This window comes from Leguminivora glycinivorella, chromosome 4 (assembly GCF_023078275.1).
Source record: "Leguminivora glycinivorella isolate SPB_JAAS2020 chromosome 4, LegGlyc_1.1, whole genome shotgun sequence".
NCBI lineage: Eukaryota > Metazoa > Arthropoda > Insecta > Lepidoptera > Tortricidae > Leguminivora > Leguminivora glycinivorella.
The window spans coordinates 9594613-9713425 of record NC_062974.1 but is presented as its reverse complement, the minus strand read 5'-3'; the positions used below and the strand labels follow the sequence as shown (position 1 = coordinate 9713425).

The 118813-nt window shown below is 39.0% G+C and overlaps 6 protein-coding genes across 8 annotated transcripts; 3 read left to right on the top strand and 3 right to left on the bottom strand.

The window, feature by feature from the left end:
• Positions 1-2208: 2208 nt before the first annotated feature.
• On the bottom strand, positions 2209-28027 carry LOC125225421 (cystathionine gamma-lyase). Its single transcript, XM_048129138.1, has 8 exons — positions 27896-28027; positions 27537-27689; positions 27184-27380; positions 22869-22959; positions 19074-19344; positions 14702-14854; positions 3945-4119; positions 2209-3011 (listed from the first exon to the last, which is right to left on the bottom strand). Exons 2-8 carry the CDS (start codon positions 27687-27689, stop codon positions 2867-2869), a joined length of 1185 nt encoding a protein of 394 aa, XP_047985095.1. The 5' UTR covers positions 27896-28027; the 3' UTR covers positions 2209-2866.
• A 229-nt stretch (positions 28028-28256) lies between these two features.
• On the top strand, positions 28257-41531 carry LOC125225518 (WD repeat and HMG-box DNA-binding protein 1). Its single transcript, XM_048129271.1, is given in 18 exon segments — positions 28257-28406; positions 28479-28722; positions 28799-29045; positions 29233-29348; positions 29913-30081; positions 30449-30583; positions 35678-35888; positions 36365-36547; positions 37158-37320; positions 37716-37842; positions 38125-38333; positions 38627-38725; positions 38923-39045; positions 39345-39495; positions 39498-39661; positions 39979-40032; positions 40035-40115; positions 40929-41531. Coding segments are annotated over 18 exon segments (2832 nt in total). The 5' UTR covers positions 28257-28329; the 3' UTR covers positions 41208-41531.
• A 445-nt stretch (positions 41532-41976) lies between these two features.
• LOC125225519 (mitochondrial enolase superfamily member 1-like) lies at positions 41977-54398 on the bottom strand. 3 transcript variants are annotated; one of them, XM_048129272.1, is made up of 9 exons: positions 54258-54398; positions 51466-51684; positions 50711-50833; positions 49755-49905; positions 46495-46652; positions 44694-44836; positions 43676-43839; positions 42848-43027; positions 41977-42534 (listed from the first exon to the last, which is right to left on the bottom strand). In XM_048129272.1, the coding sequence occupies exons 1-9, from the start codon at positions 54351-54353 to the stop codon at positions 42398-42400; spliced, it is 1371 nt and encodes a 456-aa protein (XP_047985229.1). In that variant the 5' UTR covers positions 54354-54398; the 3' UTR covers positions 41977-42397. The 3 variants fall into 3 exon arrangements, with proteins under 3 accessions (XP_047985229.1, XP_047985230.1, XP_047985231.1); XM_048129273.1 differs by lacking the exon at positions 54258-54398 and adding an exon at positions 51962-51980; XM_048129274.1 differs by lacking the exons at positions 51466-51684; positions 54258-54398 and adding an exon at positions 51269-51416 and having other exon boundaries at positions 41978-42534.
• A 2058-nt stretch (positions 54399-56456) lies between these two features.
• Positions 56457-60337, bottom strand: LOC125225478. Its single transcript, XM_048129221.1, has 4 exons — positions 59820-60337; positions 59371-59534; positions 58339-58476; positions 56457-56768 (listed from the first exon to the last, which is right to left on the bottom strand). Exons 1-4 carry the CDS (start codon positions 60121-60123, stop codon positions 56625-56627), a joined length of 750 nt encoding a protein of 249 aa, XP_047985178.1. The 5' UTR covers positions 60124-60337; the 3' UTR covers positions 56457-56624.
• Positions 60338-61570: 1233 nt separating this feature from the next.
• Positions 61571-65329, top strand: LOC125225748 (mitochondrial import receptor subunit TOM40 homolog). Its single transcript, XM_048129591.1, has 5 exons — positions 61571-62044; positions 62496-62816; positions 63117-63311; positions 63723-63990; positions 64577-65329. The coding sequence occupies exons 1-4, from the start codon at positions 61670-61672 to the stop codon at positions 63945-63947; spliced, it is 1116 nt and encodes a 371-aa protein (XP_047985548.1). The 5' UTR covers positions 61571-61669; the 3' UTR covers positions 63948-63990; positions 64577-65329.
• A 353-nt stretch (positions 65330-65682) lies between these two features.
• On the top strand, positions 65683-118358 carry LOC125225245 (short stature homeobox protein 2-like). The gene is made up of 5 exons (XM_048128855.1): positions 65683-65980; positions 79475-79659; positions 94797-94854; positions 115735-115925; positions 117851-118358. The coding sequence occupies exons 1-5, from the start codon at positions 65767-65769 to the stop codon at positions 118049-118051; spliced, it is 849 nt and encodes a 282-aa protein (XP_047984812.1). The 5' UTR covers positions 65683-65766; the 3' UTR covers positions 118052-118358.
• The last annotated feature ends 455 nt before the right edge of the window (positions 118359-118813 follow it).

Here is a 118813-nt window from a genome sequence, read left to right as displayed (position 1 = left end):
ACCAATTTTCGATCTTTTATTGTATCGTAAATAACTAATTTTGTTTAAAAATATCATATTATGCACTACGTAATTTTGTTAGTACTAACATCTACGTGCCAAAAATTGTCATATCATTTTCAGGGTTTACGGGATCAGAATTATAACTAATTCTAATCTTAAAAAATGTTCCGAAATAAACAATTGACGTCTTGGAGTCAAGTATCTATTTGTTTTCCGTGATCATGATGCATGCAACTGCGTCGAAATAACGGGAGCTCGACAAAAATCAAAAAGGTAATCACGGTCTATATCCCGGTCAATATAAGTCTAATGATTAAAACAATTTGTAAAAAGCAGATCAATTCATTTTAATAAAATATTATTCACACAATTTGTATCCCAGTCCATAAAAATAATAAACATATAATGATAAGTAATAAAATAAAACTTAAACTTAATGTAGATTGTAACAATAATAAAAACAACATAGGTATTGAATAATTAACATAAAGAACAATTATATTGCTGCAACATTAAAATATTACGTGATTATAAATTGTTATAAAATATGTATTTCTTTATATACAAAAATCAATCGAATATATAATCGTATTTTTCACTATGCGAGGTAGGGATTACATAATCGGAATGAAGTTTATAGTTAATACTTATCGACCTTTACATTTTTATTTAGGTATTTGTAGGAACAATACATAAACTTGGTACTAATCTTAGACAACGATCAAACAGCCTATATCGAGGTATTTCGAAGGAAACGTATTTGTGATTAAATCACTTGAAAAAAGAAATTGATCTTTGCACTAAAGTAACGTTAGCCTTGCTTGACTTATGCTAATATAGCTTCTATTGAAATCCTACGCTGAATATAAATTGGTTTAGATTGAATGATAAGTCGTCTTTAACCGGTTTTTTTTTTGTTATAACAGGATGTTGCTCATTCAATATTCTTGCAAGCTTGTTGAATGTAGTTAACTAAATACTAGTTAAATGATAAAACACAGATATTTAATAAATGTGGTTTTCGAAAAAGTCCCTTATGCTTCAAATAAAGTTTAATTTCTAATAGTAATTCTGAGAATAAGATCCTATTTGCACAAGAAGCGAAACCCTTTAGATTCGGAACGTCACAAATATTGCAGTACTCTAAACTATAAATGTAATGTAGTTTTGGGTAAATTTTATTAACCATTTTATGGTACATTTTCCCTAATAAAAAAAATCAAAACATTGTGCAATAAACAAACTATTTATGGGGTGTCTTAATCATGATCTAAATAAATAAATAATGATAAAAAAATATGCTAGATTGGGGATCGTATAATTGCAGCATAATGTTATCTTAATTTATAATTTGACATGCAACAAACTAGAGGGTAGAAATAAAATTGTTAATTTTTAAATTACGCTGCTATGAATGTTTGTAGATAATAAATAAATACTTTGTTAATTATAATCACAATTTTAAAATATTCGTGATGTAGGAATAAAAGTTAGTAATATCACATTGTGTCTGATGATCATTTCATACATATCAATTATCTAATTCGATGGTCTATATCACACTACTAGTTCAGAGTCTTAGTTTAAGGTCTTACAATTTTTAGGGTTCCGTAGTCAACTAGGAACCCTTATAGTTTCGCCATGTCTGTCTGTCCGTCCGTCCGTCCGTCCGTCCGTCCGTCCGTCCGCGGATAATCTCAGTAACCGTAAGCACTAGAAAGCTGAAATTTGGTACCAATATGTATATCAATCACGCCAACAAAGTGCAAAAATAAAAAATGAAAAAAAATGTTTTATTAGGGTACCCCCCCTACATGTAAAGTGGGGGCTGATTTTTTTTTTCATTCCAGCCCCAACGTGTGATATATTGTTGGATAGGTATTTAAAAATGAATAAGGGTTTACTAAGATCGTTTTTTGATAATATTAATATTTTCGGAAATAATCGCTCCTAAAGGAAAAAAAGTGCGTCCCCCCCCCCTTTAACTTTTGAACCATATGTTTAAAAAATATGAAAAAAATCACAAAAGTAGAACTTTATAAAGACTTTCTAGGAAAATTACTTTGAACTTGATAGGTTCAGTAGTTTTTGAGAAAAATACGGAAAACTACGGAACTCTACACTGAGCGTGGCCCGCCACGCTCTTGGCCGGTTTTTTTGCCGACGTATGGCATTATCGTAGGCTACACAAAAAACAGTGTTAACATTAATGTCAAAAATTAAAATTCCTACGAACCTGCCATACGATCTCTTCTACTGAAGGCAAGACGAAATATCGGTGCCATTGCCATATCGTGTGCACTTGTGATGCATCAAAACGGTAACTGATGGTGATGCGTGTATCACAGAAACGTTTACCGTTCAGACTGTGAACCGGCTTTAGTGTAGAATTGATTACAATACATTTAATTAATTTTACGATAGCATGATTAAGTTGAAGGGTGATGCGAATCTAACGATACTTCCGATATTTTGATATATTTTTAAAATTAGCTGAATATTCAGTTTCTCTTTTAACAATTTAATGAGATAAGACTGTATACAATTTTTCGTTTTGTAGTAAAACTCTAAAAACTTGTCTAAAACTGGTCACTTTTACCAAAGCAGGTTGCCGACATTTTTTATTACTGAACATTTATTGAATTTACGATATAAGTAATATCCGGCCGTAGCCTTTGCGAAGCCACGGGCAACAAATTCTGACAGGAACCCCGTGTCAGGCTTTGATCGAGACGGGATTTCTGCTGGGCCCCGGTCTGTTGCCTCATAGGGTGTCGACCCTTGGCGCTAGCGTCGAATCACCCTTCACCTTAACACTCTCATGCCGTATAAATATTTCCAAATGGCAGCAATGCTAGTACAATTAAAAGCTAACATTAAAGGCCAGGTCCAGGTCCTTGATAAGGTCTTCGGTGTCCTCGAGCCCTACAGACAGGCGGATGAGCGAGTCCGTAATGCCGAGCTCGGCGCGCTGAGCGGCTGGCACTGACGCGTGCGTCATTACTGACCTGAAATAACAAATACAATATAGTGGGTTAAAATTGCAAACGAGAATAGTAAAACATTTGAAAATTTACGTTTATATGTCACTTATAGCTGCACTTAAAATTTTCTCAATCACACTTTAGGCCGTTAAACACAAATCGATCGACTGCCAGAAGAGAAATTAATGTCTTTATTCAGTATTCACTGAGACTAATGATGAATGAATAAATAAATAGGTAAACAAATGGACACACAAGGGAAGTATTCGCAATTGACTAAACACGCTTTATTCTCGTAAGAATAAGGTTCGGTTTATTTAGAAACGCCTTCTGGTATAGGGAACTTGACTGTAGTTAAAATAAAATATTTTATACCATCCACGAAATAAAGCATCAGATAATTATAAGAAAAATCATGGACAGAAGTTATTTTTTAATCCAATTTCTATTTAATAAGTCAAGTAGAAATATATAAAGTAACTGTGTTGACCGTGACGTCACTTAATTCGATTTCATATAAATTCCATATTAGCAAGTCGTTCAAATTCGTTTTGACAGTTCTTAAAAAGAAGCTTATTTGACTAGGACGCAAGCAGCCTATTGCAGTGTACTGGACAAGAAGTATGATATGAATGCGACTTTTTATTGTGGCGAGGTAAGAAAACGATTTTAACGTTTCACGATATGCCTTGAAATTTCCTGATTTGACGGATGTAACGATCGGCCGCCGACATATAAATCAATTTTTTTGACAGTTCCTGTGGTCTGTATCTTTAGGCATTTAATATAAAACAAAATCTACCCTCAAAAGGCTCCCCAAACCAGTAGAGGGTAAATGGACCAAGAAATGTTATAACTACCCGAAAATTTACAAATTATTTGTTTACGTTTTTTTGAATACCTAAATGTACAGAGTATATACAGCTCCAGCAATAATAGCAAACAGTGTATACTTACGGTAGCTCAGCCAAACTCTCATATCCGCCCAAGCTCTCGGCCAAAGTGAAAACCTTCAAACTCTGCAGGAACTTTCTGGACTCCTGCAGACCGCCTGAATGCTTGAAACTGAATACTCCAGAATGGCCTGTCATTTGTTTCTTCGCCAGTTCGTGTTGTGGGTGAGATTTCAGTCCTGAAGATGCCAAAAAATCGTTAATTTTATTTTTTAAGTACTTATTATTCATGAAAGCACACCATCTCACTCGGTCCTGTTTCACTGACATTGACGCATCGGTCTATAAATTAGGCTTTACGTTACGTGTCACATTAAAACCTGCCTTAGTGCGTTTTCACATTATCCGATCCGATACACATACATTATCGGATGAAGGACCGATATCCTATACATTAAGGATCTTTTTGATTTTTGCATTACATCCTTCCTATGTATATCCGATATCGAATCGGATGTGAAAACGCTCTTAGGGTGACTTACATAACAGTGTTCAGTCGGTCGACCCAAATATGCTATTTAAATACTCATTTATCATTGAGGGTCATCGCGCAAACGATTAATTAGTGATAATTATAAACCAAACAAGAAAACTGTTGTGGTTCATCTGATAAATGCAATATCCATTATCAAATTATATGCCTTATAGGTTAAATACGAAATTATGTTAAGGTGGCTCGCTTTCCATACAAAAAACATCTACCATTTATTTAGTCACCGCACACTACAACCACAGTATAAAGCAGTAATAACTCTTCTAACAAACTTCACTCCGCGCGGTGTGTCGAAAACTACTCTCCATATGCACCAAATACATGCGAAACTGGTAAGTATTGGGCTGGACAGTCGGGGCCTCGTTCGCGCGCTGTGTTGACGTGTTGAGTTCGGGAGAAAATGACGTCAGCACCGAAGACATTTTCGTTACTGTAGTGTTTATGGGTGTATGGAGAACAGTTCTCAAAATGCGGAAATGTCAGAATGTTCTTTAGAATTCCTAGACACCCAGAAAAGTAAGTGGTTGTTATATTTTTGCAGTGTTAGGTACATTATTGCTTACGTAAATGGCGTAAAAGCAGGGGCGGCTCACTCCGCGATCCTTTCACCGCGCTACAAGTACATGCCGGCGGCCGCGAGTTCGCGGCCCACTCAGTGGCGACGACCTTCGCGCGGCGCAATAGAATTCAATGTCGTCTGCACGCGTGCGGTCCGTTTGTTAATATAGGTAATAATTTAGAATGGCGGCGTTTTGTGAACTTCAAAGGAGTGAGCCTTCTGTACTTGTACCTACTATTATATATTCTGTGGTAAAAGTGAGATTTAAAGCTAGAATGACACACTAAAATCAATAAAGATTTATCTGTAACGACATTTAGGTAGATGCTGCGATCTATCTAGCTCGAAAGTTTGGTACCTACTTAAATATTGTGCAAACATCTATTCAAACATTTTATGTAAATACGATTTCGTCAGTATTTAAGAAACAAACACGTACTTGAATCTTTATTAGATAAAAAGGTAGAAAGAGCGTTGGTACTAGCATAGCGCCATACACAGTTACTACGAGTAGGACAGTAGCACAGGTACAACCCTGCGTGACCTTGCGCAGTAGTAACGACCGCGTCGCCGCTGCCGGAGATTAACTACTGATTTATCCTTATACTGTGCTACAACTAAATAAAAATATGCGCATACATCTACTATACATTATCCGTCGTCGCGGTAGTGAATGAAATACATTGTTTCATACAGAAATCATGGACAAATCCTTGTGAATTTTTTATTAATTTTACGTAAATGTGCGTGCCAAATTTTGTGTACAGACACAGAGCCGTCATATTTCGCGCATTTTTAGTTGACATTGTCATCAGTGACATTTGGCTCTTGACAAGTAATTATTTAAAGATATTGGTTTAGTTAACTCAAGCAGACTCAGAAATAATGACGCATTTTGTCAACAAAGATACATATCGTGTATTTCGACACTGCTAATGTAAATCGAAATGGCGTCTCGGTCAAACGACTGACTATGATGCAGAAGATCGTGGGTTCGAATCCGAAGTTTTTTTTAATCATTTGAACTTTTATGGATATATTAAGTATTTTTAATTTTTTTAATGGAATATTTGACTATTACTATATTGCTTTCCTATTTTTTATTTTCATACAAAAATACAATACAATCCTTTATTATGCCTTTGTTGATAAAATAAAATATTACACGTCTGGTATAATACATTATACATAGGTCATAGTGTGGGCATAGTATTAGTAAAGTATTGCATTTACTGAGCTGGTTGACCTATGTTATTGTTGTGTGAATGTTTTTCTTCAACAACTAAATGGTTATATACAAGAATATGGGTACGAGTAGCTTTTGCACATTGTAATTTTTCCTCAGTCACCCGTTGACCACGAACGCTGTAAAGTGTTTGAAACATCGGGATGAATTTTAAACTCATTACGAGTATACGCGATTTAATCCGTTTTCATAGTTTTTATTTCATGAGTAACTATCGCGGTAACTGAAGACAATATTAACTAAATGGTTACAAATAATAATTATCATCAATATAATCTGGTCCAGGCAGGCAATTATGGTCGCGCGATATATGATAAAACATCTGGCCGTCCCTATAATCGCACTTACTAATAGTGCGACAGGGACGGCCTGATATTTTATCGTCTATCGCGCGACCATGCTACCCGTGCTGTACTAGCTTTTGCCCGCGGCTTCGCTTGCGTTAGAAAGAGACAAAAGTAGCATATATCACTCTCCATCCCTTCAACTATCTCCACTTAAAAAACATGTCAATCCGTCGCTCCGTTTGGCCGTGAAAGACGGACAAACAAACAAACACACATTATCTTTGGTGAAACAACGAATTCTTCCACTTCAGATTATAGAGTAACCAGCTTTTCCCATTTATAATAAACTAGCTTTTGACCGCGGCTTCGCTCACGTAAGAAAGAGACAAAAAGTAGCATATGTCACTCTCCATCCCTTCAACTAAATACCCTTAAGAGCCCGTCACGATGGGTAAAAATTCAGTATCTGTCAAATTACCCCATTTACACATACTAACGCACGTCACACTCCCCAACATACTTTTCGCACACTACCGCAATTTACTGGAAGAGGTCAGTGACCTAAGCGAGAGGAACTTAAGACAGGTCTATAGTTTCACTGAAGATCAGTTGTAACGTTAAAATCCCATCAAAACCAAAAAAGGGAAATATGAGCCAAGTTCAATATTATATATGCCTTGGTTGTTGGCGTCAACGACAAAAGCAGTGAGATCTAAACGGGTGCCAAGTTCAATGGCAGTCCTTAAAATGTTTTATGACAATTGATGACATAAAATATCATTTCTTATAACTTTTAGAATAGAATAGAATATAATTAATTTATTCGTTAACACACACACAAAATAAACGTTACAAATAATAAAACATAAACAAGAAGGAGACCCAACGAAATGGTCTAATCTTCCGATCAGACCATCCGGTGAAACAATCACGACAGGCACATAATATGTATGTCACAAATAATAAGAGCCAAATTTAAGACGTTTATGTGAAATAGTTTTTGTTGTGAGGACGCCCATAGAGGCTCCAAATAGTTCGTGTAATATTACACACGATGTTGTCTGCCAGTTCGGTTACTTGAACTTGGCTTGACACGCTGCCGCGTGTTTAGATTGCGGACAGTGTCAATTTAGTGTTACCATCTCACACGAATTGACTCCGATTATTTTTCAAAATAAATTTGTGCAAACACCATATAAAATCAAAACAACTCTGGTGTAAAAAACAGTGCTTCGTTTAATATTCTAATTATAAATGGTTTTAAACCCTTTTCCGAATGAATTAAAATAATTCACTGTTCCTGATCGGTTTAGCCATTATAACATCCGTTATAAATGCACTGAGACAAAGGTTGAGGTTATGTATGAACAGAGGTTGACAGTCAGTTTACATGTAAAATTGTTGCCATATATAGAATTCTTCATTAAAATAATAATTTTCAAAATTTAGTTAAAGTTGTCTGAATCTAAGGTTACGTGCCCCGTGTGCAAACACCATTTAAAAATTATATTGAACGTAAGAAGGTAAGTCATACAGAACAATTTTGTGATAAGATAATATATTATTACAATTAATAATTTCGCCATTTACGTAAATAATCGTTTATAGAATATAATTATTATGATTAGTTCTGTTAGTTTTTTCATACGCCACACTGAATGTTTCTTCGCGATAGAGAATGTTACACACACTGACACACTAAATAATGTGACCAGTATAATGAAAATAAAGTCCAACGAGTTAAAATTAATTTTAAAACTCTTTCATTTTAATAAAGTTTAGAAGACAAAAAATACCTATATTTCTTATCATTGTATTAAAGTTACATATATTTTTTTATTTCTCAACAATAATAAGTAGTAAACAACACAAAAAAAAACGATTTTAAACTGAGACTCTTTTAGACGTGACGATATTTATTTACCTTATTACTTTTGAATACATTCATAGCATGGCAATCTTTTTGTATCCGTATATGATTTCCAGTGTCAAAAACAAATGTCATTGGAGCAAATTTGGCGACACGTCCGCTCCGAACGAGCCCGATCGGGCGTCTGACTAAATAGAATCTGTTCGCAGTTTTGACGTTTGTATGGAAAATTTACGAAAGTTTATATTCAACATTGATTTTATTCGTTCTCTTTGTAAGGAAAAATATGAAAAGGTAATAATTCTGTAGTCCAGTTATCTAGCTTATAAAATAACATTATTTTAAAACTAAAACACGGTCGTACATATTCAAATTTATGAAGATGCCGACAGGGGCCGACCGCATTTTAGTTACAACTTTAAGTAAGTATGTATCTAAAACTAGCTTTTACCCGCGGCTTCGCCCGCGTAATAAAAGTATTCTTATTGAAACGTTTACAAAAAATAAGATTTTCATTTGGATCCGTAGGTTTCTTTGTAGGTACATCTGTCCGCGATTGTTTCGATTAAGGTAAAGCGGGGCAATTCTCGACTGGGGGGCCATTGTAACTGATCTATTTGCTGTACGGTCAGCCAAGAACCTTACACTGCTTTTTGGCTGACTGTACCTTACACATATTACTATTGTTTTAAAATAAATTCTTGCAATGATTGTAGAATTGTTACACAGCGACCACAGCGTAGGTAGTAGGTACGAATATGTATGTATTTTACCTATATAAATATTTATACTGGGGGGAAACTTCATACAACCCACATAGCCAGTAACTCGACGCTATGGTCGGTAGGGTAAAAAGTACTTCCTTGCATTATCGCTTACAATTTTTTCCATTTTGCTTATACTTATTGCAAACGTAAACTTATAAAAGGCAAGCAACGATCTTCTTACAGCACATTGAATATAATAGTTATCACGGATGCAGGATACTCGCCGATGCCTACTTACTAATCCCTTCCCACTGAGCCACCTGCATTTTACACTGCCTAGATATCGATTGCCGACCGATTATTCCGACCCCAATCCCTATTCCGACCCCAATCCCTATTCTTATCCCCGTCCCTATCTCTATCCTTGTCCTCGTCCCCGTCCCTCCCCCGTCCCTGTCCCCGTCCCTCCCCTATCCCTAACCCCGTCCCTATTCCTATCCCTATTTCTATCCCTATCCCTATCCCTTCCCTATCCCTCCCGTCCCGTCCCTATCCCGCCCCGCCCCGCCCTATCCCGCCCTATCCCGTCCCGTCCCGTCCCGTCCCGTCCCGTCCCGTCCCGTCCCGTCCCGTCCCGTCCCGTCCCGTCCCGTCCCGTCCCGTCCCGTCCCGTCCCGTCCCTGTCCCTGTCCCTGTCCCTGTCCCTGTCCCTGTCCCTGTCCCTGTCCCTGTCCCTGTCCCTGTCCCTGTCCCTGTCCCTGTCCCTGTCCCTGTCCCTGTCCCTGTCCCCCTGTCCCTGTCCCTGTCCCTGTCCTTGCCCTGTCAAATTATCATGCTAGGAGGTGAAAATCCTTTCTTAGTGCTATTTCCTCTTATGGCTATTTTGGATATTTTAACCCTATTGCACTACGACAGGGGACAAAATTTCTTTTCCACCTCATTAGATTTTAAAATCGTTGTATTTATCGTAATCAGCGACCCGATAAACAATAAAAACGATACCCATATTGTGTTTTTGACTTTACCCCCTTTGCACCCCTTTAGGGGTCAAATTTTCAAAAAATCTGAATCATGTATTTAGTCATATGTCTTTAGGAATCCTCCTGTGAAGTTTCGTATAAAATAGTCGAACTAATCTTGTTTCCCCATACAAACTTTGAACCCCCATTTGAGTCCCTTAGTAGGCGAACTTTGAAAAATCCTTTCTTAGTGCTCCTCTACACTATAGAAGGAACCTACGTGCCAAATTTGACATCTCTAGGACCAGCGGTTTCGGCTGTGCGTTGATATGTCAGTCAGTCAGTCAATATCTTCTTTTATATATATTTTTGATATTTAAACCCCATTGCACCACAACAGGGGAGAAGGTATTTCACTTCCGCCTCGTTAGATTTTAAAAACGTTTTATTTATCGTGATCAGCGACCCGATAAACCATAAAAACGATACCCATATTGATTTTTTGACTTTATCACCCCCTTTTCACCCTTTAGGGGTTAAATTTTCAAAAAACCTGAAACACGTATTCAGTCATATGTCTTAAGGAATCTTCCTGTGAAGTTTCGAATAAAATAGTCAAACTAATCTTGTTTCCCCATACAAACTTTGAACCCCCATTTGACCCCCTTAGGAGGTGAATTTTGGAAAATCCTTTCTTAGTGCTCCTCTACACTACATAAGGAACCTACGTGCCAAATTTGAAATCTCTAGGACCAGCGGTTTCGGCTGTGCGTTGATATGTCAGTCAGTCAGTCAGTCAGTCAGTCAGTCAGTCAGTCAGTCAGTCAGTCAGTCAGCTTCTTCTTTTATATATTTAGACTAGCTTTTACCCGCGGCTTCGCCCGCGTAATAAAAGTATTCATTAAGATTTTCATTTGGATCCTTAGGTTTCTCTGTAGGTATATTTATCTGCGATTATTTCGATTGCACATAATACTTTTGCTTGCAATGATTGTAGAAATATTACACATCGACCACAGCGTAGGTAATTCTATATACGCTGGGGAAACCTTTATAAACATCCCACATAGCCCGTATTTCGACACTATGATCGGTGGGTAAAAAGTACTTTTTTCTATTATCCCTTACAATTTTTTACATTTTGCTTATACTTATCGCAAACGTAATCTTCAAGCAAGCAAACAACGATCGTCTTAGAGCACATTGATTGTAAGAGACCGCCGACCGATTATCCGTATCCCTCCAACGATACCCATATTATCCGTATCCGTATCCGTATCCGTATCCGTATCGCTAACGCTATCGCTATCGCTATCGCTATCGCTATCCCTATCGCTATCCCTATCGCTATCCCTATCGCTTTCCCTATCGCTATCCCTATCGCTATCCCTATCCCTATCCCTATCCCTTATCAAGATGTTTAATGATATAACACTTTAAGTTTTCGCGCTTTGTACACATATTTAAAGTCACATACAGGTCGAACGCGATTAATTAACATTATTTTTACCTTTTTTCCCAACGTTTCGGCCAGGTTGCACTGGACGTGGTCGCGGAAGACTGACGTCCCAGCAAAATGTCACCGGAGATGTAAACAACACAAAACTACCCGATATTAATTTATATAAATGTTCGGGGTAGACAAATAAATGTAATCTACCCGCTTTTAGTTAATGTTTATTTCCCACCATGTTTATTTTAAAGGTAAAAATAATGTTAATTAATCGCGTTCGACCTGTATGTGACTTTAAATATATGTTTAATGATTTCTTATCAAGTGCTAAAATATAAAGTTTCATGGTTTTATCATTTAAAATTAAGAAATACCATACAAACTTTCAACCTCTTTTTCAACCCCTTCATCCCTTTTTTTCGAAATAAAAAGTAGCCTATGTTCTGTCTCAGGGTCTAAAGATTGTCTGTTCCAAATTTCATCAAAATCGGTTGCGTGGTTTAAGCGGGAAAGCGTAACAGACAGACAGACAGACAGACAGACAGACAGACAGACAGACAGACAGAGTTACTTTCGCATTTATAATATTAGTATGGATTGGAAGTGTTTCCTGATTTGTATTACACACAATTTTGCATACACATACTTAAAGTTTATAATTATCAAGAAAGCCTTTTGTTTGCCTAAAATGTTTTCGAAGTAATTGCCATTTGATTTGAAGTATTTTTAGACAAATATTGATGTCGTTTAACTTCCATTTACTGTATTTTAGTAGCATGATAACACACATGTAAACTACTGAATTTTTAGTTTAGGATATAAGTAATGCGACAGCATCAATTTTAGCAGCCTAAAGTATACAAAATTGAGCTCAGCTCACTCAGACGTGAGCACTATTTGCGGGTTTTCTTAAACTAGCGTCAGGAAAAAAATCATATTTAATTCAGGGAGTAACTTTTCCTTGATGTTAACTACTGATTTTGTAGATAAGAATACGCGCTGTTTAAAACAAGTGCTTTTCTTATCAATAAGTATATACTGAAACTAAAACCGGACGTAGAAAACTACCAATTTTACGTTTTTCTACTTTTTGATATTGACGGCCTCTTAAATAATCACGTCAATTCGTCGCTCCGGTTTTGCCGTGAAAGACGGACAAACAAACAGACACACACCCTTTCCCATTTGTAATATTAGTATGGATTTGACATTATTATTTATATTTAATTAATTATATATGTATAGCCCAATTTCGTCGGGAACAGCGTGTTATGTAATGGCGTCGTTGGTATACAGTCTTCTGTCACGCCGTGAAGGTGCGTTCGATTCCCAGGATTCTATTAACTTTTTGTATTTTTTTGGATATAAATTTCGTATTTTTTATTAACCGAGCAAGAATGGAGAGCCGAAGGTATCAATTTTATCTTAGAGAACCTATTGATATTTTTATTGTCATTTTGATTTTCTATTTATTAAGTTGAGATATAAAACACAACTTTTAATACCCTCGCTAAATATAATATTTTATCGAAATTACTCCTTAGATAAAAAAAGTCCACTTGAGTTTTTAAAGCATTACGTTACTCAGTTAACTATTGCATTTTCATTTACTAATTTAAGATTTCAAAAGCGATTTGAATACCCTTGCTCCATCGAAAATAAACAATTAGGAAAAAAAATCATTCGAAGAAACTAAAATTTATCTATACTTTTTTGGAATTTTTAAAAATATCAGATTAGGATAATTATGTTAGAAATTCTGAGTTCGACGAACCCAAAAATTATTACCATGTAAGAGAATAGGTTTTTAATCTTTTTTGTGGAAAACGCTCAGTAACTACTGTACGAGTACATATACATTTATGTATAATAATAAAACAAAAAATAGTGTCTCATAGTGTTGTGTTCCTGCCGGTGAGTAAGGCTGCCAGAGCTCAACGAGGGTGTGGGGTGCTGACGACGGAGGACTTACGGAACTAATTTGTTCCGTCTATTGTCCTTTGAGTCGTCGGCAACCCAAACCCTCCTTTGAACTTGTACACTCCTTTTTGCTGTGCACACGCAGCAAAGGGGAGTGTACAAGTTTCTAATGGGGCGGCAACGCGCATGCGACACTCTTTGAGTTGCAGGCGTCCATAGGTTACGGTGACCGCTTTCCATTAGGCGGACCGTATGCTTATTTGCCACCGACGTATTATTAAAAAAAAAGAGAAAAAGTCCTGGATTCGAACCCAGTACTTCCATGCAAATCATGCGATGGCACGTATTTACCGCAAGGCTATTTAAACAAGCTGTCGCCGCGTGAAATTATCGACTAGAAGGAATACAAAAACACTGTTTGTATGTGTGAGTGGTACTTAGAAATAGTGTAAAATAGTAAATTTATCTACATTAAGGGGATTAACGTTACAATGAGAAGTTGAATGTTTGTTGTAATACGTCAATTTTAATATTAAATGTTCATAATTGAAAGTATATAAATGCCTGTACGACTCCACAAAAAAAATAAGACTGGTAATTTGAAGATTAACGCCATCTAACACAGCCTGAGCTTCGGGTAACCTAAGCGAGCCACCTTAATAACTAGTGACATGATAATACAAGTGTTATTTTGTTTATTTATTTACTTGTTTATTTATGGCTTATTTACTGTTTATTTATGGGTTATTTACTTGTTTATTTATGGGTTATTTACTTATTTATGTACACATATATGGAACAAGGTACCATTTTAAATGATAGCTTTCTTGCTATAAAAGTATTGAAGGACGAAATGGGAAGATTATTAGTGTTATTTTTGTAAGAATAATAGGTTTTAAAGCAATAAAAAGAATATTAAGGGTGATATCTTAGTGTTCAATACATAGTGCTATCGTCTTCAGATATAGTTCAACAAACAGAGTTAAATAGGACTCCCAACACCACCCTCCCTTCTGGTGTTTCGGGTGTACATGGGCGGCAGTGATTATAAGATGAGGCATTTGAAAATGGACCTATGACATTGCACTAAGATTTAATGCTTGAAAAATGTGTTGTTTCATACATTTTTCAAGCATTCCAACATTTCGAATAGACATTTTCTAAAGGACTTTCGTTCATAGCCACTAGGTTTACATTATCTGGATGTATTACTAGTTCCCCCGAACCGGAAAAAAGGGTTAAGTGATAGATACAAGATTTACTTTACCTGGATGCAGAACTTCTGTGACCTTCGGGTGTTTCTCCAGCCACTCAGCGATGATTTGCGCTGACTTCTTATGCTGTTCCATGCGGAGGGCCAGAGTCTTCAAGCTGCGGTTGACCTGGTAGCAGTCGAACGGAGACGGGACTACTCCCATTGCTGTAAAAGGGCAAGTGTAATTTTAGGATATATATTAAATTGGCGGGCCGAATCGGCTTCGCGCGGGGGCCGGGGAGTGTAGTAAAAGGTGGGTATGGTAAGTTTTCCGTATTTTCCGTGACTTATGCCATCGCGGACTTTGTTGTATATCAAAAGCCAGGTCCACACATAGCGAGGTACGTCGCTACGTATTGTGCTCGCGCGACAAACGTTCAATCTAGATGTGTCTCGGCCGATGTAAGTTTAGACTGGAAGTTTGTCGTGCAAGCACTTTGCCTAACTCTGTGTGGACTCGGCAAATTAGAGAGATAAATTCACTATCCATCGTTCTAATACATCTCAAACGGCTTGGGCAGCGTTTTCGATATAGTTAGGTAAGTTTCATCTAGACATGAGACACGCGTAAGTAGTGTGATAACAATTTTGAGCAGAGTCCGCCTTCTATAAATTGGTAACTTGGTAGGTTAATTGCATGCACTAAGGTAAAATTTACTTTACGTTAGTAATTACTTTACGATTATGCATACGGATTTTTATTCGTCTTTTACGACTTGTCTTTGTATTGTATTGTTCATTAAATCATCATATACCTACCGGGTGTGGGCTGTAACGGGAGCAATAAACTAAACTCTAGGCTGTAGATTGTCAAAACACACTTTGTTTAGCGACTTTTATAGCTTGTCTTTGAGTTATCTACATTTGCAATTTATTACGTATTAAGCGTGACAAGCTACGTCAATTACGTTGACTATAAAGTGTACATTAAAAATAATGTTTAATTTGTATGATAGATTATCTAAGCCTTGGTTATTCTGACCCGTACCCGGTGGCAGCGGCCCGTCATCCGCAGTGACTGTTTCGTATGTTCGTAGATAAGAGTGGTACCTGCCGCGAGCGAGAACGACCACATCCGAACATTTCCAAACATAGCAACGGGACTCCCGCCCGCCGCCCTAGGCGTGTTAGAATAACCGAGGCCTAAAAACATCCTTTATCTTTTGCCTTATGTATGTTTTAATCATTTGCTCGTGTTACGTTTTATCCAGTTAATTTGTCGTCGTATGCACTCAGTGTCAATGAAGGCAAACATGGCTTTGTAAATGGCTTTACTGATAAGATACTTTATTATTGTGTATTTAAATTGAACACACCTGTGCCATTTCATCATATATAAAATACCTATGTTCCACGACATATAAAACGATTTCAGAAATATTGTTTGTAAAATTTTAAGGGCGTCAGGGCAAAATGTAAATGGTTAAAATGTATAGGAACTGTTTATGTATTGTACTTATTGTACTTAAATTATAAGATAGCTTAGGGGCATTGCCCACTATGGTGGTACAGTGGCCCACACAATGGTTCATGACAGGGCCGACTGCGGAAAATCGAGTATGAAATTGCAGGTAGCTTTCTCTGTCATTCTAGTTCCGCCGTAATTGGAGTAAAAGATATGTCCGCAATTTTCAAACTTCCGTGATCACTGTAGGCTCTACGATTCAAATAATTCAACCTTAACAGATTAAGACTGGTTTTACATAGGATGCCATGTGAATTATCTGGTGTCAAATTATTTGAATAACAATAATTACTAAAAACCAATTCATGCTTGATCAGCTGTCATTTTGCTATAAAACACAAATAAAGGATAAAATTCCATCTACTTATAACTTTCTCTGGCAGTGCTACAGTTCCCCCTCTAAATTGTTCTACCAAACTGACCCTTTGTTTTCTTCCGTAGGTTGTCAACAAGGCGACCCTCTCGGTCCAGCAATATTCAGTCTCGCCATTCATCCCATAATTAAAAATCTAAATTCTAAATTGAACATATGGTACCTAGATGACGGCACCCTCGGTGGTGAAGCAATTTCAGTTCTTGATGATTTAGAAAAATTAAAAACTGACTTAAAAAACATTGGCTTATCCCTCAACTTTTCGAAATGCGAACTCTTTGTTTCAGAGACTTGTCCAAACAAAGAGCAAGTATTTGAACAGTTCGAACAAGTAGCTCCTGGAATAAAAACTATTAACAAAGAAACGCTTCACCTCCTTGGTTGCCCCATCATGGACCAATCATTTAATAATTTCATAGACACAAAAATCGAAAATTTTAAAGCATCTACACATCGTCTGGCTCAAATTAACATACATTCGGCATATTGCATCATAAAACACTGTTTATTTGTACCAAAATTTACATACATCCTCCGTGGTTCACACCTCTGGAAACACCCTTCTTTGATCTCAAATTTGGATAACTTAGTTTTGGAAACTCTCACCACCATCTTCAATATATCCTTTGGCGAAAGAACATGGACCCAGGCTAGCTTACCCATCAGGTTGGGCGGCTTGGGCATCCGAAAAATTTCTAGTGTGGCGCTGCCTGCTTTCTTGGCTTCGGTACACGGTGCTCAAATCCTCATCGGGAAAATTTTAGCCCCTTCCATTGGGGTCCTGGAGGCTGCGCACTGTACCGAGGCCAAGAATGTTTGGCAGCTAACATGCCCCAACACAGACCCGCCTGTCAACCCATGTTCGCAGAGGCAATGGGACGAACCTCTCTGTCGTCTAACAAGGGACCGCCTTCTAGAGACGGCTCTTGATTCGACAGATCGGGCTCGCCTCCTCGCTACTGCGGAATGGGAGTCGGGTCTGTGGCTGCAGACACTACCATCCATCACAATAGGTACATTGCTGGACAATACCACATTCCGGTTGGCTACCTGCCTCAGAATAGGGGCATCAACAAATGTGCCCCATCGGTGTCAGTGCGGAGTTATGGTGGATAATCTTGGCCACCACGGCCTTTCATGCAGCCGAAGTGCTGGGAGAATTCCTCGCCACGCCAGCCTCAACGATGTCATCCGGAGGGCCCTTGTTAGTGCAAAAGTGCCGGCCGTCCTCGAACCCAATGGACTGGCCAGGGTTGACGGCAAGAGGCCTGACGGAATGACGCTGGTGCCTTGGAGTATGGGTCGGCCGCTTGTCTGGGATGCTACTTGTGTAGATACCCTGGCGCCGTCCCATGTTCCAGGCACCAAAGTTGGTGCTGGGGCGGCTGCATCATTGGCTGAAGACCTCAAGCGTCGCAAGTATGTCACCCTCGGCAGTAGTTACATATTTGCGGCGTTTGGGGTTGCTATAAAATAAATAAATAAATATAGGACATTCTTACACAGATTGACTGAGGCCCACGGTAAGCTTAAGAAGGCTTGTGTTGTAGGTACTCAGACAACGATATATACAATATATAAATACTTATATACATAGAAAACATTCATGACTCAGGAACAAATATCTGTGCCCATCACACAAATAAATGCCCTTACCGGGATTCGAACCCGGGACCGCGGCGTAGCAGGCAGGGTCACTACCGACTGCGCCAGACCAGGCTATAGCAATAATGTTTACGAATTATCAGTTAGATAGTTTTAAGACGACAACTATTTATATTAAAATGATACGGTTCAAAATATTTACATCAATTATCACATCATATAAACATTAAATAACTTTCCTATCTATACGAGTGGTAGGTACCTAACTAGTCCCATAATAAACATGCTATCACATTATCTCTAAGGAGCCTTAGACTGTTTTTATACTTAACAGTTGTAATAACAACAGTGTAAAATTATTAGTGCATAGATACATACATATAATCACGCATGGGGTACATAAAAGAGGTAGGCAGAGCACATGAACTACTAAGTTTCAGTGCCACTCTTGGCAAAAAGGGGTTGACAGAAATCCAAATTGTGACATTGCTGTGACAGGTTGCCAGCCTCTCGCCTACGCCACAATTTAAGCCATATCCCACAGTCGACTTCTACGACACCCATGGGAAGAAAGGGGGTGGTGAAATTCTTAAACCGTCACCACACGGGTAAAGTGATTATTAGTGATTTCTTAAAAACTTGAGTGAGGTAGGTGTAGGTAGGAGCAACCAAATAGGGGGAATGAAGTGGGCTTATCAGGATCTAGACCGTAATAAAAAATTTTTTATTAGTAATGTGGGGGCTTTTTTTTTTCATTCCAACCCCAACGTGTGATATATTGTTGAGCTTCATAATATTAATATTTTCGTAATCGCTTCTGAAGGCAACTTTTGAACCGAGAATCATCCAAAACTCAGGACAAATATAAGCTTCCGATATTTTGACACAGTTACATGAATAATGTAAAGGCAATCGAGAATCATCCAAAACTCAGTACTAACCGTTTTGTAGGAACCGAAGTCTCGCTGCAAGCTCGTCATTATTGACAACTGCCGCCCCCATTATGACGTCAGAGTGGCCGTTCATGTACTTCGTGAGGGAGTACATGACCACGTCCGCCCCGAAGTCCAACGGCCTCTGGAGGTACGGAGTGAGGAAAGTGTTGTCCACGACAACCATGATGTGTTCGCCGTGGCTCTTCACGGCTTTCACTACGGTGGCTATGTCGGCGATCTTCAAGTTGGGGTTCGTTGGGGTTTCTAACCACACCATCTGCGAAATTACATTGGCAATAAAAAAAAGTGATGTTATGCAGCATCACCAAAGGTTGTTTTACGTTTTACCTACACGATATACGATCAATAAAATATACTTGGGAAAAATCTTATACTATTAAACGAGCAATTCTTGTATATTTATTTATTTATATATACCGACGATCTCGGAAACCGCTCTAACGATTTCGCTGAAATTTGTTATGTGGGGGTTTTCGAGGGTGAAAAATCGATCTAGCGTAATAGCCTTAGATCCCGGAAAACGCGAATTTTCGAGTTTTCATGAGTTTTTCTTTCGCGTTTGTAAACGTAAAATATGGTCCTTAATTTCGCCGCGCGCGCATCGATTCCGCTTAGCTCAGTCGTACGAGGTCGGTCTAATGTACGCAGATAGATCGTAGGTGTCAGGGTTTCGAATCCCGGCCAGAAATTATGTTTTTGTTTTTTGTCTTTTTTTTTGTTTTTGTATTTATAAGAGTTTTTTTTATCTAAAGACGTGATATATTAAAATAGAGCCGAGCGAAGCTCGATCGCCCAGATATTTATATTTTAAATCAGATATGTAGGTCTTGTGCCGTTTATTTTTTACCGAATTTAAAAAGTGAAAATGTATATCTAGCACACATTGAACCACAAGGCTAGAGTACTCAATGAACCAGGAGGTTCTCTAGGTAATTCTCTAGTTAGCCTTTGGAAGGTCTATTTTGTACAACTTTTGCCATATTATTAAATTAAAACGGGACTTAATCGCGTAAAACTTACGTTTTATATTTAACCCGACGTTTCGGACATGACATTACGTCCGTGGTCACGGGTAGACTGGCTGGGAGTTGTATCAACATCTTCTAGCTGTACGAGTTTTTCGAACTACCCGCACTTGATTGTCATCAGTCACTTTTACGCTAGGGTTGCCACTCTGCCTACATACAACACTCACGACATCCGATGGTATGAGACGGGAAGTTTTCTCACGTTTACACTTGCTAATCACTGGATTCCACGAAGATGAAATCCCTTGCCCTTCATTTTGATTGAAATTACGATGTTTCCTGATTTCAATCGCTTCAATGTAACTTGTTTAGCGCAGTCCAATTTTTCATACATTCTGTGATGCATGCGTTCAACATTAGGTACCTACAATACATTTATCGCATATAACAACCGCACGCTTTAGAGGTCTATTTATTTAGGATGCAATCAAGGAAGCCCTAAGTGCGTTTTCATATTATCCGATCCGATATCGGATGTCGGACCGATATCCCATACATTACAGGCGCCATCTTGGATTTTTTCTATGGAAATCCTGCTGACATCCGATATCGGATCGGATAATGTGAAAACGGACTAATACGTATAGACGGACAAGGAAATCTTGTTCAAGTCTTGTGCGGGCCTGATGAACATTCGCCCATACATTTTTTAAAGCAGGTGCCAGGATAAGCTAAGTGAAATCTGCCCCCAGGGCCATTCCATATGAAATCATCAAATGAGGTGCGCTGCATGCTTTCCGATTTTTATGGAAAAAATCATGGATGATAATATAGGTATGCTTTACATAAAACCGTAGCTGTTTAATTTTTAAACAGCGTAACAGCCAGGTAACATAGGTCTGTAGTTTAAAAATGAGCGATTTTCGAGGTGGATTAAAATTGCTTTAACTTTTTTTTATATCTGAAACTGAACATTTTTATATATTAATTTAGTATTTAATATGTGTTCTTGTATATGTATGTATTACAGTAGGTATATTTTATTTACATGGGCATGGAGTTTGGGCTTGTAATTTTTATGGCTGATGGTGTGGCTCTCTATAGGTACATATTAGTAATTATTTTGCAAAATTATCACTACCCGCTAGGCCAAACCGGTCGTCTTGTAAGTTCGGAACAATATTTTGCACTAGTTTTAGCATAAAATACGAGTGTAAGTTAAAATGCAAAGAAACATAATAAAAACAAATAAAATTAGGGCCTTCAATAAAATTAAAAACTAAAGCTAAAATCTAAACTTATAAATGAACATACAAACTAAAATTACCCTAAAAACAAACGTACATACTAAAATTTAATAAATCTTAAAAGTATAAACAGTTTAAAAAAACCGCTCCCTGCCGTTCCCGGTGCAAAAAATCCCATAACGCTTACCGCATTCCCGCGTTGAATGACTATAGAAATGGAAAGCTTTTGCACCAGGAACGATTCGGAGCGGGGGTCTTCTCCTTTTTGTCTAAAATAAAATTTTGCACTATTGTATTTAGAAATACTATAATGTAGGTTGGCCACGGTCACGGACGTGACATTATTTGTAAAGTCATAAATGCTATCTTGGACTGTTATCAATGGCAACGCTTGTTAAGCAATACGAAAGCGGTACGAAATTAATTGTTTAAACACCTATTAGTGGAGGAAAAATAAAATATATACATTGTACTAAAATGTGGAATCACTGTTCTGAGTGACAAACTCTAGATTTTAGTCTGATAATATTAACGCAAGTTCAGATATTACTTAAGAGTGTTTAATTTGCTAAAATACCAGTTCATCAGGGACAGCTTTTACCTATTCACCATTGATATTTATATTATGTATCTAAGATCTAAATAATTTTCTTTATTACTAAATGTCTATGTATTTCCAGGGTCCATAATTATAATATGTAATATGTAATACTAAGTGCAATAAATGCAGTCGTGTAGTATGTTTAGTTTAATTTCTTTAGTTAATGACGCAATGGCTCCTCACGTGTTTTACTCACAGCCACGTATTTTGAAACATTTATTCGATTATGCTCGACTGTTATTCTATTGATTACACGCTGATATGGGTAAGACTATATCAATAATATTTACAATAGCGCTGAAGTATTTATGTTAAATTTTAATTACAGTGTGAAGTAAAGAGCGGAGTTATGTCAACAGATGAATTGTAGGGTCTGCCTTGTTTCGTCATCTTACCATTAGATATTCATTTATACTTAAGAACTTACTTACTTTTTTAAATAAGAACTTGTCATATATTTTACTGTGCAGTCACCAGGACTGTTCCTCCAAGTAGTCCACAAGATCCTAGTCTGAGAAGAGGGCCCCGATAAATTTAAGGAACCCGTTAAACATCCAATAATCCAAATCCAAACCCAATCCAAACATCCAATAAAAATCCAAAGTTTCAAGGCATATTAAGCCTGTGTACTTGTGTAGGCATTTCTGCTTCGGACTGTCCCAAGGGCCTATGGGGTACATGGTTTTGAGATGGCTAAGGGACCATCCACACTCATAAGACGCATGTCTTGCGGCGCGCCGCCTGGGGGCGCGTCTTACGTCCTTCCTATACAAAATGTACTGAGGAGACGTTTTTTGAATTACATTCAGGCGGCGTGGCGGAGACGTCCGTTGCGCGCCGCGAGACACGCGACGCCTAAGTGGGGACGCTGCCCAAGAGGCCCTCGATAAATTTAAGAGGGCATCTGGAATAGAGGGCCTAAATCCACACTGGCCTCACAATTTCCTTTACGTTTGACACTCACCTTTGTATTTTCCTTAACAGCTTTATCAACTTCTTCGGGCTTTGTGAAATCGGCGAATGTTGTTTCTATATTCATTCCGGCTGCGACGTTTCTGTTGGGCAACAAATTGAACATTATCAATTACAATATTTTATCGTCACATGTGGTTTATAAAGTACTAGCTTTTACCCGCGGCTTCGCCCGCGTAATAAAAGTATTCATTAAGAGTTTCATGGTTTTATCTTTTAAAATTAAGAAATCCCATACAAACTTTCAACCTCTTTTTCAACCCCTTCATCCCTTTTTTCTTAAAGAAATAAAATTATCCGTAGCCTATGTTCTGTCTCAGGGTCTAAAGATTGTCTGTTCCAAATTTCATCAAAATCGGTTGCGTGGTTTAAGCGGGAAAGCGTAACAGACAGACAGACAGACAGACAGACAGACAGAGTTACTTTCGCATTTATAATATTAGTATGGATAGTATGGATGACCTATTGATTATGATTGGCTCGTGGTTATTAAGAGGATACGATGGCACCCATTTCTCCATGCAAACGCTGTTTCCTCCCTAACCTTGGATTAGAGCAATTTTTTAAATGGTCTTCTTCTAAATGGCTTTCAATATATTTTAATTGGTTAAGTGTTTGAGCAATAAATGGTGCTCTTACGATATAATGATCAATTTAACGTACCCTGCGATGCACTTGTCCCTTGTTTTATCCGGGCCACAAGCGAATGCACCGAGACAGCAACGTATAGCTATAATACCTATTTATCACAGTATTTCTTAGCCATCTTACTTTCAACTAAATGCACACTTATCAAGTCTTACATTTTATTCTCGCTTGTCAACAAAAAAACTTTAGTAATGTGTTTATCTGAATTTAAACTGTTAGTGTGAACTGTGGCCGCGAAGGATTAGCTTTTCGTAGTTATCGCATGTGCATATTCTTGTATTCCTATTCAAGAGTTATTTATTCTGTTTTTGGAGCTTTTTCAAAATACATATTAATATAGTTTATTCAGAACTCGACTGCGTAGTTAGCTTATGCGCAGTCTTACGAATGTTAATTTTAGATTTTAATAGGTATTTGTCCTGTAGGGAAGTATAGCTACTTTGCCGCGAACGCGACCATACGTTGGTAGTAGGACTAGGACGCAATATATCTATGTTCTGTGCCACAATAATTGTTTCTTCAGACATGGCTGCTAATTCATTCAATAATTGAAAGCGCGGTATTTTGTTATGAACATTGTTCATCCGTAATATGGTTTCTATTTGCTCACTAGATGTAGTTAGAGCAGACATAAAAGGAGTGCCAAAATTAATAGTTGGCCTTGAACTAATAGTTGACTTTATAGTTTGCACGCGCATCTTATATTTCCATCAGGTTTTTATAGAGATTACTGTCTATTGGGGCCCACACTCGGGACATGACAAATATTTGACTTGAGCGACCAAAAACCAAATCGACAGACGCCATGTTCTCTTCTCTATTGGTCGCAACGAACAAATTCTCAACAAATTGTTAAATTTTTGTGACCAAAAACTTCGTGAAGTTTTGTTAGTCCAGTTTTTAGGGTTCCGTAGTCAACTAGGAACCCTTATAGTTTCGCCATGTCTGTCTGTCCGTCCGTCCGTCCGCGGATAATCTCAGTAACCGTTAGTACTAGAAAGCTGAAATTTGGTACCAATATGTATATCAATCACGTCAACAAAGTGCAAAAATAAAAAATGGAAAAAAATGTTTTATTAGGGTACCCCCCCCCCCCCTACATGTAAAGTGGGGGCTGATATTTTTTTCATTCCGACCCCAACGTGTGATATATTGTTGGATAGGTATTTAAAAATGAATAAGGGTTTACTAAGATCGTTTTTTGATAATATTAATATTTTCGGAAATATTCGCTCCTAAAGAAAAAAAAAGTGCGTCCCCCCCCCTCCAACTTTTGAACCATATGTTTAAAAAATATGAAAAAAATCATAAAAGTAGAACTTTATAAAGACTTTCTAGGAAAATTGTTTTGAACTTGATAGGTCCAGTAGTTTTTGAGAAAAATACGGAAAACTACGGAACCCTACACTGAGCGTGGCCCGACACGCTCTTGGCCGGTTTTTTTTTCTATAGGGACTCACGGGCCAATAATGTATAAAATATTATCTAATGTTACCTGATGTGATAGCGTGATAATCACTGATAATGGCTCGAAAAGTACCTACCTACGTATTATTTTGTTTTGCATTTTATCGTGACCAGTCACAGAGAGCCACTATTTGGGAGTTTCCTTTTGTGTTAAAAATCACGCGCAAATTAATAATTTTAATTTAGACTTTAAATTATTACCTGCGGTCTGCGAGACGACATTGAAATTGTTTCTTTACGATTAATACTTAACAAACTTTATGATGGACTAAGTCACGCTCGCGTGTTTTATTTTATCGCGTGTAATATTTCCTTGTATAATTTGATGATCCTAAACCATAGAAAATTAAGATTTTATTTTGTGTTTATTTTCAGGGCTATAGGTGTTTGTGCTACGAGAATTTGATCAAGTGCACACTATTGCGCGTATTTTGTATAGACACTAGACAGTGCGCGCAATTGTATTTCACTCACTGTTTTGTACTAGCAAAAATTGAGATGATGAAGTACATTTTTGCAAAGTCGTTATGAGACTTTTAATATTTTCGGATTCGCAGAATTTATGACGCCTCATGAGAAGTAATTAAAATAAAAAGTTTAAAGTAAAGTAATGCAACATGTAAGCGCAATGCGCGCAATCACTATCAACAAAGTCGTTATGAGACTTTTAATATTTTCGGATTCGCAAAATTTATGACGCCTCATGAGAAGTAATTAAAATAAAAAGTTTAAAGTAAAGTAATGCAACATGTAAGCGCAATGCGCGCAATCACTATCAACATTGCAGTACAACGTACAACATAATAATTTGCATACTTTTTCTAAACCATTGTAATGTTAAGTTAACATATAGTATTATCGTGAATAAGTCAAACATCTAATGAATATTAATGAGGTACTTATGGGCTGCGGAATTATCGTTATCACAACAAGATAAGGAAACCCATGCCATAAATGACGTCACTATATCGCTCATCGTCCAATGACTTGCGAATTGATACGGGAGGAAATTGCCAGTCATTTTATGAGTTATTCGATACCGATTATATGGTGAAATCGTTCATTGAATGGTTGAAAGGGATACGCAGCCGTAGAAGTGGTAAGAGTCAGACCACCTGCGTAGCCGCTATACATACGATGTTATGCTATCGTTTTAAAACACATGGAATTAACATGATTATTGAATTAACACATATATACCTACTATCTGTCTAGTACTAGGATGGTTTTGTTTCAATTTCCCTTCGCTGCTCGATTTAAATCGAATTAGATTGAGAAGAAAAAAACTTGCTGACACTAAATATTAGCTAGTGACACTAATCGATAGTTGTTCAATGTAGAAATTATGTACGTAACATTTCTTCAAATTCGGTACAGTCAGCAACAAAGTGTGTAATCGCTAACTGTATGTACATTATTTTTAGAATTTTCACAGTAGGTTCGATGGATATCAGTGAATAAAGAAACGTATTAATTATTGAGAATAGAATTATGTTTCCTTTGAATAACATTTAGAGCTAAGTGCTTAAATTAATGGTATTCTTCATGGCCAATTAGTTTTTTTATTGTTTTCCAGTAACTTCGATAACGATACGGGAGCGATGTAAGCTGCGAGTTCGTGCGACTCTTAACAGCTAGTTATTTTGCTCCATTCATGCGGCGCTTGTGGTGACAATCTGACAATGCACTACGTGAATAGGTGGGTCAGAGGCGGAAAAGCTACTAAAATTAGTCACGTACGGGAATTATAATAAACAATATTATTAATTTACCCGTTTTGTCGTAACATTTGTTAATGATGATAAGGTATTTATTATTATTGAATTGGCGTCAATTTCGCGGATTTTTATGTAGGTAATGAATGTTGAGTGTAGATACTTAGGTATAATATAAAGTAGTGTTTTCAATTATTAATTATGTTTTGCTAACATAATGAAATTCAAAAATTGCCCAGGTGTTGCCAACTTGCCACTACATACTCGTATTTATAAAGGCTCAGGCCCCAGAGGGGGTTTACGTTGTCTATTTGTATGGCCAACCTGGGCTCCAGGGGGGGGGGTCATGACCCCCATGACCCCCCCCCTGGATCCGCGCATGGATAGAAATACATGAAAAGTAATACAGGTAGGTGGACAGGCGTGCATGCAACTGTAGGTATGCATGAATTATATGTATGATAATGAGGTTTTTACCTGAATAATCTGTTGGTGCCGCCATACACATCGTCGCCGGAAATAATGTGGTCGCCCGCTTTAAGCAGGCCCAAAAGTGTGGTCGTGGTTCCTAAGCCCGAGGCAAAGGTGAAGCCGTGCTTTCCGCCGTCTAGCGCGGCTAGGCATTCTTCAAGAACATTACGTGTGGGGTTTCCTGATCTACCGTACTCAAAACCCTGCAATAAAAAAAATACATGTTTATCGTGTTCAAGCGCTTCTTATACTTAAAATATTATACTACATTAAAATTATTATACGTTGCCTACAGGAGGTAGGTAGTTAAGTATATACTGATTTTATTTTTGCATGACGAAATAACTATAGTTTTTTACCGTATGTTCAGCAGGCGCCGGCTGTTTAAACGTTGTGGACGTGACGATGGGTACAACAACGGCAGACGAACTCCATCTTTCCGGTTCTTGACCGTGGTGAATAGCGATAGTCGCGAAACCAGGTTTTTGCTTCAAGAAACCCTGTTCTGCCATCTGGATACGAAAAAATATAGTTACTCGAATGAAACACTAAAATTCACTTGCCAAATTTTTTACACTTATCTGCACATTGTTTTATAAATATCCAATGCCAAGGTTATGGTGTGATAGAAAAATGTGCTAAAATTACATCACGAACACCAATTAAAACACGGCTGTTGTAATGACAAAAACACACTTTTAATAGTATATTAAAGTACCTTTGTATCTAATAAAATAATTCAAGAATTATTTGAAACTTTAAATATTTATCGTCTTGAATTACGATAATTCTATTTTAAGAATAGCTAGCACGCCGGCCGGAACGCACGCCTTCTCCTTTCAAAATGACTGAATGTGAAGTGAATGAATGAATATTATATGAATGAACAAGAGTAGGGTGGGGAAAAACAGTACCTTGGCAGAATACTGTGGAATAGAAAACTTTTACGTTTTGTTGACGTATTTTGAAATCTTTGCGACTGTTTTATCAGTTACTCAAATAGACTGAAAGACAGCAAAGGTTCCCGCCAAATGAAATGTCAAAGTCAAATTCAGTTGATTTGTTTTGAGGTTGTTCATGTATTCCATGCAAATAAAAATAGTGGTAGTTACAGGTTAATTTCTCATAAGATTAAGAAGGAAACCATATAAAATGAAAATAGATAGCAGACCTCTTAGATATGCCCATGCGGAGGGTCATACGGATGTTTGCTACTCTGAGGATGGACAGTGAGTTTTTATTTATATTACTTATGTTTCTACGCTATATTTGGATTATAAACTAATATATTTACTCTTCAGGCATATCATTACTTGCGGAAATGACGGAGACGTTCGAATATGGGTTGATATTGAAGACGACGATCCCAATTCCCATTGTGTTGGAGAGAGTGCAACAGCGGTGTGTTTTAAGGACAAGAGGCTGTATGTGGCTACTGACAATCATGCTGTACAAGCTTACACATTCCCGGCTTTCGACAAAGACGGGATTGTTACTAGGTTTACTGCATCCATCACACAAATTATGACAAACACTAAAATTGAGGTGAGTTTATCTACAAGTTTGTTGTAATCTTTGGAAGGAACTTCTGATGTTAACTACACTACTTTGTTTCTTTTAGGCTTTGGGTTGTACATCAGAAAACATGGAAGCCAAAATATGCAGTCCAGAAGGTGGTGCTCCTTTATTTGTGATGTCTGAACACAAAGGACCAGTCCTCAGTATTGCGCTGTGTCCTCAAATGAAATATTCGGCTACAGCTTGTGGAGACGGCATGTTGAGGATTTGGGACATTGACACACAGAAAATGGTCAAAGAAATAGCTTGTGTTCCTAAAATTAATACATTTTATTCTGCTAAAGTTGTGTGTAAGTACCATAACTATCATTATATTAAAGTGTTATAAATGAAGTCAAGCTTGCAACAGCCTGTATTGCCTAATGTTTTCCAAGCAACCACATTGCCTTGTGACATGTGTTGCTGTGTGAACCTGCCAAATAAAAACACGAGACATATTGCATGAATAAAAAGTTGATATTACTCAAAATATTGTAGGTCGCATGGATTTTGAGCCATCAGAAGGCAGGTACCTGGCTTATCCCAACAACAGAGAGGTGACCCTATTGGAGTATGAGACTTGGGGACAACGGATGACATTCACACACAGCTCAGTAAGTATTACTTTATCAAATATAGTTTCACATATAGTGCCTCTTCTGGCAATATACTGTAATACATCAAAACTTGAATATACTGAAAACTTGCTCATTGCGACGTTAAATAGTAGTCTGCATAAATTCAGAAACATTTCTAGTTGCCATTGTGGCATCTAGGACAATGAAGGTTTTGAAAATCGGAATTATTATTATCCTCTATTGCGTTAATGTTGACACTGTTTGGGTGTTCTGTGTTCTTTTTAGTATACTGATTGGATTTGTTAGGGTAGGACTTGAAAAATCTGCTTAGTTATCGTTACTACTCTTGTAACTAGAATTACTATAGTTATATGAAGTGGGGACAGACAGGTGTGAGGGCAAGTGAGACATACCCACATTTCCTTCTGACCTACTAAAACTTAGTTCACAAATAATACTGCAGTACTATTCATAGTACTTATTCTTACTAATAAAGTTTTGTATTTTAAATAAATAAATAATAATAAAATACTGAAGAAGGATTATCAACAGTGTTTCATTTCTCTTTCACTAACTTGAAGTTGCCATTTGTCATTCCAGATAAAATGTGCAATTTCTCAATGCCGATTTTCACCATGTGGTCAATATTTGGCCGCAAGCACCATTGCCGGGCAGATAGCTGTCTGGGAAGTGCAATCTGGTACATGCATGGGCATCATTGACCATCCTACTTCACATAATGTTACTGCTATGGCATGGAACCCAAAAGGTACTTTTATCTATTATTTATTTCTTTTTGTAACAGGTTTTTGTTTTTATAAATACATCACTTATTATATCTAGTAAAACACATGCATCACATCAACACCATGACTTGTCATTTCAAGATTGTGACTGTAATTTGTAACTTCTGCATATAGTTGAGTTTAAATATCTCTATTGCTCTGCTTAGGGTTACCCCAAACCTATCGACGTTTGACTCTAGCCAACCATGCTCATACTAACGAGCGATTGTGAAAACCGCTTCTGTGTTTGGGTCCCCTTAAACGCCATTTACAAGCACAGTAGCTAATTACTATGGGTTTTGGATTTTAATAAGGCTAAAGAAGTATTTATTTGTTATACTTTTCTCTCAGGAAATGGTGTGTTAGCGTATTGCGACGTATCCGGACAGCTTGGTGCACTGATGAATTGCTACGGCAAGGACAGCAAGGCCGAGGATGGTGCTGATGCGCCCGATGATGTTGAAATGGTGGAGAGAGCTGATGATGGTAGGTTTATAAGTTACTAGCTTTAGCCCACTCCGCTCGCGTTAAATTCTAAAATTGCGGAACGCTCCATATCAACTTCCACACCTCATTTTAAGGAAGTGGGGGGAAGAAAGAGACAAAAAGTAGCCTATGTCAGTCTCCATCCCTTTAAGGTGGCTCGCTTTCCATACAAAAAACATCTACCATTTATTTAGTCACCGCACACTACAACTAAATAAAAATATGCGCATACATCTACTATACATTATCCATCGTCGCAGTATTGAACGAAATACATTGTTTCATACAGAAATCATGGACAAATCCATGTGAATTTTTTATTAATTTTACGAAAATGTGTGTGCCAAATTTTGTGTACAGACACAGAGCCGTCATATTTCGCGTATTTTTAGTTGACATTGTCATCAGTGACACTTGGCTCTTGACAAGTAATTATTTAAAGATATTGGTTTACTTAACTCAAGCAGACTCAGAAATAATGACGCATTTTGTCAATAAAGATACATATCGTGTATTTCGACACTGCTAGTGTAAATCGAAATGGCGTCTCGGTCAAATGCATTGACTATGAAACAGGAGATCTCGAGTTCGATTCCGGGCTCTTTTTTAATAATTTGAACTTTTTTTGGATTTATTAAGTTTTATTTTTATTTTTTAATAGAATAAATATTCTATTAAAAAAGACTCTTACTATATTTCTTTCCTATTTTTTATTTTCATACAAAAATACATTACAATCTTTATTATGCCTTTGTTGATAAAATAAAATATTACACGTCAGGTCAGGTACATAGGTCATAGTGTGGCATAGTATTAGTATTAGTAACTGACTTCCTTACATTTACTGAGCTAGTTGACCTATGTTATTGTTGTGTGAATGTTTTTCTTCAACAACTAAATAGTTATATATATGAATATGTATGTAGGTATGTGGGTAGCTTTTGCACATTGTAATTTTTCCTCAGTCACCCACTGAGCTCAGAGACCACGAACGCTGTAGTGTTCGAAACGTCGGGATAAATTGTAAATTCATTATACACGATTTAATCCGTTTTCATAGTTTTTATTTCATGAGTAACTATCGCGGTAACTGAAGACAATATTAACTAAATGGTTACAAATAATAATTATCATCAATATAATCTGGTCCAGGCAGGCAATTATGGTCGCGCGATAAATGATAAAACATCTGGCCGTCCCTATAATCGCACTTACTAATAGTGCGACAGGGACGGCCTGATATTTTATCGTCTATCGCGCGACCATGCTTCCCGTGCTGTACTAGCTTTAGCCCGCGGCTTCGCTTGCGTTAGAAAGAGACAAAAGTAGCATATGTCACTCTGCATCCCTTCAACTATCTCCACTTAAAAAACATGTCAATCCGTCGCTCCGTTTGGCCGTGAAAGACGGACAAACAAACAAACACAAATTATCTTTGGTGAAACAACGAATTCTTCCACTTCAGATTATAGAGTAACCAGCTTTTCCCATTTATAATAAACTAGCTTTTGACCGCGGCTTCGCTCGCGTAAGAAAGAGACAAAAAGTAGCCTATGTCACTCTCCATCCCTTCAACTAAATCCCCTTAAATAATCATGTCAATTCGTCGCTCCGGTTTTGCCGTGAAAGACGGACAAACAAACAGACACACACCCTTTCCCATTTGTAATATTAGTATGGATTTGACATTATTATTTATATTTAAATAATTATATATGTATAGCCCAATTTCGTCGGTAACAGCGTGTTATGTAATGGCGTCGTTGGGGAACAATCGTCTGTCACGCCGTGAAGGTGCGTTCGATTCCCAGGATTATATAAACTTTTTGTATTTTTTTGGATATAAATTTCGTTTTTTTTATTGACTGAGCAAGAATGGAGAGCCGAAGGTATCAATTTTGTCTTAGAGAACATATTGATTTTTTTATTGTCATTTTGATTTTCTATTTATTAAGTTGAGATATAAAACACAACTTTTAATACCCTCGCTAAATATAATATTTTATCGAAATCACTCCTTAGATAAAAAAAGTCCACTTGAGTTTTTAAAGCATTACGTTACTCAGTTAACTATTGCATTTTCATTTACTAATTTAAGATTTCAAAAGCGATTTGAATACCCTTGCTCCATCAAAAATAAACTATTAGAAAAAAAAATCATTCGGATCGTAGTTTAGAAACTAAAATTTATCTATACTTTTTGGATTTTTTTTAAAATATCAGATTAGGATAATTAATTATGTTAGAAATTCTGAGTTCGACGAACAAAAAATAGTGTCACATAGTGTTGTGTTCCTGCCGGTGAGTAAGGCTGCCAGAGCTCAACGAGGGTGCGGGGTGCTGACGACGGGAGGACTTACGGAACTAATTTGTTCCGTCTATTGTCCTTTGAGTCGTCGGCAACCCAAACCCTCCTTTGAACTTGTACACTCCTTTTTGCTGTGCATACGCAGCAAAGGGGAGTGTACAAGTTCCTAATGGGGCGGCAACGCGCAAGCGACACTCTTCGAGTTGCAGGCGTCCATAGGTTACGGTGACCGCTTTCCATCAGGCGGACCGTATGCTTGTTTGCCATCGACGTAGTATTTAAAAAAAAAAGAGAAAAAGTCCTGGATTCGAACCCAGTACTTCCATGCAAACCATGCGATGGCACGTATTTACCGCAAGGCTATTTAAACAAGCTGTCGCCGCGTGAAATTATCGACTAGAAGGAATACAAAAACACTGTTTGTATGTGTGAGTGGTACTTAAAAATAGTGTAAAATAGTAAATTTATTTACATTAAGGGGATTAACGTTACAATGAGAAGTTGAATGTTTGTTGTAATACGTCAATTTTAATATTAAATGTTCGCGAAGCATAATTGAAAGTATATAAATGCCTGTACGACTCCACAAAAAAAATAAGACTGGTAATTTGCAGATTAACGCCATCTAACGCAGCCTGAGCTTCGGGTAACCTAGGCGAGCCACCTTAACTATCTCCACTTAAAAAAATTGGTTGTCTGTAAAGTCGGTTTACGGACGGTAGTTTAACGTGATAACGTCAAACATTACAGTAGTATAGACAGGGGCGGTTAGAGTATAGCAAAAGGGGCCCGATTCTGGGACTTTTTTCACATTTATTTATTTATTTATTTATTTATTAAAAATACACAAAAGTTAACAGTATTTCACCAAAGCACTTATGTGGTAATATAATTATGTACATGTTAAATTGACATAAATAAAAAGCAAACACACTTAAAAGTTAAACTATGGTTATTACATTAATCACCTAAGGAGTGTAGAGTCTATGAACCTTAAGAGTTTTCTGTAAAACACCAACACTATCAGCAAATATGTCAATATCGTCTGTCTCCAACATGATGCGGTTAAGAGCAGCTCGGGCTCGAGCGGTGCGCCGGCCGCCGCGAACAGGCGCCGCCGCCGCCGCGCCGGCACCGCGCCCGGCATGCCAACCACCACATTCGCTCTTGGCACTTGCAGCCCCATTCTCTCAAGCACGGATGCGTCATCTACTCTATGGTGAAACAGTTGGCGGTAATGCATAATATGCAGCAGTTTCCGTCTGGTTTCTAGAGTTTGAAGACCAACCATTCCTGTTACGAATAGAGATGGATACATATATGGGTATTAATATCCGTACAGTCGTTTGTAAATGTGCCTACAGAACTTCCTCTGCACTCTTTCTAGCATAGTGTTTTGTTCTTATTAGAAAGAATGTATTAAAATAAGCATCTTTTATAAATTAAAGCTTTTTTAAAAACCTACTAATTTAGGAGTTAGAGTGGTGCAAAGTTGCAAAATTTTCCCGTAGCATTACTAAGGCGCCAGAGACAGAAAGCGATATCGACGGAGCCCCGCTTATTACAGAAACTGCACAGAATAGGAGCCTTCGGCCGTTTGAAGATACCTAACGAACCTAACCTATACCTATATAAAAGTCGTCATTTTGTATCCTAGACCGTTTGCGAGACACGCGTTAATTTTATTAAAGTGCTAGTGCCATTTACTAATCTTAGAACCCTAATATCTCAGTAAATATTAATGGAGAAGAAAAAGTTTATATAACAAAACATCCTTATTTAAACGTGTTCTATATGATTTATCAATATTAACATAGGTTATATTGGTAAAAAAATCATCGTAAATTTATTGTCTCTGGCGCCTTAGTAAATACTATGGGAAAATTCGCAACTTCGTACTGCTCTAACTCCTAAATAAGTAGGTTTTTCAAACAACTTCATTCTATAAAAGATGCTTATTTTAATGCAATCTTTCATGTTTTTAAATTACAAACACTCAAAAATAATAAACACGGGCGCGCCATCTGTCGCAGCTGTGGTGCTTTACTCAGGCCACACGCTACAACCATACCGAGCGCATCGATCAGCCGCTTAGTTCCTACGCGCGCCAATAGATGGCGCTTTAGCTATATTGGAAAACGGGACAATGACGTCATCTTTTTCGTGCATGCTGCCCGTAGTAACGAGTTATTAGACGTTATCACGTCAAAAATCACGTCAATTCATCGCTCTGTTTTGCCGTGAAAGAAGCACAAACAAACAGACACACACACTTTTCCATTTATAATATAGTATGGATAAACTATGAATATTTATATGTGTTTTGTTATATGGATAGAGGTGGCTTATGGCCAATCGATACTAATGTAAGTATGCAACATGAATCCGCCATACTTTTAAGTGGATGTATGTCTATGTCTGTACAAAATGGACAAAAATAGTACAATCGATACTAATGTAAGGCAATATGCAACATGAATCCGCCATACTTTTAATCGTTTTCGTTCCCCTTTGATCCCCGTATACGTCAAAAAGTTAAAAAAAATTAAAAAAAAAACAAAAATTTTTTTTTGTATGAAAACGTCTGTTACAAAGTCGGCATGCCCCTTATAGACAAAACCTGGATGTTATGTCACAATTATACTATTACAGAGGGGAATGACTTATTTTGTACAATTTTTTCAACAAATACTAACTTAGACATACTGCCATTAATATAGGTACAATTAGGGATTCCAACCAACTCTTTGTCAGAAAAGTCATCTCTTAGAATCTGCTTATTTCAGACAATGACTTAGACAATTTAATCGAAAACTACAACAGTGATGATGATGACAACGCTATATCACTAGAGAAGCTCAAGAATGAAACTCTAGGATTGGGAACAGTAAGAGAGGAAGAGTCAAGGCCCGTGTCACGACATGAGCCAGCGGTGACCACAGTGCCGCCGCAGGCACCGTTCCAGCCTTCTGCGACCCCTGGCCACTTAGAACATAGGTTGGTAAAATTAAACGTTATAAGCGTGGACGCACTTCTCCTGTTAGGTATATTTACCCCCGCGGGTGCATGCCTCAGGCTGTTCACATCTCCATTGACCGACTTGCTTCGCGCGGCTTTCTTGAGCGGCTCGTGTGTAGAATTATAACGGCGACTAAAATTATAAATAATGGCAGAGTCTAGTTTGGTCCAAGTTGTTACAACTACATAATTCTGTAATAACCGTGAATCACAAAGTATATGCCTACAGAGTCACCTAAATTTTCAGTCATACCAAAAAACATTATTCAAATACTTCTAATAAAGAGGTCTCCACAGTATTCACCCACGTCTCTCATCAGACCTTTTTTTAGTTGACCAGTAAAGTAGACGCTGCTACTGTCTCACTCAACCTGCAAATTGACGCATCATTTTCTAACAGATTCGTTATTTCGTTACTTACATCTTTCGACTGACTTCGTTTTTTACCATTCCAGATACATGTGCTGGAACGACATCGGCATAGTCCGCTGTCACACACTAGAAAACGGCGAGTCGACTATTGACGTCGAGTTTCACGACACGAACCTGCACCATGGGATCAACCTCAATAATTATTTGAACCATAGTATGGCCAGCCTGTCTGCGAGCGTCCTTGTACTGGCCTGTGAGACTCCTAGGTAAGTAACTTTACAAACATTTTAGTGCAGGAAACAACAGCAATTTTCGAAGAGTATTATTTTCTAAAGAAACAGACGGCGATTTGATATAATCGCGGTGAATATTCCGGTCGATGTAATGCATTTCTTACTTGTTATTTTCCTTAAGAATACACCCAAATGGGAAAAACAGCATTCAAGTTTAAGTCAATAATTGTGAATGATTCGCGAAGATGAGGGCGAATTTTCCTTGTAGGTGGATAATTCATTAAATATTTTCCTTTTGCGTTATTGATGTGACATATTGAATTAGGTAATGCAAATAATGTTATAATGATACACTGGTTTTCTTACTGACATCGGGCGCGCGAGGAAAGGTCAAACTATCATATCAATGACATAGGTATTATTGGAATTAGTATTAGGTATGTAGTATTTCCGAGTCTAATTAAAATAATCAATTTATAGTACTTAAGTACTTATCTAATTTGTGAGCAACTGAAATGTCAAATATCAAATTTATTATAGCGGCAAACTTATTTTTCAAATTAAATCGTGATCGAATTTTACAATTTCATCCATGATAAATAAAGCACATATTATAGAATTAAAACATATTTTTCCCTTTCAGTAAAATAGTATGCATATCGCTAGTTGGCAGCAGCAAAGAGTGGAGCGTATCCATGCCAGATACGGAAGAGATACTTTGCGTCACGGCGGGTAGCGACGTCGTCGCGTGCGCGACTAACGCGAGGTTACTGCGACTGTTCACACCCATGGGCACACAGAGACAGGTCTGCCTATACAACTTCCTCTCTTTTCTCGACCTAAAACACTTATGTGACCATTTTAGATGTTTATGTGTACTGGGGGATAAACCTGTGGAAATGTTGGCTAAAATGACTTCCTCCGTACTCCAAATGATCCTCATGTTGACACGGATCATCGCAAAGCTGTTCTCTTTTCTTTTGATGAAGCAAACACGAGAATGAAAAAGTTTAAACGACACAGTAAAACCTTCAAACCTTCAAGAAAAGAGCGTACACCCATCTTAAAGCCCGGTAACGCACCTCCAACACTTCTGGTGTTTCGGGTGTCCATGGGCGGCAGTGATCGCTTACCAACAGGCGACCCGTCTGCTCGTTTGCCTCCTATCCCATAAAAAAATCCTAACTATTTTTTATGATAGGTTATATCTCTGTCTGGGCCCGCGGTGTCGCTGGCTGCGTTTAACACCACCGTGTTCTCCGTGTACCACGCTACTGACCCCGGGGTGACTGACCAACATCTCGCCATGGACATCGTGGCTATGAATGGTAAGAATCGAACATTTACCATGTACTACATTTTCTTAGATTTAGGGCCCATGTAGGCGCGATAACTCGTATGCGAGTTGCACTACATTATGGTACATATTTGATTGGTGTACTGATTATAATGTAACATAAAACCTTGTGAATCAAATCTAATGAACAATTTGGGGAGTGTAAGTGCTCATATTTTAATGTACACTTTTTGTTATCGTTTTCAATTTTGAATCCACGCCACCGTACTTTGTGTTAATTTGCACTTTTTATCTTTTATATGTAACGTTTCAGGCCGTCAAATCCGCAGCAAAACAGTTCCCCTACCACTAACTCCAAGTGCCAAACTATCCTGGCTCGGCACCACCGATGTGGGTTCACCGTGTGCCTACGACAATACTGGCATACTGCGACTTTACGATATCTCCAGTGGAGTGTGGATGCCCATATGCGATACTAACAATCATTCTAGGGGAGCTTCCGACTCGTGGTTCGTCGTTTCGGTAAGACTTACTTCCTAATGAATACCTCTCTCAAAAGATCCTAAGACTTTGGTAACCAAACGAGTGCCTCCCCAAGTAACCCCAATGACATCTCGAGCGGTATGTGGATACCTATCTGCGATACTACCAACCATTTTAGAAGAGCTTCCGACTCGTTCGTGGTTCGTCGTATCGGTGAGACTTTTTAACAATGTCTCTATTTCCCTACAAAAATAGTGCTTTTGCTTCTAACCCCAAGTGCCAAAGGACTTTTCTGACTACTTCGTTAAAATGTAACATCTTTTTTTTCACAGATTAGTGAGCCAACTCAAACGGTCCGCGCTATCCTGTGCAGAGGCACTTCGTTCCCTCCTACGATACCCAAACCCATTGTTACGGAGTTAGCCATTCAGGTACTTATCATTTCATTATTTGATTTTCTCTACTTGAGATTTTTTTTTAGAAAAAAAAATACTGCTTGACTTTGAGATAACGAATATGCATAAACATTACACGTCATACCTGTGTGATTTGAACTAATATTCCTCATTACTCTCCTACTATTACTATTAAGTATTATCTAATATTTGATACATTGAATTTGTTTTAGATACCGCTATGTGAGCTGGACACTGAGAAAGGGCAGTGTGAGGAGCAACTCGTGAGATGGGCGCACACCAGTGCTGACGTCAACATAAAGACGGCTAGGGAATCCGCACTTAAGTTGTTTGCGGTGAGTGCTCAATAGTAAACTGTGGAACTATCCATGTATTACCGGGTCGGATATTACGATGTACTATCCCTGAAATGGGAGATTGTGTAGCCTCAGGACAGGACTACATTTTTCCCCTACTATACAATTTTTTTTACATCGTCATGTTCCACCTCATACTGGGTGGTTTATCGAATGTTTGAACAGTGACAGTAATTTGCGATACAATTACAAACTACTGCACAATTTGGCTGGTTATATGAATGTATGTAACATTCTTAGGTCCACACCAAAAATAGTAATAATTTTTAACATTTCAGCTCGCATGCCGAAGTGAAATAGAACAACGAGCCTTAGAACTAATGGAACTATTAAAAGACGATCGCCTAGTACCATTCGCTGCCAAATACGCCTCCCGCCTCGGCCGAGTCCATCTAGCGGACAAACTAGCTAACTTGGCAGAGACCTGGGAAGAGATTCGGATAAAATGAACGTCGCTCAGAAACATTTCAATGAGTTGGATACACAGGAGACGTATGACGTCACGAATTCGGATCAGGACTTGAACGCGAGTCTGATTATACCGCAGAAGGCGAAGGAGAGGAAAGGGGAAATGGTTGCACCTATCAAACCTGTCGTACGTATAGAAGTAATGTTATTACTACAGAAATAACGCTGACGATATTCAACAGCCATGTTAATTTTAGATTCCATCAACTCTCAAATAATCCTTACACTCTGGCGGTTGCTTCCTGTGTGCGTTCCGTTTCCATGACACAAGCAAGCGCAGCATCCGCTCGGTGTATCTCTGTTCCTTATAAATCTTATAATGGCCTGTGGGGCCCAAGAAGATACAGGCTCAAGCTCAAGTGGTTTATTAGCTGCTAGCTTACATGGTAATGCACCATTGTAAGTTAATCTGTGACGACTACTTACCTCGAAATATTTTTTTAGCCAATCAAATCATCGCCGGCCGGAGTCAGGAATCCGTTCAGAAAGCAACAGAAGCTACCAAGACCGTGCAGAGTCCACTCAGTCTGACAGAGAGAACGTTGGTGGAGGTGCACACGGAACCATCGGAGAATACTGACGTAAGTACAATGAGATTGATAAAGATTTAATTTTAACTCTGCTGTAGCCAATGTCACTATTGACAATAGTGACAATGAGGAGGCACACTCAAAGGTTATGACAGATGGTGTCCATTGCACAGATAAGGAATTTCATACGTGAGAGCGAGAAAATGATATGTTTTTTTATCTCTCACACATATGACAGTGACATGCTTAGGCACTTGCACAGGCGTCACCTGGCGGGATAAAATGTCAGTGTGCCTCCTCATTGTCGCCCGACAGTGACATTTCGCCGTTCATTGCCTGTTCAGCAAGGAAATATTGACGCTGAGTAACAATATCACTTATCAACCCAGAAATGAGCACAGAATTGTTAGTATCAAGAGTCACTGTGGTGAAATATCCCACTGGTCATGGACCTTTGTTTTAATACAATGATTGTCTTAACCTACTGCTTTTGCTAACCGTAGACACGTGGCCAATTGTTAACCGTTCGTAGCGAACGATATGCAACTGTCTGTATAGGCTAGTTTCCTGTACTTAAAATAAAATATTTAATGCAGTGCACGCAATAAAGCACCACAAAATTAGAAGAAATATGTGGCATATTTAATAAGTCAACGAGAAAGATATAAAGTAAATGAATTGACCGTGACGTCACTCCTCAGTATTCCATATTAGTAAATCGTTTTGACAGTTCTTAAAAAAGAAAGATAGAAAGTCGTGAATCGTTCACAGCGGCGAGTGAGAGATGGCGACTTGTCTACTCGCCCTGTAGACACACACCATAGACTCGGATCGGGTTCTTTATATTTTTAATTTTAATTTCAGCCAGTAACAATCCAAGAAGGCGAAACGTTCGTGGATTGGTTCTCAAGAAACAAATCCAACTTAGAATCGCAAAACCCCGAGTTGACACCGTCAGAGCTTAGTCGCCTCGGCATTAGAACCTTCAAGGCCCTTCAAGGCAAAAACAGTGCCGTCAATGGGACCCCAGAGAGCACGCAAAAGAGAAAACTCGACGATGAAATTAATGGTGCAGATACTCCAATAACTAGCGCGCCCAAACAGTCTAAACTTAGCGCCTTTGCCTTTCAGAAAAAAGCGTGAAACTTTGTGAACGATGAATTCTTAAAAGCGTTTAATCGGTTGGCTAAAGGTTGGTTTACACGATACGATATCTCGCATGCTAGTTTTATTTCGATTGCATCATTTGATAAGTCATTTTTTCTAAAATCGCATGAGAGTTCGCGCCCCGTCTAAATGAGCCTTAAGACTGGCAAGGAATAACAGTTAACTTTAGCGTAGACCATAAGGCATAGTTTTAACTTTTGACTGTTACGTATTTATGGTTTGACACCTTTTCATAAGACTACTGATAATTGTACATATTGACTGTAAGAATAAAATAAAACTGTTTAAGATTAAATAAAAGCTTTTAATTCGGTATAACCACAGACCAACCCCTATAGACATCCATTACAAGACGACTCGCGGTCGCCAGCCTTCCTAGTATTTGCACTGATATAAGCGCGGGCGCTCGCCGTGCCCGATCAGTATCGACCAAGTAACAGACCCGAAAGCAGCGCATGTTTTTCGCACTAAAAAATTGGAAAAGGGTATTTTGATGCCTTAAAAATGTCCACCTGTAGTGTGAAATGGTGTGGAAAGGTAACAAGAAGCTCAAATTTAAAAACAGACGGCATTACATTCCACAAATAAGTCATATTTATAATTTATTCAGAGCCGGCATAGGTCAACTTACATTGGCCACTTACGCGTCAGTAGAGGGACAGTCATACTTCTGTCCCTTTTCATCTGGCGCGACTGCCCGCCGTCCTTGAAACGGCCAATCACAGCGCGCTTAACACATTCCCCGCCCGCTCCTCGCACCCCAAACAGTGGTGACTCGTATCGCGAACAAAATATACAAAATTGCTACTCTATAGGAGGTTCTCTGTGGGTATAACAGTCCCATCAGATCATAAAAGGGGTAAACAATGTACTTGTCGGCATTAAAGTAATCTACATCATCATAAGATACTACAGGACGCGGTAACCGAAGACAATATTTCCACAGTAAGCTCAAGAAGGCTTTTGTTGTGGGTAGCTGGGTAGTCAGGAACAAATATCTGCTTATCTCATAAATAAGGCCTCCCGGTAAGGACTATCGGCTTAGCATGGTCGCCGCCAACTAGGTTGTTAGTATTTATTTTGATTTGAGCATTTTAAGAAACTTGCGCCAACAATAGGTTGTGTTCCCGATTTCCAACCCTGTATCTATGTAAAAAATCTTCTTTCTAAGGGTTCACCAATTCAGCTTCGTCAGGAGGAGGGAACACTCCTTCTTTGATCATTTTCTTCCATTCGCTACCATTGGGGTATGCGAACTTTTCTAATGTTCCGTTTTTAAACTGAGTACTGTAGCCGGGCAGCTGAAACAAGGCATCAATATTTTACATATTTACATATTATATACAAAAATTACATATATCACACTCCAACAACTGAAGCGCGCTTTGCCATTTTTCGTATTACTATATCTGTGACAATCAAGCATATAACTCTCTTTATGGTAAGCAATAAGCATGAAGGTCTGCAACTCCAGAGGTGTTATTCGCAACCTCGAGAGGAACACACAGCTAGGGTCTGGTGTCATTTGGCTACGATGCGGTAGATTTACAGAGATACTTTTACAAGCTTTAACTTTGCTATGACCTTTGGCGGTTTACTTAGTTACAGTATACCTTTAGGAGCGAGGTATTTCCCGTCCTCAACGATGCAAGGGTCGACGAAATGTTCATGCTGTTGGTCGACGTATTCTATGAGGCGGCCCTCCATAGTGGTCGATAGACTCGCGAAGTCCCAATATTGGAGGTGTTGCACCATCTCACAGAGACCCACGCCGCCAGCGTGAGGGCATACTTTAACTGCAGACAAGAAAGAGGAAAAATTGACACGATGGACAGCCAAAAATGAACAGACGAATTTTATGCCAATCATATAGGAATAAGTAAGTTGTAACTCCATACCATCAGTAAATGCGAGTTATTTGTATAGCCATACTTAGTGACATGCGACAATCACGCGTCAATTGGCGTAAATTATCAGTACTGCTACTTGTCAATAGATATCGCGACGAACGAAGAGTCTAATGCTCACCAATTTTTAGCTAATATTACAATAGTATTAATCAGTATTCTGTTTTCAATTCCTTCTGCTTGTAATATAAGTTGTAAACTGTTCTAATATTAAATTGTTGGCCGACGAGACAGTGTTGCCACCTAGTATCGAGCAATGGTACTAATAATTCACGCTATTTGACGCGTGATTGTCGCTAGATGTCACTTAACTATGCCTATACAAATATCCAGTTAGACACTTTACAGTTACAACTTCCCTTACTTATTTCTCTATGATGCCAATGCAACAATTTGGACGACGGAAAATGGGATATACAATAATTTAATAACGGTTGATTACCTTCTATTTCAACAATAATAACGACACCACTATCATGAGGTTGTCGCTAGGTTCTAGTAGAAAGAAAAATACCGATTACTTATAGGTACACTTACCGCCTAATTTCTCCGCCATAAGATACACGGAAAGGATCTCATTGACTCCTCCGATGCGAGCCGAGTCGATCTGGCAGAACTGCATGCCGCCGCTCTGTAAGAACTGCTTGAACATCACGCGGTTGGCGCACATCTCGCCTGTCGCCACGCCAATACCGTAGGGCCTGTTACACAAAGTATTTGTCACACATTAATTACTAGATAAAAAATGGCGCACGGAGTTTTCCGGTACCTGGGCAAAGTTCACGAGCCCACCAGGAGGGTTCTTGGTTGTAAGTTCACCAAAAACGTCATCGAAGTTTTAAGAGAAATTATACACTTACAGAGACTTAAGAGTTTGATAATCAGGTACATGTAGTGTGAGGGCAACACCTCACACTCACTGCTCCACCTCACCCTATATATAAGTAGTGTAACCCGTAATTGTAGGCACAATAAACCTATATTCGATACAAGCGAGTTCTCCTTTAGTCCCCACATCACATACATAAAATGTTAAAGGTATAGCTTACATCTTGGTTGACTAGGTCTTAGATAGTTGGTGCGAACAGTATGCACGAAAATAGTCATACCATACGACTTCCAAATCCAACCGACTGCGCCAACAACGTACTCAGTTTACTAGCTTAATTTTAAAACATTTTGTTTATTTATGTACGCAATTAAGTAAGACAAACATTTTGAAGTGTATGCAAGGTCCCATGTTGCTGACTAAACAAAACCGCCCTTCGTAGGTCGCTGCTTCGTAGGTCGATCAGCTGCAAAGTGCATGGAGAAATTATGAATGAATTCATTGATAAATTCGCCATGCACTTTTGTAACTGATAGTACATGGATGTGGTTGTAGACAAAGCTAATATTAAGTACACAAGAGTCAGACTTTACTACTAGGCAAGGGTTATTTAAACGTCAATCTTCAACGAATTCATGACGTTTATTTACGTGCAAAGTCTGTCCTATAAAAAAATAGTAAACCTAGTGTTGTCTGACTCTACTACCAATATAATAGCTTACTTACTTCAAGGCCTCAGAGATAGTCGCGTGTCCGAGCACATCATCGGGTGACGTCGGCTCCTCGATCCACATCGGTTTGAGCGGAGCTAGCTTCTTCATCCATTCTATCGCCTCGTTCACGCTCCATGCCTGGTTCGCGTCTACCATCTGTAACCAATTATTGTGTATTTGCTAGGCTTGTGTAGTACATGTACTAATAGTACAAAAGACACGATTCCCTGTTCTGTACTAGATAGAATACTCCACGCGCAACGGAATGGGAGCGAAAGGAGCGTAGAGCCGAGAAGTGACAATGAGAGCAAAGCGATCCGTGTGATCCCACCGCAACCGAAATACATATAACCGACTGACTCGGACCGAGAGCGCGCGAAAACGGCCGATCAGCTCTCGGTTAGTACAAGCGAGCGTTACTGTACGCCATATGCACAATTTGTCTCTCTCTCTCTCTCTCTCTCGGTGTACTACTGTACTAAACGTCCTAAAAGAACGAACTAGTACACTTTGGAGGTCGTACTAGTTGGGAGCGATCTTTTCAGTGAACGAGCAGGCACAACTCTAGTATTTGTAATGACACCTTTAGTACGGGTTTTAGGGGCTCCGTAGTCAATTTGGTAGCCTTATAGTTTCTCCGTGTCAGCAGGTCTAAGATGGGCGGCTGTCTATCATTTGTCACCATGTCTGTCACTTTCTAACAAATATGTAAGTGCGAACGTGACCCATGATATGACAAGCGACAAATCACGACCATGAAACGGACACTGCTGTGTGTTTTTTAACCCCCGACGCAAAAACGACGGGGTGTTATAAGTTTGACGTGTCTGTCTGTCTGTTTGTCTGTCTGTCTGTCTGTCTGTCTGTCTGTCTGTGGCATCGTAGCTCCCGAAGGGATGAACCGATTTAGATTTAGTTTTTTTTTTGTCTGAAAGCTGAGTTAGTCGAGAGTGTTTGCCATGTTTCATGAAAATCGGTCTACTATGTCGCGGTAGGGGGTTATTTCAAAATTTTAATTTTGTGGTTAGATTATTCGAGGTTTTGCTTCGTGATCGCTAGTTAGAAAGTTGCAATTTGACATGGATATAAATAAATCCAAGCTTTTACAGGCCAGCCGTGGCGGGGTGTTCTAATAACCAGGTCCTTAGCTGCGTAAGCTGAAGATGCCAGTTCGATTCCCTCCGCTATTGGCAGACAATGCAGACATCACATCATCTACAGTGCGCAACAACTGTTTTAGTTATGTTTTTCGTCGTTGAAAACCCTCTACAAAGTACACAATAAATAAATGTCATATACAAAGAAAAAGTGACCAAGGCCCCCAACTGTTCCGAGCTGGAATCGAACCAGCGTACCTACTCCGTTAACCAGACGGATGCCTGTAAAACCACTCGGCCATCGGATCACGAAAGCAAGGGTCGAAATTTTCAAGTATATGACGCAATTACCGAAAGCTTATGGCCCCATAAAAATAATTTAATTTTCTATGAAAATAATTTAATATGAACTAAGATTCTATTAGATGTTCCGAAAAACCATTTTTTACGCCCGAGAAATTCAACCGATTCTGTTAATAAATATCGCTGAACATTTCCAAGTACTTCTCAGTTAAAACCAGGAACCGAATATTGTTGGATATGGGTGGATGGTAATTCTTCTTTAAATCCTGTTACCCTCTGTTGGGGTGTAGCGCTCGAATCATATTTCTTAATTTACTCCAGTCTTAGGCAGCTTGGGTAACTTCCTCCCACCCCATCCCTAACACCCTAAGCTCTTCACAGACCGACGCCAAGTCGATTTAGCATGGTACTTACCAAAACCTTATCCTTGCCAATATGTTTTCTCACGGTGCTGCAGCGCCGCCAATCGTCTTCGAAGTTCAGCCCCACCTTCACCTTGAAATGGGTGAAGCCTTGCTTGAGGTACTTGTTGCACAACTGCTCGAGAGTTGCGTCGCTGTAGCCTAGCCAACCTGCAATTGTAACCATTAGATAGTAAATCCATACTAATATTATAAACTAGCTTTTGCCCGCGGCTTCGCTCGCTTTAGAAAGAGACAAAAAGTAGCCTATGTCACTCTCCATCCCTTCAACTATCTCCACTTAAAAAAATCACTTCAATTCGTCGCTCCGTTTTGCCGTGAAAGACGGACAAACAAACAGACACACACTTTCCCATTTATAATATTAGTATGGATAGGAAAGTGTGTGTGTCTGTTTTTTTGCCCGTCTTTCACGGCAAAACGGAGCGATGACTGGACGTGATTTTTTAAGCGCAGATAGTTGAAGGGATGGAGAGTGACATAGGCTACTTTTTGCCTCTTTCTAACACCCCTCTTCCCTAAAATGGGGGATGAAAGTTTGTATGGAGCATTCCGCAATTTTCGAATTTAACGCGAGCAAACCCGCGGGCAAAGCTAGTATTCGAATAAAGGGTTTGTATGTATTTACGGGAGCGACTATCTTTTGTTCGTTTCTATAGCCGATAGCTCATCGGTTACTCGCTTTGGTGGAACCAGTGCCTAAATGGTTATAAAATCTGAACTGACATATTGGCTTACCGGATTTATAAATAGAAGTCATAAGAAGTCACATATTTATAAACTGTAGCGTGATGAGCAGACACAGAGAACCTTGAGCAGATAACACAATGTTTCAATCAATCAATCAATCAAAATATTTATTCGTAATAAACTTAAAAACTACACATTATGCATTAAGTATGACTAAAACTACAAATGTACATGGGATGGATAAGTTTATCACGAAATGGTCCCTGTTTACTGTAGATAAGGTTGACTGTATGTAAATTACGTAACAACTATCAGCCGTAGCCCGTAATCACTACATAGTATAAAACAAAGTCACTTTTTCTGTCCCTATGTCCCTATGTCCCTTTGTATGCTTAAATCTTTGAAACTACGCAACGGATTTTGATGCGGTTTTTTTTAATAGATAGAGTGATTCAAGAGGAAGGTTTATATGTATAATAACATCCATTAAATAGTGGAGAAGTACTGTTATTTTTGAGGTTTCTAATGTGATGTCGTAAATAATTACATGCGGGTAGATTATATTTATTTGTCTACCCCGAACATTTATATAAATTAATATCGGGTAGTTTTGTGTTGTTTACATCTCCGGTGACATTTTGCTGGGATGTCAGTCTTCCGCGACCACGGCCAGTGCAACCTGGCCGAAACGTTGGGAAAAAAGGTAAAAATAATGTTAATTAATCGCATTCGACCTGTATGTGACTTTAAATATGTGTACAAAGCGCGAGAACTTAGTGTTATCTTGATAAGGGATAGGGATAGCGATAGGGATAGCGATATCACTATCACTACATAGTATAAAACAAAGTCGCTTTCTCTGTCCCTATGTCCCTTTGTATGCTTAAATCTTTGAAACTACGCAACGGATTTTGATGCGGTTTTTTTTTAATAGATAGAGTTATTCAAGAGGAAGGTTTATATGTATAATAACATCCATTAAATAGTGGAGAAGTACTGTTATTTTTGAGGTTTCTAATGTGATGTCGTAAATAATTACATGCGGGTAGATTATATTTATTTGTCTACCCCGAACATTTATATAAATTAATATCGGGTAGTTTTGTGTTGTTTACATCTCCGGTGACATTTTGCTGGGACGTCAGTCTTCCGCGACCACGGCCAGTGCAACCTGGCCGAAACGTTGGGAAAAAAGGTAAAAATAATTTTAATTAATCGCTTTCGACCTGTATGTGACTTTAAATATGTGTACAAAGCGCGAGAACTTAGTGTTATCTTGATAAGGGATAGGGATAGCGATAGGGATAGCGATAGCCATAGCGTTAGCGATAGCGATAGGGATAGAGATAGGGATACGGATACGGATACGGAAACGGATACGGATACGGATAATATGGGTATCGTTAGAGGGATACGGATAACCGGTCGGCGGTCTCTTACAATCAAAGTGCTCTAAGACGATCGTTGTTTGCTTGCTTGAAGATTACGTTTGCGATAAGTATAAGCAAAATGTAAAAAATTGTAAGGGATAATAGAAAAAAGTACTTTTTACCCACCGATCATATAGTGTCGAAATACGGGCTATGTGGGATGTTTATAAAGGTTTCCCCAGCGTATATAGAATTACCTACGCTGTGGTCGATGTGTAATATTTCTACAATCATTTCAAGCAAAAGTATTATGTGCAATCGAAATAATCGCAGATAAATATACCAGAGAAACCTAAGGATCCAAATGAAAATCTTAATGAATACTTTTATTACGCGGGCAAAGCCGCGGGTAAAAGCTAGTATAATATAAACAATACACTTTTCTTATCATTTTCAATGCAAAACTCAGTAGGTACCTACAAAGTTGCATTGATTAGGTAAAAAACCTTAGGAAGATAAGTATTTTTCACAATGTCAAAAGATTTATTGAAATTCGTGAAACCGGTTTATTTCAATAGATTAAATAGATCAGTGCTGCGTAAAAACGGTGACGATGCTAAATCGGACTTAAGACGCTACAGGAGCGAAAATGTTAAAATTGAAAGGAGCCCCTCTTTCAATTTGGGAATTTCAGTTAAATATACTAGTGTTATTAACTAGATTTATCGAAAAAAAGTTGTCCATTCAGAACAACTCAGTTAAAATATATTGCGAAAAATTCTTTAAAATCGATGTTCCGTTCTCGACTGTTTTCTCCTTCAAAACTTAATCAATCGTAACGAAATTTGAGGATCTGAATAACAATGAAGTAATCTGTGTCGGACCGTTTAGTTTTTATGGCTAATTATTACCAATTTTGATTACTACGCCTTTTTTTGCGCCATAACTAATAAGGCCGTTTTTGGAAATTTTTGATGGGCTCTAGCGACTTTAAAAATAAGAATATCAAAAAAATCAAAACGGTCAGACACAGATAAAAATAATAATAATCTGTGTTGAAAAAATCATTGCTCTATTCTCAAAAACCAGGGAGGAATTAGTCGAGAGCGTTTGTATGGAGAATTGACCCCTCCTGTATCGTCTTAACTAAATGTTCTGAGTTGCCTAGATATTATTTTTGCCATTTCTTTACCTGCTTGGGTAGTGTAGGCAGGATATCCGTTCTCTTCTAGCTGCTTGATTCTCTCTTTCTGTCCCGCTTTCCTGGACTTCAGCAGCTGTATGGCTTCTTCCTTAGTGATCACGTCAGTAATGTAACGGAAGTCTATGGTCGATACGAGATCCTACAACAAAATAAACTTGGTAAGCTTTTTTTCCTGCTAAGTACTATGTAACATATTAACTGTGAATACTTAACACAACTAAGATATTCGAAGTGATACTAAGTGTAGGTACCTATGGCTTACTTATAACGTCCAGTTGCCTGTGGCCCATTTATCAAAGCTATAAATTACAAGCGGAAGCATCTTTTCACCTTGTCATATTAGACAGCGTACTGGATACCATATGTAATTTCGTCACTACTTTAAAAAAAACTTGTATCTTCGTCTGTCAATGAAAAGAAAATTGTAGTAAGTATGTATGAAATGCATATAGACTTACTGCGTTTTAACTTTGAGGAACAGCGTGAGATACGTGATTTTTTAAAAGTAGTGACGATTTGTAACCTGAATCTTTGAGGAACGGGCTACTGTTGGCAGGCAGTTATCAATATAGGAACTTCGAAAAGAGCTTTCACCTCGCCCAAATTCTACGTACTCAAAGACTGGTGTGTACAGTGAGCTGCGAATTTGCATGGAGAAATTATGAATGAATTAATTGATAGTCGCCATGAACTTTTGCAGCCTACTGTACATAACTGGCCCTAGGGAGAGATATAGATGTAGGTATTAACTTGTCCCAGCAATAAATCAATATACCTATGTTATTATCATGTCGTATGGCTTTATTCCTGTTAAAAATAAGTTTACATGTAGACAAAGTTACAAATTACAATTTAATTTAAGTAGCCAGTCCTTTGCTTCCGGAGTGATTGCCAACAGGTCCTGCATATTGTGTTCATTTTATTTCATAAACTAGATCACTTACCTCGGGTTCCATGTCCGTCAGGAGCCTCCACAGAGGCTTCTTTTCCAGTCTCGCCCATAAATCCCACAGGGAATTCAAAATGGCTGCCGCCGCTAAATGTGCAACGCCTTTTTCGGGACCAATCTGGAAAAATAAAATACATATAGTATCAAACGATTCTTCATAGTCATAGATTTACTTTTTTTAGTTGCGTCGACTATACACTGACCAAAGAAGATAGCACAGATTGCAGGTAATTCAGCGGCATTTCTCTGGACAGTTAATAAATGTTAGGACTGATGAAGCTCTATCACAGAGCGGACAGTCCACTTAATATACATATTATTAGTACCCAACACAATAGCCTGTTGTCACAGTTCTACGTACCCATCTCATCTGCGAATCATTGATGAGCGTTCGCCAGAATCCAGCAAAGTCCGCGCAGATGTCAACTGCATTTTTACCTAGTAGCAACTGCTTCATAAAGCGTATAGTGAGCAGAGCACTATGATCTCCGTCCCGCGGAAGTTGCAAGCACCCACTCCACATAGCACATTAGATTATCACAGTTCTACGTACCCATCTCATCTGCGAATCATTAGTGAGAGTTCGCCAGAATCCCGCGAAATCCGCAAAGATATCAACCGCATTTTTCCCCAGTAGGAATCGCTACATAGAGCGGCTTGTAAGCACAAAGATCTCCGTCCCGCGGAATTTGCAAGCACCGACTCTACATAATATTTAGTAGCACAATAGGCTGTCACAGTTCTACGTACCCATCTCATCTGTGAATCATTAGTGAGAGTTCGCCAGAATCCCGCAAAATCCGCAAAGATATCAACCGCATTTTTCCCCAGTAGGAATCGCTTCATAGAGCGGATTGTGAGCACAATGATCTCCGTTCCGCGACCGCATGTGAACGTGAGTCCGAAGCCTTGACTTCCATTCTCGGTGGTCATTGTCACGTAAGCGCAGGAATAGTTTGGATCTGTGTGCTGAAAAAAAAACGAGTAACGTGTTTTTAGAGGTAAAAAATTAGAACGCGAGGATATCAGAAGTACTTACGACTACTAGCGGATAAATAAATAAATGAATAAATATTATAGGACAATCTTACACAGATTGACTGAGTCCCACGGTAAGCTCACGAAGGCTTGTGTTGTGGGTACTCAGACAACGTTATATATAATATACAAATACTTATATACATAGAAAACATCCATGACTCAGGAACAATTACCTGTGCTCATCACACAAATAAAATGCCCTTACCGGGATTCGAACCGGGACCGCGGCTCAGCAGGCAGGGTCACTATCCGCTAGGCCAGACCGGTCGTCAAACTAGTACAGTGAGCTGCAAAACTACATGGGGAATTATGAACGAATTCATTGATAAATTCACCATACACTTTTGCAGTTCACTGTATTACCTAGATGGAAAATGTCTGCTACTGATTATCTAACTACCGAGGCCATTTTATACAGATGTAGTGCGAAAAGGGTTTCCTTCGTATTTTTTCGGAAACGTTTGTATTTGTCACGTTAGATCAGTCAATGTCAATACATCTAGTGCTGAGACTGCTGAGACTGACTGAAATAGCATGACACGTTCGTACGCTTACACAGGTAGGTAGTCAAACATGCAACCGTAATAGGTATCTTTGACTAATGTTTCAATGGCTACAAGATAATAGGATACTAATATTTCACAGCCTTGCAAAATTGTCACGTCTTTTGCTAAATTAAATAGGTAAGTAGCGCAATAGTTATTTGTTATACAAGGGGGCAAAGTTGTATTTTAACACACGAGAAGTAAAATACATTTGCACCCGAGTGTAACACAAAACTTTTCCCCTCACTATAGCGAGGAAACTACAACGCAAAAAATGCGTTTATCACTGCTTCCAGTAGTTCCACAGGTGGTAAATCATCTTTATTACTAGATTCACCTACTTTTATCAATTTTAAAGCAGTTAATTTGACTTTACTCAAGGTCAAATTACTTTACCCACTAGTGGATAAAATGCGTTTTTACCCGCTGGTATTAAAGGACAAAACACGTGTTTCCGAGCTAGTGAGGGGAAAAATAAAATATTAACTACTAGTGATATTATTTACTAATAATCGCTTCTGAAACTCATATTCCATGCGTTACGAATAATGATTACAATACAGAAAAACAGATAAAAGAAAAGATAACTACATAAAACATTCCAAATGGGATAGGAACATAACATCTCATCAAGTTATCACCATCGGAATCGGGGCAATGAGGTCAACATTACGAACACAATTTACTCAGCCGGTAAACAAGTTGTTTTAATATACATATAGTTCCCAATATTTGGAATACTGGCTATAGATTCAGGAAATAAGGACACCTAGGTAGGTGTCCTAGGTAGCATATAATTCATATGAAATTGGGCGTAGAGTAGCTATAATTATTTAGGATAACAAACAATCCCAAAGTACCTACATAAGCAAGTAATAGTTTTACTAACTTTTAAGTTAGTACCTAACATTGCTAAACTTGTTGCACTGCTTTGTCACATCTGTTATTTACAATTATATTTATTTATTTAATCTTTATTGCACAAAGAAAATCTTGCAGTACAAAAGGCGGACTTAATGCTTTAAGGCATTCTCTACCAGTCAACCTCAAGTATATTACCTATTTTTTACTTATAACCGACTGGTGACTTCCTCGGGCAACGTATCAGCACACCTCGGACACTGGCGATCAAATATATGAAAGAGGCGCGTTCCTAGCACACAGTCTTAGCTCGTGTAGGTGAACGCGTACTATGCTTGTATGAGTGAAATATTACAGGTCGACTGTTCGCGTTTTTGACAGGCGGTAACTGTGAGGTAACCGAGAGGGGGTGGGCGGCACTTTCAGCGGGGAGCGGCAGTGGCCATACTGTACGATAGTACTCTTTATTATACTATGGTATCAGCAAGGCCCATATAATACGGGACAGACAAAGCCCATACAAAAAAGCGTACCCCTGAAATGTATGAGCCTTTTTAGGATTAAAACTAGATGGCGCTGTTTCGCAGCCTGGAAGTGGCCAAAATCATATTTTCTCCAAATATTTTCGCGTGTTTTTGTTTTTTATAAGAACAAATGGCATGCTTCTTTATTTTAATATCAGGTTATCACGTCAATACACATTTTGAATAAAATACATTTGTTAGCATCATCAGTGTAGTTATGATAGTTAGTTAATAGATGGCGCTAAAAAATGGAGGTACGATTCTTAGTATGAAGATTGTAAATCCTATATAAATAATCCGTAAATAAACGATATATTTTTTACATAGTTTCTGCATGTAATGAAACATTGTATGAAAAGGTACATCCATTACTGATATTATAAATGGGAAAGTGTGTGTGTGTCTGTTTGTTTGTCCGTCTTTCACGGCAAAACGAAGCGACGAATTGACGTGATTTTTAAGTGGAGATAGTTAAAGGGATGGAGAGTGACATAGGATACTTTTTGTCTCTTTCTATCGCGAGCGAAGCCGCGTGCAAAAGCTAGTACGTATATAAACAAAATTGACTTACCAAAGCGTCAGACCCATGACCCCCCAAAGACGTCGGGAACCTTACATCCTTCACATCCACACTCACGATCTTCAGACCCTTCTTATTGAGCGTCATGTCTCTGCCACCGGTCGCCGACGACTGATTATGTTAGTACATTGAGCGACATATTACTGTTATCACTGTCACTGTAATGAGATAGGTAGTTAAGTTAGTGATAAACATACCGGTTAAAAATGTAACCCTCTTTTTGCGTAGCCGTAATCGGGTAAAAAGAAAAAAGAAAGAAAAACATGGTTTTGTGCTCAAGTTTAAAAACGTAGTATTCATCGAAGTTCGAACTTATATTTTTTAACTTGAGTTTAAGTATGATACTATTTTTATTACCATATTTTGATTAAATTGAACAGATGTCAGGTATCCAAACAAAACTAACGTAAGGTGCACAGAAAAAAAAAAACAGAATAATAATTAAATATAACATTTTATTGTATAAAATATGTGATGTTTGTCAACAATTTAGATATTTAATTTTATCCATGGTCCCGCATAAAAGTTAAAAATACCAAAAGTAGAGCATAAAAATATTTTTATGAAATTACAATTTTACCCTTAATGACTAGAGTCATGTTACAATAACAATGTCCATTTTTTTAAATAATTGGCTATGATTTATAGTAATATAATGATAAACTATTCAATTTGGATTTAACACTTTGTCACAATTACCCTTTGTCATAGGTACCTAATCTCAGAATCATGATTAAATCATCGTTACAAATATGTACATAAAATACTAGATTGTAATCATACTCAAAAATTCATTAGCAAAAATCACAGAAAGCTCTTATCAAAGTAAATAAACATATATTTCCAGTAGAAAATGACACTTAACAATGTGTCTCACTCAATTAAAACTACAATAAGGCTAGCTACAATGAACAATTGAACATATTGGAATGTAGGTCTTATTACAGTCACCGGCATAAATAAGTGATGATTTCTGTACCTTGTCATATTAACGTCTTGTTTAAAATGTCATACGAAATTGTCAAACAATTAAAAGCGACAAGGTACAGAAATCATCACTTATTTATGCCGGTGACTGTACCTAGTTCTTGTAGAGTTGTTAGTTGTGATATGATACGTATCTTTAGGGTTTACTCAATAATGAGTAAACAGAAGTAATTACTAATTACCTACTTAGAAAAACGGAAATATTTTTTGACACAAAAACAAAATTTCGTTTTTTACTAGAGATGGGCCGAATATTCGGTACATATTCGGTATTCGGCATATTCGGCAAGTTTTTCAATGTTCGTTATTCGGCCGAATAGTTCGGTTACATTGCCGAATATTTACCGAATAAACAAAGTAAATAAATAGCGTAAGTTGTTTCGTAATTCATCGAATAATGACATCCTTTTTCAGCATTCTAAGGAACCACCAAAGGGAGTTAAAAATGCGTTATAATATAAGTATCTAAAATTTTCTTCTGCACTAAATTATATTATATAGGAATATTAATATTAGTACCCATTACCAATCATTGAAAAGTGTTTACCTCTAAGCCACGATTTAAAATATGGCGGGACCGAATATTCGGCCGAATGATCGGTTCGGTAACAGCTGAACCGAATGTTCGTATTCGGCAAAGTCCGTATTCGGCCCATCTCTTTTTTAATTACATAGGTACGTTAATTTTATATGCCATTGATCTAACTAGAAAATACAAAATATGCAACTAAACCAATTCTACGTTGCGTACAAAACCAACTAGTCCAACTACTGAAACTACATGCATCATTTACAGTATGTACAGTGATAGGTAGTCAGTGCATGTACAGTCGAAGGTATACAGAAATCGACAGAGTAAATATGTCAACATGGAACTTCTTGGTCAAATAAACATTGAAAAGAGTTAAACAATAAATGTATAAAACATGTCTACTAATTGAGAACAACCTTATTTCTTTCAGCTAAATAAAAAAATACTCTGATTCTGATCTCATTAAAAGAAAATCAGAAAACAGTATACTCTATCAATTCTGAATACTGTTTACTAATACTAGTTATTTCTCAAGCACTAACGTACTAATGAAATTAAATATTATAGGACATTCTTACACAGATCGAGTCCCACGGTAAGCTCAAGAAGGCTTGTGTTGCAGGTACTCAGACAACGATATATATAATATACAAATACTTATATACATAGAAAACATCCATGACTCAGGAACAAATATCTGTGCTCATCACACAAATAAATGCCCTTACTGAGGTTCGAACCCGGGACCGCAGCGTAGCAGGCAGGGTCACTACGCGCTAGGCCAGACCGGTCGCCAAATCTAAAGTAATCTCCTAAAGGCACTAACTACAGAAGAATCGTTACTTGTTTTTATTCTTGTTGTACACGATAGCGAGTTGTTTCACAAGAGCCCGATCTCCGTGCTCCCAGATCTTCTTGGTTAAGCCTCCGAGTGTGCCGTCATCGTCGTTATTGGTCCAATCCAGCAACAGTTTGTAACGCGCCTAAACAGAAATACAAACATTAAAGTGCGTTGAACCACTTTATTCAGTTTCCAACTACTAAGATGTGTTTTTAATTTTTAGTCATTATTTGTTTAAAATTTGAACTTGCTTGATATTAAAAGATTTTGTTTATTTTTGTATGAATCTGCTCCTTTGTCGGTTAAAATCGATTGTTACTCTCTGTTGTTACTAACGTATGAAATTGACGCAGAGAACCAATATTTTGCACTATGGGTTGTTGTTGTTTTGACAACAGTAAATGTTACAAAATCATATTTATAATCATATTAAAGAGAAATAAGTAAACATGTATTGCTAACAAAATATGTATGAAAAAATAGTATAATACATAACGCGCGATATTCGTAGGCGACATCTAGCGTCAAGTAGTGGATTTATGAGTAAGCTACTTGACACTAATTGTAATGAGTATCAAAGCTGGATGGCTAGTTTTTTTATTTCTGTTACGGATTTGAAGAGTAACATAATTATTGCAGGTGACTATACTAGGTGTTATTAGAAATATACTAAATGAAGTAGGTATATTAAAGTCTCATAGGGGTCGTTAGGACTATGATTATACCAATGATATTCACTTATGTAATGATTACATAAGTGTATTTAGCTCACGTGAATTCAAAACACAAGGCGACACTATCTAATGATGTTTAGTTAAACAAACAACTTTAGTGTGAACTAAATAAGGTTGATATTTCAAGTTTTCTCACAGCGATGGTAGAAATACTCAAGAGAGCCACTTTATGTGACATTAAGATTCCAAATCAAAAGAAGTTTTTTAGGGTTCCGTAGTCAACTAGGAACCCTTATAGTTTCGCCATGTCTGTCTGTCCGTCCGTCCGTCCGTCCGTCCGTCCGCGGATAATCTCAGTAACCGTTAGCACTAGAAAGCTGAAATTTGGTACCAATATGTATATCAATCACGCCGACAAAGTGCAAAAATAAAAAATGGAAAAAAATGTTTTATTAGGGTACCCCCCCTACATGTAAAGTGGGGCATGAATTTTTTTTTCATTCCAACCCTAACGTGTGATATATTGTTGGATAGGTATTTAAAAACGAATAAGGGTTTGCTAAGATCGTTTTTTGATAATATTTATATTTTCGGAAATAATCGCTCATAAAGGAAAAAAAAGTGCGTCCCCCCCCCTCTAACTTTTGAACCATATGTTTAAAAAATATGAAAAAAATCACAAAAGTAGAACTTTATAAAGACTTTCTAGGAAAATTGTTTTGAACTTGATAGGTTCAGTAGTTTTTGAGAAAAATACGGAAAACTACGGAACCCTACACTGAGCGTGGCCCGACACGCTCTTGGCCGGTTTTTTAAAGTAATCAAATGTACCGTTATCTGGGTAAAGGGACCTTATTGTCGGCGGCGCTTACGTCCCGCGGCATCGTATTTGTATACGAACATCGCTCATAACGCCGTAAGCGCCATCGACAATAAGGTCTCTTTACCCGGATAACGTCACAAATATCTTCTTTTGATTAAAACTTGATTTTAAATAGAAGTAAATATCAAAAAAATATGTTAATTTGTGTTAGGTACCTCTGTGACTCCATAATCTCGTGTGTTGATCTCCATAGTCTCAATTTTCCCTCTTAGGAATCCCAGCGATATGAACAGACCATACCAATTCTTTCCCAGATTGCCCGATATCTGGTCTAAGTACTCATGTTGTATGGGCTGTAAATAAATGGTTAATATGAAAACTAAACTAAACAAACCATGATTTTATATTCATATAGAATTACATTACATATTTGTAACCCAAAATATTGCAAAGCAAGATTAAGTTAGATAAGTCACAGTATATTTTTATTTTATGATAGGCTAGAGAAATTCCAGGAATAATAGGTTTAATTATTGTTAATTTGCTAATAATTGCATTTATTAATTGATAAATGATGCATTTAATTAAGACTTCTGATATTATATTGTAATTATAGGATTTATAGGTCTTTAAACAAATAACTACTATTCTTTTAATTAAAGAAAAAATACTTAGAAATTAATTAATGATTTCAGAATCATAGGAACTGCAGAATAAAACATTATTTGTTTACAAAAATCTAAAAGTCTGCATGATGCATTCAGCAATCACAAATTACAGCCAGAATAAAGATAAAATATTTTAATAAGAAAGTAGAACCCATGCCTATTCCTAGGATTACTTTACAAGCAGATCTCAGACTGCCATGAGAGACTGTATTGTATAAGCCAGAATAATGCAAGAAAGATGAATATAAATATCCTTATCTTGAAATGATTGCACAATAATTAATGTTACATACATACATACATACAATCACGCCTGTATCCCATAAAGGGGTAGCTTCAGGGCCACTCTTGGCAAATAAGGGGTTAAAAGAAAACGAAACTGTGGCATTGCAGTGACAGGTTGCCAGCCTCTCGCCTACACCACAATTTAACCCATATCCCATAGTCGCCTTCTACGACACCCACGAGAAGAAAGGGGGTGGTGAAATTCTTAACCCGTCACCACACAGTTTAAATCCACCACACAGTATATAATTAGTGTTAAAATCGAAAAATATAAATCAATTAGGTTTTACTCACTTTTTGCTTAGACTCCATGAGTAAAGTGATAAGATTACACTTCTCCACATCCTCCTCATCGGGATCAATGTTCTTTTTGGAAGGACCCTTCGCCGAGCCCATATAGTAGTCGTCTCCCCAACGGACATCTTTGGAATTCACTATGTTTATCACATTACCAGTTGCTGAAATATAAATGAAATTATTATTAAAATTGCAATTTTCTTCAAACTTTACCTAATATTATGTGGTCAAGAAAATGTTGTCATTGAAACTTCAGGGATTCCCTGGGACAGTATTTATACAATATGGCTCACATCTCAGCGTAGCTTTTAAAGTGTATTATTATTATGTAAAGGCCCTTATTCCCGGACAACAAATGACATTTGACAAGGCACCAACATTTCACAATCCTTTGTTTTGCTCCTTCCTTCATACTATACTGAATCAGTACATTACTCATTACCAACCTTGTGTATTTACTGTGCAGTCACTTTTCCTTTTCTCCTGCTTATGGGGTTTCGCTTCTTTAGTTTCTTCTTTCGGGAAGTCTTTCTTCTGTTTTGATTTCTTATTTTTCTCTTTCTTCAAATCATCGTCCGGTTCCTCAATAACAATAACTTCAGGTTCTTCCTCATTATTGGGGTCATGGTTTTCGTTGTTTTGTTCTGGAGGCGTATATTGCTCTGCAGGCCGGTTCCTCGGGGGCCGCGGTACGGCATCAGTTTTTAGGTTCAAGAAAAAATCCTTGAATTTAGCACTCAAACTATTCATTATCAAAACCTGACCTTCTCACACAAAGAAACTGTGGCAAATAAAGTTTGTTTTCCAATTGAGGTAGGATTGTTCAACATAAATAACACATGAGACTACAGATTGTATTTTTAAAAACAAATTCCAATAAATATTGGATTTTAAATATAATTTTCACACTTCGAAAATGCTTCGAAACTTTATTTGTTATCAAAGAACACACTCGGTCTGACGTATAGAACTTTAAGTTGCCATATCAAAATCTCCAAATTTCACGACTCGTTGACAAATAATCACTTCTACATGTAAAAAAGATGGAACAACATTCCACAGTTAAGTCAAATTAATTATTTTGTTGAATATTGTTTATTGTCCGCGGAGTTCATTTATACTGGTCAATATGGTTGTGCTGAGCGGCGCCGAGGCGCGTCCATCCCTCTTTACCGAGTTAACAATGTGATATGCTATCCCTTTCACGTAAACGACTAGGCATGGGGCCATGTTAGTTTATGTCTGTTGCGGGAACTTCGTACTGCCGTTCGTACCATGTGCTACCATTTTATGAAATATAAAAGAAAGCAGATTTTTAATAGTGAATAATTATCTAGAATCTGTAGAGTCTGTAGTGGTATTTAGTTCATTGATTAGTTTAGAATATTTAGTTGGTTATTTAACTTAGTAAACGTAAGTAAAAATGCACAGTTTAGTTATTAGTTACTAGAATGATTTTTATTGAGATGCTATCACAATTATCATCCTCCTTGCGTTATCCCGGCATCGGCATTCGCCACGGCTCCTGTGCAAATAATACTAAACATTCGAACTGCAAAGATTAGAAAATTCCACGAAATCTAAATAAAAATATAATTATTTCTTTTTAATGTCACTGTACTAAGGATTTTTAGGTAAAATTAATGAGACAAAGAATTAAATGTTGGCAAAGTTAACTAGAAATTAGAGGTTTACAGCAGAGAGCACTGGCAACATTAACAACTGTCATTTTAGAAAATAAATGATTTTTAGTCAATTGTTTATCTTATCTTATCAGTTGTTTTTTACGCATTATTTTTAATTCTAACTCAATAATAATTACTTAAAAAAAACACTACTTTTATTTTTATTTCCGTTATTACAATATCACATTACGTGTTTATGACATCACTGGACTAGGGGAATTCCCTCTGTAGCTTGTAGTAAGCTGTTGTAATTCCAAGTCCAAAATTATTCGTTTACATCAAGATATAACTCTGTCAACCAAGTCTGTCAGTAAATAAGAACAAAGAAAACTATACGCATCCTTTTCTTTAGGGTGCTAGAGAAAAGGATACCTATAGTTTTCTTAGTTCTTATTTACTGACAGACTTGTTTGACAGAATATACCTACCTATTAAAATTAATATGTAAAATAAGTTTAGTTACATAATATTAGGTGTGATATGAACGTTATTTATGGTTATTCTGATTTTAAAATATAAAAGTCATCATTGTCACTGTCAACATCAATTTTGCGACATATCTTTCTTTGAATACAATATTTTGATTATTTTTCTACGACTTAAATAAAATAATGTTTAAAAGTGATTACCAGGCGACAACCTTGTCGGATTTAATTAAACGAGGTTTCTTCGAATCTGTTTATGCGAAGAGTAATCCAAATTCTTGTACGACTTCTCCGAGGCGTAATTCTGGTACCGTCGAGGCAGCGGAAGTGAAGGCTAGGGATTGCGCCTGCCCTCCGCCAATCCCGCCATGTTCTTCCGGTAACCGCGGGAAAACCGGAGCGGGGGTTTCCGGTTCCCGTAACCAGCCGCAAGGCGACAGGGACCCTAATAGCGAGCTGCCTCTGGGCGCGACCAACCCGGGCTTGCTCAGATACATCCACAATGCGGCCCGCTACAGAATACCCCAATGCTTTGAGGGTGCTTCGATTGCTGTTAAACAGGTTACTACAGTACAAGATATCTCTTAATAGTAGTTTTTCTTAAACAAAATAACTATTACCTAGTCAACATCCTGAAGATTCACTCTAATCGTAAGCTCATAACATATACTTCAGGTACTGGTCCCACCGCGAGCTAGTAACATCGCCGTGTCTCTTTTATTTACACGGGACTGATTAAGTATCTTTTGTTCGTTTTTATAGCCGGTAGCTCATAGTTTACTTGCTCGCGGTGGGACTAGTGCCTCATGCCTCATGGTGACGTCTACTGAAATTAAGGCAAGCGAAGCGAACTTTTTATTAGAAAAAACACAATGAATTTCTGTCATTATAGGTACTTTAGTTTCATCATATTTTTTCACTTGGTAGGTTTACTAACTTCCAAAACCTATAAAAGCGCTTGTTTCTTTTTTTTGCTCTTAAAATAGAACTCTCAACAATAAAATACCCACAGGACACCAAAGAAAACTGGATGCTCGGCCACACAATGTCCTTCAGTTCAGTGTCACCAGGCGGCTACAAGTTGTTACTATCGTACATGGACAAGAGCAAGCCATCAAGGCTGCCCTACTTCGTGATGGAGGCGGCACCAGGCGGACAAATGAGCTGCGAGGTCCGAGTGGGGCCCTCCGAAAGCACCCGGGCCACGGTGGTCGCGCAAATTGCTGACCGAGAGATTTATAGCTTTGAGAGCATTTTTGACGCCTACTTTTATAATTGCACGGCTTCTGTGATTGCTGTCAATCGGGATTTTATTGCTTTACATTATCTTCAGGTTAGTTAAATATTGTTCTGCCATCGATATCAGTAGCGTAATAAATGGGTTTGGTCAATCCATAACACTAGATGATTTGGAGGTTTGATGACCAAGATACATTGCTTGTGATTCATGGTCACATGTGTGCTGTTAGTTACTGGGTACGCAGGATATGCACAAACGCTTGACGATAATATCGTTATTGTAGCTAACTATCTCTATTGCTCTTGGCGCGACAGAGCCAGACTGCGTTTCGATCGGCGTTTAGCGTCAACGATTGTCATTTCGGCTAGACCGACTGTTATGTATTTGTTCCAGGCGATAACAGATAAAATATCACTGGGAGCAGAATTCGTGTCCCGCGTACAAGCGACAGAGCTCAGCTCAGCATCAGCCGCAGCGCGCTATATGACTAAGGAGTATTCTGCGAGCGCCACCCTGGGCAGTCGAGGCTTGGATGTGTGCTACGCGCGTGCCATCGCACCGCACCTTACTGTCGCGGGGATGCTTGAGGTGACTGTCTACGAAATTGAAATTCTATTCTATTTGTGACCAGCCTAAGGCTAAGGGTGGTCACATCTATCAGCATTGAGCCGCATTTTATGTAGGATGAGAAATGGCACGTTAGTATGAAAACGCTTACGCATCGGAAAGCTGAAAGCATGCGTACGCCTGTTCATACTAAAGAGCAATTTCTCATACATAAAAGCCGTAACTTCACCCTGAGTTCAGATGAACGCGCGGCGACGCGCGCTGTCGCGTGATTCGTCTGGGTTCACAAAACGGTGGCTTCAGGCCGATTCTCGGTTTAGAATCTCGCGCGATGCATGCACACATTGATTTGTTACGATCACAAATCGCACACCAAGCGCGACTAAAAGCCAGTAACAGTAACACTAAGTCCTTTAAACATGTTTTCTTCAGGTCGGCTTCGCAATCCGACGCGCCGTAGCGACTTTAGCGTACGAATGGCGAGCGGATGAATGGACGGTCCGCGGTTCAGCCGACTCGGACGGACTAGTCGGCGCCACGCTGCAGCGCGCCCTCGGCGGCAAGCAGTCCAAGCTGGCTTGCGAGATATCCGCGCTGCTGAACCACCCTAACAACAAGTTCCGACTCGGCTTCGGGGTCACTGCTGCTGTTGTCTAGACTGCAATGCGTCGTGGATTACATGATTCATTGTTTTTCGAAGGTAAAACTATATATAAAAGAACTAGCTTTTGCCTGCGGCTTCGCTCGCGTCAAATTCGGAAATTACGATATACTCCATACAAATGTTCACCCCCCATTTTAGGAAAGTGGGGGTCAGCAAGTGACAAAGTCACTCTTCATCCCTTCAACTATTCCCACTTAAAAAATCACGTCAATTCGTCGCACCGTTTTGCCGTGAAAGACGGACAAACAAACAGAGACACACACTTTCCTTAACTATTAGAAATTTACAATAAAAAGAAAAGAGTTCTTATCTCTTATTATCTCTTATTCGGACAGTTGGGCGCCTTGGGCGTTCTTTGTATGACGTTTTCGGAATAATGAACCTAAAGCCTCCGCCACACATGAGCGTTTTGAGAGCGTGGCGTGAGCGGGGCGCGGCGCTGACAGTACGCTTTCATCGCGCTCCGCTCACCCCATTGCACGCTCTCAAAACGCTCATACATGTGGTGTGTGGCGGAGGCTTTATTGTTAGAATGACGCCTAGTTGTCCGATCTCTGCATAACATATTACACGCCAGCTAACTATTTCAAATTCCCAAATATAAAAATGTAAATTTCTTTAGGTCGGCTATTCGCCGAGGCAAGCGGTCCGCGATGGCTTGTGAGATATTCGCGCTGCTCAACCACCCTAGTAACAAGTTCCGGTTCGGCTTCGGACTTTTTGTGGAAGTAACCGAAGGAATATTCAAGATACTTATGCGTTCAATTTATTAGGGTAAAACAAGGTAGGAGAGACTCTATAGAGTACGACCAAAAATTGTTGACTATGAAGCTTAGCTGGTTAATATCTACATTATAACTACTATATGTATGTTTCGTACTCGAGTAAGTACCAAACTAGTTGCCTTTTACTGATACATTTTATGGCAGCTACTTAATTAATTGAAAAGCATGTAGTTTTTTTATATTTTAAAAATAATACCTATTTATGTTTTTATATTGATACGTTACCTGTTTACTAAAATATGAAATTTCTTGTACCCTATGATCTTGAGTATTATCTAAGTATTTCTTTAGGTACAAGTACCTTAGTAGGTAGGTACCTATCTACTTACATTAAAGCATTGCACGGGGTACTTAGATAGGCACTTACTATACAAAATATAATCATTAGCTAAACGTAAAAACGTTTTTGACATCATATTCAAAAATAGTGATTATTTTTTGTAAAGTAACTAAATGTGATTACACGGGAATGGTTCTGATTCAATATTATTCACCATCCACTACATTAGATTAATCCAAATAATTTACGGCACGTTCTTTGAATGTTAATTATAATTATTATACCCTTATTTTTATAAGAGTTTACGAAAAGCAAGTTTAATATAAATATTAGTTTTAGATAGCTTTAACAATAAAATAATTCCTTGTGATCTTACAGTTTTCATTTCACTCAATTTACATATTTAGTCCATTAAACGCACAAATCTTCAACTCACCGACTCGAGTTTTAAATTATCACAGCACAAAGGACTTGCATCAAAAATTCATTGTCAATATAACGATAATGTAGGCGTGCATTACGCTTGGCCGGGGCTCTAGACTCCCGGCGGCCGCCCATGGCGCGTGCGCGCGACAGGCGGGGCTTCGCCACACGCCCTCGCGCCCTTACACAACAATATACACCCTATCTGAAAACTTTAAAGGCCTTACTAGGTTGGTATGTTGGGGAAAAGTTGATGTGGGCGTAGCGCCGCCTCTCGCAGTGTAGTTTGTTCATGGTGGCGCGAGCGGGCGCGCGTGTTCAGTAATGGTGATGGAGCGGCTGGCGGACTTCGTCAGCAAGTCGCTGGAGGGGGGCGAAGCGCCGGCGCCGCCGCCGGAGCCCGGGGAGCTGGAGGACGCGGACGAGGAGGTGGACATCACGGCCCTGGAGGCGCCGGCGCCGAAGCGCCCGAGGAACTGGTTGCTGTCGCCTGTGCCCGCGCCTTGTAAAAGAGAGGATGAAGATGACCACAAACATGGTGAGTTTTCATACGATCTATAGAACGTAGCTAGTTGCAGGTCCAATCATTATATTAGGTCATCCGATTGATAGGAGCAGCCTAAGTGCTCGAAAATGTCATATTGAACTACGTAGGTACCTAAGGTATAGCGGGGTAAATCTCGACTGAGGGGCAAATGTAACTGGTTCTATTTTTCCATGTTTTACAATGTTTGCATTATTAAATAGTGTCCACCGGTTATATTATATGTATGGCAGGCGTGTTCAGTGGATACATTTGCGACATTCTTAGTGACTTACGTCAATTTAATGACTTTTAGTATGAGATGACGCACAAAAATCCGAGATCTGGTAATAATGGAAAAAATGGACTAGTTATAATTGCCCCCCAGTCGAGATTTGTCCCGCTGTACCTTATAGATTTCATGATGGTCAAGATATTTTGTGAATAGCGACTAAAAATTGCGGGTCACAACTGGATGAGACTAGCTCAGGACCGGGTTACATGGCGACTATAGTAATGGCGTACAGCAGTGGGCGATTAAGGGCTGACATGACGATGATGATGAAACATTAATAACTTAGAACTTACCATTGGAATGCCGATTAGCATCTAGGTAGGCATACCTACCTTTTGTTTGCGTAGGTACAACATCAAGAACTGTCTAATGTGATGCCTGGGACATCATCATCATTATCAGCCTATCCTCGTCTACTGCTGGACATAGGCCTCTTCTAATGCACGCCACTGCTCCCGATCTTCAGCTAATCTCATCCAGCCAACACCAGCCAACTTGCGGATGTCGTCACTCCATCTTGTCACAGGGCGTCCTGCACCACGTTTACCGAGTCGCGGTCCTGCGACTAACGTGACCAGCCCACTGCCACTTCAATTTGCTAATCCGGTGAGCTATGTCGGTAACTTTGGTTCTGTGACGGATCACATCATTTCTGATGTGATCCCTCAGAGATACCCCGAGCATAGCCCTCTCCATAGCTCATTGAGCGACTTTGAATTGCGTTTTCACATTATCCGATCCGATATCGGATGTCGGTCCGATATCCCATACATTACGGGCGCCATCTTTTTTCCATTGAAATCCTTCCGACATCCGATATTGGATCGGATAATGTGAAAACGGACTTAGACAGGTTAGGTTAGGTTTGTTTTTATGGAAATCCTGAAAAGTTACGAGTTTCTAAAATATGATTAACGAAAATTCAAACGGAGGCCGGCCTTACACAGTCTGAATCAAATCAAATAAAAATTCATAACATAATCTATAAAATTCAGAATGCGTATCTATGGGCTTTTAATCAGAAATATCAGAATTTGTGTAATAAATAGGTAAATGATATGCAATTCCTTGCATTCCGAAATGAGGTTGAACTCGCTACGCGTGTAAGAAATACAGTAAACTGGGGTTACTTTCATTCTTGGGGTTACATTGGTAAAAACTTCGTTTTATTTCCAAACACATTTGTCCCATTTTTTATTTATTTTAAGTTCGGCAATATCGATAGTGAGTATAGTCTGTATAGTTACTCTCATTAGTTGCTCTGACGCAGCAGTGAACAAGTATGGCAGTGCGGATAACGAGTCAAAATATAATTATAGTAATGGTTGCTATTTTTAGGGTTCCGTAGTCAACTAGGAACCCTTATAGTTTCGCCATGTCTGTCTGTCCGTCCGTCCGTCCGTCCGTCCGTCCGCGGATAATCTCAGTAACCGTTAGCACTAGAAAGCTGAAATTTGGTACCAATATGTATATCAATCACGCCAACAAAGTGCAAAAATAAAAAATGAAAAAAAATGTTTTATTAGGGTACCCCCCCTACATGTAAAGTGGGGGCTGATATTTTTTTTAATTAAAACCCCAACGTGTGACATATTTTTGGATAGGTATTTAAAAATGAATAAGGGTTTACTAAGATCGTTTTCTGATAATATTAATAGTTTCGGAAATAATCGCTCCTAAAGGAAAAAAAAGTGCGTCCCCCCCCCTCTAACTTTTGAACCGTATATTTAAAAATTATGAAAAAATCACAAAAGTAGAACTTTATAAAGACTTTCTAGGAAAATTGTTTTGAACTTGATAGGTTTAGTAGTTTTTGAGAAAAATAAGGAAAACTACGGAACCCTACACTGAGCGTGGCCCGACACGCTCTTGGCCGGTTTTTCATATTCACATAACTTTTGAACTAACGTAGTGGGGTATTAAAGTAGAAGGTTCACAGTGAATATTAGCTTGCCAGAAGTATGTTTAGCTATACCATTGTATTGAGTTTTGTGTCTTAAATTCAAGCTAGGTATTTATTACTAATTATTTTTGGGGTGTCTTTGATCACCTGCAACATTGACCATACTTTCATATGTTGATTATTGTGTGATTGTGTCACGGTACTTGTTGAGGCTGATAATTTGATCTCTTATTGTGATAAATGAATCAATCAATCTCAAATAAAGTTGACTTTACGAAGACAGTAATTTTTATTTTTGATCAAAGTAACCCGAAAATAGCATAAACAGTTGTAATTTTTTTAACCTGAAAACCGATTTTATCTTTCCTTGAGATACAAAATAAAATACTTCTGTAAGGGGTTGCATTCGATTATCATTAAATATAGGGTATATAGGTTATCAAAATAACCCCAATGTCAGTTTAAGTTTAATCACAACGTGTTATTTTTATTTCGCCAAACATTATTTTGTTAGCTTTTCTAGATTTTTAAAACAAACAACAAAAAGCAACGAATTAGTTAAAAAAGTTGATGTTCCCATTTTTTTTTTACCTATTAAATTTAATGTAGAAGTTAGAGAAGTTTAAACTTTAAAATTGATCAATGTAACCCCAGTTTACAGTTCGTTTCGACGTTTCCACATTCTAAATAGTCATTGAGACAATTAAAACAACCCACATCACAATTAAGTACGAGTAGTGAGCATTTGTTTGACAGGTCTATCGGAATTCAGAACGTGAGTCAAATGTAAATCGTAAATAATTTCGAGTAGGTACTTACAATTAAAAGTGGACTTATTTAATCGCGTAATTCGCGTAGAAGTATGTTTTAAGTATGTGTAAAAATCGTGAGTGTTTATATCAGTTTTAATTTGGAGTACCTAGGAAAATAATAAATTAGGGTGAATCAACTTTTTAGGGTTCCGGAGTCAACTAGGAACCCTTATAGTTTCGCCATGTCAGTCTGTCCGTCCGTCCGTCCGCGAATAATCTCAGTGACCGTTAGCACTAGAAAGCTGAAATTTGGTACCAATATGTATATCAATCACACCGACAAAGTGGTAAAATAAAAAATAGAAAAAAATGTTTTGTTAGGGTACGCCCCCTACATGTAAAGTGGGGACTGATTTTTTTAAAATTTCAACCCCAACGTGTGATATATTGTTGGGTAAGTATTTAAAAATGAATAAGGGTTTGCTACAATCGTTTTCTGATAATATTTATATTTTCGGAAATAATCGCTCCTAAAAGGAAAAAAATGGTGTGTGTGTCCCCTCTAACTTTTGAAAAAACATGAAAAATATCACAAAGTAGAACTCGATAAAGACTTACTCGTAATGGAAAAATTGTTTTGAACTTGATAGGTTCAGTACTTTTTGAGAAAAATACGGAAAACTACGGAACCCTACACTGAGCGTGGCCCGACACGCTCTTGGCCGGTTTTTCTTGCCTGTTGTCGCCATGGTTACGGTCCCCTGAGTCACGGTGGTTTTATACAAAATTATGCTACTGAAATTATGCAAACATGCATTTAGTCTATATTTGTAGGTGGAAATTTAAGGAAGGGCTTGTTAACACCAGAAAAATGCACGTTTGCATAGTTTAAGTAGCATAATTTTGCATAAAACCAGCGTGACTCAGGGGACCGTAACCATGGCAATAACTGGCAAGAAAAAGTTGATTCACCCATTAGGTAATAAATGGCCTTGTTCCTCGTAGATAACCAAGTTTGATAACTGGTTTTGTATGAGGAAAAATAATTCTTCTTAGCTAACTGGGTTATGAAATAGGATATTTTTTCTATCTAGAAAACCATTCTTTTTTGCAGTTTTCTACGAAGAATTTCTTCTTTGCTTACCCGGTTATGAAATAGGTTTTTTCCTCGTAGAAAACCATTATTTTTTGCAGTTTGCATAACCGGGTAAGCTAAGAAGAAAAAAATCTTCGTAGAAAACTGCATAAAATTGGTTTTCTTTCAGGGAAAAAAATCAGGAAGAAGAAAAGTTCTTCATAGAAAACTGCATACAATAATGGTTTTCTACGAGGAAAAAAAATCCCATTTCATAACAAGGTAAGCAAAGAAGAAAAAAAATTTTTTGTAGAAAACTGCAAAAAGAATGGTTTGCTACGAAGAAAAAAAATCCTATTTAATAACCCAGTTAGCTAAGAAGAATTATTTTTCCTCATACAAAACCAGTTATCAAACTTGGTTATCTACGAGGAACAAGGGAATAATGTCAATCTGATGAAAAAACTTACATTTATGGTTGCTATAAGTAAATATTTTTTGAATTTGTTTTTTATTTTCACTCAGTATTTTTCTCGCGTTGGTGAAAATTTTTGTCTTTCTCTCGGTGCCAATATTTATTTTGTGCACCATCACAATCTAGGCGCATCATAGCCGTCGGCCGTCGCTCGGCTCCATGCCACAGCAGCGTCCCCGTCGGCCTCTTACAGGAACTTTGAAGCTTTCCGATAAAATTTTTTAAAGTAAAAATGTATTTTCACCACACCAACTGGTAAAGATCAATTTTGCTATTCGAAAACGGACAGCAAAATTGCATTTTATCCACAAGAGTGCAAAGTAATTTCATACAAATTTTAACTTGATGCCTTGAGCTGGCTGGTAGAATTTACCTACAAATAATTATTTTGAATCATAAATATTGAATAGATTGCTAAATTTGATTTAAATTGATGTTTTATAGTCAGTATTTTGTTCGTGTTGGTGTGGTGAAAAATGTTGTGTTTCACTCGGCGGCAAAGTTTGTTTAACCTACGTGCCTTGAGACCCTCGCAACGCTCAAGATTCCACTTTTTAATATTGGAATCTTTCGCTTGCTCGGGTATCAATATTGGCACGTGCGGTTAAACAACAACTTTTGCCCCATTGTAAAACAAATAACTATTATTACCACGAAGTCTTTTAGCTACCTGAGTCCAAATTGTCCCGACCGTTGAAAATTTTGTAGCAAAAATTTTTTATATAGTTGGTAATGTGAAATTTGAGTAGAAATAGTAAAAAAAAATCCTTTGTCTGTTATTCATTATTCTTTTGATCGCATTAAATTGATAATATTAACTATTAAATTTGGCGCCAGTTGGTGTGGTGAAAAATTGTTTTTTGTGTTACACGAGGAAGATAGGTAGGTGGCACCACTAACTGTAAAACATCAAATTAAATCAAATCTATCAATTTATTAACTAAACATTATACATTATTGATTCAAAATTATGATTCAAGAGTCAATTTTACCAGGCGGCTTGAAACACCAAAATAAAATTTGTATGAAATTACTTTGCACTCAGATAAAATACAATTTTGCTTATTCGTTTTCGAAGAATCAAGAAATATTTTATCAATTGGTGTGGTGAAAATGAAATAATAACTCGTTAATTAATCGGACATTCAGACTTTCTCTATCAAAAAAATCATAGGCGTATTCCGCAACGTTCGAAATTTATTAAATGAAAAATATAATAAGTTTTTTTACAAAAAAATAAGTTTTGGCACAAGCTTTTATCACCGACCTTTCTTTCAACGGTCATCTACAGCTCTCCGAGACTTTCTAAAAACCCCTTACTCGATGGGGATACGACGTTTCATAAATCATAACAGAGTTCCTATGACCACCTTTTTGCTTCATCATCAGATCAGCTCCAAGATACCATAATATTGAATTGTCACGTGATTTACATATGTGTGCAGAATTTGAGCTCAATCAGAAATCGGGAAATGGGTCAAATTTAGCTTCTATGTTTTGACCCAAACTAAACATACTAAAGTAACAAGGCAAGTTGAATAAAAGCTTGTAAAAGGAACAGGCTACTGTAATTTTCTACGCCTTTGTTGCTGACTATTACTCCAGTATCACATAAATAGGACATTTTGCTACAACTTAACAACTCAGCAACAAATGAAAGTAATTCCCATCATCGCAGATTAACACTACAAATGAATAACTCGTTAATGGATATCCAGACATCTCTATCAAATAAATCACGGGGGTATTCCGCACCGTTCGATAATTAATCACCGTTCAGGTCGTTACGTCTAAGGAGCCCGGATGGCCCCGGGGCCGAAAGGGGAGAGGGTGTGGCCCGGTACCGCCCACACTTGGATAATCCCTCCATTTACATAATTGCCGTATAAAAAGGAGAGCTTCCCAATTTGCTAAATTGCTCTAAACGACTGCTAAACGTATCGCTCGTTCGTCACCGTCTTTAGAGCGTGTCCCTTGCTCCTACACTCCTACAGATTTATTGATGCCTGGCGGGGCCCCGCTTAGCGATCGAGGTGTCACTTGGCTCAATCGATTCTCGTTTGTTTTGTGCGTTTTCACATTATCCGATCCGATATCAGATTTTGGAAGGATTTTAAAGGCAAAAATCAAAGATAGCGGCATAAATGTATGGAATATCGGTCCTACATGTGATATCGGATCGGATAATGTGAAAACGCACTTATGGTATCTGCGGACAGGGAAGAGTCGTGGTGTGTGTGTGGATTGAGTGAGCACCTTCCGAAAATAAAAAAAAATATGCTGATCATTTAGTAAAAGTTCTAAAACAATTGTAAAATGAATCTCTGAATTTGTAAAAAGATAAATCAAAAGATACAGCCATTAACATGTGCTCACTCAGTTCTCACAAACTACCAACGAAAACAGTGAATATATTCATTTAACATATAATATTTATATACTAACATTTAGCAAAAAATAGGCCAACCTACCTCTATAAATATTAGATCACCTAGTGACGTATTAAATTTTTTACAAATAGTTTCTTATGCTCACTCAATCCACACACTTTTGAAAAGCCGAATTTTGATGAAAAACATAAGATTTAGACCGCTATTATATGTGTATAGTTTAGTAAAAGTGAAATGGGAATTTGTAAAATACAAAACAAACCACTAACGTGTCAGGTTTTTTTATAATAAATTTTTGTAAGTGCTCACTCAGTCCACACGTTTTGAGGTGTGCTACTCTGCGGCGGCGCCACCATAATGAAATTCAACTAATTATATGTTAAAATGATGTTCGTAAGACGTACAGTATGTACGTATAATTTTATGACTGTACCTATAGCGGGAAATGAAATAATGGGCTTTTATTGTGGCGCCGCTGCAGAGGATGCTCTGCAGCGGCGCCACTCAGTTCTCATAGATAGATATGACATCATCTACTTTTTTCTCATGGAAATTGATGTACCAATGCTGTTTATTATGTACGTATTGAAAAAATCACTATAACTTAGTAAATTTATGTACTTTCAGTAATTCCGCATTCCGCCTGAACGGTATGAGCTAGTATGTAAGGAGGTGTACCTACGGGTAAGCGAGAGGGAGATATGTTCCTTCCCGCTCGCTCCCGCGCTCGGCGCGTTTCGTTCTAGGTTTCAATAATTATTATTAAATTTATGCCGCTGTTGTACACTTTGCTTTTTACTTCGATTGCGAGGAATTAATTATATTTTTCTCGGCAATTTACACCACGAAATTGTCGTAAAGCGAAAGAACATAATAGGTGCATAAGATAAACAATTCCCGCCAACTTTTTTTTCAACATGTGATCAGAGTTTCAGACGCTTGGTTTTTTGCCAAGTCAAAATTTTTTTAAACGATAAGTAATTGAATCCTATTTTATTTAATTTACTTAATTTAATGACAGAAAATACGGAATTCTAATAAATTATAGCAAAAATAAAATAACCTATCAAAGTTTTGTCACCTACACAATTTTATTGCTCAATAAAATTGTGCAATATGTTTTAACTGTTTTGTCTCTTGAGACCGATTACCTTAGTCTTAGGCCGGCACGGCAACAGACAGTCTTAAAATTCATAATCTTAAAAAACAAGAGTGTGTGTGGACTAGGGCTTCCAAATACCGGACCTTATCCAATACCGGTATTCATTCCGGTATTGGCGATTTCAATTCCGGGATCCCGGTATTGAAATCGGGAAAATATAAAAACCAAGTAATTTGCTTAAAATAACAAATTTTATTCAAAATCTCGCTACTTTTCATGCGTGTTATATACTACAGCGGAATCTTGCCAATCCGACTTAGTGAGGTGTCAAATCGATTACATTTCCAACTTCATAAGTTTCGATTTCAACCCAAACGGTTCGCAAACTTATGTGGCCAAGTCCGTTCAACTTCTATTGTTTTTAAGTATACATAGTTCAAAGGGCTACGCCCTGTGCTCTTTATTTTTGTTATGAGTCCTCAGTCCCAAGTACGCAGTATAAAAGCAAACGGGAAAGAGCGCCAGATCTCTACTCAGGTGATTCTGTAAGTTAGATATCGCCGCCATATCGGACATTTCACAAGAAGACGCGGCTATAGCAAACCATGTTTTCTGCCAAATCGATCTCTTTAAGCTCGTGCGGAATAGAACCTTTTACATTTTAATAATAACAAGCCTTTGCATATATAACCAGATGGTTCAAACGGCATCCTTGCGACACTTACGTTTGTGGCTGTACAGCCCAATTCGATAGAGGATCCCTCGTCCGCACACACGGCAGGTGTATGCTCTAGCTAGGAGGTGAACCAGGCATTGTCGTGCTTGGATTGAACGTCATGGACAACACGGCGCCACGTGGTTCGGTCTTCGGCCAGTCGTTGCCACGGGTCGCATGGAATATCAAATGTGACCATGTCACGCTTCACGCAATCTTTAAAGCGCAGCGTTGGCCGTCCGACCGGTCTTTTTGCATCTACAACATCTCCCAGCGTGGCAAACGAGTCCGCTCCATTCGATACACATGCCCGAGCCACCTCAATCGCCTCTTCTTTAGTATGGCTGTGATACTAGGAAGCTGCTGTGGCTCATTCATGCTGTGTTACATTTTATAGTCAGTGTTAATGGTGTAGTTGTGCTGTAGGTTTAACTATAATATCACTTTATTAAATAACAAGCATTAAGAAGCATTTCTCGATTATAGTTTCATCATTGACTTTTGAAATTAGAACATGAGATGATTTTTTTAGAAACACATTGTAATCAATATCTGTGGTACAATTTAGTGGTATTTTTGTATTTCGTGGCGCTAGAGGCGCTAATGCACTAATAAAATAAATCCGCCAAATCATTGAACAATTAGCCAAAAAAGCTGAATTGTCCGACATAGATTATCAAAAATCACATTAAGAAATAATCTATGGAATCACACATTACTTTGCGGAAATCCATGATAATCAAAATCAAAAAGATTATCCGCGGAATAGGAACACTTAATTTACGGATTAGAAAAGTATTTTTCTTGATTTTGATAGTTAAGGAGTGATTTCCCAATTTCGGTACTAAGTATAGGGAATGTTATGTACGGCAAAGTTTTGAGCTAGATAGAGTTCAACACACTAACGCACACGCATAGTAAAAATAGAGTAGCTACGGTATACGTTAGTTCGTATGCATTAACCAATTTTTTGAAAAGTTATATCTATGATATAGATGCATCAAGGCGATTTGTTTACAGAGGATTTGTGTCCTGTTGCAACTACGTTTGATGTGTTGCTCCTCTGTCACACTTATTTGCGAATTCACAAGTGCGACAAATGTGTCAAAAAATGTTCGCGGCCGACCCTCCTCAATGAATGCTTTTGACACGTATCTTTAATTCTTTATCTAGCTAATCATCGAAAAAACAATCATTTTCATACAAATATTGCAAAAACACCAAACAGAGATGTGTCAAATCGAAAAACGAGAGCAAGAAGAAGATTTACGCGTGTAGTAACCATCGTGATGCAGAAATTTAACGTTTTTGATGAGTGATTTACGTTCATTTGGTAGTTACTAAAAATACCGGGATCCCGGTATTACTAAATTAAATATAGGTATTGAAATGTGCCCAAAAAAAGGCGGGATCCCGGGATCCCGTGATACCGGGATCCCGGTATTGGAAGCCCTAGTGTGGACGGTCGCGAAATTGTATGGAACTCCGTGCACTCGATCTGATTTTTGTACTGATTATGGCTTCCCACAGACAGTCTTAAAAATTCATAATCTTAAAAAAAAATTGTATGCAAATTGACACTGACAGATCTGTCAGTGTCTTGTCAGTGTTAGTTTGAACTGTCAGATTGCATACAAGTTTTTTTTAAGATTATGAATTTTTAAGACTGTCTGTGGGAAGCCTATGACTTTATCAAATTATGAATTTTAAGACTGTCTGTTGCCGTGCCGGCCTAAGACTAAGGTAATCGGTCTCAAGAGACAAACAGTTAAAGCATATTGCACAATTTTATTGAGCAATAAAATTGTGTAGGTGACAAAACTTTGATAGGTTATTTTATTTTTGCTATAATTTATTAGAATTCCGTATTTTCTGTCATTAAATTAAGTAAATTAAATAAAATAGGATTCGATTACTTATCGTTTAAAAAATTTTTGACTTGGCAAAAAACCAAGCGTCTGAAACTCTGATCACATGTTGAAAAAAAAGTTGGCGGGAATTGGTTATCTTATATACCTATTATGTTCTTTCGCTTTACGACAATTTCGTGGTGTAAATTGCCGAGAAAAATATAATTAATTCCTCGCAATCGAAGTAAAAAGCAAAGTGTACATACAACAGGGGCATAAATTTAATAATAATTATTGAAACCTAGAACCCTAGAACGAAACGCGCCGAGCGCGGGAGCGAGCGGGAAGGAACATATCTCCCTCTCGCTTACCCGTAGGTACACCTCCTTACATACTAGCTCATACCGTTCAGGCGGAATGCGGAATTACTGAAAGTACATAAATTTACTAAGTTATAGTGATTTTTTCAATACGTACATAATAAACAGCATTGGTACATCAATTTCCATGAGAAAAAAGTAGATGATGTCATATCTATCTATGAGAACTGAGTGGCGCCGCTGCAGAGCATCCTCTGCAGCGGCGCCACAATAAAAGCCCATTATTTCGTTTCCCGCTATAGGTACAGTCATAAAATTATACGTACATACTGTACGTCTTACGAACATCATTTTAACATATAATTAGTTGAATTTCATTATGGTGGCGCCGCCGCAGAGTAGCACACGTTTTGAGAAAGTTAAAAATGTAAATATCTTACGATTTGTAGTACCTAAGACACTCGAAAGTACTTCAACATTTAGTAAAAATTTTTACTAAATATCCACCATCTAATATTTTATATTCGTTGTCTGGTTTTAAAGATATTCAGACATAACTTTTCTCATACAAATGTATCAAGTAGGGTGATCACACTATGTCGGCTCCTGATTTTCCCCACCTTCCCATTGTCATATTGAGATTGGGGAGTTTCGTTCAATTTTGATAATAGTTTACCGGATTTGTAAGTGGGAGCGAGAAAAGAATAACTATTTCTCGCTCCCACTTACAAATCCGGTACGCTCATCTGTTAGCGCGATTAGATTACCAGGTTCTGGTTTCTTACTGGTGAAGTATTATATTCTTTGTTTCTTACCAATTATCATTCATGTCCTTTTTAATGCATGCATGTCGATATGGTTATTATCCTGACGTCGATAAAAATTACACAATACACATCATCACTAGGCCAAGAACATAACCTAAAAACAGTTTGCAGATGGATAATTAATATGGTATTAGTTTAATATTATCAAAATTGAACGAACGAAACTTCCCAATCTCAATATGACAATGGGAAGGTGGGGAAAATCAGGAGCCGACATAGTGTAGTCACCCTACTTGATACATTTGTATGAGAAAAGTTATGTCTGAATATCTTTAAAACCAGACAACGAATATAAAATATTAGATGGTGGATATTTAGTAAAAATTTTTACTAAATGTTGAAGTACTTTCGAGTGTCTTAGGTGCTACAAATCGTAAGATATTTACATTTTTAACTTTCTCAAAACGTGTGGACTGAGTGAGCACTTACAAAAATTTATTATAAAAAAACCTGACACGTTAGTGGTTCGTTTTGTATTTTACAAATTCCCATTTCACTTTTACTAAACTATACACATATAATAGCGGTCTAAATCTTATGTTTTTCATCAAAATTCGGCTTTTCAAAAGTGTGTGGATTGAGTGAGTATATAAATATTATATGTTAAATGAATATATTCACTGTTTTCGTTGGTAATGTAACATGTTAATGATCTTTTGATTTATCTTTTTAGAGATTCTACAATTGAGAACTTTTAAAATGATCAGCATATTTTTTTTTATTTTCGTTTCTCTTTCTGATACCACTTGACTTGAAGCTTAGTCATACATATCGTCCGTTTATCACCGTCTTAAAGGCTCCGATTAAATAAAAGCACTGTCGATGTGTCACTTGGTTCAATCGATTCTTCTTTGTTTACGTATGGGACTTGGTAGCTGAGCTCGTTTTTCGCGATGATGACAATACTTTTTCTGATACCTACCCCTTGATAAGGAGTTCAATCAAATTAAACCATTACATATTGTAAACATACATTCACTGCAGTTTTTGTCCACTGTCTCCTTAATTACTACATAATCATGCTCAAGCATGCAAGCACAAACTAGAATATTACTTCAGTTTTTACAATCAAAATATATAAATAACGAATAGACAGACACAGCCAATAAAGAGGCCAAAGGTAAACTTTATTAAATTTATCCCGATTTAAGATAAAACGAAACGGCACTCATAAGAAACATCAAGAGGGGTAAACTACCCCCGAGATATAAAGCCCGAGGGAGTTGGCGATACTGATTTAAAGTGTTTTTAATAATATTAACACGTTGCCGTATGTAGGGGGACGGACGTTGCACATTTTATAGAGGATTACTGGATTAACGAAAACAAATATGTCCTGGAATTTTCTACAAAAGTTTAATATTTTTCACGTCACCAACCGATACACCAAACTGGGTATTCTACTTCAAAAACGGATAGAAAGTTGATTTTTATCTACATGTTTACATGTCTGTAGAGTAATTTTTTTCTCTGCTATTATACCGTGTTATTATGTCTTTAGTTGTCTGGTAGAACTTTTTAAGTGTAAAAATTATTATTTGATATGATATTGTTTAATTACCTACTGTAAGGGTTCTTTCCGTGTTGGTGTGGGGAAAAAGATATGTTACCTACACTGGCAAGATTTATTTAACCTTCCTGCCGTATTTAGGTATAGTGTTAGTCGTATAGTAGATAGACTAGACAGGAATCATAGCATAGTAGACGTTTGAAGAAAAGTCATGCGATTCTAAAAATAGATTTAGGACAAAAAAGTTTTTTTTTTAATATAGTATCCAGTATTTTACCATTTTCTGTTTTTACAGATGTATCCGACAAATCATCGAACTCGATCAGCAATGGCGGCGGCAAGCAGAGGCGGTCCCGCACCAACTTCACTCTGGAACAGCTGGGAGAACTGGAGCGGCTATTCGATGAGACACACTACCCTGATGCCTTCATGCGAGAAGAGTTGAGTCAACGGCTAGGACTCAGCGAGGCGAGAGTGCAGGTAACACTGTTCAGTAGGTTATGAATCAATCGTACCAACTTCACTCTGGAACAGCTTGGCGAGTTGAAGCGGCTATTCGACGAGACACACTACCCTAGTGCCTTCATGCGAGAAGAGTTGAGTCAACGGCTAGGACTCAGCGAGGCGTGAGTGCAGGTAACACTGTCCAGTAGGTTATGAATCAATCGTACCAACTTCACTCTGGAACAGCTTGGCGAGTTGAAGCGGCTATTCGACGAGACACACTACCCTGGTGCCTTCATGCGAGAAGAGTTGAGTCAACGGCTAGGACTCAGCGAGGCGAGAGTGCAGGTAACACTGTTCAGTAGGTTATGAATCAATCGTACCAACTTCACTCTGGAACAGCTTGGCGAGTTGAAGCGGCTATTCGACGAGACACACTACCCTGGTGCCTTCATGCGAGAAGAGTTGAGTCAACGGCTAGGACTCAGCGAGGCGTGAGTGCAGGTAACACTGTTCAGTAGGTTATGAATCAATCGTACCAACTTCACTCTGGAACAGCTTGGCGAGTTGAAGCGGCTATTCGACGAGACACACTACCCTGGTGCCTTCATGCGAGAAGAGTTGAGTCAACGGCTAGGACTCAGCGAGGTGAGAGTGCAGGTAACACTGTTCAGTAGGTTATGAATCAATCGTACCAACTTCACTCTGGAACAGCTTGGCGAGTTGAAGCGGCTATTCGACGAGAAACACTACCCTAGTGTCTTCATGCGAGAAGAGTTGAGTCAACGGCTAGGACTCAGCGAGGCGTGAGTGCAGGTAACACTGTCCAGTAGGTTATGAATCAATCGTACCAACTTCACTCTGGAACAGCTTGGCGAGTTGAAGCGGCTATTCGACGAGACACACTACCCTAGTGCCTTCATGCGAGAAGAGTTGAGTCAACGGCTAGGACTCAGCGAGGCGAGAGTGCAGGTAACACTGTTCAGTAGGTTATGAATCAATCGTACCAACTTCACTCTGGAACAGCTTGGCGAGTTGAAGCGGCTATTCGACGAGACACACTACCCTGGTGCCTTCATGCGAGAAGAGTTGAGTCAACGGCTAGGACTCAGCGAGGCGTGAGTGCAGGTAACACTGTTCAGTAGGTTATGAATCAATCGTACCAACTTCACTCTGGAACAGCTTGGCGAGTTGAAGCGGCTATTCGACGAGACACACTACCCTGGTGCCTTCATGCGAGAAGAGTTGAGTCAACGGCTAGGACTCAGCGAGGCGTGAGTGCAGGTAACACTGCCCAGTAGGTTATGAATCAATCTGGAACAGCTTGGCGAGTTGAAGCGGCTATTCGACGAGACACACTACCCTGGTGCCTTCATGCGAGAAGAGTTGAGTCAACGGCTAGAACTCAGCGAGGCGAGAGTGCAGGTAACACTGTCCAGTAGGTTATGAATCAATCGTAAAAACTTCACTCTGGAACAGCTTGGCGAGTTGAAGCGGCTATTCGACGAGACACACTACCCTGGTGCCTTCATGCGAGAAGAGTTGAGTCAACGGCTAGGACTCAGCGAGGCGAGCGTGCAGCCACTGTTCAGTGGTTATGAATCAATCGTACCAACTTCACTCTGGAACAGCTTGGCGAGTTGAAGCGGCTATTCGACGAGACACACTACCCTAGTTAGTGCCTTCATGCGAGAAGAGTTGAGTCAACGGCTAGGACTCAGCGAGGCGTGAGTGCAGGTAACACTGTCCAGTAGGTTATGAATCAATCCTACCGACTGCGCCATGTAAATAGTATTTTAATAAAAGTCGGTTTGTTATTGGTAACAAATTCTTAAATTCCTAATTTTATAAAATGCGTACCTTTCTTTAAACTAGCTTAGAGCAAAGATTGTGGTCACCCGATGACATTTTTACAACTTTATTTTAAAAGGTTCTTATTTGTGATAAGTGTCTAAGTAGTATCCGAACGCACCTTTCCTACACCTACACTTTACTCTCGAATAGCATGCCCTGGAGGCATTTAGGCAGCGCAAACGAGGATAAAAAGCAGTATTTCAGACATTAGTAATAAATATGTACCTACCGAAATGTAGGTATCCCAAATACTGTTAGCTTTTAGACAGAAACACAGCGACTAAACAACTTTGCTGCTACCCCAGTAACGCACACCCCACATAAAGTCATAACCTATATCACTGCAGCAAAGGCACTTGGTACATTATAACATGCGATATTAATTACCCTTACGGCCCCTCACCCTTATTACTAATGCATGTAATTAGCTGTGAGCGTCCAACAAGTGATCTTTATCGGCCGTGTATCGGCGTTAGTCGCAAAGTGGGATAAGTGGTATAAGTGGATAAACGCCTGACCGGCATGCGTCTTCACTACTGTCAATTGGCTGAGATTTATTGAAATCAGTGGAATCTGATTCGATTGCACTATTTTCACTGTGTCTGTGATTGCAGTAATACTTACGTGTTTATGTAAAAAAGGACACACTTTTGTGTACTTATGCGAATGATGCTAACAAATTAGGGTTCCTTTTGTACCTTTACTAAAAAGGAAACCTAAAAAGTAAAGATTTCATTTTGATTGGTCTCGTTAAAACTTAATTTGTTATCGTAATTTTTGACAAGGATATTTTTTTATTATAAAATTAAACATAAATACTATTCTAGTGTTTGCTACATTATTTAGATGTAGTGTCCGTTTATCGGCCATGTATTCGACGTTAGTCGCGTTAAGTTGCAATGTCAATTGGCTGCTATTTATTGAAATCATGGAATCAATTATATTAGACAGTGTGTGTGATTGCAGGGTTTATGTACAACTAGAGTTTAGGTAAAACATTTTTTTCAATCGTCTTAATCATAAAACAAACAGGTTGCTGATGTTGACTTACAGATTGCTGAAGTAACCTTTATTTGGTGACATAAATTTATTTGTTAATAACATTTTCTAGCCGGGGTTTTTTTTTTAATAAAAATCTGTTGGATAGTGCATCTATCAGTGCATGTATACAGAGTTGTATATATATATAGGGTATTCGGTCCGGGATCTCGGTAATGTCGGCCTTACTGAACAATATTTTTTACGATTAAATAGACTACGTTTCGGCTGACAAACTTAATGTGTTTACGATCATGCAAAAGCTAAAACTATTTTGCTGTTTCGAATGGTCTGAAACTGAGTGAACTAATTTTGCCTTCTTTATTGTTATGACGAGTGAGAGTATTTTTATTACAATTTTTAGCCTACTCAGTCAGCACCCCAAGTGAAACGTTTTGAAAACAAAGCTTATCTAAAAGTATATTCGAAATCGAAACGTAACTTTTTGAATGAAATTTACACTAGTAATTTATATGTAGTACCTAAACTAATTAACCTCCCCTTGTAAAGTCCCATTTCTAGATGGTACGAGTTTCTCGCCCTTATAGCTGCCTCTCAGTAACTGCTAAAACCAAAAATAAATTCGGCTTATTAATATTATACAGTTAATGTTTACCTACTGACATTTTACCCCATATATCTATGGGGGCGAAAAGGGGAAAACGATAGAGTGGAATTTAGGGCCGAGTCAGCAAGGAAGTTGGTATGGAGTGAAAATGATAAATGTGATGTTAGACGAATAGTGTGAAATGAGTGTAAGCGAAGTTTACCTTACAGTCCGGGAATGTGAGGACTGAGTCGTTGGTCGCGCTGTAGGCCCGCTGGCGGTGATTTCAGCTCCTTGTCGCAAGCTAGAGGAAGCGTAAAACCGTTACCTTCGAGCTTTCAACTTAGACCTTCGACGTTCTCTCCACGGATGATCCTGGCGCTCTCCGATACACAACACTGATTGAAATTAAGTTAAATTACGGGTGATGGTGCTTTCAAATAATTTACTGCGAGAAATAGCGAGACTGGCTAAGGTGATGGTGACTGTTCGCGAATCTGTTGCGTACTGGCTCTGTCAATTGCATGACAGAGCAACCGTTTTTTTTTTAATATTCGAATTTCAACTGTGACAAAGTGTTGCCACAGTTAACATGAAAAAATATCCGAAAAATGATGGGCAAAACTGAACATTCCGCCCACCAAAATACACTAGTATTTTGACGTAGTGCGAAAAAATAAAAATAAAAAAAAAATGGCGAAAACGATACGGATACGAAAACATTAAAATTAAACGAGAAAATGGACGACACAATTGAACCGCTTTAGAGCAGCAGCTACACCGGCAATGGGCACAGCTTGACCACAGGCCGTTTGTACAACCCTGTGGCAGTGCGCACGGAAACCACACGACAGATTCCATCGGATCCGGGGTGTGTCTCGACGATGCGACCCAGGGGCCATTTCATTGGGCTCGTCTGCTCGTTTATGACGAGCACGAGTGCTCCGACCTGGATGTTAGACTCTTTGTCGTGCCACTTCATCCTCTGTTGGAGAGTGTGCATGTACTCCTTAGACCATTTGCTCCAGAAGTCTTGGTGCATTTTCTGCAGCAGCTTCCAGCGTTGGAGAGGGCCAACCCGGACGTCTGCCAGATCCTCCTCAGGCACGACCGACAGGGGTTCTGTGGTCAAGAAATGACCCGGAGTCAAGGCTGAAAAGTCATTAGGGTCGGAGCTGAGAGGAGTGAGTGGCCTTGAGTTCAGCAAAGCCTCGACCTGAGTTAAGACCGTCGAAAACTCCTCGTACGTCAGCCTTTGGTTCCCTATGACGCGCGAGAGGTGTGTCTTTACCGCCTTGATCCCGGCTTCAGCGAGTCCCGAGAAATGTGGGCTCCCTGGCGGGTTAAATTCGAAATGAATTGCTTCGCATGCGGCAGCATCCTCCACGAGACGTTGGAGGATGTTGCTCGCACCGACAAAGTTTTTGCCTTGGTCAGAGACTAACCGACTGCACCGACCTCGACGGGCGACGAAACGCCGGAGCGCAGCCAGAAAGGCGTCTGAGGACAACTCCGTAGCCAGCTCAGTATGTATCGCCTTTGTCGCAGTGCAAACGAAGACGCAGATGTAGCCCTTGTACGTCTTGTTCCCGCGACCACGACCAAGGGCGATATCGAAAGGTCCACCAAAGTCGACCGCTGAGCTCGAAAAAGCCTTCAGTTGAGTGATGCGATAAGCTGGCAGGTCTCCCATGAATGGCGCAGGAGCGCCCAGCGGGCGAACCCGGAAGCATTTCATGCACTTTGAGACCACGGCGTAGATAGCCCGCTTAGGACTCATGATCCAGAAATGCTGCGCCAGCAAATTATGGAGCGTTTGGATGCCCGGATGCATAAAACGCCTGTGGTATTCGTCAATCAAGAGATAGGTCAGACGGTTGTCGCGAGGTAGCAAAAGGGGATGTTTAACATCGAATTCGAGAGAGGCTCGCGACAAGCGTCCGCCCACCCTCAAGAGACCCGCGTCATCTAGGAATGGGCACAGTTTTTTAAATGCCTTCGGGAGAGAGTTCGAAAGACTACTTGTCACCTTCTCGATCTCCGAAGCAAAGTGGTGCTTTTGCACATGGCACACGAGGAACATGAGGGCCTGTTTAAGTTCTAGCGGTGTCAGGGGACCGCTCAACAAGTTGTTGGGCATTTTCTGATTCCTCGCGTTATATGCGAACCTGCGACAGTATGCAAGGACACGTTGCAGTGTCCTTAGCGACGAGAATTTATTCATCAGGTTGTCTGTCCATGATTCTTTCACTGAGACAGTGAGCACAGTGACCTTGCGCTCTTCGTGTAGAACGTCCAGATCCACTGCCACCGTGGACTTAGGCCGGTCAACCTTATCCAAACCTAGCCAAGATGGGCCCTGCCACCAGTTATTGTGGTGAACCAGGTCATCTGGCAAGAGTCCTCGCGATCCACAATCTGCAGGATTGTCACCAGTCCTCACGTGCCGCCAACAGTCTGGAGGGATGATATCCTGAATGTGACTCACGCGGTTAGCCACGAAAGTTTGCCATCTGGACGGGCAAGACTTTATCCACGTCAAAGCAACGCTGGAATCAGACCACGCACAAATTTCACAAATCTTGTGGAGGGGCGTCAGAGCCTCTGCAACAGATGCTATCAAGTCAGCAAGTAGAACCGCAGCCAGCAACTCTAGACGGGGTATCGACAGCTTACGAAGAGGTGCCACTCTTGATTTGCTGCAGACCAGATGAACATATCGCGTTCCATCCTCACCTGACGTCCGTAAATAGACCACCGCGCAATACCCTCGCTCTGAGGCGTCGCAGAAACCGTGGACTTCGAGCGAGACGAAATCCTTGACCATACGGCGCGGGACAGACACCGATTTCAACGAAGGAAGCTGCGCTTTGAATTCTTGCCATTCGGATGCAAGGTTCTCTGGCGCATCATCATCCCATGAAACACCTGAGACCCAGAGCAACTGCATGAGGTACTTCGCGAAGAACGTCACAGGTGAGAGGAGGCCCAGAGGGTCGAAGATTCGAGCGATCTCTGAGAGGATAGTGCGTTTAGTGCACCGTCGATCCTCGACAGACACTTTGAAGGTGAAGTCATCCGTCTGGGGTAACCACGAGAGGCCGAGAATTTTTAGTGAGATGTCCCCAATGGAGTTGAACTCCCGAAAGTCCTCGGAATATAGGTCTGAGGAGGGGACACCCTCGAAGAACTCCTGGTGGTTAGACGTCCATTTCCGTAGATGGAAGCCACCAGAAGCTAAGATGGTAGACAGCTCCGATCGAAGCTTCCGTGCTTCTTCGACAGACTGAGCTCCAGACACCACGTCGTCGACATAGATGTCTCGGTCTAGCACTGCTGAGCCAGAAGGGTATTCTTCTCCTGATTCTTTCGCCAGTTGAGCTATTGTCCGAAGAGCTTGGTAGGGAGCTGAGGACACGCCGTAAGTAACGGTCAACAGCCGATAGTCCCGGATAGGCTCATTGACAGACGGACGCCACAGGATGCGCTGATATTCAGCATCTTCCGGGGACACTAAGATCTGCCTATACATTTGCTTGACATCTGCTGTGAACACAACACTATGCCACCGAAAACGAAGGAGCAAGTGGAAGATGTTGTTTTGCAGCTTCTGCCCTGGCAGTAGCGCGTCATTTAGTGAGACACCCCGGCTGTCCTTGGCACTAGCGTCGAAGACTACCCGAAGAGGAGTGCTGGTCGACGAGGGCCTCAACACTCCATGGTGGGGTATGTAAAAGAACCCCCCCAAATCCACCTTTGGAGGATCACATTCCTCAAGGTGGCGACAGCTTTTGTAGTCCTTCATGAAGGCTACATAGTTCTGGTAGAAGTCGGAGTTACTTAATAACTTCCGCTCCAACAACAAGAATCTCTTAAGAGCGATGGCTCGAGAGCCCGAGAAGATAGGTTTATTAGAAGTATCAGCAAAAGGTAAAGGAACGACAAATCTACCTTCTTCTGTGCGACGAAAATTAGCGAGAAAGTATTCCTCGCACAGCTGATCTTCCTTCGATAAAATGACGGTGTTCGGAGAGTTGACATCTTCCAACTCCCAGAACCTCTTAATGGAGTCGTCAAGCGATAACTTGCCCACTACCAGCTGACAACTGTTGTTACGGAACCGAGAACGACAAATGTCCGTAGTACAGTCGCCTGCGTCTCCCATCAGAATCCACCCGAAAACGGTGTTGACGGCAGTCGCCTGGCCCGGGGCCCCATGGATTAAACCTGGGCGCAACGAAGAAGCGAAAATATTGACATTCAACAATAGATCAACAGGTCCTGGAATGTGCCAGTAGGGGTCAGCTAATTCTAAGCCCCTAATATGTTGCCATGATGACAGGTCGACAAGCTCAGGCGGCATCTCAGGACAAATTTTAGGCAGCAAATAAGCCTGAAACGAGAGGCTAGTATCAGCCTTCCCAACGCTCGGTGTGATGGTACATGACAATGTGCCACCAGGCTTCGACACGAGTTCACCGATACCAGTGATGGCATGGTTCCCATATTCTGCCCGGAGACCAAGTCTCTGTGCACATGCCTCACTTATGAAATTACAGCCACTAGCACAGTCAAGCAAGGCCCTTACCTCAACTAAATTCCCTCTGGCATTCTCCACCAATACCCTCGCAGTCGAAAATAGGGATGAAGCGGCAACATTATTGGCTACCATCACCAGAGGATTTGTTGAGCTTGATGGACGCTTCAAATTATCCACATCCGTTGCCGGGGGTACAGGCACCTTACCACTATTAAAATGCAACAGCGTATGGTGAGAGAACCGACATTGCTCACACCGCTGCTTCGACTTGCAAGACCTCATAGGATGTGACCCCGACAAACACAGAATACACAACTTATTCTCTTTTGCACATTTAAACCGAGAAGCGGGGTCATAATTTAAAAAGGTTGGACAGGATGTAAGACTATGGGCCTGTCCACACACCTCACACTTAGGAGCGGAGACTACTAAGGCTACTTTTGGCTTATTAGATGGCTTGCTACTACTCGGCTGCGGAGCACTAGCGACAAACCCCGATGCCACTGCAGCGTCTAAGGCACGGTGTCGCTTTTCAATAAAATCCTGCAATTTACTAAACTCAGGAATGTCATCAGAGTTATGTTCTAATTCGAATTGCTCTTTAGTGTTCCTATCAAGCTTCGACCACAGTAGCTGTACAAGAAGGAAATTTTTGTCCGGTAAGTTGAAACCTTTCAAAATCGACAAATTCTCAGCAAAAACCCTATAAACCCGCTGCAGGTCACTAGCGCGGGATGCCTTCACCGGCTCACACTGTACAAGCTTCTCATAGTAAGTAGCAGCAATTAATCTAGTTTTGTTATATTGCTTGTACAGCGCTTCATATGCTACCTTATAGTTGTCATCGGTGACAGGATAATTCTTTATAAGGTCATAAGCTTCGTTTTGCACACTGGACAAAAGATAATGTAATTTTTCAACCGGAGCAATGTCAGTCCGCTTGTCCACCAAAGAATTAAACAACTGCATAAATGTTACCCAATTTTCAATTTTCCCATCAAATGCTTTAATTTGCAGTTTTGGTAACTTAGGCAAGACCGGCTGCGGCACGCCCGAGACTGACGAAGTCCCAGCACAAGGCTTCCTATTCTGCAACCTCGACCGTACTGCCCTTACTTTCGAATCGAACATCGCGGTATGTGAGCAGATCTCCCTGTGTTCGGAACGAGGAGCACTACTTAATAACTTTATCTGCGCTTCATGGAAGTTCTTCGCTATAGAACACAGCTCACTCTCGTCACATAGCGCAAGTTCGGAGTCCGACAACATTTGCAAATATTCAATTCTCATTACCTGATAGTCACGAGCAATCATCACCGTGTCAACCTCTGTTCCGACAGACTTATCGCCATTCGTCATTATTACGGCGTTAAATTACACTAAAAACGGCGATATTAATATAAAATTACAACAAAACTAATCTTCACAGAATAAATCACAACACAAAGTCGGTTGATTGACACTGACAGAAGTGACAGGTGTCAGCTGACAGGTGACACTTGACAAAATTGTTGCCAATAAAATGAAAAGTGAGTGAATGATTTTTGTTAAAGCACCATTACCCGACCAACTTTCTTGCTTACCCACAAATTTTTAACAAGTCTACCCTAAATTTTAAAGTGCGAAAAATGACAATACAAATTTGAGAAAGCGAATATTTAAACGAAAACGACAAATCATAGGCGCTTTATCAAAGTATCCGGCTCGAAGGACCAAAATGTTCGACAATTGGTGGACTGTATGGGGGCGAAAAGGGGAAAACGATAGAGTGGAATTTAGGGCCGAGTCAGCAAGGAAGTTGGTATGGAGTGAAAATGATAAATGTGATGTTAGACGAATAGTGTGAAATGAGTGTAAGCGAAGTTTACCTTACAGTCCGGGAATGTGAGGACTGAGTCGTTGGTCGCGCTGTAGGCCCGCTGGCGGTGATTTCAGCTCCTTGTCGCAAGCTAGAGGAAGCGTAAAACCGTTACCTTCGAGCTTTCAACTTAGACCTTCGACGTTCTCTCCACGGATGATCCTGGCGCTCTCCGATACACAACACTGATTGAAATTAAGTTAAATTACGGGTGATGGTGCTTTCAAATAATTTACTGCGAGAAATAGCGAGACTGGCTAAGGTGATGGTGACTGTTCGCGAATCTGTTGCGTACTGGCTCTGTCAATTGCATGACAGAGCAACCGTTTTTTTTTTAATATTCGAATTTCAACTGTGACAAAGTGTTGCCACAGTTAACATGAAAAAATATCCGAAAAATGATGGGCAAAACTGAACAATGATTAAAAAAAATGTTATTTATATTCTATGTTTAGTAATAATCGCAAGTATCGCAACCAAGATTTTATTAGCTAGGTAACGCTACACGGTCGAATTCATTATTTTCCCTATTGTATATTATTGAGACCTTCATAAATCATTTATAGTGGTTTTAATATTATTGGGTACTATTCAACTTTAATTAACCTCCCCTTGTAAAGTCCCATTTCTAGATGGTACGAGTTTCTCGCCCGTTTTGGTCGAGAAACTCGTATGACATTATCGTATGCGATTATCGCCTGGCGATTATCGTACGAAAACGTTTACATTCGTGCGAGAAATAAAAACTCGCATACCAGTATCGTATGCGATACTCGCCAGGCAAAATAGTTTAGACGGAGAGTTGAATTTTCAGGAGATAATTCCATAACATTTCTCGACTCGTCTAAACCGGTTCTCGTATGACATTTCTTCCCGAACGTGCGATTATCGCACGAATCGGATCGAACCGATTTTCATGCGAGTTTTGCCTGTCAACTTGCGTGCTTAGTTGCTAATTAATTAATTATATACACATGTATTATATGCTTTTTTATAATATTGGATATAATTTACTTTGGATTTATTTGAATTTAATTTGAATAGTACCCAATATTAAAAACACTATAAATGACGGTCTAAATAATAATTATATAATAGGGAAAATAATGAATTTGACCGTAGCGTTACCTAGCTAATAAAATCTTAGTTGCGATACTTGCGATTAGGTTTAGGATATAATTGAGCATAGAATACAGATAAGATTTATTTTAAATGATAGCATGAGGTACCCCATATGGGTTGTAAAATGCCAATCATTTAAGAGTTGGACTCTTGTCGGTGGAGCAACTTCCATGCGTGCCGGTCTTCTGCCTCCTTTTGACTTCCTGATACGACACAACGTTGATTTTTTCCTTTATTTGGGTCATATACGCTCTCCTTGGTCTCCCCTTTGCCTTCTTGCCTCAATTCCTCCTTCTATTATGTTTTTAATGAATTCGTCGTGTCGTATCAGGTGCCCAGCATTTTCCCTCTTCTGTTATCTATAGTTCTCAGCAAACTTCTTTTTTCTCCTATTATATTTAAAACCTCTTCGTTAGTTTTCATTTGAGTCCAACTGATCCTTGCCATTCGACGCCAGCACCACATTTCAAAAGCCTCCAGCCTCTTCCTATCACGCTGTGTCATTGTCCACGTTTCGCTACCGTATAGTGCTATGCTCCAGATGTACACTTTTATTAGCCTTTTGCGGATATTGTTAGATATTTTGGCTTTGAATAGACACTTCTTTGCGTTAAAGGCTTTTAATGTTGATAATGATAATCCTAATTTATTTTTGGTTTTAGCAGTTACTGAGAGTTAGCTATAAATATAAAAATACCATGATTTACATGATTTCTGTTTCTAGGTAAAGATAATTCATTTCGACTTTCGACTGAGTAGCGCATAAACTCGTATACGATTCTCGCATACGTGTTTTGTTTACACGGAGACATACAAACATCAAAGGCGAGGCGATTATCGCCTCCTCCCGTGCGATATCGTACGTATAGTTTACATGATGCGAAATTTTTTCTCGTACTTCGATAATCGTACGTTCGAGGCGATAAACTCGTACCATCTAAATGGGGCTTAATCGAGACAAGACTAAAAACAAACGACACGTCTCTAGCTCCCCACCGCGACTTTGTCTCAGCACATCATACAAACACACGAATTAGCCTGATTAAATTAAATCCTGTAGCAAAAGTTTTACACAAAACGTGGTGCTATTCGCAAACAAAATACAACCCGTTGATACTTCAGCCATCCAGTTCATTAAGGGTATTGTACAGTCCCTATCCAACCCTAGGCCACTGTAGAACCTTCCACAGTAAACTTCAAAGTTTAAAATGAAGTACGATATCAATAAGACCTATTACATATTCAATTTTTAGGGTTTTTTATAGTGCAGCGTAGAGTATGAAAATATAGCATGATGTGATGTAGTATCAACTATAATAACTACGTATAAAAACCCTAGATAGTAAGTCAATTCATAGTTATTTTCCAGAAGTCACGTCGGAAAATTTATATGGAAGTGGTAACATAATAAAAAATAAAAATAAAATAAAAAGATATTTATTTACCAACACAGCACAAAATGGACATGTAAGGACTTATAAAAACTTAGTAAGTAAAATTACAGATGTGTGTGCAGTAAAATGGATGAGACTCAGCGAGACCGCTGATTTTCAGTCCCCAACCAATAAACTTAAATCTAATACTTAACTAAATAACTAGCTTACTAGCTAACCCGGCGAATAGATCGCTGCCAAGGCGATAATGTAAAGTTATTGTCAAGCTTAAAGATGTTAAATAGACATTATTATAAAATACTTATAACAGGTGCCGTAGGCCCGTAGCCGTATGGCATTTCTGCGACGCGAAACGAAAACGAAACGCCGCGAAAGGTAGTCTGACTCTGCCGCGCCAATATGCAGGATAGAGATAGATAGGTAGATAGCTACGAAAGAAATATTATCGTGAGCGTTTGTGCGAATGGCTACGCATACAGACAAGAACACAGTGATGGTTCTGTTCTGTGTCAGGGCTACGAGGAAACTTCGATAAAAATTTCTAACTAGTCCTATATATATTACTAAGTAGGTACAAATTCTTAAGAGCGTTGTTTATAAATTACATTGTTGTTTATAGATTAGATTACGGATCTAAAGGATCATTTTACACTAGACAAGCCCTATCAAACTCAAGCTTCGTGAAACCCCACTCTCGTTTGTTTGTCTATCGTTTAGCATCTAATGTAATCAGCACTAATGAATGCGCCCCTAAGTTAGCGTATTGGCGACTGTTCTGTTTACGGGTAGGCTCGGTCACATATTGTGCCGCAAATATGTTTGGTCGCTGGTCAATTATACCTAAAGCTTTGTTCATGCGTGTTTTTTTAGTAAAAAGCTGAAAGACTACTATTAACCTTTTCAACGCCAAAAACACCAAAAGGCGTCATTTCTCCTTGTGTCTACTGCGCCAGGAACACCTATAATGGGTGTTATGATAGTAAAATAGTGATCGACTAGATTATCATTGGAAATTTGAGATTCCAGGGGCCCGTTTCTCTAACTGACAGCGTTAAACTTTTAACGCTGTTGTTGCCAACTCGAATTTTGAACCTACCCCTTCCTATTTTCGTTTCTCTTCTTCCGCGCGGAGTGACTCCACGCATTTTTTTTTCATTGATGTCAGCAATAAGGTGTTGTTATTTAAAGTTTTACATCCATAGTGTCGATCACTACTCACTAGTTATGGTAGACCGTTGCTAAAAGTAACTTTGAGTAAAGTTTACATTAGCTTGCTTTACGCCCCAGAACTTTGTGCTTGAGTGACGTTTGTGTTAAGTAATAAAGACATCAATATTATAGTATTAATGTATCTCCTTAAAAATGTCTTGAATATACCAATAGCTTCACACACTGTACTGTTATGCGACGACTTCAAGCGGATAGTCGCCTTCAATACTAATTCAATACCATGGCTGGTATGTTACACCAAAAACGATTTAATACTGGACTGACAAAGCCCATACAAGAAAGCGTACCCCTGAAATGTATTTTATGGGCCTTTTAGGCTTAAAACTAGATGGCACTGTTCGCGGCCGAAGTGGTCAAAATCATATTTTCCCCAAATATTTATGCGCGTTTTTATTTTTTATAAGAACAAATGACATATTTCTTTATTTTAAAATCATGATATCACGTCAATACATAAGTATTTTAAAAAACATTACTTTGGTGGCGCTAAAAAATCGAGGTACGATTCTTAGTTTCTTACCTATGAAGTATGTAAATCTTTTATAAATAATCCTTGGTTACACTTAAAAATGCTTAAGTAACCAATAGTACCATGTCAATTGTAACGGTATTTGTAAAATAAACGCATATTAGTATCGATTCATATAAACATAGTTGTTGATCGAACCCCAGTCCAACGCAATCAGCCCAAGCCCGACGCGTGCCCTCGCACTAATGCGGTTACACTATTTGCCCACCGTACATGCAACGGGGTGTGTTGATCGATCAAAAGCCAACCGCATGCCACACACATACGGTTGACGTTCGCGTGACAAATGTACGTGCATCGTACACTCGGCGTAACACAATTACGACGGCGGGTTGAGATTGCATGCTGTTTGTTTTAGTGATTACGAGTTTGGCTAAATTTAAATGGTTGGCTTCACAATTAGTGTAACGGGCTCGTAAAGCCTATGTCATATAGGCCTGGTGCCTATTTCTCGAAGCTACAAGTTACAATTTATAAGTGGTTGTCAATGTTGTCAATGTCTAATATGTCAAGTTGAAAAGAGACTTCCGCTTGTAACTTTTAGTTTTGAGAAATGGGCAACTGGGATATAGAAAATGAAAATGTATTTCCCATCTATTATGTACCCTTATTCATTCAAATAAATATATTTGATTTGATTTCTGGTAGTGTTGATCATAGGTACATTTGAGATATCAAAACGCGTGTTTTACAATACAGATTTTTTTCTCTGCACATAGTGCGCAAATTGGAATTTTTTTTTGTCAGGTCGAAACTTCAGAGGGCCATCTGGGGCCCATTTCTCAAAACTGAAAGTTACGGAAGTCTTTTTCCAACTTATCATATTAGATATTGACAACCACTTGTAAATTTTAACTTATAGCTTCGTGAAATGGGCCCCAGTACTGAAAAACGTCATACGGTACACGTGCCAAAAGGAATTTCGTGACACGTGTCGATTTAAAACACTCCCTTCATCGGCACTCGTTTCGAACTTCCTTTTTTGTATAGTAATGTAATGCACTTGTATAGTAATGTAATGTACTATTTTCTAATAATTTAACGTAGATCTTTGTCCACAGGTGTGGTTTCAGAATCGACGCGCCAAATGTCGGAAACATGAAAGCCAAATGCATAAAGGTAAGTGCATTCCATTTCGAAATCACGTACCTACTCATACTACCTATACCCAGCACAAGCAAACTGCTTGTAAGCCTCCGTGGCTCAGTGGATCGAAGCGGCTGCAACGACAATGTAGAAGGTCACAGGTTTGAGTCCTACCGGAGGTGTGAATTTGTGAATTTTTCCTTCAATTTCAAATTAACTATGCTTATTTTCTTTCTATTAAGTAGATATTTAAACCTGAATTAAAACTAGAGCATTCGTCCTCACTCATCAGCAAGAGCAGTCGAATGAGATGATGTTATACAGTGTGTTACCAACAAGTGAGCTTTTTAGGGTTCCGTAGTCAACTAGGAACCCTTATAGTTTCGCCATGTCTGTCTGTCCGTCCGTCCGTCCGCGGATAATCTCAGTAACCGTTAGCACTAGAAAGCTGAAATTTGGTACCAATATGTATATCAATCACGCCGACAATTAAAGTGCAAAAATAAAAAGTGGAAAAAAATGTTTTATTAGGGTACCCCCCTACATGTAAAGTGGGGACTGATTTTTTTTTCATTCCAACCCCAACGTGTGATATATTGTTGGATAGGTATTAAAAAATGAATAAGGGTTTACTAAGATCGCTTTTTGATAATATTAATATTTTCGTAAATAATCGCTCCTAAAGGAAAAAAAGTGTGTCCCCCCTCTAACTTTTGAACCATATGTTTAAAAAATATGAAAAAAATCACAAAAGTAGAACTTTATAAAGACTTTCTAGGAAAATTATTTTGAACTTGAGAGGTTCAGTAGTTTTTGAGAAAAATACGGAAAACTACGGAACCCTACACTGAGCGTGGCCCGATACGCTCTTGGCCGGTTTTTAAAGGAACGTAATCTGACATAGTTATTTAACTTAACCATGCAAGCAATGTACAATTGTACAGCACACACACTTGTCAAGCAAGTGAGGGCAATGACAGCTCATAAGTATGAGCGGTGTGAGTGTGAGTAATGACAATTAAGAAGTGCACGCGTTACATTGAATGTTGGGATTTCGGAAAATTATTTTTTCAGTTAATTTAAATAAATATCATTTGCTGATATGCGCAAACGATTCCTAATTGACTGTATTATTATTGGTTTTAATAAATGCCCGAGTAGTGCTAACACACTGTATACTCATTCTGGGAAAAAAACCTCTAAGCTTAGGTTATACAAATGTAACAACTTATGTACACCTATGTTGGACAAATAATAGTATTTTATACAATCGTGATATAATACAAAGCTTTTCAGTCGAGTACCATGTTTAGGCCACGAAGCTTGCTGAGTGGCTTAATAGTACGGTACGAAAGTGAAAAGCTTAATTATACTTTTTCTATGAGTCATCATCTTCATCATCAATGGACGAAAAATATCATCATTCAAGTTAAAATTAATGTTAATGGCGTCGTTCACCGTTGTATCAACATTGAATTACTTGGCAACCAATTGTTTGTAATAACCGTCTATGATTAGTCGATAACGCGATAGATAAAAAAAATGTGTTTCAGATATCGCAAATTAAAAATCGCAAATTAGTATAGAACTTGTATGAAGTTGATGAACTTGTATGAAGTTCTATACTAATTTGCGATACCTGGCAAATTTTTCTGCATCTGAAACACATGTTTTTTTTATCTATCGCGTTATCGACCAATCACAGACGGTTATTACAAACAATTGGTTGCCAAGTAATTCGATGTTGGTTTATACAACGGTGAACGACGCCATTAACATTAATTTTAACTTGAATGATGATATTTTTCGTCCATTGATGATGAAGATGATGACTCATAGAAAAAGTATTGTATACAATAGTGATATATTTAAGCTTTTCACTCTCGTTCCGTACTATTAGGCCACTCAGCAAGCTTCGTGGCCTAAACATGGTACTCGACTGAAAAGCTTTGTATTATATCACTATTGTATAAAATACTATTGTATTCTGTATTCTGTTATGTACTCGGTCGTATCGAAACCAGATTTAAACCGTAACGAATTGAATGAAGTTTTAAGTTAGAAAATACAGGCAATGATTTGGGAAGTGAGAAGTAAGAACAAGATCAAAATAACAAACAAAATCATTTAAATCAATATACCTAACCTACAAATTGTTAATTTAAGATCCGCCCTCACGATTATTTTCAAGACTCGCTTGCTACGCCGCGCTGTAACTCGTAGCCCGTAGCTTCTGTTTTTCCGCTACGAAATTAAAAAGCATTGTAGCGCTTACTTGTGTAAAGTCAGCAAAGTAACGCGTATGTTCATTTAGCATCTTTGATTCTTTATAATTTATATTTACAGGGTGCCCGGTAATTAATGGACAACCTTTTAACCACCAAGAGGGCACCTTATACTGGTCCAGAAAATCGACTTTAAAGTTTAGTAAAATCCGCCTGGTTTTCGAGATTTTCACACTTTTAAAATTTTAATACTACCTAAAATTTTAAAAAGTGTGAAAATCTCGAAAAACAGGCGACTTTTACTAAACCTTAATGTCGATTTTCTGGACCAGTATAAGCTTATACTGTACCTAGGTGCCCTCTTGGTGGTTAAAAGGTTGTCAATTAATTACCGGGCACCCGATATACCACATGTAAACATGTATTGAAGTGAGGTCACTTTGTTCTGCAGCTGACTGTACAATAAAAACAGTGCAACGCAAAAGCCGTACTTGGTGCAATGCAGTAGTGATACGGTACCGATGACGTTTTGGTCGAAGAAAATTTTAGACTTTTAGAAACCGATAAAATTAAAAATTAATTCGTAGCAATATTCAAACCACAATGTAGCACATTAATAAATCTCGGTAGCCTTTGTTACCAACCCCATTCCATAACAACACAAGCCTTAGTCAACTCTCGGTAGCCTTTGTTACCAACCCCATTCCATAACTTAGTCAACTCCGTGCAATGCATCTCAAACTAAATACCGAGTTTAATGTAGTCGAAAACTACAAATTGCAAATGATTCTGGCAAACTGGTAGCGAGTTGGCACCGCTTAATCGTGCCAGTCCGCTTGAGCGAGCTGCTGCGCTAAATACTAAATAGTGCAAATCGGTACTCGGTACGGGAATGAATTGTCAGTGCCAAGGGTCATAGAAATGGCTAAGTGTATCTACTTGCCTTTTAGTTTGTTCATCTGTACCTATTTAATTTTATACGCGCTGCCTTCATAAAGTTATTGTAATATTTATTTTGCACACTTGCCGGTCTTAAAGACAGGTCGAACTTAGAATTTTGGTCACTTGTCTTAATCTCGTAGAACTAAAAGTTCTTTATAACGCACGTGAAAGAAATATTGATAATTTAAATCTTTTGCTACTTTGGATAACTACAACTTCCGCTTTACTTCATCTAACATAACAACAACATACAATCACGCCTGTATCCGATAAAGGGGTAGGCAGAGCACATGAAACTACTAAAGCTTCAGGGCCACTCTTGGCATATAAGGGGTTAAAAGAAACCGAAACTACTTCATCTACTTAATAAATAATAACAATTTTTCGTCAGAAACATAAACTTATTGTACATATCAATCCTGTTGTGCGCCGCTCAGCCACAGCATTATGCCAAACAGACCTAACGAGGCACATACGGTAAGTAAACTTTACTGCAACACTAACAACTAGTTCACACGAGAGATTCCAGCCAGGATTTAATAAACACTGCACTACCGTATTACGTATTCTCCATGACTTGCTCTAACTCGATTACTTCGGCGGCGCCGGTCCGACTCTAACAGTTTTTTAATTCGACCATAACTCAGCCCGGTGAATAATTAAAATGGCGGGCCGAGGGAATCCGCGCGGGGCAAAAAATCGCGGGAAAACATACGAGGCGATAAATTCAGGGAATTGCACATCGCACTTAGCGATCGGCGGTGCGGCAGCGGGCAGGACAGTCGGCCGAACCGGCACCGAGTTCGTCTAAGTGATATAATTTCAGGTATATGATTTCGACTAGTTCGAGGTATTTCATAACAAGATCTTTTACTGTATAGTTATTATACATTCACTAACAACAAAACCTGATAAAGTTCACATCACATGGAATATAAAAATTAAGAATGGTATTTTTTATTTAATTACCTCTGCATAACTCAGATAAAACAAAATACAGTCCCGTGCAGTTACATGATATCTGAACACTAGATTACTTTTGTTCGCGTAAGTGTGTGGACGTACGTAACTAAACGCTACTGTACCTTCCGTGAATTTTCTCAACATTGTTATTAGAAAGCAGCTTTCGGTACAGTCACCAGTAATAATATCGTACAAAATGAAGGCTGCATAAATATCAGACACGCTTTTATGGCTCTGGAAATAAGATTGTGTCAGATATTTTTGCGGCCTTCTTTTTGTGCGATATTTTTGCCGGTGACTGTACCGAAGTATTTAATAATTTTAAGGCAGCAGTGCTCTAAAAAAACAGCTAAAACATTATTTTCAGGAGACTCGTCGATCACCGCATATTTGTGAAAATCCATAAAAGGAGTCCAGTCCAAGTGACGTCTCCGAATCATTTGTCCCACATCCCACACATGTAGGGCAGAAAATATCAATTTGGCACAAATTGTGTCTCTGCGGTAACGCGCTGTCGCCGCTCATATCGTCACAGAGACGAACTCGAGGCGACGTCGAGATTGCGAGCACCACTAAACGGAGCGTGAAGCGGAAAAAAACCGCTCTCCGGAATCGAATAAAATGATTCCCCGCGGGAGCCATTCGGACGCAATCCCGCCGTCCCCTGCTAAATGTCTTATTAACTTATGTGCCCCCCGCCCCCCGACACGAGAACAATCATGTAAAGTGAAATGAAACGGTTATTTGTTGTGCCCCTTTGACGGCGCGGAGATTCCCGGTGTTGGCGCAATCGTTTGCGGCGCCGTTGTCCTGATCGATTGCCCGCGCAAACGTGTGATAATGACATCACATGAACATTCATTTGTTGCCACGCTTGCGTGATATCAAGTAGATTTAGAAAAAAGTTTTAATTTATCAATAATCATGTAAAGTGAAATGAAACGGTTATTTGTTGTGCCCCTTTGACGGTGCAGAGATTCCCGATGTCGGTGCAATCGTTTGCGGCGCCGTCGTCGTGATCGATTGCCGGCGCCGCAAACGCGATAATGACATTCTGTGAACTTCATTTGTAACCGCACTTGCATGATATCGAATTGCATTAGATAAACGTTTTACTTTACTAATGTAATTTGAGTTGGAAATCAAATATTCACTGGCTTCAGTAGGTAGGTATATATTTCGCTACACGATGATATTAGAGAATACTCAGAATAGTGTTATGTATGTAGGTAGACATAAGTATCGTTTGACAGTTAGTCATTAAATGGTCATCTTCAATCACACAGTCTTTTATTTAACACTGGCGACGGGCTGGAAAAATACAGTTTTTTCTTGAAGATCGCGCGTGTACATCATGTCGAAGGTATCGACTATCGGCAAGTTAAGTGAATTTGATTTAACCAACGGGAATTGGCGAGTATATGTGGACAGAGTGGAAATGTTTTACAAGGTCAACTCGGTCACGGACGACATGAAGCTACCGATATTAATCTCGGCCATCGGTGATGCAGCATATGAGCTAATGGTAACCCTATGTAGCCCTAAAAAGCCATCAGAATTAACATACGCTGAGGTTGTGAAAACAATGGAAAATCATCTCCAACCGCCACCGTCTGTATTGGCGGAACGTTTTCGCTTTCGTCAATGTCGTCAGGTCAAAGGTCAGTCTATAAAGGATTATGTAGCAGAATTAAAGAAGTTATCTCGCTATTGTGATTTTTCAACAACACTTAATGATAATTTGCGCGATCAATTTGCATGTGGAATAAATAATGATTTATTTCGGCAAAGATTATTTACCGAATCAGAGTTAGATTTCGAAAAGGCTGTATCTATCGCATCGAACCTGGAGGCGGCGGAAAGAGATGCACTAGCGGTGGAGCCTAGCGGGGGCGCGGGGACGTCGGCGGAGGGGGTGCATCATGCGGGTACGAGCACAGCCAGGCCGAACACATCGCAATTTGCGGGCGCCTCACGACAACATGCAAACATGGCGGCAGTGCATTTTAAAAACGGGTGCACGGCGTGCGGGGACCGTTATCATAACTTTAGTGAATGCAGATTCCAGAGTTTCGTGTGCAGTAGGTGTGGAAAGATGGGTCATTTAAGACGCGTTTGTCCGAATCCGATGGAGGATATCGGCGGAGCGGCGGCAGGAAGGCGGCGAGACGCCGGCGCCTCCACTGGCCGGGGGCGCGGTCGCGGTGGCCGCGCGGGCGCAGCGGAGGCCCACGCCGCAGTACTAATGCATATTGGCTACAAAACAACGAATATCAACCCATGGAGGAGCAAGAGTTTCCTGAGGACGAGTGTATTAATCAGATGTCCTTAGCAGATTACAAACCGGTGAGCATAGCAATCAGTGTAAACAATATTCGTCTTATAATGGAGATTGACTCGGGGTGCGCTTTATCATGTGTTAGTGACAAGGTGTACGAGAAGTGTTTCCAGTCGGTACCGTTACGGAGCTGTGATTTAGTTTTAACAGTATATGATTACGGTCAAATTAGACCATTAGGTTATATTAATGTACCAGTGGAGTGCAATAATATCAAAAAGAATCTCGATTTGTATGTCATTAAGGGGGGGAATCGTGAAACTAATTTGTTGGGACGGCAATGGATGGCACATTTAGGGTTACGTGCCGAAGTACCTTTACCATTAAACTTTGTTGAGTCGGGAACGGAAAATGAAATTGTAAATGATATCTTTTCCAGGCATAAAGAGTTATTTGATGGCGGGCTAGGACGGTTCACGGGCGGCACGGCGACGTTGCGCGTGCGGCCCGGCGCCGCCGCCGTGTTCCACCGCGCGCGCCCGCTGCCCTACGCGCTGCGCGAGCGCGTGGACGCGGAACTCGACTCCATGTTAAGCGCCGGCGTCATCGAGCCTGTGGACGCCTCCGACTGGGCCACGCCACTTGTTCCCATACGTAAGCCGGATGGCAGCTTACGCCTTTGTGCCGATTACAAGGTAACATTGAACAAAGTTTTATTGGTCGACAAATATCCCGTTCCGAGATTAGAAGATGTGTTTAGTAGTCTTAGCGGTAGTACTTATTTTACCAAACTGGACCTGTCTCAAGCTTATTCGCAAGTAGTACTAGACGATGAATCAAAAAAATATACTGTCATTAACACGCACCGAGGTTTATTTTCCTACAATAGATTGGTTTTTGGCTTGGCATCGAGCCCTGGTATTTTTCAAAGGTTAATGAGTACGTTGTTGCAGGGCATTGATAACGTTGTTGTGTTTTACGACGATATATTAATTACGGGAAGTAATTTAAAACAACATTTAATAACGGTAAATACAGTATTAGATAGATTGCAGGCGCATGGCTTAAAATTAAAAAAGGAAAAATGCGTATTTTTACAGGATAAAGTTAGGTATTTAGGGTACGTTATTGACAAAAGTGGGTTAAGTGTGGATAAATCTAAAATAAAGCCGATCTTAGAAATGCCATACCCCAGTAATGTTAGTCAACTTAGATCTTTTTTAGGCATGGTGAATTTTTACGCTAAATTTGTAAAGGATCTTAGTAACTATTTGGCGCCACTTCACGCGTTGTTACAAAAATATACTAGATGGCAGTGGGGAGAAAAACAGATAGACGCTTTTAACAGGGTAAAGAGTATGTTGTCAAGCGCCGAGGTGCTCGCGCACTACGACCCCGGCTTGGACGTGGTGGTCACGAGCGACGCTAGCCCCTTCGCAGTAGGGGCTATTTTGGCTCACCGTTACGCGGACGGCTCCGAGCGCCCTCTGGCGTACGCGTCGCGCGCGCTCACCGCGGCCGAGCGCAATTATAGCCAAATTCATAAAGAGGCGTTATCAATATACTTTGCAGTGAAACGCTTTCATCAATACTTGTATGGTAGGCGGTTTTCGTTGCGCACGGATCATAAGCCCTTGGTTAGTATTTTTGGACCGAATGTAGGTGTACCGAGTATGACAGCCAGTAGGTTACAGAGATGGGCTTTATGTTTATCGGCATATGATTTCGACATAGAATATGTGAAATCAGAACAAAACGTGGCTGACGTTTTATCAAGGCTTATTAAAGCGCATAAACTAAGTGAAGTGGAGAATGAGAAAAGAGAGCCCGAACAAACTTACCTTCACTTTGCGTCCGACGCCCTGTTATTAGATTACAAAGTGCTAAAGAATGAAACAAAAAAAGATCCGTTACTGTCTCGGGTAACTAGTTTTATTTTAGATGGGTGGCCAGATGCCGTAGATATTGAACAATTGAAACCGTATTTCAACCGTAGAAATGAACTTTATTTAGAACTTGGAGTCATTATGTGGGGTCACAGGGTGGTAATACCGGTGGGCTGCCAGGACAAGGTTATTAGGGAACTTCATGAAACACATATGGGGGTTGTAAAGACCAAATCTTTAGCGAGAAGTTATGCCTGGTTCCCGGGCATCGATGAAGCGATCGAGCGGACGTGCACGGCGTGCGGCGTGTGCGCGGCGACGGCCAGCGCGCCGCCGGCACAGGCCCCGCGCGCCTGGCCGTGGCCGGAGCGCCCGTGGACCAGGTTGCACATAGACTTTTTGGGGCCCCTCGCAGGTATTATGTACCTGGTAATAGTAGATGCGTGCTCTAAATGGATTGAAGTCATCAAAATGGCGAGTACCACTGCGGCCGCGGTCATCTCTAAGTTGCGAGAAATTTGGGCTAGATTTGGTATACCCAAACAAGTAGTATCGGACAATGGACCTCCCTTTACTAGCCAGGAATTCGAGTTTTTCATGGAAAATAATGGTGTAGAGCATATATTTACAGCCCCCTACCATCCTTCGTCGAATGGGGCCGCAGAGGGCGCTGTGAAGATATGTAAACACGTTTTGCTTAAAGCACAAAAACAGCAACTTGATGCAGAAGTGGCTCTGAGTAGATTCCTTTTAATTTATAGAAATACAGTACATAGTACGACGGGAGACAGTCCTGCCAACATTTTACAAGGTAGAGGTTTACGCACGCGGCTGGATTGTTTAAAACCAGAAAGAGGGGCACACGCGCGCGAGGCGCAGGCGCGGCAACAGCGCGCCGCCGGCGGTGCCCACCGTAGCTTCCTCGCAGGGGATACGATTTGGTACAGAAATTACAGTTCTAGGAATGCGGACAAGTGGCTCGAAGGTACTATTAAAGAAAGTTTAGGTAGCTCCGATTATGCATTAGAAACTAGTAAAGGGGAAATTGTACATCGGCATGTCGACCAAATAAAGCGGCGTTCACGTAATAGTTTGTGGCTTTTCCCGGGTGGCGAGGCCCAGTCTGGAGCCACGGGCTCGAGCAGTCCGGGGGAGCGCGGGGCCCGAGCACCGCCGCCTGACCCGCCTGCGAGGTATCAGCCTCCTAGGGTTCGAAATCCACCAATACGATATGGATTTGAAGAAGTGTTTTTTTTTAACTAGAGCAATTTCATTTTTCTTTCTCGTAATTAAAATTAAGTTTAGAGTGTTATCCATTTCAAGTGAAAAATATACCACTGGGGTCAAAATTCTTTAGCTATATAGGTATTATATAATGTGTATGGAGACTAACATAATCTAAAGATACCTAAGTGTCTATATCAACAGCATAACTATGTATACTGGGGTTTAGATAATAATATTAGGGTAGCAAACTACCTATAAGTAAATTGTAGAATGTAAGATTTATGTACCTACTTAGCGAATGTTGGAGATAACGTTAGCAACATTAAATATGTAGTGGCCAAACTATTTATTGTCATGGATAGAGTAATAGTTACCTAATAAATATTAAGCGCAGTCTTACCCTAGAATAATTAACTATGTATGATGTACCTTCTAGGTAGTACATACTTACCTGTTTATTAACTTTAATTAGTTATAAGATAAATAATGTATTTACTTACAAAACTTTCTTTTGTTTTCTTTGCGACGCAGTGTTTGCGTTGCATGTTTTTTTTATATGGTCAGTTGGGAAATAGGTACCTACAATTAAAAGATATTTACCTTTTAAGGTAAACAACAATTAAAAGGTAAACAAGTGATAAGCATAGGTGGCGGAAAACGTGTATGTACCTATTTAGACTGATCACGTCAGATAAAAGTTATTTGTGTAATTTGATTTAATTTAATAAAATAAATCTTTAAAATAACGGTGGAGGTGTTATGTATGTAGGTAGACATAAGTATCGTTTGACAGTTAGTCATTAAATGGTCATCTTCAATCACACAGTCTTTTATTTAACAAATAGCAGCTTAATCTGTATCTGTTCAATAACTTTTAGAACACATTAAAACTAGACAGTGCGCTAATCTTCTCTAAGCATTTTTTTGTTGATAAGGGTAATCAGATTAGCTAAAATAGTAGATAATTCTTACCAAACTCACTTTTAATAACGGTACGACAGAATTAACATAATTTTAATTCCCTGAAATATGAAAACTTCAGCTTCGCAGGTAACAAATTATAAATATTACCAAGTACCTACAACTCTAAATCTTCATAAAATTAAAAATTCATTTTTAACGAAGACATGAATCTCGGCGCTCTGCGCCATAAAAAAATCGCAGCAAGAATAAAAGAATACCGACGCCTAATTGTTCCCCTGTTCATAAAACTGTAAAGTTATTCGCGTCCGGGAGGGTGGCGGCGATATTTTATTGCGCACAAACCGCTGTAAAGATGTTTCGAACGCTTTAAAATAACGCGAGCGAGAACCCTGCCGACCTAACTCGATTAAATTAAACAACTCAGAGTTAATCAAATAAATGCACGGCGGTCGCGAGGAGGGGTGCAGGCTGGACGTACTCGTATTTATGTCGGCACTTCTCGAAAGTAATTCGGTGTCAAATATGGAAATAACTCATACGCGGAGGGAGCATCCATTTTAATAATGTCGACGGCGACCGGAGAGGTTATGATTTAGAGCGCGCGCGATCCCCGCCCAAGACCGCCTCCCGCCCTGACATATTGTTCTCTACCTAGCTCACACCTAGCACCTAGGTAGCGACAATATGAGCCAACATATTGTCTACAAGTACGTGTTCTAGTGCCGCCTAGGTCGCGCGCTCAACATCTTAAATTCAATGAATCAACATTTTACAGTTCATTGCATAACAAAAAATAAAAAGAGATTTCAAAGCCTCAGGGCGTAATAAAAATCACGTCTTCCAAATCTAATAGAGAGAGGAAGGCGTAAGGTGAGTAATTAAATTAATGAATCCTTTAGCTCAGCCGAGACCCGAACAGCTCCTTAAGTCGGGCAGATCCGCGTTAATTTATTAATTGATACTTCGCCCGGCGGGCTATAAACAACCGTTCTCACTTAATTTACGAGCAAATTATGCTTTACTTAAATATCAATTTAATTAAGTGAAGTTCGGGAAAGGATATCGTGGGATTTGCAGTCATTTGTCTCTGCCAATCGCGGGGGTGCCAGCTGTCCGCTTGAGCCGTTACTTGTTTTTAGAACTTGTGGAATAAGCATTTTATTTAATTTGATTCCTTTACATAGAGTAATAAATTTGAGTTTACATTTGATTTACATAAACTTAAAGTATGATGAAATATTTTCACGTTTAGTATCGAGCAGTTGATGTAGAGTCGTAGAGGGTCTACAAGCGTAGCTTAACTTGTGCGTAATTATTTAATTTCCAATTTCAACTGAATTGAAACATAACACATGAATAGATCAGAGGCTAAGATGACCATAACTAAATTCATTGACAAACCTCGTTTAAATCGACGTTTTATATCAATGATTACCATCATTTAGGCTAGGCCCCTCTGTCTCTGATGAGAACAGTTACATTCGATCCATTAATTATAGTAGCGAAGAAATTAGATGCAAATTTCGAGTAGGCATAGTTTCGTCATCTTATATATACACGAGTCTTCGTGTTAATCTATATTTCTATCGGATGGTATCAATAAATCGTGGTTACATTTAAGCATGCGCGGATCCAGGGGGGGGGTCATGGGGGTCATGACCCCCCCCTGGAGCCTAGGCTGGCCATACAAATAGACCACGTGACCCCCCGGGGGGGCCTGGGCCTTTATCACGTGACCCCCCCCTGGGCACGAAGCTGGATCCGCGCTTGCATTTAAGAATCTTTTTCCTACTCTGTAGTGTGACAGGCCACACTCACACTACTACTCCTAACCATGCTATATAAGTTGTCGCACACTGTAATCTTATACACAATAAACCTATATCTCATACAAGTGAGTTGTCCTTTAGTCCCCACATCACATGGCGACCCTGCCAGTGCGGCCTCGCGCTGCACTGGCGGCGCGCGCGCCGGTCAGAAGATGAAAATTAGTTATTCATAAATTATTGGACAATTATTGTGAAAAAGTATAGTGAAATTCAGTGGACACAATTAAAACTGCAACAACTGGACAATTAAACCTAAATACCTACTGTGCATATATACAAGCTGTGGTGATTAAATATAATTATAAGTTAAAATAACTGACTATGACACACTCAAAACTTAAACAAACTTTGCGCAATCCAGTTTTACTACGAAATAATATTTCTTTGGCAGTGAGGTATACAAACTACGAGTATGTGTCAGGACAAATAAAACAGCCAGTGAATGTAAAAGTGCATTAAGTGAAAATGGACTAAATAAAACAACAATTGGGACTTAGAACTTTTGTGATGATGGTAGCTGCTGGGAGTTGTTCGTGTCGCTGGGAAAGGCCTCGGTCTGAGATTGCTGGTGTCCTTGGCCCTAGTTCGTGCACCTGACTCTAGGTGGAAGGACCAGAAACTATTCCAGTGGAGTGGTACATTCGGAGTATAAAGGACAGTTTAGTGTGATAAGGTTGTATTTAGTTTCTTATAGTGTTTTATATGGAAAATTAAAAACATTTTTTAGTTTAACGCTAATGCGTCCCTCCTTATTGAGTGATAATTAAAATAATGAGTGTCATCGAGGAATATTTACAAGAAAAAAAAAATATTGTGGTAGTTATTCAGGTAAAAAGTATTATGTTACTTGAACTTGGTTGGACACGCTACCGCGCTACCGCGTGTCTAGATTTTTGAAGAAAAGTAAGCTTTTGTATGTCTTCTTAGAAAATATTAGTGAGAGGTAATTAATATTTAGCGGGTAAGGTTGAATACTAAGTACGTCGCATGATGATGAAACTCTATTATGGTTAAATGTACCTATATGATGTCATTTTTTTTTTAAATATAGCTATTTTGTTTTGATTTCAGATATATTTGGTAATCCGGTTTCATTTCGATGTTACACCATGTTTGTTTAAAAAGTATCCCAAATACATTGCGCAAGTTCCTTACAAGTAATTTCATCAGAAACTTAGTCACGCTGCCACCATGATTGGTAGGTGGGTGAATTTCAACAGGTTCCAAATTTGCCTAATTTTGGTGGTATTTTTTATTTTTGTAGTTTATGTCTAAATTATGTATGGATTATACGTAACTAGTCCCAATGTATATTGTGTAGTAATGCCCCCGTAATACACATAGTATTTTTGGAGATATTATGGTTTTAATAATTTGGTTGCCACCAAAATTGCGTACACCCACCAAAATTAGGTTTACTGGCCACCAAAATTGTTCATTCACGTCAAAATTAGATATTTCTGCACATTAGTAGTATATTTATATTTAATCAGTTATAAAATGAAACAAAGACAGATGTTTTATGATCCGTTTTATTATAGTGATTATCTGATTATAACAAAGTCGCTAAAATCGATGTGTATGAGACTATACTAGAAATAAACTATAATTTCACTTTTTGTAATAGAAAATAATTCACTTTTAGAATGGCTAACCAAAAAAAGAAACAATCGAGAGAGGAGGTCCTTGAAAAGAAGAATTTGCTGAGCGGGAACGAAAAAGGAGAATTATGAGTGATCCCGAGAAAACAGCAGATTTGCGAAGAAAAGAAAGGGATCGGTATCATCGTTAAAAAGCCCAAGGTAAGATTTTACCTCTAAGCAGCATGCAGCCTCGTGAAAGACGAAGAAAAAGGAATAGACAGAATTTCAGAGCATATTATAAAAGAAAAAAAAGGAAGGCTTTGTAATGAGCACAAGTATTAGCACCAGCAAGTGGGATTCCCACTTCGCCCCTGCCTGGTCCTTCTACGCCACAAAATCCTTGTCTCAGTCGCTCTCGATCTCCGAGTCCTGAGCTTGACACAAACATCTCACGTCGGCTACACTCCCAAGCTGTCCATCGCAATGTGTCCAATAACCCATAGTTTCTGTGTTGTCAAATTCTTTATAGGTAGTCCATAATTTTATTTTTGCAGTTCAAACATTTTCGTTGCAAGTTACAGTAATGACCTCACAACACAAACTTTTCGTAATGTGAATAGTAGGTACTGCTTTTATTGATGATATTTTTCATTTTATAACGTAGTATAAAAAAATTCGAAGGTATCAAAGAACTAAAGCATCAGTCATCACAAATATAGGGAATGCTCCCGGGAATTCCCGGTACCAAAAGTACCGGGAAATCCCGGGATTTTTGAACTCTTTGGGTACCGGTACTGATGTTATAAAATCCCGGTTCTTCGGTACTGAAAAATGGACATAGATTACAAACTAAAACGCATTGAATCACTTCAAAAATGTGAACGTAAACGACGGAATATCCCTTTAATGCTGTTCAAATGTAATGTGAATAGTTTCAAACGCGTTAGACTCGTCCCGCTCGGTATTCATGGCTATGATCGGGACCTCGGCGTCGGTTATGCTTAGAGGGTAAACCAAACTAACTTTTTGCTAATGTTAGAATTAATTGAGGTCTGTAATGATTTCTTGCACATGTCGTCTAAGTTTTTGAAAGTATGCTTAGAACGCAGTCTAGTATAATTTATAATTTTGGTCCTAATAGGCGACCGGAATAAAATTCTAACAATAGCCACCGAATTCTACAAAACCCTTTACTCCGAATCTCCCAGACACCCACATCCTGTGCCTGATTTAGAAAGAAAGCTTCAAAGCTATTCCGCCAGTTACGGAAAACTCGCCAGGGCTTTTCCCGTACTTCATTTTTTGAAGAGCCATATGTACATCGGCTCTTCAAAAAATGAAGTACGGGAAAAGCCCTGGCGAGGATGGAATCACCATCAAAGCACTGAAAGTAGGAGAACATACTTTGATCCCGTATATCACCTGTTTAATACTATAATAACCACTCAAACTTTTCCACAAAAAATGTGCCACTCCAACATCATTCTGCTTCATAAGAAGGGTGACAAGTCTGATATAGGAAACTACCGTCCTATCAGTCTTGTCTCCCATCTGTACAAGATATTTCTTAAAATCGTAGAAGACCTTATCTCGGGAACACTCGATCGGCACCAACCGCCCGAACAGGCTGGATTCCGGCCAGGCCTCTCCACCACCGACCACCTACAGCCCCCAGCTCTACAGCCCTTAATGAAATTATCAAAAAATGCCAAGAATATAAAATCCCAGTTTACATCGCATTTGTCGATTACTCTAAAGCTTTCGACAGTCTTCATCACAATTCCACTTTCATAGCTTTACGCAATCAAGATATAGATCCCAGTTACATTCAACTCATAACCACCATTCATCAAAATAGTACAGCCGCCATAAAACTACATTCCTCAGGTCCCTCATTTTCTATTCAAAAAGGAGTCAAGCAAGGAGATCCGTTATCGCCAAAACTGTTTACCAGCACACTTGAACAAGTCTTCCAGAAGCTTTTGCCGAGTTGGGGAGATCGGGGCCTTATCGTCGGGAATAGAAGGCTAATCTTCGATTTGCCGACGACATTGTTCTGGTTCTGCTCAACTGCCTCCGAACTACGATCAATGCTTGAAGACCTCAGCGACGCAAGCCTCGAGGTTGTACTTCAGATGATCATGTCGAAGACCAAGTTCATTACCAATAATAGCACCGCATGTAGGATTGAGATAAACGGAGAATCGGTTGCATATGTCCAGGAGTACATCTACTTGGGCCAACTACTTTCTTTCCAGGCGCGACAAGAGAAATAAGTCGAAAGACGGACTGAAAACGCCTGGATTGGTCCATGAAACATCCCATGAAAGGCGATTTGCCACTGTCACTTAAGCGAAAACTCATGGACGTGGGACACCACGCTGCGCTCCAAAACAAAAATAGTCGACGTAGTTCGGAAAGCGGCAAAGCTGAAGTGGGACTGGGCCAGTCATGTCTGCTGAATGCCGAACGAGCCATGGGCCAAGATTACCACAGAGTGGCAGCCCAGGCCAAAAGGGGACCCGGCAGATCACGTATGCGATGGCGGAACGAGTTGGACTCCTTTTTGAAAAAATGGCCGAGGACTGCACAAAACCGGGAGGAATGGAAAAAGCGGGGGGAGGCCCTTGCCCAGCAGTGGGACATCGCAGGCTCCTAATAATAATAAAAACTAATGAGATGTTTGTGACACCATAAAAAACTGGTACCGGTTCTGCATTCCCTAACGTAACTTTCGCTAGAATGAAACCCTTTTGGGTTGTAAAAGCAAACACTAATCTTTACACCTGTCTAAAATACATGCGAACATGGAGTTGTTAGAATCCGCATTAAAAATAAAAATTATCATCAATAAAAGCAGTACCTACTAGTCACATTACGAAAAGTTTGTGTTGTGAGGTCATTACTGTATGGAAAATGTTTGAACTGCAAAAATAAAATTATGGACTATAAAGAATTTGACAACACAGAAACTATGGGTTATTGGACACATTGATGGACAGTTGGGACTGTAGCCGACGTGAGATGTTTGTGTCAAGCTCAGGACTCGGAGAACGAGAGCGACTGAGACAAGGATTTTGTGGCGTAGAAGGACCAGGCAGGGGCGAAGTGGGAATCCCACTTGCTGGTGCTAATACTTGTGCTCATTACGAAGCCTTCCTTTTTTTCTTTTATAATATGCTCTGAAATTCTGTCTATTCCTTTTTCTTCGTCTTTCACGAGGCTGCATGCTGCTTAGAGGTAAAATCTTACCTTGGGCTTTTTAACGATGATACCGATCCCTTTCTTTTCTTCGCAAATCTGCTGTTTTCTCGGGATCACTCATAATTCTCCTTTTTCGTTTCCGCTCAGCAAGTTTCTTCTTTTCAAGGACCTCCTCTCTAGATTGTTTCTTTTTTTGGTTAGCCATTCTAAAAATGAATTATTTTCTATTACAAAAAGTGAAATTATAGTTTATTTTAAAGTTTTTCATTGTTACTGGTATTTCATCAACTTAGTCAATTATTATTGTAAACTAAAAGTATAAATATATGACAGCAAATAAATAAAATACTTCGTTTTAGCTCAGGATACTCGTAAGTATCAATTTTGGTGGCATTAAGCAATTTTGGTGGCTTTCCAATTACCACCAAAACCACCAAAATTGATGCACCAAAATTAGAACCATTGCATAATAAAATTTTTAAAAATAAACTATTTCATTCACGTCACTTTCAAGTTTATTACTTTTTAAAGAAACCATAAACATGCTTTAAAAACAGTTCACGTAAACATAACTACTTGTTTGTCATTAGTTAGATATACCACCAAAATTGCATGAAAAAATATTTTAATACACCAAAATTAGGTACTTACGTGTTTGCTGGTCAGATCCAGTGACGTACGACACGTACGTCATAGTTCAGGGCCAGAACAGAACTAAACTAACAGGCTACTACACGTTTCTAAGCCTTGTTGCATTTCGTTCGACCATAAAGTCATTTTCAATATTTACCACCAAAATTTACAAATTTACCCGGACAACTATTAATGCTTAGTTTAAAGTATCCAATTATGGACAATTCCTTACTAGTATTTTATTATGACATACGTACACTAATAACGAGGAATAATTTGTGGTGTTTGAGTTAAATCAATGGATGTTATTGATGTACCATACAAATTAGTCAAGCAAAATGGATTCAGGACACTCCACCAAAATTATAATTGCGCCATTAAAAAAATTCTAAATAAATATCAATAGCTTTTATAACAATTTGCGATTTGGCTTAAGATAATAATATGTGTTAGGTTTTCAGGAAAAAAATAGCACTATGATACAATTAGTCCACACTGTCAATTTCAGCTCCGCCGCATTTTTTTTGCGCTGAGAAATTCACCCAGGTATGCGCTGTCTGTAATTACGGCTCAAATTACAGTAAACATTTGTATCATTATGCACCTGTTTAGATTACAATGTAAATTTTGCAATCACATTTCTTATTAAAAGACCGACAGTTGCCACTTTTAACCCTATAATATTTACTTAGACTACCTATTACATTATTGATTAGTTTAAATAATGATAATTAAGATTGATTTAATTTTAACGATACGAGTATTATTTTATTAAGAATGACAAATATTTGTAATTGATATAACGGATTTGAGATTTTTTACTAACGGAACTGGATTTTATGAATTGAAATATATATTTAAAAAAACGTACAGTATTTTGAATAACAGAAATGAAAATTGAAGAGAACTATGTATAATTTAATTTCGGTATATGCAGAAATTGGTTGTTTGTTTTAAAGTTGAATTTTATGGATAGTGGTTTTGTGTTTCAAATTGTGTGTTATATACTATGAGAAAATATTATAGAGAAAGACGATTTAATTTTGACAATGTTGGATTTTGAATGGAAGCGTTAATTTATGGAGAATGGATTTGTATGGCATAGATGGTGCGATAGCAGTGGTTGGGCAAGCTGAAGCAGATAAGTTTTTCAAAGAACGATAAGCCTGATCAACTTAGAGTTGTTGAAATTCTTGTGTGTTAAAGCTTTCACGGTGTTGAGTTATATGTTAGGGTTGTGAATGTTTTTTTTTGTGAATGCGAAAGGAATAAAGTGAATATAAATAAATATGCCTATCGCATCAACGATGGCCCGAGAGGCAGTGTTGTGCGATTAGGTTAGCAAGGGTACGCCAGGATACAAGGCAGGCACGGAATCCTTGGCCGTCTGACCATGATTTGGTCGAGTATCAATCGTGGGGACGCCTTGGACACATGGAAGGTTTTGATGTAAGGATGTGTGTTAAAATAACTGCCTGTATGTGTAAAAAAAATAGTATGTGTGCGCGCTTAAAATAAATATACTTGTATCCTGAGCTAATAAATAAATAAATAAAAGGTCGGCCGACCAAGTAAATGCGCTGTGTACCCTTGCCAAGTATTGCACGCTTTAGATGCACAATTAAATAAAATGTTATGTTATGATATCATAAATGAGACGTCTATTGAGTGAATGTAATACTTGCAAGTATATATGTGGTGCTAGTAAAACAGAAATAACGTATTGCAATACCGACCTAAAATGACAAATAAACGTATTGTATTCACGTATACACTACGTATGCTACGTAATTCAATATGATTTTTTTGTGCCTTTTGTAAGGATATATTAAATATATTTTATCTATATTTTCATATTATTTTAATTATTATTTTGAATTTTAGCTATAATTTTGTACATGCGAGTTGCCTTTGTATTCTAGGTTAGTTCAACTGTGGGAATATAGACGTGTTTACTTTAGATTATCATCAATATTATCTTAACTCAATCTATAATATAAAGAGTTAAATAGCAGGTTTGTCCCCTTAAAACAAAGCATTATTTGTGAAAATAGGGAACTTGACTGTAGTTGAAATAATAGTATTTTATGCAACTGGCGTTTAAGTGAGGTCAAAAAAGACGAGTGGCGTGAGTAAGAATTTGAGGCGAAGCCGAAAATTGTTAATAAAGACGCCACGAGTATTTTTTGACTCAGTTAAACACCGTTGCATACAATACTTTTTCTACGACCATGCACTTAGTTTTTAATAGTATTCTAAAATAACTTTCGTGAAATTCGCAATGTTTCCTGTATTTTGACTTGTCGGCCTGCCCTCTGTCACTCACCCTGTAGCTCGCACTCCCCCGCGCCGCCACCAGCCCCAGATATAGCTCTTAAAGTATTGTTAGGTAGCCTTTAAGGGATATAGCGTGGGTGCGCGGGGCGCCGGGGGTTGCGGCGGCGCGGGGGAGTGCGAGCGACAGGATGAGTTCAGGATCATTACAGAGGACAAGTCAAAATACTGGGAACAGTGCGAATTTCACGAAAGTTATTCTAGAAAACTATTAAAAAGTAAGTGTATGGTCGTAGAAAAAGTATTGTATGCAACGGTGTTTAACTGAGTCAAAAAATACTCGTGGCGTCTTAATAACAATTTTCGGCTTCGCCTCAAATTGTTACCCACGCCACTCGTCTTTTTTGACCTACTTTAAACGCCTGTTGCATAAAATACTATTATACCATGCACGAAATAAAGCATCAGACAATTATAAGAAAAACCTGGACAGAAGTTATTTTTAAATCCAATTTCTATTTAATAAGTCGGGTAGAAATATAAAGTAACTGAGTTGACCGTGACGTCACTCAATTCGATTTCATATAAATTCCATATTAGCAAGTCGTTCAAATTCGTTTTGACAGTTCTTAAAAAGTATCCCATTGCAAGGTACCATCTAAGATACATTTATAAAATCATCCAGACTAATATTATAAATGGGAAAGTGTCTGTTTGCTTGTCCTTCTTTCACGGCAAAACGGAGTGATGTAATGCCGTAATTTTTTAAGTGGAGATAGTTGCAGGGATGGAGAATGGACATAGGCTACGTTTTGTCTCTTTCTGACCCCCTACTTCCCTAAAATGGGGGGTGGAAGTTTGTATGGAGCATTCCGCAATTTTCGAATTTAATGCTAGCGAAGCCGCGAGATTAAGCTAGTCTGATATAAGCCGGTTATCCTGCAGGTCTGCTGGTAGCCGGAGGCGGCACTCCGCTAGAGCCGTGCCGCGTGGCGCCGTACGTGTCGGTGCCGCGGCTGTCGGCGGTGCCGCGCGCGCCGGGCCCGCCGCCGCCGCTGCCGCCGCTCGCGCCGCACCCGCCGCCCGCCGCCTTCGCGCCTTTTGACTCAGCGCTGCTCTCTGCTGCGGCACATCAGGTATGCTGTATTGAGTTTAGGGTACTGGTGATTCTATAGGGATAATCTGCCTTCCTAAGCTCATTGGTGATATCTAAAAAAACACTGGGCTCATGAAGGTAGTTCTAGTAGACAGTGGCGGCACTGTAGAAGTGCGCATGGCGCCGTACGTGTCGATGGCGCGGCTGTCGGCGGTACCGCGCGCGCCGGACCGCCGCCGCCGCTGCCGCCGCACCCGCCGCCCGCCGCCTTCGCGCCTTTCGACTCGGCGCTACTCTCTGCTGCGGCACACCAGGTACCTATGCTGTATTGGGTTTATGATACTGGTGTATAGGAGTATGCTCGCTAAGCGCATCATAGCACGAGCTCCCGGTCGATTATGCAATTTTTGTCACTCGGTGCTACTATGCTGCTGTCTGCTGCCGCACACCAGATATGCTGGGCTGGCCTATAGGCATATAAGATTTGAGTGTCTTTTTGTAGGACTATTCTCTATTTTGCCCTGCTGCCTAGTAACTGTCTCGAGATTATTTCGCCGCAAGATAAGTTTAACACTTTCGAAACCGGGCTCTACGCGGCGCTACGACATTTTCGCTACATACGGGGAAACCCATGTAATCGGCTACGCTTCTACGAGCGGTGTACCCTACAGTCGGGTTCTTGGTAGCGAAAGTGTTAAGCTACGTCTGCTACGCCATAGCCCGTAGCAGCATTATTCTCCTATTGCTAAATATTTTTTTGTAAAAAGTAATATTACAGCCGTATTTTGATTTTAATAAGCATTTTATTTGTATACAAGACCTATATAATTTTATATACAAGACCAGCAGGCCTAGCACATGATGGCCGCGGGAGTATGTCGCCGCGAGATAGACTACCTGTCCTTATGTCATTAATACAATTAGACAAAGACGTGTCATCTATCTCGCGGCGACATACTCCCGCGGCCATCATGTGCTAGGCCTACTGGCAATGTCTAAACTGACATTTACTAACTACATCACCAGATACATATCAATCTCTATCGCATAGAGATCTCATTTCTAACGTTCATGTGAATATGAGACGAGACAACCCTTCTCGTTTAATTTTCCTAGTAACTAAATTTACAGGAACTAAATAAAGATAAAGATAAGATAAAATTTATTTCATAGAAAAATGTCTAAAATTAAAACAATCACAATTCTCTTAAATAATGCTTAAAAACTATAAATATAGGTACAAATATGGTTTAGAAAGACATAAATCAGTTCGTTCGTGGTGCGCGTGCCGCGGCCGCAGCTGCAGGACACCATCGCGAGCGCAGACTTCTGGCCGAAAGGTGTGGTTTTTCGGCGGTTCCGGGGCAACCTGCCGAATCCTACACCGGGGCAAACGACGCAACGGAGCCACGCTGTTTCGTCATCGCCCAAATCAATTGTTTAGTTATAATTGTAATTTTTTTTTAATGTTCTTATTTACTGTTTTTTTATTATTATTTAATTTCATGACGCATTGGATTTATCTGTAATGTCATTGAAATATGTTTTCAAATAAATAAATAAATAAATAAATAACAAATAAAATAAGTCTTGTATGCAAAAATTGTAAGCAGGTCAACATAATATTATTTTACGCCAATACCTAAACTAAGTAACTTAATACTTGTATCTTAGGCATTTCGTGTTAGTAGGTCAGTGTAATGTAGTTTGGTGCTTATTGAGCAAAACCATAAAGGTTATAAATTGTAAGTAGGTTTACATTAACTTAAATAAGTGATAATAAAACGTTTCTCCTTAGACATAGTATACATAACAGGGTAGGTTTTTAGCAGGTGCCGTCATAATCTATAGTATTTAAATACCTTATAAGGGCACTTTTCTTTCCCGGGCACGAATCATCTCCAGTTTGGTGGTCAGGTCAAATAGGAACCTTTTGTAAACTGTTTTGTCTTTTGTATCACGCAGTACGCAAGTGCGGCGGCGGCGGCGGCTGCCGCGGCGCTCTGCCCGCCCTACGCCGGCCTCGCGGCGTTGGCGGCGCGCTGTCGCTCCTCCTCCATCGCCGACCTGCGCCTCAAGGCGCGCCGACACGCCGCCGCGCTGGCCGCGGCGCGAGCGCCCACGCCGCCGCCGATCCCCGCCGACGCCGCGCCTGCAGACGCATAGCCTCACGCCACACCGATCAATTTGACTGTAAAATGTGTACATAAAGAACAACATACTCGTACATCTGAGGGTGAGAGTTAAACAAAAACAGTAGGTATATTGGTGAAGAGTGAATTGAAGTAAGTGATAGTGATGTCTTGAGCGGTAATGTGTCAGCTAAAAAAATATGGATTCGCAACTTTAATTTATAACTATGAAAGATTTAGGATGATGTTTTGAACTACACTGCATTTAAGTGTCTACATAACATAACATTCTAATCTGATACTTATTTACTTGGTTTTCATGATACCTAAACAATAAGCTTTTTTTAACCGACTTCAAAAAAGGAGGAGGTTCTCAATTCGACTGAATGTTTTTTTTTATTTTTATTTTTTTTTTACTTTTATCAATCTCATATAGGTACTTACCTAAGTTTGCATTTGGCACAAGAAATATTTTTTTAGAGTGAATCTGTAAGTTTTCGATCAAATTTATTTGCATTGCATATGTTAATTTTTTTTCCTCCTTGCGTTATCCCGGCATTTGCCGCGGCTCATGGGAGCCTGGGGTCCGCTTTGACAACTAATTGCATATGTTAATATACTTACTATAATATTTTGACAATGATTTTCCGCTATTACTACGCTTCAATTAAATATAATTTAGTTTTCCCCTCACTAGCTCGGAAACACGTGTTTTGTCCTTTAATACCAGCGGGTAAAAACGCATTTTATCCACTAGTGGGTAAAGTAATTTGACCTTGAATAAAGTCAATTTAAC

Bases quoted from the DNA above. Each gene is read 5' to 3' on its own strand.
- LOC125225245 (XM_048128855.1), top strand. From the start codon at position 65,767: ATGGTGATGGAGCGGCTGGCGGACTTCGTCAGCAAGTCGCTGGAGGGG. The intron at 65,981-79,474 runs GTGAGTTTTCAT...CTGTTTTTACAG, and splicing joins TGAAGATGACCACAAACATG to ATGTATCCGACAAATCATCG. The intron at 79,660-94,796 runs GTAACACTGTTC...CTTTGTCCACAG, and splicing joins TCAGCGAGGCGAGAGTGCAG to GTGTGGTTTCAGAATCGACG.
- LOC125225519 (XM_048129272.1), bottom strand. From the start codon at position 54,353: ATGACGCTCAATAAGAAGGGTCTGAAGATCGTGAGTGTGGATGTGAAG. The intron at 46,653-49,754 runs GTAAAGAAATGG...TTACAATTGCAG, and splicing joins TGCCTACACTACCCAAGCAG to GTTGGCTAGGCTACAGCGAC. The intron at 44,837-46,494 runs GTAAGTACCATG...AATTGGTTACAG, and splicing joins TTGGCAAGGATAAGGTTTTG to ATGGTAGACGCGAACCAGGC.
- LOC125225421 (XM_048129138.1), bottom strand. From the start codon at position 27,689: ATGGCAGAACAGGGTTTCTTGAAGCAAAAACCTGGTTTCGCGACTATC. The intron at 19,345-22,868 runs GTGAGTGTCAAA...GTAATTTCGCAG, and splicing joins CTGTTAAGGAAAATACAAAG to ATGGTGTGGTTAGAAACCCC. The intron at 3,012-3,944 runs GTAAGTATACAC...TTGTTATTTCAG, and splicing joins GAGAGTTTGGCTGAGCTACC to GTCAGTAATGACGCACGCGT.
- LOC125225478 (XM_048129221.1), bottom strand. From the start codon at position 60,123: ATGAATAGTTTGAGTGCTAAATTCAAGGATTTTTTCTTGAACCTAAAA. The intron at 59,535-59,819 runs GTTGGTAATGAG...TTTATATTTCAG, and splicing joins CTGCACAGTAAATACACAAG to CAACTGGTAATGTGATAAAC. The intron at 56,769-58,338 runs GTACCTAACACA...ATTTCTGTTTAG, and splicing joins GAGATTATGGAGTCACAGAG to GCGCGTTACAAACTGTTGCT.
- LOC125225748 (XM_048129591.1), top strand. From the start codon at position 61,670: ATGTTTAAAAGTGATTACCAGGCGACAACCTTGTCGGATTTAATTAAA. The intron at 62,817-63,116 runs GTTAGTTAAATA...TATTTGTTCCAG, and splicing joins TTGCTTTACATTATCTTCAG to GCGATAACAGATAAAATATC. The intron at 63,312-63,722 runs GTGACTGTCTAC...TGTTTTCTTCAG, and splicing joins CTGTCGCGGGGATGCTTGAG to GTCGGCTTCGCAATCCGACG.